The 144,179-nt window shown below is 39.3% G+C and overlaps 4 protein-coding genes across 4 annotated transcripts; 1 reads left to right on the plus strand and 3 right to left on the minus strand.

The window, feature by feature from the left end:
* Window positions 1-6,195: 6,195 nt before the first annotated feature.
* Window positions 6,196-10,847, minus strand: LOC124145501 (integumentary mucin C.1-like). Its single transcript, XM_046515281.2, has 4 exons — window positions 10,232-10,847; window positions 8,160-8,288; window positions 7,423-7,453; window positions 6,196-6,271 (listed from the first exon to the last, which is right to left on the minus strand). The coding sequence occupies exons 1-4, from the start codon at window positions 10,728-10,730 to the stop codon at window positions 6,196-6,198; spliced, it is 735 nt and encodes a 244-aa protein (XP_046371237.1). The 5' UTR covers window positions 10,731-10,847.
* A 30,534-nt stretch (window positions 10,848-41,381) lies between these two features.
* Window positions 41,382-51,507, minus strand: LOC124145500 (cell wall protein DAN4-like). Its single transcript, XM_046515280.2, has 5 exons — window positions 51,157-51,507; window positions 45,146-45,779; window positions 43,480-43,608; window positions 42,670-42,853; window positions 41,382-41,676 (listed from the first exon to the last, which is right to left on the minus strand). Exons 1-5 carry the CDS (start codon window positions 51,460-51,462, stop codon window positions 41,382-41,384), a joined length of 1,548 nt encoding a protein of 515 aa, XP_046371236.2. The 5' UTR covers window positions 51,463-51,507.
* Window positions 51,508-55,979: 4,472 nt separating this feature from the next.
* On the plus strand, window positions 55,980-66,874 carry LOC124145524. The gene is made up of 5 exons (XM_048389777.1): window positions 55,980-56,049; window positions 62,384-62,488; window positions 64,581-64,733; window positions 65,450-65,655; window positions 66,025-66,874. The coding sequence occupies exons 1-5, from the start codon at window positions 55,980-55,982 to the stop codon at window positions 66,817-66,819; spliced, it is 1,329 nt and encodes a 442-aa protein (XP_048245734.1). The 3' UTR covers window positions 66,820-66,874.
* A 6,772-nt stretch (window positions 66,875-73,646) lies between these two features.
* On the minus strand, window positions 73,647-91,890 carry LOC124145523 (anti-sigma-I factor RsgI2-like). The gene is made up of 4 exons (XM_048389778.1): window positions 91,525-91,890; window positions 76,057-76,636; window positions 75,326-75,454; window positions 73,647-73,702 (listed from the first exon to the last, which is right to left on the minus strand). Exons 1-4 carry the CDS (start codon window positions 91,810-91,812, stop codon window positions 73,647-73,649), a joined length of 1,053 nt encoding a protein of 350 aa, XP_048245735.1. The 5' UTR covers window positions 91,813-91,890.
* Window positions 91,891-144,179: the final 52,289 nt, after the last annotated feature.

Below are 144,179 nucleotides of genomic sequence, written 5' to 3' on the forward strand. Positions count from 1 at the left end.
TGGATCTTTCTGTAAAAGGAAGCAAATTAGCATCAACATCAGGTGGAAATACAATAACTGGTTCAACAGACAGGCAGGTATGAAGTGATCCATTCACTGCTGATTACATGTGGACTGTGCAATGCCACTAGACATAAACACATAAACTATTATTAAGTCTTTGATTGGCATTTAGAGTGATACACATAAGAATGAGAGTTAATGTATGTCAACTTCTTCATTATGAGGAACAAAACTTTTCGGTGTATATGCTTACTCCTTCATCAGGTGATTGGATGCAAGGAACTAGTTAGCATATATATGTACCTGTAAGAACAACAAAAGTAATAAGATCACTTAGTGGGAACTTAACAACGGAAGCCAACAGTTTATAGATGCTCATAGATGATTTGCAATGGAGAAATGGAAGCCAACAGTCAACAGTCAATTAGCTCTTATAGGTGATTAGCAATTATTCGGTAATAGTAATGACTTATAAATATACTGCAAGACACTGTCCTCTCCTTTAGATACTTTCTGAGATGATTCTTTTCCGAAAATGTTGCCAACATACAAATCGGTGTATCTGCAAATGGCAGCGTTTTCCGAGAACAAATATTGCCGCAAGGTCCCTATATGCTGAAAGAATTGATTACAGTACATGAAGAAAATGGTTTCCTTAATTTCCGTACAAATTTTTAATCAGTAAAGAAAAGAAGGAAATTCATATTTTAAATACATTTTCACAATATTGCCGCAAGGTCCCTATAAGCGGAAATAATTAATTACAGTACATGAAGAAACTGGTTTCCTTAGTTTCCGTACAAATTTATAATCAGTAAAGAAAAGAAGGAAATTCATATTTTTAATACATTTCCACACGTTCATGCTGTTTTCTAAAACGTTAGGTGGACATACTCTGAGGAACTCATATAAGTAAATAAAACCTGCAAAACACTTGTGATCATCATGTCATCTGCGCTAGCTGGTTACAATGTGTGAAGTCCATTTCTAAAATAGTCCTAAAAGCGGCGTGTGAAGCCCGTTTTCTGGAATATTGCTGCAAGCTACATAAAACTACCATCATTTACTCACTCTGCACTAAAAGCAGAGAGTATGTTGTACTATTCCGACTTCATCATATTTTTTGTGTATGAATCACGATCAAACAATGAAGAAGAACGCAAATGATTTTTTAAAAAATACATTGTGGAATCATTACAAGGAAAATGTATGCAAATTTGCAGTTTTATCATGAAATGTGTATAAATATCCCAGAATACATTTTAAGAGAGCAAATGACCATTGTCGCAACGCAAAGGTGAAATTATTATGTTTTATATGGTCGCATGCATCGATGGTGACCTAACTAACTTTTTGTTTCATTTCAATGTATTTCGCACTTTTTTCATAATATGGTTTATAATAAATAAGATGATAAGTGCAATTCATATGAAACATTCAAAAAAGCAATTGCACGAAAGAATAGATGTATGTATATCAATCCTAAATGATGATATCCCAAGTTACAATTAGTAATTACTTATTTGTAATTCATTGGAACCGCCAAAACCATCAAACATTCTGCATTACATTTTTACAACTTTGCTCATCTAACAAACGTTCTTTTAAACTGAATAAATAAAACGTACATATTTTAAAACAGCATTTGTTAAATCTACCATAAACTATTCGTATGCCATGGCTAATCGAGAACATTCTTTGGAATCAACTCTTATTTAACGAGGTTGTCTAACCGGTCAGATTCACTTTCTCCCTATTTCTTTCTTGTTCTGTGCGTGTGCGTGTGCGTGTGCGTGTGCGTGTGTGTTATGCTTTCACGTTACGCTGACATAAGTGAATACTGTTGAAAGCGGCGGTAACGACCTCACTTACTGAAAGTAACGAGAGTACAGGACCCATGTTTGGTGGAGTATCAATTTTGGTATAAATACTTGTGGTATATACTTTATTTCGATCCCGGACGGATGGCACAGTCATCAATACGATCCTTTTGAGCTTTTAAACTATTATTCTCTTTGGCAATTCTCTTTGCAAAGAAGTGTCCCAAGGCAATATCGGGATTTGTTAGTCATGGGTTCAAAAGCGTAAATTGTCTAGATTACGATCCTAGCTCTGTCAGTTTCTTTCGTGTCTATTTAGCCGCACAATATTTAACAACAATATACCCTGTACAAAAAAGACGACAATGTTCCAATTATTTGAAAGCACTTGTTTATGAACTGAACAAAATTAAACCGCTGATATTGTTTTGCCGAATTTGCATTCACATTGTACAAATTATCATACAAATGAACATACAAAAAAATAGAAGGCACCAAAAGTAAATGTAACTCGATTATTATTTACAAAAATTAATGGATCGTTAATTGTACAGCTAGTCTTACGTATATATGCAAATATAAAACAGGCAGATGCACTTAAAATATCATTAATCCAAATAGTACCATTCAAATCAGGCAAATAATTGTCATCGAGAAATGGCCTTTGTAAATATTTGTTTTAAATACAACTGCATGGCATGCAATGCTTTTTCTTGAGTAACAGGGTCCACACTTTGTATTGTATGGGTCGTATAAGCATTGCTCAAATCATGAGTTCATTAGTGTATAACACTCATCGGTCCCGATCATTTAGAATGTAAGGATCAGACCTTTCAAACGTCTCTTGACAATGAAAATTCATCATAACCCAAAAACATACCTTGGCTTAAGAGAAAACCTCTGGTTTTGACATTAATTGTCACTCACGCTTATGTGATACCACTCCGTACTGAACGTCAGTTCCCTTATGTACATATTTAACTGACATAAATTGCTTTGTCTTCTTTCAGTTTTACAACAGTATATGTACGTGTGAGCAATTTAAATCATAAGAAAGGATAAGTAAGGGGTCACCGTGCACTACACAGATAACAAAATGAAAACTCACAACGACATTGTCTTGTTTTTAAAGACAGGGCTCTAACGAGATAAACAATGTTTTATGTTTACTGGTTAATCCAAAGGAATCTTCAAACAATCAATCAATTCATGCATTGCATTTATTAGTTTCACAATAATACTTGCGTCAGAAGGGTGATAATTTATTTTGGACATTATAGTGCCAGAAAACAAACTTTGAGATGAGAATTTTACAAAAATATTTCTCGGGCATCGGGGCGTCACTAAAATTCTTTGAAGTTTTAATAATTTCCTGTTTCACATAAAGCATACTCTGTTATCTGTTATGTATGCTTATCAACTGTCATTGGATCAAAGAGCCAATGTTTGTCCAGTTGTGTATGTTAGTATTCTTGGTGGGGAAAATATAAGTGAAAAGCTCACTCATCACATCAATAGAAAACAGGCTTGAGGCTGACATGACATCAGTCTAGAATGCTGTAACGTAATCAAACAATAGTTAATGTGATATATCTGCTTCCATGACAACTGAACATACTGATAAGTGGAGCTAATGGGGTAAAAAATTAACTGACACAACATTTTTCTTACCCATAATTATCTAACTAATCAAATAATATGTACAGTTTTCGAAATTTAGATATGTAAGATATGTCACTCTCCTGTTCTATGTTTTCTTTCAAGGGTGATCAGTTGTTATGTTTTGTCATTGATCCAAATTGTGGGTTATAGCGAAACATGTAATATCGTTCACTGATGTTTGTACGTCTAAGACTATTAAGATTTCCCCTGGTATATGGAAACAAGCACGAAAAACGCTTTTGCTAGCATTTCTTGTTTAAAAAGTAGTTGAAATCCCAAGGGACTTGTATTTTCAGACCAAGTAAAGGTATATTGCATACAAATCAAAATCCACCTGCTACCGACTCATTTGGTCCTAAATGTTGTCATCAACAGGCGAGATTGACGTCAGAAACCCGATTAACTAACCTATCTGATTGATTGAATATGTTCTCATTATATCACAACTGATTCCTAACTCTTCGCCTATGATGACCATAACAATAATACCTACATCCCAAGTTCAGATATACAATTATGATATAAAACGTCAACGCCAGAACAAAAACAGGTTCGATCATCTGACGAAACAGATTCGATTAGGCATAATAGAGATTAAAAATATGTGAATGGAAATCACTGAAAATCAGCGAAAAGTGTGAGAATGTAGCACCCGCTTCTCACACAATTTGCACAAAAAGGTATGTGTTCGTTGCCTGACGCCACACAGAAGTACGCCCTCCATTCGACAACGGTAAGAAAACAAACCCAACAATCACGTGATGGGCCACAAATCCAGACTAAGATAACATCTTGCAGCTGTTGGATTTAACTCTAACACATGTTGATAGGATAACATAAAGCTTAGTGAATTAGACTATTGTCCTCACATTTTGTGTCTAATGAGATGAACCAGATTGAAGAAGACAGTTAAAACTTGTTAACTTGATAATACTTCACATTGGGTGTAATATGTAATTCGAGACAAGCGGTATGCTAATGTTATACTTTAGTGTCGAGGTTTTTTCTGTCGCCATCTCAATGTGACATCATTTAATCATATACAGTTCATGATGTTAGGGTTTACGAGATCCCAGTGTATTCTCTAGCTCGGGGGTATTCTAAAATACAGCATTCAAACAATACGACCTTCTTGCATTCGTGTCTGTCAATTGCTGATAAAGGGTGACAATTTAAAATTGTACAGTGAAACCCATTAACACGGATGGTATCAGTCCCAGGTAAATCGCCCGCATTATCGAATTTCCGAAATTTGTTTTATCCAGACTCTATTATTTCGTTTCAGTGGTACATTCAGGGCAACGTTATGATGTACATGGACTGTGATACTTCAGTTAAGGTGTAAATTATTTTATAACCGCTTCCTCACATTAGGATATTTTGAGCAGGTCAGTTATCAGTTCCCAGCAGATAGCTGTAATAACCACCAACATAAATGTCAAGTAAGTAGTCTTACTTTGTCAGCATGTTTCTTATTTTTTTCTATTTCTTTTTTTACTAATTCATTTGATTGTGTGATACATTTTATCAATTAGAAAGGGGCGATTGGGTAGCTGAATGGTTTCAGCGTTCAGTCGTCACGCCGGGCTCGATTCCCCACATGTGTACAATGTGTGAAACCCATATCGGGTGTCCCCCGCCGTGATACTGCGTGAGACCATACTCTCTGACTCACACTGTTTCTAAGCTATCTGGTAATATTCTCCTAAAATATTCAAGTAAACGTTTGTTGTCCTTGATATTATTAGTTACATGTCTATTTTTCTTGGTGGCAGTAATTATTTGACGAAAAAAATGTTACTAGCAGTAAATCCATCTTATCAGTATCATTTTCATTCACAATATGTTCAAATTGGGACCAAAAACTGCAGACCTGATCACATAAAAATATACATGCATTAAATCTCAAGCAAACACATAGTTTTATCCATCAATTCCCTCAAAGTGTAAATAATTCTGTGTATAAATATGCATTGAAAATCTAGTAATTTGCACTCTGATATCGGGAAGATAGCATTTCAGTTGAAGTTTTGCTTTAGTATATATTCCCATTTCCACACACTTATGTTGGAATTTCCTTGTTCAACAAGTCATCGTCATAGTCTAGGTGCGTATGATAGTATACTGTTAAATATGTCACACACAGACAATGCGACCGCGATGCAACCTTTTGGCGACTGAATTCCTTTGCGACCGACTGGCGATCGCTGAGACCGGTGCAACTACTTCTGCCCATATTTGGAATTAGCGTATGATCGCCGATCAATCAGCGATAGGTTTTGCAACCAGTCAGTGATTGATCGGCAACTGTTCACCGCAGATACGGCGAAATGTTTTCAACTGGTTGAGACCGATCGGTGACTAGTTAGCGAATCTTCAGTGGCTTGGTGCAACTGAAAGGAACTGGTTGGTGATTAGTTGTCGATCAATCACCGATCAAAACATAATGCATATAAAAAGGGTGCTTTTCTGAATCAAATCTTATTTTTGCAAGTTGTTAAGATGTTAACAGCAGAACAGTTGTAGTTGCTCCGTCTGCAAAGAATAAATCAAAATGCTGCAGTTGCTGCCAGGATGATGTACAGAAGAATGAGAAGGACCAGGCGAAATCAGTATTGGCCACAACTTGGAGACTATATGAGAATTTGATGGCAGAGTTGGAGAGAGAAAGTCGTGGTGATTTCGTGGGTCCGTCAACACCTAACATCTCTTACTCTCCCTCCTCATCAAGTATTCGCCTCTTCTTTTGTTGAGATGTTGTTGGCTCTGGCTCAATTGGAGCAGACCTGTGCACCACAGCAGTTGTCTCTATTGTCTCTTCTACAATTTCTGGTTCTTATGTTTTCCTGCCTTTACGGACCATAGTGATGAATGGAAGTTATTGATGTGAACTCTCTGATTATAATGACAAAATGATGCTGTAATGCACAGACAGGTCTTTTTATAGACGGTGACATGTTGCAAACCCAACAGCCAATGATTGACGCACGCTTGGAAACCACTTTGCAACTGATCGACAACCAGTCACTGATGAAGCGCCTGTCGATCACCGCCTCATCACTGATCAATCACCGATAGGTCGCCACAGTGATGTAAAGAGTCAACACCTTTGTGTAGAAGAAACCGATGGCCGCACAGTGAAAACCAAATTGCGATTAAAATAACACCACTTGGGGACCTCTAGGAGACCAATAAAACCTCCGTGCGACCAAATCAGTCACTGCTAGTCTTTTGTGCATGTTCAAAAGACTGGTTGCGATCGAATGGATTTTGCGACCGCTCTGAAACCTTGTGGCGACCTCAGTGAAACCTTTCAGAGACCCCTGAAACCTCATTGCGACTGTCATATATTTTGGTCGCCAGGAGGTTGCATCGCGGTCGCATTGTCTGTGTGACTGAGGCTTAAGTCAACATTACTGAAAAAATATTGTTATTAACAGTGGATCCGTATGACGTAAATCAAGAAGAAATCGAAATCAGAATATTGATTATCATACTGTCCATTGTTGACAAGTGTTTAATTAATATGTATGATTTACTTATTCTATTCAGTATATGGCTGAGATATTACACGATCTGACTTTAAATATAACTCACAAACTCATTCTATTGACACTGACTCTTAAAACAGCGTCTCCAGATTAACATGATTTCATTGTAGTATGTGACCGTGAATAGGTGACATATTGCTGACCCCTAGATAGACACTCCTCACCAGTTACACCTGCGTTGGTAATGGTCTGCTGGAAAACTGGATGATCGGGAAGTTTGGGGGGCGTCATACCAGGTCATCGATTGTGTGTAGCAGCCGCCCTGATACATCTCAAAGGTTTTGCATGTGTAAATGGAAGCCTGAAGACACATCTCCACACATTCTGGCACTGAGAAAGGGGTTTGATTCTCCTCATCATAAAAGATTATTGCGTGATTTGCGTACAAAGTGAAGTTGTCTCTGAAAGACGTACATTCTGCAATGAAGGGAAACAGCTTATAGTTGCCATGGGAAAATGTAGTATGCATGTACAAGAAGCATTGGATCGGAAGGGACGTATGCATGTCCGTTAGATGCATGCATTCGTCTAAAAATAGTTTCGGGGGCATGATGGCCAAATTAATTAATTTATAATTAATTAATAATTAAATAAGGCGCCTCAATTCGCCATTCGTCTCGTAGGCGTGCCGGAACATCAAGGTTGTGAGCTCGATTCACCTCGATTGGTCTATCACCATCATACCCGTGCTCGTGGGTTTCAACAGAGTCGTAAGCTTCTAAGACATGCATCCTTTTGGACTCACCGCCAACAGTAAACTGACGTGCCTTGATAAAACTGTTCAAGACGCTCTTTTTACTAACTCGACTCCTCCATTAGTAAATTAGGTGTATTTAACTTAGAGCACTTTTGAATGTTTTAAGGATACATACACCAACTACATGCCCTTCGATCTCAAATAATTCGGGATATAATTTTCAGTATACCAATTTGTGAAGAGATCTGTTAAGGTTGCTAAAATCTCAGTAGATATTTCTTTACATTTTGATAGCACCAATTGTACGCAGTAGTCCCAAGATATGTCAAACTTAAATCACTATCTATATAACAGTGCCTATTAACTTGTTTATTTTACTAAGACAACGTACAAGAACAAAGGTGTAAATATTGAGTATGCCCATACCACTTAGATCTCTACAAAGACTTCCTGCCACGTCTAGGCCGTATCCAATGCTGCATGTGCACAGACCGCCAAAACATGTTGTTCCGGGAAATATACCACAGTCAGCCTCGATCTCACAGCTGACGTCATCTGAAAAAACACACAGGTACCGTATCGAAATAAATGCTTGTTTCATTGCTGACGATTTTAGATATCCCTTGTCTGTCTATGTTAAACCGCCTCCTTGGTGAAGTATGTAGAACGCCTCCCTCGTTCCAAAAGACTTTAAAGATATTACTTAAGTCAGTATGATGTGTCCAAGTATCCATGTTTAACTGGGACATGGTATCTCAGTGGGTTAGCACTATAAAACCAGCAACACCCGGATGACGAGGGAGGGGCGGGGAGGGGTGTGTATGTGTGTGTTTGTGTGTGTGTTGTGTGTGTGTGTGTGTGTGTGGGGGGGGGGGGGGGCGGTAACGTCGAGTCCAAGATTATTGCACTTATATAGCGACGTGCATGCGCGCGCGCGCGTGTGTGTGTGTGTGGGGGGGGGGGGGGGGGGGGGGGCTGTTTGTACTAGTCCGGACTGATGCCGATCTATAGTGCTAGCCCACTGGGATACCATGCCGTAGTTTAACAGGAATACCCCACTCAGACACAGTATAATGACTCCGAGCCGACCAGTCCTTGTTTTAGCCCCTTAATGCCGAGGGGCGGTCGGGTAGCCTAGTGGTTAAAGCGTTCGCTCGTCACGCCGAAGACCCGGGTTCGATTCCCGACATGGGTACAATGTGTGAAGCCCATTTCTGGTGTCCCCCGCCGTGATATTGCTGGAATATTGCTAAAAGCGGCGTAAAACCAAATTCACTCACTCACTTAATGCCGAGCGCCAGGCAGCGTAACAATAAATACCATCTTTTAACGTCTTTTTGGTTTGACGCGCCCGGGGATCGAACCCCGGACCTTCCGCTACCCTATATTCTGATATCATTGCAAAGCTGTAATGAAGAGAGCTATATGAGGAAGCCCTATTTCGCCTTGTGGCATATCATCCCGTGTTCTTTTCAAGTGAAAACATTACTTGACTTTGCATGAGTTGGTGACAGGTGCTAACTGCTATCATCACTATTTGACTGTGATTATTAAACACTTCCTTATGATATAGTCGGAATCGTACGATCGACTCTGCTTTAGCGGATATTTCTTATGATTATGGAAATGCTTTCGTTGCTTTTATTAACATAAATGCCTGACATAATGGTATAAATTTGATCCCCTTTTTACATGAAAATATGAGTGAAAAAAAGTTCCTTTAACAGATTGGGTTTGGTGCCTCAAACATATAGGAAAAAGTAAATAGTTACATATCCTCTGAATTTTTTATTAAAACAAGTGATTAGACCATTTAAAAAAAGGAGTATTTCGTAAAAAAAATAATTTGTGATTAAATGTGCACCTGGTCCATCGTTAGGCACCAATTATCTGTCAAACGACCAAAAGCAATAGTAATACAAACAAACATTTCCTCCAAAATTGTGATCATATTCTCAATAAGACTATGGATGTTGTGCTGCCAGCTGTGCTGTGAGCATTGACGATTCGTAAACGTTGGTCCTGAAAGACAAAACGTCGACCAATACGCCTTGCAGACGTGCCAACAAAGGGTGTCAGTTGTCCCATATTATGTCCAGTGACTCTTCGGTGCACTTTATAGTGTGGGGTTCGGTCAGTCATAGTGATGCCATCCCACACCATAACCGATCCACCGTCAAATCTGTCATTAGGTCCCAGGTTGACATTGGCTTGACGTTCATTTCGACGTCGACCGACTCCGTGGTCTAGTGGTCAGGGTTTAATGTGATGTACATGTCATTATCTGCTCAGTTTTCAAAAGCAGTTTGAGTGGAAATGGAAAATATCGATGCATTCATTATTCTTTAATTTTGTTAGCTCTGACACACGACAATCAAAACATCTTCAGGGTTTAATGTGATGTACATGTCTGCTCTGTTTTCAAAAGCAGATTGAGTGGAAATGGAAAATATCGATAAACATGTCGATATGTAATGCTAAATCTGAAACGAACATACTTGCTGGTGTAGTGGTTGCTTCTGGTGTGGTTGTAGTTATTTCTGGTGTAGTTGCAGTTGTTTCTTGGGTAGTTGCTTCTGGTGTTGTAGTTGTTTCTGAGGTAGTTGCTTCTGGTGTAGTTATAGTTGTTTCTGGGGTGGTTGTAGTTGGTTCTGAGGTAGTTGTTTCTTGTGTAGTTGTAGTTGTTTCTGGGGTAGTTGATTCTGGTGTTGTAGCTGTTTCTGGTGTGGTTGTAGTTGGTTCTGAGGAAGTTGTTTCTGGTGTAGTTGTAGTTGTTTCTGGTGTAGTTGTTGTTGGTTCCAGAGTAGTTGGTTCTGGTGTTGTAGTTGTTTCTGGTGTGGTTGTAGTTGGTTCTGGGGTAGTTGTTTCTGGTGTAGTTGTAGTTGGTTCTAGAGTAGTTGCCTCTGGTGTGGTTGTACTTTGATCATGGTTAGTTGCTTCTGGTGTTGTTGAGGGTGCTGGATTTCGGGAAGTAATGAGACTTCGAGTTGTCAGCATTGTAGTTGATCCTGATGAGGCAGTAGTCGCGGCCGATGCAGGTACAGCTTGAACACAAATGTGCGATGTTGACTTAACTACAGGGATACATAGCTGGTCACTTCTACAGGGACGACTTCCACATGTGTGAGTCTGAAAGTAAATTTGAAGACTACATACATTAAATCAAAATATATATTTATAGCACTGAATATGAGATAGTAATGCACCCGATTCTTTCATTTCTCTAGAGGTTATCTATATTGAAACTATGAAAGAATCGGGCGTATCTTTAAATTTTTTGGAGTAGAATATTCACAATAAGTTTAGTCTATCCGATGATCTTGTGAATCAACGCAATGAAGATCTGAACGTTCAGATGTATACTTGGTGTTTGATTTACTTTCTAGTGTTGGTGAATAAATATGAAATTGCTTATTTGCAATGCATTGGAGCCGCCAAAAACATCAATCATTCTGCATATTTTAAAAACAGCATTTGTTTAATCTACCATAAACGTTTCATATGCCATGCCAAATCGAAAACATTCTTGGGAATCAACCCAAATCAAACCTTATTTAACGATGTTGTCCAACCGATCAGATTCACTTTCTCCCTATTTATTTCTTGCTCTGTGCGCGCGCGTGCGTGCGTGAGAGAGAGAAACTGTTTAGTCGAATCTTGCGACCTCGGGGTGACAGATCAAAAACTTCATAAAGCGTTTGTATTTGTGCAACGGCAGACTGTTTTTGACGTCATTTTTCAGTGTTAATTAAAATGCCAGCAACACCATTCATGCATACCATTGGATTAACCAGGGCCCTTCCTACTACGGCCCGTAAAGGTCGGGGTAAGAATAGGCCTTCAGTAACCCCTGCTTGCCTCCCATGCAGTCGACTATGCTTGTCATAAGTAGCGACTAACGGTATCAGGTGCTCAGACTCGCTGACTTGGTTAATGCATGTCATCATATTCCAACTGCTTGGGTCGATGCTGATGATATCGATCACTGGAATATCCGGTCCAGACTATTTTCTGATCGCCGTCATAAAGCTGCAATACTGCCGAGTGCGGCGTTAAAGAACAAACAAACAAACCTATTTACTACCTAAGTACATGTATCCATTGATTTCGCAATCTCCATCAGACCATGTTTGTATTTAAGGAAATGTTAATCAAGCAAACATCTTAACTGCGACGCTGACACAACCTTATTGATTATTGACACCAGTGTCTATCGTTCGTTTATTATTTAACAATTTATTGACCAGTCATAAAAGTAATGTCTCAGTAAAAAAATCAATTAAACAACTACCAAGTCAGATTGAGTCACTGAGTATCACTTTCTTTTCGTCTTTATCAACCAGCCACAGTGCGGAGGCGGACACCAAGAAGGTGGTGCACATTGTGTATCCAAATAGGGGATCGAACACAGATGAGTCAATCTTTCCTTTTTAGTACGATATTGATATAAACCGTGGGCTAGATACATCAGTCTAACTAAAGTCACTTAAAAAACACGTTTTCATCAGTGATCGAAGATGTTTCAGAGCCATACACTGGAACGAATGTTTTTTTCTGCTTTCCGATTTCAAAGTATTTGTTTTAGGTATCGGGTCACATTATTTGAGAGTTTGATTGAAAAATAGGATCAATATCGTAAGGCTATATGCACTAAAATTCGAATGCTGTCCATGTCCATTAAAGGTGTATTTCTCAGGTAAATACAATCCTTATGGTTCCTAGCAAAGTTTTGGTAATAATCATTGACGTAATATTTGTTTAAGATGTAATTGAATGGAATACATCAATAAATAATTTCGTTCTATTAAGAGTATTGCTATATCAAAAGGTTGGAGGATAAATCTGTATTTTCTACGAATTATTTTTCTTAATCACTTAATTTAATTGAAGTTTGAATCTTCTGGATATTTCACATTTAGACATTTTCAGGCAGCTTCATAGCACAGGAAAATAATAGTCTAGTATCTGACTGAAACTCTTTCGGCGAAGTGGCGATGTCGTTCTTGTTTTCTTCACAAGGAAAACAATTATGTCTATTGGAATATTGCCATGTTATAGCAACGCATGCATGTAATATTTGGATCGTTCTCATAATTACAGAATTCGGTATTTCGATGTTCCTTTCGTCAAAAACATGTTAATAATAATATAAAAAAATAATGAGTAAATAAGTCAGGTTTGGCTTTTAATTCGCCCAAGAAAATTGAATACAACTAAAGTGAGATTAAAATCATTGAATAATACATACTCTGTTGTCATGAAAGCACTGATATAGTTCTTTAATTATTCAAATACAAGTATGAACATGAAAACGCATCTAAACCAACGAAAGTACTTTGATGTCAATCGACAATTTAAGTAATTATTGATCCGATTAAACCGCCTTTCATGTGTGCTCACGTTGATGATAAATCGAACTCGTACTAACACAATTGAACTTATTCTGTTGTGCGGACAAGGGTTAAAGGTTAAGATGGAAAGTTTTATGTAGTAGTCACACGATAAGAACGCTGATGTGAAACTGACATTGTCTGACAACTACTGCAGGCATTACATTCAAGTTATTGACAGTAACGATATATTGACAGTGACGATATATCATGATGTTCAGCTTAATGCAGTAGGTGTTAGTGCAGTTTTTCAGCTCATGTGCAAATAATCCAGCAATGACAAGACGCCAGGCAAATGGAACACCAGACATGGGTTTCCTTTATTGGGAATCGAACTCGGTTCTGCGGCGAGACGAGCTAAGACTTAGCGGCAGTGGGTTATTCATGTGAAACTAAATATCAAATTGAATAAGACGTAAAAAGCCATGTCATCAGCCACACTGTCACAAATGTGTTCTCATTCTTATTCTAAAAACAAATCAATCCAATATTTAAAGGCCTTACCAGTCCTTATCATGTTAAGAAATGTTTTAAGTTCTAAAACTGTTCATGATTTTAACCTATACGGAACCAAAACAAAGAATATTTAGATTCACGCTTGGCATCTGTGGCAGTTTTATCAACACTTTTACCTTGGGGAACCTCACCACTTCAATGTCCTACCCTAAGGGAATGAAATGCACCACATTTCAGACCACCACAGAAGTACTTCTTGAGTTTTCATGAATATTATATACATGTATGTTTGTGTGTATGATCTGGAGAGGGAATATGATACCATTCCCAAGGGCGATCCAGCATTAAAACAAATATGATGTGTCTAGGTAAAATTCGATGTAGCAACGAAAGTTTAGCCTTTCTACTCATTGATAGTCGGTCCTCAGGACTTAGATAAGGATGTACGATTGCCATCCCTTGTCATATAAGACAAGTATTTAAGAACAAACATACATATGCTGAAAAATATATTGATTAAAATGACAAACATACTTTGCGAATGACCATCGTGAGCATGACCTTGACCATATATGTAGGTGAGAGCCCCGCCCCAAAACCGACATGAACAAAGTTTCATTGACCTACAGTTAATGCTTCTTGAGTTATTGTTCTGGTGTTCTCCTTTTCTTGCTATGACCTTCAGGATGACTTTGACCCTTGACATGATTGCATAATGTTTCAAAAGAATTGACTATGGTTGTAAAGGCGATATATGTGAGATAATATCTATTAGACATGCATGTACCAAAGGGCGGCGACAAGACTTTAGAACTCCGTGAGCTTGCCTTATTACTGGAACGTAGTTATGTCTCCATTACATGGATTTAAATATGAACAGCGTATGTAAATTAGTCCACGAAGAAAGCACTTCTTACTTCGGAGAATATCGATAATACAACCGGTATACCACAGCCTTTGGTCTAATTTGTACATGTATGTTCATATATTTACATTTGTGTTATAATTCGTGTTCTATGGAAAACCTTAAAGCAAGAAATGAGTGTCTTTTTAGGGATTACAACACTCAAGTGAATGGGTAATGTTGTTTACGCCGCAGTCTGCAAATATTTCTGCAAATAGTTGAACCTCGACCAGGCGAATCTAAAAGTAAAGTACGGTGACACGCGAAAAGCCAAGTCAGCCTGGCCTGCCGAGGCCACATGTGAACTGCTTGAACTTGAGCAAAACATAAGTAATGGAATCAACAATACAAAGTGGTTATCTCTAAAATTCTACAAAGTTGTTTACATAATGCAGGACCCGTGAAGATCCGGGGTAGAATAGGTCTTCAGCAACCCGTGATTGCCGTAAAAGACGACTACGTATACGTTTGTCGTAAGAGGCGACAAACGAGATCGGGTGGTCAGGCTCTCTGACGTGGTTGTGCATGTCATCGTATCCCAATTGCGAAGATCGATGCTCATGATATCAATCACAGGATTGTCTGCTCCGGACTCGATTATTTATAGACCGCCGTTATACAACAAACAAACAAACATAGTGCAGACAATAATGACAATAACAACCATCCTCTGCCGATGTGTAAAACACTTTTGGATTGTCAGCTTTGTCAGTTATGCATTATGCATGGTCATAATGCAAATAGCAAATTGAGGTTGAATTGAATAATAAGGGTGTTCGTATGCCTATGAAACAAAACACTATCATGTATAAATGTTTGGATATTTTTATTCCAAAATCGTCCAGAAGGTGGGTGTCTATATTTATAACCTGACAGCATCAATTTAGTCTTCCTGGATGGTTTCCTCAACTAGGCGCTTATGCCAAATATTGAAGACTTCATATACCACCATTATACCCCTGGGAATGTTTTATGACATATGATTGGGTGACATTGAAGGGCAAGGCCATAAGAGTTAACTATATCTAAACGCCCAAAAGGCTTTATATAGAAAAATGTGTTAGCGGCTTGGTGGTGTAAAACGGCTTTAAAACAAAACAAAATATTATTTTTATAGATCTATTCTGTACGTTTGTGTAGCTATATTTATTATGGCTTTAGAATCAGGAGTAACAGTGCCGTGTCTTACCTGTAGTTGAATCGGTTCAACTGGCATGTACACGTTGTTTGGTGAAACTTGCAAATTACCAACACCGACATGCTGCATGTTGAGTTGACATTCTCTGACAGAGGATAACCAGTTGATCGATGAACAGATCGAGGAATAGAGGCACAATTGGTGACACTGTTGGAATGTTGTTTTACTGAATACGTGAAACACGGATCCTTGTAAAATCATGTTTTGTTCACCATAGTTTGAAAGTCCACTTAATTGCGCACATGAGTACAACTTGGCAGACAAGCCTATCAAAATGGGTAAAAATGTCGAACTCATTTTCCTAAATTCTTGCTTCAATACTGACTTCAGGTGACTGTGTGACTTTACTGTAGGACGTCTGTATTGCCTTTAATGAAATCGTATTGGTTTGATGCTCGTAGAGTATATGATTAACAATTCACGTAGCTTGGATACAGTACAAACTTTTGAAGTAAGCTGATGCATAAACATGATTCATAGATTCGTAGAAAAGGAAATGACTAATCAATATAACCTATGGCAACCTTGTTTTCTTGTGACAGTGAAATGTAAAGTTCAACTTTCTATTATTGATATAATTGCTTTTTAGGAATCATTGCTCACTGAAGCTGCACGGAAATCAATGTCTTGCAAGATATGTACTCTGTCAGAAGTACATAACATTACTTAAGTTCGCTGAAACCTTTCTGTGTGCCAATAAACTCGATAAAGCAATTTTAAAAATCATAAGAATTAACTGCTAAAAGCAGAGTCGATTGTAAGATACCGAATTTATTATGAGTGTGTGTTTATAAATCACTTTCAAATAGTGAATGATATCAAAGAGCCTGCTGATCATCGGTCTGAATCCCATATACGTCCTTATTATGATCCTAGGTCTTCCAGCACATACTCGTCCTCAATAATTTCACAAACATTGTAAACGTCCTGTGCAACTTAAGGATTTCCTTAGATAAGACAATGAAGTGAAAGGTGATCTATCAATTTTTGATGTCGAGTCTGTCCTTTATGAACATTTGAGGAATCAGTATTTTAGCGTTGTGAAAGGACATTTTTACGTTATCAATATCAAGAAAAACCAACCTGCATAGAAACTGGAGGCATACATATGGTTTTAATGTGAGAAAACAATGGACGAAGACCCGGGTTCGATTCCCGACGAGGGTACAGTGCGTGAAGCCCATTTCTGGTGTCCCCCGCCGTGATATTGCTGGAATATTCCTAGACCATATTCACTCACTCACTCAAAACAAAGTATACATAACAAAGGAAAATCACTGAGTGTACCATTTTCTGAAAAGAATGTCGTTATCAGGTGATATAAAAAGTGTGATAATGACAAGTGATACAACAATAATGAACAATTAAAGGTTTCTACTAGAAACTCCAAATCCTATGTTGCCATAATGCATATCTTTAATTATACTATTTGTTGTTGTTTTAAGAACTGATTATTGTCCAAATTATGTACTCTCCCGAAAGTATTGATTTCCTTCATAATACTTTCCATGCAAGACTGACAAATAAACTGTGTAATATTGTTAATCAACTCATCTGCATCCAAAATGCGTTCACACCCTCCATGCAGGAGGAAGTTCAGATTAATTTATTCACTCAAAACCAATTTAAACAATATAACAATACATATACTCTTCAACGCAATATGGATATTTTTGGCCATAAAAGTAAAATAAGCGGACAAAGAGGTGCAAAATAAATAGGTTTAAAGTGTTATTGTGTCTGTGACAAATTTCCCGGATCAAAATGGTCACAATAAGGACATGCAAACCATTAGTCGGGAAACACGTACGATTCGGAAAAACGCACCCAGTGCATTAACAAAAGGGACATGGAGCTGCACGTACTGCATGTGCAGCAGCACTATGAGGTGAGGTGAAATTGGGTTTAACGTCGCGTCCAAGATTATTGCACTTATATAGCGACGTGCATGCACGTGTATGTGTGTGTGTGGCTGCTTGTACTAGTCCGGACTGATGCCGATTTATAGTGCTAGCTCACTGAGATACCATGCCGCAGTTTAACATGAATACCTCACTCAGACACAGTATACTGACTCCGAGCCGACCAGTCCTTGTTTTAGCCCCTTAATGCCGAGCGCCAGACAGGGTAACAACAAGTACAATCTTTTAACGTCTTTTTGTATGACGCGGCCCGGGATCGAACCCCGGACCTTCCGCTCTCCGGGCGGACGCTCTACCACAAGACCACGGAGGCGGTCAGCAGCACTATGAACGGTATTAAAGTGCAGGGTGTTTGATTGCCTGGCATCTGTGTCAATCGATCAGTGACAGTTCAACAACAAGCCAAGATTAACAGAAGTGCAAAGAAACAACGTCACATGCCGCTTGCAGGGCGGGGAATCCCGATCAGCTGTAGCCAGGGTTTTCAATGTACCGCCCAGCACCATCACAAGGCTATGGGATTGGTTTCAACAACATGGGTCAGTACGTGATCGGCCAAGGTCGGGACGACCAAGAGTAACCAACCCCGCCCAAGATCGCTACATCCGACAGCGCCACCTACGTGAAAGGACGACCACAGCCACCTCAACCGCATCCCAAACACCCGCACTGCGCGGAATTTCCGATCAGACCGTACGAAACCGTTTAAGAGCAGCAGGTCTACGAGGAGGACGTCTTGTTCGACGAGTCATACTGAGTCGACAACGTCGTCAACAACGAGTGCATTGGTGTGCGATGGAGAGATGTCTGGTTCTTGACGAATCAAGATTTCTCCTCCGTCGAGGAGATGGAAGAGAACGGGTTAACAGACGTCGGGGAGAATGGTACGCCGGAAACTGCGTACAGGAAGTGGACAGGTTTGGTGGGGGTAGCGTTATGATGTGGGCGGCTGTCTCACATCATGTCAGGACAGGTTTAGTCCTTATCCAGGGCAACCTTACGGCTCAACGATACATCAACGAAATTCTCCTACCACACGTCCTCCCAATTGCAGCCAACGGCAACGGTGTATTCCAGCAAGACAATGCTCGACCGCATACAGCACTGATCACAAGAGCCTATCTACATAACAACAACGTTGATGTTCTCCCCTGACCCTCCAGATCCCCGGATCTGAACACGATAGAGCACCTGTGGGATGAGTTGGATAGACGGCCACGCCAACGTCAACCACAACCCCAGACGTTGCAGCAGTTGTCTTTTACGTTGCAGGCCGAGTGGGCCACCATTCAACAGGATGTGATTCACATACTCGTCTCTTCCATGGGTAGGAGATGTCAGGCCGCTATCGATTCCAACAGGGGACATACGCGTTATTGAGGTTAGCTGACCTTCACCTTGGGCTTTTCCTATGTACCGGTAACTGAGATGACTACAATCACCACGTGTTCTCTCCACAACATTTTGGGCTCAATACCTTGTACGGTTCCTAGTATAAATGTATTGTCCTACCTCACACAAATCTGGCTTTGCGTTTCCTTTTTTGAAGAGTATATTTAACATTAGACACACAGAAAAAAATACGGTGTACAAACTGTGCATATTGAAATTAACATCTCGACGAAGAGTTTTAGAACACATTCATTAGTTCAGTGGTACATCTACATACGTTTTTAGTGCTGAATTTTATATGGCCATTTTTTTTAAATTGACGGGTAATAAGGTACACACACATTTCAGTATAGATCTTTATACCGTTGTCAAGCACAACTTTGTCTTGCATGACAACCATATATAGATCTATTCCGAATGGTCGCTGTTACCGTATAATACATATGTTGTTATCCATTATAACGTGTGTCTACTTGGTTATCTGTGCTGTTGTTGGAGAATAGTCTTGCCAATTTATTGTGATTGGAAAACTTGAGGTAATAATCAGAGATGTACAGAGATCACATTTAAATACAATTTTGTATTCATTAGCTACGACTGAGTTAATACATATGTTCGATCTTCTTCGATGTGCTCACTGAACTAACTGACTCCAATTACCACCGATAATGTGTCAATATTTTGTGCAAACAAAACACATTTTGAGCTATCGAACGTTTTAGGTTTGGTGTTCATAACATTTGACAGAGGAATATCAACATATTCAGATTTGACAGTGAGTTCTTCTACACTACGTTGTTTTGGTGTGAGAGTGAGTGAGTTTGGTTTGACGCCGCTTTAAGCAATTTTCCAGCAATATCGCGGCGGGGAACACCAGAAATGGGCTTTACACATTGTACCTAATGTCTTCGAATCGAACCCGGGTCTTCGGCGTGACGAACGAACGCTTTAACCACTAGGCTACCCGAACGCCCCGAACAAGGAGAAGGTGACAGGTGAAGGTGTACATCTGAAAACAAATAAGAGATATCTAAAACTTCAAATGATTTAAACAGGCGTAGGCAGGACAGAATAAATTCATTTAAACTTACATCTTTTCAGGTGTATCTACCAATATGTGTCTACTAATATCCTAGGCGGCCGTTACAAAGCAATACGCTATAATGTTTACGCATATCAATCAAATTATTTCCGAAATTATTAATACTTTGGTTATCTTGGTTGGTTAACGACAATGGTAACTTGAGTTGCGTTAGTACAGTGTCTGGGTTAAACAGGACAGTTCATCAATGTCTAAGTTTATTTCATCCGCAATACGCTTATCCAGATACAGTAATCAAGTAGACTACTTTTTCGGATATTAAAATAACCCATTAAAATAACGTTTTCTGAGATATAAACAGCAGTGAAATGCAGCAGTATATGAATTGATCACTGAAAATCATGACACCAGGGTAAGCATGTCCTGTCCTTCCGGTAAACATCATAGAGTCAAGGCCTTTACAACACCAAAGGCTTACAAGATCGCACAGTAACATCGTAAATAAAAATAATGATCCATTGATGATATGATGCAGTTTTTCAGGATTCAATAAAGCCTGTGTAGCAAATTGATTCTACACGTGAATGGCACCTCAACATTTCATAATGAATTATTCCCATTCCACGGCGACAATATGGCTAATGGGCCTCTGTTTAACATTGACATAAACTTAGGTTTATAAGTTGTATACGTGACAAAACACGAAACAAAACCATCCTTAACAGTTTCATACACAGGGTCTCCTAGTTAAAACACAAAAATGCAACCTTGAGAAAACGCAGAGTGCCTCAAAGGGTTTCTTTGTTCAATGATTTAAGCAGTATAAAAGGAATATCTTATGAAGAAGTTGTGAGTGTGTGTGAGTTTTACGCCTCTTTTTGGCAATATTCCAGCAATATCACGGCGGGGAACACCAGAAATTGGCTTCAACCATTGTACCCATGTCGGGATTCGAACCCGGGTCTTCGGCGTGACGAGCGAACGCTTTAACCACGAGGCTACACGGACGCCCCTTGAAAAGAAGTAGGTGTCCATGGAGAGAATATAATCCATACCTTGTCACGGCAGAGGCAAGCGTTGTTTTATTATTAATATTTGATCTACCTGCACAAATAGTCATATACATCACAGTGGGGTATGTTATCGATGGATCCTTCATGCATGTGAATCGATATACGTGGAAATAAAATCGAAAGCTTTCGTGTGGATGCAAACAATATGATTGTGTTTGTTTGTTGTTTAAGGCGTCACTAGACAGTATTCCGACGCTCTGTAAATAATCAAGCCTGGACGGGACAATCCAGTGACTGACACCATGAGCATCGGTGTACGCAATTTCATACGATGACATGCAGCAACTAAGTCAGCGAGCTTGACATAGCGACCCCGAGTTAGCGAGCCAGATGCCGTTAGTCGCCTCTTTCGACATGTCGCCTCTGACGACAACCATGGGTGCTGAAGACCAATTCTAACCCGGATATTCATGGGTTGCATGTGTTTGTGAATGGTACAACCGAAGGGACAGGATGCGCTTACCTTTTCGCGAACACCTGGTATCATCACTATTTCATATCGATTCATATTAACACAAGCTAATGATATAGTCGGAACCGTACACTGATTTCTCAGATTGGGTAAATGGTTCTTGTTGCTGTTACTTATTGACAAAGATGATATTGGCTGAAGAGAACCGTCTCTTGAAAACAAAGCGAGGTCGATACTGTCTTAAATATAAATCTCCTGTACTATGTATTATGTCAGTATCAAGGACCTGGGGAAGATGTTTTGTAATTTAAAAAATAGGAAACAATAAAAAATTTCCTCTTTACTGACTGGATGATACGGAAAGAATGCACGTGGAAGTTGCCGAAGCAGTGTTTTACAACATGTGGCTGCCAAACTCCCTTTTCGTACGCGGGATTCGGGGGTCTGTTTGGAGGGTATTCGGGACTCAGCAGGGTGGTAAGCCTGACGAAATAGAATCGTATGCAAAACATAAAAAATTCTTTATGTATTGCATTTTCCGCCCAGTAATTTAACCTCAATTCGCACCCTTTTCTCATTGCTTTTTTTATTTGTGTTAAGTGGCATTCGTGATTAAGGGGAGGAGGGGTTTGGCACCCTAAAAAAAAAGACCGGACTAAAACTGAATAGACTTAGGCCTTGTAATTTTGAAAAAAGACTATCTGCTCAATTTCATAACAACTTTCTTTCTTGCATAAGGTTTTCATGGATCCTGAATGTGGGTTCGAGTCCAGGTTCGCTCCGATTTTGTTTCTACTTTTGTCAGCACCATACACGTGCTTCGCGGATTTCGCCAAAGTGGTAAACGTGTGGGACCATAAGGCTTCCCCACATTAAGCTGAAACGTTGTGATATAACTAGTGTACTGTTAAAAGCGGCGATAAACCAAACTCACTCACTCACTCACATGGATCCCTTGCATTCCATGCGTTCTCAATGAAATGTCACCCAACAGTACGTGCTGATGTTGACAAAGAAATGGCCACTTTAGTGGTCGTCATAAATTATAAAGAAACGTTGCCACACATATCGCGGATCAAGTAGACAACAAGTTCAACTGATCTTGACAATGCCTGCTTCACTCTGCTCATTACCGTGTACTGTATCTAAATATCTAAAAAACACAACACTTACCCTCTCTGTAGTTGTAGTTAACAGGCAAAGTTTAACAGACACTTGTGGCAAATAAGGTTTTCACACTGATGATAAGAGAGATGGTTGAGATAATGTAGGACAATTTCTACATGCTGGTATCTCGGTTGAGCTGGATGTGATTCGAACACCCCTTTCATGAATCTCGCGATTAAATGACCCTAACCCAGAGGAAGTGTTCGTGGAGAGAACACAAGGTATGGCGCTCCTGGTCGTATAAATTGTACTGAAGGTGAGGTGAGGTGAGGTGAGGTGAGGTGAGGTGAGGTGAGGTGAGGTGAGGTGAGGTGAGGTGAGGTGAGGTGAGGTGAGGTGAGGTGAGGTGAGGTGAGGTGAGGTGAGGTGAGGTGAGGTGAGGTGAGGTGAGGTGCGGTGAGGTGAGGTTAAATGGGGTTTAACGTCGCGTCCAAGATTATTGCACTGTGGGCTGATGCCGATTTATAGTGCTAGCACACTGAGATACCATGCCGAAGTTTAACATGAATACACCACTCAGACACAGTATAATAATAATAATAATAATAATAATAATAATAATAATAATAATTGATTTGTAAAGCGCCTAATATCCATCGACCGTTGCTCACTGGCGCTGTGACAAAGTTAAAAAGTAATGTCTATGTACATATGCCAATCAGGAGATCTATTGAAAAGCTGAAGTGAAGAAGTGGGTTTTGAGGAGAGACTTAAACGTTTCCTTAGAAGCAGAGTTTCTCAGACTCAAAGGCAAAGAGTTCCATAACTGTATACTGACACCAAGCCGACAAGTCCTTGTGTTAGCCCCTTATGCCGAGCGCCAGGCAGGGTAACAACAAGCACGACCTTTTACCGTCTTTTGGTATCGTCTTCCGAATAAGACCCATAAACATAGTTCATATCCTCATAATTTGGATCAGTTTGTGAATGTAATTGTGAGAAATTGTACATCACTGACTGAGTCACTGTGGTTTTACCATAATTATTTCTCGCAACTCTGCGAGTATGTCTTCATGTCTTCCGATCGCGAAGGGCTATCGTCAGAAACTGGATTTATATGGGAAAACCGTATCCGGCTTCTTACATGTAGAAGGTATTCCGTCTCCCAGATTTATGTTGTGTCCTACTTTATCTTGTCTTTATTTCTCTCGTCCCTTGGGCACGCCAGAAACCTATGATAGTGGGTTCGAATGCCGGTTCGCCCCGATTATGTTTCTAGGTTTGTCAGCACCACACCCGTGCTCGTGGGTTTCACCGAAGTGGTAAACGTCTGAGACCTGCATCACTTCGGGCTTTCCTCCCACATCAAGCTGACACGCCGTGATATAACTGGAATACTGTTAAAAGCGGCGTTCCTAATCCTATACATTCGTGGGAGGTGGGAACTGTATGCACAGTGGGAGCAATTCGTTCAGAGAAATGATGTTCAATGTTAGTGATAAATCAATTGACTACCAAAACGAAATGAAGTTTGCAAATGAATCCAGGGTACTTATTCTAATAGAATGGATCTATGACAATACAATATGATATGGAGGATGCGCAACGTTGGCATTGCAACATTGTACACATTATTTGTTTACTTTAATTAATTTTTAACAGAACAACATCTCTTCAATAGATCGTTGCTGTGTGTCATCAACGCCACTATAATAAGCGCGCAGTTTTACAAAAACAGAAGCACAACAGACACAAGCATAGGCACGCAGTTTCATTCAGACACATGACATACAGACAGTATCTGAGGCACTTACATTCAGTACATACAAACAAACCACAGACGTAGTTTTAATCAGACACCTTAGAAGAAAAGGAGAGATGGGAGCTGCCTTAGTTTTTGCAAGTACCTGCAAGCATTTTCTAGTTAACTTTGAAAGGTCAGGTTTTTTTAATAACCGTTTGTACAATTAAAGTCATCACTATCAAAGCGTTCTTTCCACATTTCACTTGATACCTTTTACAAAAATGACAGGCGAATACTATTGTTGCTGGTGTTTCATGTCTTCGTAAAGTCATTACAAGAACACGGAATGTTCCTGGTTCCTAATCCTATACATTCGTGGGAGGCGGGAACTGTACACAGTGTGAGCAATTCGTTCAGTAGAGTGATCAGATTTGACGAAAGAGCGGCCTTTGTCATTGTAGGGCGATGTTTGTGTGTGTGTGTGTGTGTGTGTGTGTGGGGGGGGGGGGGGGGGGGTGGGGGTGGGGGGGAAGTGGGATTTAATGTTGAAGAAAGGGTACAAAAACAGCCATGTTCATCATGTGCTGGCACTAACTGTCCGTATGTAAAATCTCGTTATACCTCCATTACCCTCCCAAAACTATTTTGATCTAATACGTAGGGATCCGGGAATAATAAGTAATTATTGTTTGAGTGTATAACATACATGTACGCCCGGTTATCATTAGTACCTGACCTTTGCAGGTTCTGTTTAAACCATTTCATCAAAGTGGCGGTTCGGACTGGTTCCCACTATGCTGCTTATTCTGTGATCAAACCTCACCAAGATTATTATCTTAATACTGCGTTCATTTTATATATGGAGACATCGTTGTATTTAATGGAACTGAAGTTATGGTATTTGCATACAAGCTAGGAATGTATACGGAGTCGGGAAAAAATAGTTGAGGGTGGGGTGAGATGAAATGGGGCTTTGTGTCCAAGATTATTGCACTTATATAGTGACGTGCATGCACTGTGTGTGTGGCTGTTTGTACTAGCCCGGAGTAATGTTGAATTTATAGTGCTAGCCCTCAGATACCATGCCGCAGTTTACCATGAATACCGCACTCAGACACAGCATACTGACTCCGAGCCGATTTGTGTTTAGAATAAGAGTGAGAACACATTTGTTAACGTGCGGCTAATGTCATGGCGTTCTTGTTCTTTTTTCGGTCCATACTGTTTCAATTTAAGTTAAACATAAAACTTAACGAAAGTGCCTTGCAATTGATGACTTCATTCGTTGCTTTTACGGGAGAACCTTTATGACTCGTGTCCCTTGTTGTGATAATGTTGGAATATTGCTAAAACGGCACTCACTCACTCTTTGTTGTCATCCCCAAGAGACTGTTTGTAGAGATATCCAATAGTTGAGGGGACATGCGAAACATTACAGTGAGGTATGAGTGAGTGAGTAATTATTGCCATAAGCCGCATCAGCAATATTCCAAATATTTCCGGCAAGACGACGAGGTAAGAAGTGGAACACCAACCTTTCGTGCTGTGGAAGGTCGGAACTTCTGTCAGCCGTTAGTGTGGACGCAAAATTGTGTTTGCTTACGGCCTGTAACTAATCGAGTCAGACAAGCCAGTGATTGATATCATGAGCAAGGTCATGAACCCGGTCACTGAACCTGATGAAACCACACCATTTCTTACCCTGTACAAGAATACGACACTGAGGACCGAAACAAACCCGGAATTCCAACAATGGAAAAGTATTTGTACAGTCAATATCTAAAATGATATGAATAGTACAGAAAGGTTTTAACTGGCGGTGACATGAAACTCCTTGTCATCGTATTTTAAAACGATTTAATTAACTTTAACAATTTATCCAAGCAAAATTCATATCAGAACTAGTCGCTACTCTGCTTCTCTCCTACGACGGACCATAGAAGAAATTCGAGTTTCGATTTAACTGTATGTTAAACAGAGAATCTAAAAGGCTTGTCCTTTAAAGTCAAATAAATCCAGAAAAGTCAACTTTGATATCAAAGCCCCGAGACTTGCCGAGGAGGTCTTCTACTTCAACGACAGTTGACCTTAAAAAATGCCAGTGCAGTACGACTTTAAAAGAGAAAAGTCCATATCGGACGTTTCATTAATAGTAGTCCCATACACCCTTTCGATTTAAGAAAAATATGTACGATTTGGGGAAACACAAGCCTATTGCATTGAAACACAAAGTCACACACCTGTGTCACATGCCACACTCATATGCACTTCCGTCTTAATTACCTTAAATCTCAATGTCAGCTAATTACATTCTAGTATATTTCTAATTGAAAACATGGATATTAGCTCTCACATGCAAATGAAGAGGTGGCATCAGTTTACAATGACCATTTCAGTTATGTTGAACTTCAATAAATATCGCTCAAAACCTCACCACTTCAATACCCAAAGCTAGGCATCATATGTACCAAATGTCATCGCGCTGCAGTGAAAACGTCCTGTGTTATTGTGAACATAATACCTTTTGTGACCTTAAATGTCAGTTGCAAGTATTTCGGGAATATTGCACAGGCTATAACAAAACATGCGTTTGAGAATGACTTGACCCTTGACATTATATGCGTCAAAATCATTTCGCAGGGCTATAAAAGAGGTATACAAATATGATAATAAGTTCCGCGCAAAATGGTATGGTAATCTGCTTAGGCAACATGAGAATATCAATGCCAAACGTCATGGGAAACTCACTAAAGTTGTGTTGTTCCACAAGGACAACGCACCCTTGCAAAAATCGTGCAAGGCGCTGCTAAAAAAACATGTTTGCTGTGTATTTATGAAGACCCGAGTTAGATCCAACTCACTATCTCAATCGCTTGTCTTCAGAGGATATTTAATATGTAAAGTACAGGTGACATGATAAAAGTAAAATGTATTGAAAGATTCGTAAATCTATGTTATATGAAGCAAATATATTTTAAAGGGATATAACATTTTTTAGAGGGACACTCACGTTGATATGGAATTATATCCAATGATAATGTTAATGTAAAACAGCTAAGAATAACCAAATTGCAATGAAACCCCATCCAGACTAGCTGGGTTTGATTGTATTGAACAATTTTCAGGATATTTTCAGGATATCTTAAGGGTTTCGTGTCCGGGTGAATTAATTACTTAATGCTGCCGACGGCTACCTCCCTTCGCCAGGGAACTGGTTGGACCTTTTTACCATAACTGAAATCCGTTGGATTCGACGGGAAGAAATATTACAAAATATATTTTGGCTGTGTGAGGAGTCGTGACATCCCTTTGATTCTGTATGTACCTTAATTTATTATTCCTCAAAGTGAGATTGACTCAGAGAGCAGATCTACTGACCCTACATGAGCCGGTATACCGTCAGTAGAAATCCAAGATGGTTGATACTGACCTAATATGAGACCGTGTACCGTCAGTAACAGCCATCTTGGATTTTCAAACACGCACCTCACATATTTCACATGGAAATTCTGGTACCGAAATTCGTTATTTGACACTGTTTTGTGTTTTACTATCATTAATTGTGATGTGCAAGGACATTAAGTGTCAAGTTTTCATTTTGACATGCCACATGCGATATGGATACCAGAGAGTGTACACTTTTTGGCATCTTAAATTTAAAAGTTAGTAGTTTCATACTTTGAAGTTTATACTGTTTCTTTCACGCAGATTTGCTGAAGGGGTAGTCACGTGATCTGATAGTTGGAGTTCACACACCTGTGAAAGGACAAAAATAGTTCACACGATATGAACAATTATTTCAACTCGTTTTTCTATTTTCTTTTTAATACCTGCATTTATCAGCAATATAATTAATTTAGTATTTTTGCCTGGTCTTGTAACATTTCAATCTGACTTATAAATACATAAATGCTTAGGTTCTGGTGATTGATGTCGAAATGTCACGCGTGCATCCCAAGAACCAAGTTGTCCGACTCCCCATTGTTCTCGGTGCCTTAGGTTTGGTACCTCACATTCATGGTAATGCAGAAGGCTGCAGTGTTGGGGAGTCTTCACATTCTCCGAAAAGCTCTGGGTGGGTTTGACTTGGCAGCACATCCTGAAACAAGTCCCATTGGCTGTCTGGGCTGCGTGTAGAGGGGGCAAGGGCCCTGAGCTGATGATGTGCCTAACCAGCCTGACTGTGCCAGGATCACCCAAAACCTCTTTGCTGCATTTTTTATTTTAAGCTGTACATAATAATATAAATGCTATTTATAAAGCAAAAATCCACTTCACTGAGGTAAATGCTCAGTGCGCAAATTCAGCATATGTACATATATACAACAGAGAGGGGACAGTAAGATAGTAAAAATATACACATTCAGTTGTAGCGTTCAAAAAGGTATAAGTCCAGACTTAAACACAGTGATACTAGTTGCACTAGGAAGTTCCATAGAGAGGCACCAGCATGAGAGGAGGATCGAGGACCAAAGGACTTTATTCTGTATTTTGGTACAGACAGAAGAATTTGGTCTTTTGGTCGGATATTTCTGGTAGATTTGTATTGGAGAAACATTTCTTGAAGATAGGCAGTGTTATGAAGAGACTGGTAGACAAGACAGGAGTTTATAATCAATATATTATCAACCCTCTCGTGGATTCGCAGCCTGTGTATAGTGACTTCAAGATCGGGGAGATATGTAACCGAAGTTTTGTTCTTGTCACTTTTCGGGCAGCTCTACTCCCCAGATCCCCTGATATTCCCACAAGTAGGCTATTTCAATAGTCCAAACCAGACAGGATGATTGATCATGCCAGGGCTGCGTTACTATTCGGTGTCCCATAACCTAACACTTACGTTCTGTAAACGATTTGAGAATGAATACCTCCGTATTCTGTTTTATACTTTTTCGCTCTGAGTATATATATACGTTGATTCATATATGTGCAACAACGGGTCAAAACTGTGACTATCACGTAAACGCACATTTACCAAGTGGAATACAGGTGACGAATTGATTACTAGTATTTAAAACCATGTATCCTTTGTCTTTAGATTAAGTGAATTGTGAAGCAGCACTTGGCACTGACGGAACTTTTTTTTTACCCGCACCATTTTCCTTACTGATGTGATAATGTCACGAAAGATATGTGTCGCCAGGTGGATTCGATTGGTGCGATTGAGGTTACTGCAATCGTGCTTGTCATGTATCATTTATGTTACGATGCGTCGTTTCAAAACATATAGTACTCGCATTCGCTCTTATAAAACGTGACCACCACTCGTAATCTCTATATCACTGTGGCAAATGAAGACATATGGAGGTCGCTATATGCCTGGAACATTGCAGGTTTCAAAGATAGTGTTATTACTGATATATTTCTTTGTGTCCGTTTATGTAAATTTGAATGTTCTGAATATTGTTGATAAAGAGTCATTGAAATAAGATAGAGGAACATTTCACTGTACAGCTAAATGCACCGTGTTGTGATCCAACACACACCGACCTTCATGAATATTAATGTGGATTGAAGAATAAAGCTTTTAGTTACTAACAGTTTCACAATGCAGACAGCTTTGGAGCCAAAGAGTGAGTGAGTTAATATCTAAAGTCACATCGGCAATATTTCAGCCATATCGTGACTTGAACAAGTTATGCATTTATATATTATATATAAACAGTCGTCGAAGGACAGTACAACAACCAGCAATTTATCACAGATTATAATTGTAAAACTAGTTTTAGAACAATAAAATGATCAGATAATGACAGACACATTATAAAAACAGGCTAGAGATCACCACCAACTAAAGTTAGGCCACCATAACTGAGGGACCATGGGAACTTACAGTACCTTAGCTTCCTGCATCATTGGCGAGTGTTGACGAGATTAGCCATAAATTACAATATACAAATATTCTGCGGTTAAAACAGTGATAGATAAATTACTTTGAAAGTTTGGAGCCAAAAGGCGCAAAAGGCAAGACACACATTACTTTGAAGCTCACGTGTATTGTAACAGTTTGTGCATTATATCGAATCCTAAATGTGGGAACATGCACGTATTCAGTTCTAATGACTAAGCAGCGTCAGAATCTAGTCTATAGTAAATACTGAGTCGTTGGACGTACTTCCCACCATACAAAGAGACATGTGAAATGTGAATCGATGACAGCTCTTATGCTTATAACTCTCCTCAACAAGTATGGGTGTTGGACGTACTTCCCACCATACAAAGAGACATGTGAAATGTGAATCGATGACAGCTCTTATGCTTACAACTCTCATCAACAAGCTCGTGTGTTGGACGTACTTCCCACCATACAAAGAGACATGTGAAATGTGAATCGATGACAGCTCTTATTCTTACAACTCTCCTCAACATGCATGTGTGTTGGACGTACTTCCAACCATACAAAGAGACATGTGAAATGTGAAACGATGACAGCTCTTATGCTTACAACTATCCTCAACAAGTATGCGTGTTGGACGTACTTCCCACCATACAAAGAGACATGTGAAATGTGAATCGATGACAGCTCTTATGCTTACAACTCTCCTCAACAAGTATATGTGTTGGACGTACTTCCCACCATACAAAGAGACATGTGAAATGTGAATCGATGACAGCTCTTATGCTTACAACTATCCTCAACATGCATGTGTGTTGGACGTACTTCCCACCATACAAAGAGACATGTGAAATGTGAATCGATGACAGCTCTTATGCTTACAACTATCCTCAACATGCATGTGTGTTGGACGTACTTCCCACCATACAAAGAGACATGTGAAATGTGAATCGATGACAGCTCTTATGCTTACAACTATCCTCAACAAGTATATGTGTTGGACGTACTTCCCACCATACAAAGAGACATGTGAAATGTGAATCGATGACAGCTCTTATGCTTACAACTATCCTCAACATGCATGTGTGTTGGACGTACTTCCCACCATACAAAGAGACATGTGAAATGTGAATCGATGACAGCTCTTATGGTAACAACTCTCAACAAGTATATGTGTTGACGTACTTCCCACCATACAAAGAGACATGTGAAATGTGAATCGATGACAGCTCTTATGGTAATAACTCTTCTCAACAAACGTGTGTGTTGGACGTACCAAACCAAACACACTCACTCACACAGCTCTTTCTGCCAAGATTTCAGAGAGCGTCATATGACTATTGCTAAGTTTTGGTTTGGTTTGTTGTTTAACGCCGCACTCGACAATATTCCAGCTATATGACGGCGATCTGGAAAATAATCGAGTTTTGTCCAGACAATCCAGTGATTGACATAATGAGCATATATTTACGCAGTTGGAAAACGATGGCGTGCAATCAACCTCGTCAACGAGTCTGACCAAATGATCCATGCAGTCGCCTGTCCCGGCAGACATAGCTTCCTGGGGACATGTAATCTTTTCCTCAAATATATTTGCTGGAGAAGATATTTTTGGGTGAAGTATATCTTCTCAACAAAATGCGTATTATACACATCTTATTATTATTATTATTATTATTATTATTATTATTATTATTATTGTAACGTTTCTGCATGCAAACGTGTAGACATTGCAGCTAGAATAACTCAAATACATGAAGGTCTTTGTTTTGATGTTAAGTATATGAAACAAACTTACATTGTGTTTATGGATTCTAACATAAAGAAAGTCTTTCCTCAAACAACTACACGCTGTATGGAAAGTCGAGGCACCGACCAAATTTCAATGAAGAAAATATCACCAGTTAAGAGTTAAGTTTAGAGTAACCGCAACTATAACGGGTTAAAGTGTTTGAGAGACTATCTAACCAATTTATTTACCCCGAAAAAACCCGATTCGGAACAGTATATATTTTTATCTAAATAAGGAATGCAATGTGTACATTTATAAACTGGATTTTAATAAATTTGTGCTTTGTTCGTTTAATTATCTGTATCAGGCGCTGAAGTATATCCAGGGTAATGCAATCTTAACAATGCAACACTGTATGTTCCTGTAAAAGCTTGTTAAAATATCGAATTGTTTTGTAACATTAACATCTGGGAAATATGAAGCACATTGATATGTTCATGTCACCATTCTGGACCTTTACTGTTGACCTCAATACCTACATTCAATGAATATTGTATTAATATACATTTGACTCAGATGTGCAACTGTAAGTGTTTATATGCTTATATTTAGTATTTTCTACCTCCATACAACACAATATAATTGTATATTCCTTGCAGAAATTCAACAGCTTAGTGCCCTTGATAAGCCGATGGAATCAAACTGTATTTATCCCTTAACTTCACCTCCACAATGCCTGTTATCTGCCCTTTACATACAACTTTAAAATATTTTGATATTTCAGTTGGCGATACAGTGTATTTAGTACAGTATCCACAAGCATCAGTAAAGATAGTATCGATTCCGATTTTGACGAATCATTATTTTGGGAAAATGTGCCTTTGTTCTTTTTCAGGTGAACGATTTCCTTGCCTTTGCATCTGTTTGTGCCATGTGCCACCGGTGGGGCAGGATACTCGAACACGTACGCAAACACCTTTACGCATACAAACTCTGCACTGTTGGTGAGAAACACTATGTGTGTGATACCGTTTCACTTAAAATCAAAACAGCAAAATACAGAGTACGGTATCATCCCGCTGTCATACTGCTTGAGTACTGTTGGGTGCGCCATTAAACAAATCAAAACAGAAGCTATGCAGACAGGTAGTCGAGGTTTGTTTTGTTTTGTTTTTTTGTTTAGTTTTATTGTTGTTGTTGTTTTTATTTTTTTAACGCCGCACTCATCAGTATTTCAGCTATGTGACGGCGGTCTGTCGGGACTCGGCCAGACAATCCAGTGATTGACGTCATGAGCATCTATCATAATGTTGACACATGTCAATCAAATTGTGTCCGTAAATTATTACCACGTTTGTTATCTTGATAGGCTCTCGATAATAGTAACTTGAGTTGCTTAAGTTCAGTATCTAGATTTAATTCATTAGACCGTTCATCAATGTTAAAACTTAGTTTATCTGACACCCTTATCCCGAATACAGTAATCAAGTAGGTTACTTGTTCGGACATTAAAATTACCTATTAAAATAACGTTTTCAGAGATTGATAACACTTCAATTAATGAACTCTCTAATTAAAAACACAACATTTCCTTAGAGGCGTATTTTGAATCTTCTGGGGCCAAATAAACAACACCAAAGTAAATAAACAACTCTTTTGCAATCCTAAACCATACAATTTTGTCATTGTTATTTGAAAAGTAGAAACCATAAGTATAAGTAGTCTTTCACGGCCAACCCAATAGCACCTGTTCTTCGGTGAGGAATTTGAGTCCTTACTTATCTATCTCTGAATGAGTTTTCAACATAAAGCTTAACACAAGTAGTGAGGTGCCACAAGAGGTTGTCGCACCTGATGTGGCAAGGCAACAGACAGATATCCTCCCAAAACGCCAATTGACACATGACCATTAGCCTGCTAAATTCAAAGCGACGACTAATCCAACATGCACAGGTACCAAATCTGGCTTATACCTCTGTAAGCCTTGAGGTGTGTTATTTGTTTGTTTGTTGTTTAACGTCGCACTTAGCAGTATTGCAGCTATATGACGGCGGTCTGTAAGTAATCGAGTCTGGTCCAGACAATCCAGTGATTGACATCATGAGCATCGATCCACGCAATTGGGGTACGATGACGTGCATCTACCAAGTCAACGAGCCTGACCACCCGATTCCCTTAGTCGCCTCTTACGACAAGCATGGGTTGCTGAGGACCTATTCTATCCCGGATCTCCGAGGGTCAGTTGAGGTATGTGCTAAAGCTGAAGGTTGATGCCAGTCCATACCATCACTGGACCACCACCACATGGGCCATTCTGTTTCATAGTAAACTGATGGCGGTGCTCCAGATACGGCTATGTCTCAAGTCGGAAAACCAAACTAAACGTGCCTATTAATTGTTCTTACTGATCTTCTGTCTCTTAATCCCCCTCCATAATAACTACTACGGCGATGCAAATGTGGCAAATAAAAACATGTCTGCGAAGACATTAATTTTTGGGGGGTAACCGGGAATAATATCTTGCAGGTATAAAGACACACATATATAAATCGCAAAGAACAATGAAGTATGAAGCGTGGTTTATTTCATGATAAAACAGATAGACATACAAAAGCATGATCATGTATGCGCATTTCATATCATGTTACAATTAAGCATTTCTTTTTATATTAACATGATATAGCAATAAACATACATTTCTGATAACATCAGTGTTCTTACTCTGCACGATAGAAATAAAGTGTTCATTCTAGCATATTTTCAAAAATATTTTACAATGAACTTGTTTCTCAGTTCAGAGTAGGGGTGACATATATAAAAAAAAGTGCAATTCGTCTTCAACAGCAAAATAAGCTTGCATGCATACAGTATGTTACATTATACATTATAGCTTCATGTCTGCCAGACTCAACAGCAAGCTAAATTGCAACACCTAAATCTTGAATAAGATTTCTCAAATGTTGACGAAGGTCACATATGCATATATACTTTTCAATATTTAAAAGTGATTTAAATTAGTTTGTAGTAAAAACACTTATGATTTGCATGTAAGGATGCTTGCCATAACTGAAAGAGATGATCATGTAATCTTTGATTAAAAAGTGCAGTGAAGGTTGCTTGGTTTCCTATTTCCTGACTAATCCAGGCAAATCGAAATTTAAACCAAATATGTTTTTTGTGTGTTGCCAATGTACGGTCGTATTACGGCCGACATGATCCAATGATCTTAACATAACATAATGTTTTCGTAGCCTATTGTTTGCTAAATGTAATATTCTGCACTAATACTTACTTGCCTTTGTGATATATACAAACTGCAAAGGTACTCTTCCACATTCCCCTAGAACCATATCACAAGTTGATTTACCAATCTTTAAACTATATTTGCAAAATGTAATATGTACAGATTCAATAGTAAAGTGCCTTTATATTTCAGAACCATAACATAGAATAAGTGTGATCATACAATCAAATATATTAAATAGATCTTGACAGCTGATGTTACCAAATTTCCGTTGGTAATTATCAACTGAAAATATTGCCTTATTCGCTTGAGATACAAGACAGGTCTCAGCTTTGCTCCAGATTAACTTAGGTTGAATAAAACGTTCTTGTACATTAGTCTTTCTCTGCAATGGGAACAAGTCTCGGACATTGCTATAAGACATCATCAGCAAACATGAAGGATCACGACTCCTTAATAGAAGAGGTAACGATAATACATTGACCACCCTCACTTTCCATAAGGCTACATAGCTTGCTTATGAATATGATAAATATTTGTGGACTTAAACATCTTTGGCGGATGCAAAATGTTACAGGTCAAAAACTTAGATATATCTTTGCAGGTTCTAACACAAGCATAAACATTATTATACAAAGATTTGATTATATCCAAACATTCGCCCTTAATACCAACTTCATACAAAGAACGCAGAAGTACATCTTGTCCGAGAGTGTCTCATGCCTTTGAAAAATCAATGAAAGTAATTAAGCTCTGCCTGTTTTCTTACCAATGTATTTTTAGACTCTAGCCTGTAATGAAGAAACATATTGTCAATGGTGGAGTTTTGAACTTGGAGTTGTTCATTTATGATATTATGACTCTCACACCAGTTCCGTAGACGGCTGTTCAAACTAGACGTAAATACTTTACAGGTTGAGTCTATGAGAGAATTACCTCTATAGTTGTTGGGGTCATTGTCACAGCCAGACTTGAAGAGACGACATATTGATAGCCTTACCCCAGCAACTGGTGAATCTACTACCATCACAAATGTGATCAAAATTGTAAGATACGGACAGTATGATGACGAGAAACTTTTAATAATTTTGCAGCCACACCATCTTGTCCTGGTGATTTGTTATTTGCAGCATTTATTATAATAAATAAAACTTGTTGATCAATGGATCTTTCTGTAAAAGGAAGCAAATTAGCATCAACATCAGGTGGAAATACAATAACTGGTTCAACAGACAGGCAGGTATGAAGTGATCCATTCACTGCTGATTACATGTGGACTGTGCAATGCCACTAGACATAAACACATAAACTATTATTAAGTCTTTGATTGGCATTTAGAGTGATACACATAAGAATGAGAGTTAATGTATGTCAACTTCTTCATTATGAGGAACAAAACTTTTCGGTGTATATGCTTACTCCTTCATCAGGTGAATCACTTAGTGGGAACTTAACAACGGAAGCCAACAGTTTATAGATGCTCATAGATGATTTGCAATGGAGAAATGGAAGCCAACAGTCAACAGTCAATTAGCTCTTATAGGTGATTAGCAATTATTCGGTAATAGTAATGACTTATAAATATACTGCAAGACACTGTCCTCTCCTTTAGATACTTTCTGAGATGAATCTTTTCCGAAAATGTTGCCAACATACAAATCGATGTATCTGCAAATGGCAGCGTTTTCCGAGAACAAATATTGCCGCAAGGTCCCTATATGCTGAAAGAATTGATTACAGTACATGAAGAAAATGGTTTCCTTAATTTCCGTACAAATTCATATTCAGTAAAGAAAAGAAGGAAATTCATATTTTAAATACATTTTCACAATATTGCCGCAAGGTCCCTATATGCTGAAAGAATTGATTACAGTACATGAAGAAAATGGTTTCCTTAATTTCCGTACAAATTTATAATCAGTAAAGAAAAGAAGGAAATTCATATTTTTAATACATTTCCACACGTTCATGCTGTTTTCTAAAACGTTAGGTGGACATACTCTGAGGAACTCACATTAGTAAATAAAACCTGCAAAACACTTGTGATCATCATGTCATCTGCGCTAGCTGGGTACAATGTGTGAAGTCCATGTCTAATATAGTGCTAAAAGCGTCGTGTAAAGCCCGTTTTCTGAAATATTGCTACAAGCGACATAGAACCTTACTCATTTACTCATTCTGCACTAAAAGCAGAGAGTATGTTGTACTATTCCGACTTCATCATACATTTTTGTGTATGAATAACGATCAAACAGTGAAGAAGAACGCAAATGATTTTTTTTAAAAACCACATTGTGGAATCATTAGAAGGAAAATGTATGCAAATTTACAGCTTTGTCAGGGAATGTGTATAAAGATCCCAGAATACATTTTAAGATGGCGAATGACCATTGTCGGAGTGCAAAGGTGAAATATTATGTTTTATATGGTCGTAATTCATCGATGGTGACCTAATTTCATCTTATATTCCTAATTAGAAATTACGTTTGTCTTTTTGTTTCAATTCAATGTATTTCGCATTTGTTTCATAAAATGGTTTATAATAAATAAGATAATAAGTGCAATTAATATGAAACATTAAAACAAGCAATTGCACGAAAGAATATATATATGTATAACAATCCTAAATGATAATATCCCAAGTTACAATTAGTAATTACTTATTTGTAATTCATTGGAGCCGCCAAAAGCATCAAACATTCTGCATTACATTTTTACAACTTTGCTCATATAACAAACGTTATTTTAAACTGAATATATAAAATGTACATATTTTAAAAACAGCATTTGTTAAATCTACCATAAACGTTTCATATGCCATGCCTAATCGAGAACATTCTTGGGAATCAACTCGTATTTAACGAGGTTGTCTAACCGGTCAGATTCACTTTCTCCCTTTTTCTTTCTTGTTCTGTGCGTGTGCGTGTGCGTGTGCGTGCGCGTGCCTGCGTGTGCGTGTGCGTGCGTGTGTGTGTATGTCCAGTTGTGTATGTTAGTATTCTTGGTGGGGAAAATATAAGTGAAATGCTCACTCATCACATCAATAGAAAACAGGCTTGAGGCTGACATGGCATCAGTCTAGAATGCTGTAACGTAATCGAACAATAGTTAATGTGATATATCGGCTTCCATGACAACTGAACATACTGATAAGTGATATTGATAGGATGAAAAATTAACTGACACACATCTTTCTTACACATAATTATTAAACTAATGAAATAATATGTACAGTTTTCGAAATTTAGATATGTAAGATATATCGTTTCATTTGTCACTCTCCTGTTCTGTGCTTTTCCTTGAAGGGTGTCCAGTTGTTGTTTTTTGTCATTCATTCGAATTGTGGGATGGAGCAAAACATGTAATATCGTTCACTGATGTTTGTACCTCTAAGACTATTAAGATTTCCCCTGGTATATGAAAACAAGCACGAAATACGCTTTTGCTAGCATTTCTTTGTTTAAAAAGTAGTTCAAATCCCAAGGGACTTGTATTTTCAGACCAAGTAAAGGTATATTGCGTACTGTATAAAGGGGTATTTTAATCCATACAAATCAAAATCCACCTACCACCGACTCATTTGGTCCTAAACGTTGTCATCCACACGCGAGATTGACGACAGAAACCCGAATAACTAGCCTATCTGATTGATTGAATATGTTCTCATTATATCACAACAATTGATTCCTAACTCTTCGCCTATGATGACCATAACACTAATACCTACATCCCCAGTTCTGATATACACCACAATATATAACGTCAACGCCAGAACAAAAACAGGTTCGATTATCGATTGGGCGTAAAAGGCATAATAGAGATTAAAATTATGTGAATGGATCACTGAAAATCAGCGAAAAGTGTAAGAATGTAGCACCCGCTTCTCACACAATTTGCACAAAAAGGTATGTGTTTGTTGCCTGACGCCACACAGAAGTACGCCCTCCATTCAACAACGGTAAGAAAACAAACCCAACTATCACGTGATGGGCCACAAATCCAGTCTAAGATAACATCTTGCAGCTGTTGGATTTAACTCTGACACATTTTGATTGCAGGATAACATGTAGCATAGTGAATTAGACTATTCTCCTCACATTTCTGTATCTAGTGAGATGAAACAGATTGAAGAACTTGATAATACTTCACAATGGGTGTAACATGTAGTTCGAGACAAACGATATGCTCATGTTATAAGGGTAACGCTATTTTTCAGGGCATTATCATTTGCAGAAGCCCGAGGTCTTCCATTAACTGCCCGACGAAGGAGGGCTTCTGCAAATGATAATGCCCTGAAAAAAAGCGTTACCGTTATTATAGCTAAAATGGATAGAATTTTTTATCAAATAAAAAGAAACAACAATATCGGTTTTGAAACATTTACTGCAATCAACACGAATGTCACTGGCCCACTTTTACAAGTATGGAAACGTCATAGAACAAACCAGATGACGTCACTATTGAACGTGACGTCACCTATCCCTATCCTATGACGTCACCTAACAACGGGCTTCATAATGGCCCGTCGTCAAGCAATATGAGGGCATTATCAAGTTACAGTGGCCCGCTCATTTCTGATAACATGCGGGCAGTTTTATGATTATTCTATCCATTTTAGCTATAATATACTTTAGTGCCGAGGTTTTTTCTGTCACCGTCTCAATGTGACATCATTAAATCATATACAGTTCATGGTGTTAGGGTTTACGAGATCCCAGTGTCTACTCTAGCTCGGGGGTATTCTAAAATACAGCATTCAAACAAATACGTTCTTCTTGCATTCGTGTCTGTCAATTGCTGATAACGGGTATACAATTTAAAATTGTACAGTGAAACCCGTTAACACGGATGATATCAGTCCCAGGTAAATCGCCCGGATTATCGAATTTCCGAAATATGTTTTATCCAGACTCTATTATTTCGTTTCAGTGGTACATTCAGGGCAGCGTTATGATGTACATGGACTGTGATACTCCACTGAAGGTGTAAAATATTTTATAACCGCTTCCTCACATTAGGATATTTTGAGCAGGTCAGTTATCAGTTCCCAGCAGATAGCTGTAATAACCAACAACATAAATGTCAAGTAAGTAGTCTTACTTTGTCAGCATGTTTCTTATTTTTTTCTTTTTCTTTTTTAACTTATTCATTTGATTGTGTGATACATTTCTCAATTAGAAAGGGGCGATTGGGTAGCTGAATGGTTTCAGCGTTCAGTCGTCACGCCGGGCTCGATTCCCCACATGTGTACAATGTGTGAAGCCCATATCGGGTGTCCCCCGCCGTGATACTGCGTGAGACCATACTCTCTGACTCACACTGTTTCTAATCTATCTGGTAATATTCTCCTAAAATATTCAAGTAAACGTTTGTTGTCCTTGATATTATTAGTTACATGTCTATTTTTCTTGGTGGCAGTAATTATTTGACGAAAAAAATGTTACTAGCAGTAAATCCATCTTATCAGTATCATTTTCATTCACAACATGTTCAAATTGGGACCAAAAACTGCAGACCTGATCACATAAAAATATACATGCATTAAATCTCAAGAAAACATATAGTTTTATCCATTAATTCCCTCAAAGTGTAATCAATTCCCTCAAAGTGTAATCAATTCCCTCAAAGTGTACATAATTCTGTGTATAAATATGTATTTAAAATCTAGTAATTTGCATTCATTGTGCATTTTCTGATTCGAGGGAAGATATCGTTCCAATTGAAGTTGTGGTTAAGTACATATTCCCATTTTCCACACACTTATGTTGGAATTTTCTTGTTCAACAAGTCATCGTCATAGTCCAGGTGCGTATGATAATATACTGTTAAATATGTCACACACAGACAATGCGACCGCGATGCAACCGGTTGGCGACTGAATTCCTTTGCGACCGACTGGCGATCGCTGAGACCGGTGCAACTACTTCTGCCCATATTTGGAATTAGCGTATGATCGCCGATCAATCAGCGATAGGTTTTGCAACCAGTCAGTGATTGATCGGCAACTGTTCACCGTAGACACGGCGAAATGTTTGCAACTGGTTGAGACCGATCGGTGACTAGTTAGCGAATCTTCAGTGACTTGTTGCAACTGAAAGGGGACTTGTTGGTGATTAGCTGTCGATCGATCACCGATCACAACATTATGCATATAACAAGGGTGATTTTCTGAATCAAATCATTTCTTTGCAAGTTGTTAAGATGTAAAGAGCAGAACAGTTGCAGTTGCTCCGTCTGCAAAGAATATATCAAAATGCTGCAGTTGCTGCCATGATGATGTACAGAAGAATGCGAAGGACCAGGCGAAATCGGTATTGGCCACAGCTAGGAGAATTTGATGGCAGAGTTGGAGAGAAAAAGGCATGGTGACTTCGTGGGCTTCCTCAGAATGGAGCCCGTCAACACCTGACATCTCTGACTCTCCCTCCTCATCTGGTATCCGCCTCTTCTTTTGTTGAGATGTTGTTGGCACTGGCTCATTTGTAGCAGACCTGTGCACCACAGCAGTTGTCTCTATTGTATCTTCTACAATTTTTGGTTCTTATGTTTTCCTGCCTTTACGGACCATAGTGATGAATGGAAGATGTGAACTCTCTGATTATTATGACAAAATGATGCTGTAATGCACAGACAGGTCTTTTTATAGACGGTGACATGTTGCAAACCCAATAGCGAATGATTGACGCACGCTTGGGAACCATTTAGCAACTGATCGACAACCAGTCACCAATGAAGCGCCGGTCGATCACCGCCTCATCACTGATCAGTCACCGAGAGGTCGCCACAATGTTGCAAAGAGTCAACACCTATGTGTAGAAGAAACCGATGGCCGAACAGCGAAAACCAATCTGCGATTAAAATAGCACACCTTGGGGACCTCTAGGAGACCAATGAAGTCTCCGAGCGACCAAATCAGTCGCTGCCGGTCTTTTGTGCATGTTCAAAAGACTGGTTGCGACCGAATGGGTTTTGCGACCGCTCTGAAACCTTATGGCGACCTCAGTGAAACCTTTCAGAGACTCCTGAAACCTCATTGCGATTGTCAAATATTTTGGTCGCCAGGAGGTTGCATCGCGGTCGCATTGTCTGTGTGACTGAGGCAGTCAACATTATAAACTGAAAAACTATTGTTAATAACAGCGGATACTTATGACGTAAATCACGAAGAAATCGAAATCAGTATATTGATTATTATACTGTCCATTGTTGACAGGTGTTTAATTAATATGTATGTATTACTTATTCTATTCAGTATATGGCTGAGATACTACACGGTCTGATTTTAATGCTAACTCACAAACTCCTCCTATTGACCCTGACTTTTAAAACAGCGTCTCCAGATTAACGTGGTTTCATTGTAGCATGTGACCGTGAATAGGTGACATATTGCTGACCCGTAGATAGACACTCCTCACCAGTTACACCTGCGTTGGTAGTGGTCTACATAATTATAGGGTGATCGGTAGGTTTTGGGGACGTCATACCAGGTCACCGATTGTGTGTAGCAGCCGCCCTGATACATCTCAAAGGTTTTGCATGTGTAAGTGGAAGCCTGAAGACACATCGCCACACATTCTGGCACTGAGAAGGGGGTTTGATTCTCCTCATCATAATCGAATATTGCATGCTTTGCATACAAAGTGAAGTTGTCTCTGAATGACGCACATTCTGCAATGAATGGAAAGAGCTTATAGTTGTCATGGGGAAATGTAGTATGCATGTACAAGAAGCATTGGGTCGGAAGGGACGTATGCATGTAAAATAGTTTCGGGGGCATGAAGGCCCAGTTAAATAAGGCGCCTAAAAAAGCCATTCGTCTCGTAGGCGTGCCGGAACATCAAGGTTGTGAGCTCAATTCACCTCGATTGGTCTATCGCTATCATACCCGTTCTCGTGGGTTTCAACAGAGTCGTAAGCTTCTAAAACATGCATCCTTTTGAGGTCTCCGCCCACAGTAAACTGGCGCGCCTTGATAAAACTGTTCAAGGCGTCCTTTTTACTAACTCAATTCCTCCATTATTAAATTAGGTGTATTTAACTTAGAGCATTTTTGAATGTATAAAGGATAAATACACCAACTACATGCCCTTCGATCTCAAATAATTCGGGATATAATTTGTGAAGAGATATGTTAAGATTGCTAAAATCTCAATAGATATTTCTTTACATTTTGATAGCACTAATTGTACGCAGAAGTCACAATATATGTCAAACTTAAATCACTTTCTATATAACAGTGCCTATTAACTTGTTTATTTTACTAAGACAACGTACAAGAACGAAGGTGATCATACCACGTATATCTCTACAAAGATTTCCTGCCACGTCCAGGCCGTATCCAATGCTGCATGTGCACAGACCGCCAAAACATGTTGTTCCGGGAAATATACCACAGTCAGCCTCGATCTCACAGCTGACGTCATCTGAAAAAACACACAGGTACCGTATCGAAATAAATGCTGTTTTCATTGCTGACAATTCTAGACATCCCTTGTATTTCTATGTTAAACCGCCTCCTTGGTGAAGTATGTAGAACGTCTGCCCAGAGAGCGGAATGTCGGTGGTGGGTGGGGGGGGTGGGGGGGGGGGGGGGGAATGGGAATGGGGCTTAACGTCGCGTCCAAGATATATACACTTATTTAGCGACGTGCCCGCGCTTGTGTGTGTGTGTGGCTGCTTGTACTAGTCCGGACTGATGCCGATTTATAGTGCTAGCCCACTAGTACTGAGACACCATGCCGTAGTTTAATACCCCACCCAGACACAGTATACTGACTCCGAGCCGACCATCCCTTGTTTTAGCCCCTTAATGCCGAGAGCCAGTCAGCGTAACAATAAATACCATCTTTTAACGTCTTTTTGCAAAGCTGTAGTGAAGAGAGCTATGAGGAAGCCCTATTTCGCCTTGTGTCATATCATCCCGTGTTCTTTTCAAGTGAAAACATTACTTGACTTGGCATGAGTTGGTGACAGGTGCTAACTGCTATCATCACTATTTGACTGTGATTATTAAACACTTCCTTATGATATAGTCGGAATCGTACGATCGACTCTGCTTTAGCGGATATTTCTTATGATTATGGAAATGCTTTCGTCGCTTTTATTAACATAAACAGCTGACATAATAGTATAAATTTGTCCCCTTTTTATATGAAAATATTAGTGAAAAAAAGTTACCTTAACAGATTGGGTTTGGTGCCTCAAACATATAGGAAAACGTACATAGTTACTTATCCTCTGAATTTTCTATTAAAACAAGTAATTAGACCATTTAAAAAAGGAGTATTTCGTAAAAAAATAATTTGTGATTAAAGCGCACCTGGTCCATCGTTAGGCACCAATTATCTGTCAATCGAACGACCAAAAGCAATAGTAATACAAAGAAACATTTCTTCCAAAATTGTGATCATATTCTCAATAAGACTATGGATGTTGTGCTACCAGCTGTGCTGTGAGCATTGACGATTAGTAAACGTTGGTCCTGAAAGACAAAACGTCGACCCATACGCCTTGCAGACGTGCCAACAAAGGGTGTCGTCAGTTGTCCAATATTATGTCCAGTGACACTTCAGTGCACAATATAGTGTGGGGTTCGGTCAGTCATAGTGATGCCATCCCACACCATAACCGATCCACCGTCAAATCTGTCATTAGGTCTCAGGTTGGCATTGGCTTGACGTTTATTTCGACGTCGGCCGCCTCCGTGGTCTAGTGGTCAGGGTCTAATCTGATGTACATGCTTTTATCTGCTCAGTTTTCAAAAGCAGTTTGAGTTGAAATGGAAAATATCGATGCATTCATTATTCTTTAATTTTGTTAGCTGTGACACACGACAATCAAAATATTTTCAGGATTTAATGTGATGTACATGTCTGCTCTGTTTTCAAAAGCAGATTGAGTGGAAATGGAAAATATCGATAAACATGTCGAGATGTAATGCTAAATCTGAAGAGAACATACTTGCTGGTGTAGTGGTTGCTTCTGGTGTGCTTGTAGTTATTTCTGGTGTAGTTGCAGTTGTTTCTTGGGTAGTTGCTTCTGGTGTTGTAGTTGTTTCTTGAGTTGTAGTTGTTTCTGGGGTGGTTGTAGTTGGTTCTGAGGTAGTTGTTTCTGGTGTAGTTGTAGTCGTTTCTGGGGTAGTTGTTTCTGGTGTAGTTGTAGCTGTTTCTGGGGTAGTTGTAGTTGGTTCTTGGGTAGTTGTTTCTGGTGCAGTTGTAGTTGTTTCTGGGGTAGTTGTTTCTGGTGTAGTTGTAGCTGTTTCTGGGGTAGTTGTAGTTGGTTCTTGGGTAGTTGTTTCTGGTGTAGTGGTAGTTGGGTCTGGGGTAGTTGTTTCTGGTGTAGTTGTAGTTGGTTCTAGAGTAGTTGTTTCTGGTGTGGTTGTACTTTGATCATGGTTAGTTGCTTCTGGAGTTGTTGAGGGTGTTGGATTTCGGGAAGTAATGAGACTTGGAGTTGCCAGCATTGTAGTTGATCCCGATGAGGCAGTAGTCGCTGCCAATGCAGATACAGCTTGAACACAAATGTGCGATGTTGACTTCACTACAGGGATGCATAGCTGGTCACTTCTACAGGGACGACTTCCACATGTGTGAGTCTGAAAGTAAATTTGAAGACTACATTCATTAAATGAAAATATATATTTATAGCACTGAATATGAGATAGTAATGCACCCGATTCTTTCATATCTCTGGAGGTTATCTATATTGAAACTATGTAAGAATCGGGTGTGTCTTTAAATTCTTTGGAGTAGAATATTCACAATAAGTTTAGTCCATCCGATGATCTTGTGAATCAACGCAACGGCGATCTGACCCTTCAGATATATACTTGGTCTTTGATTGACTTTCTAGTGTTGGTGAATAAATATGAAAACGTACAAATTCTGATGTTTATCACAACATATATAATATTGGTATATGATATATTGTGATATGAATCAGATTGACGCTCACAACAATTGGTAATCGATAATAAATAGCACAGAGGTGATGGATAACAAATAGCACAAAATATGTGTATATACCTCTCATCATTTGATAAATATGTACGTTTGGCAAGATTCGACTAAACTGTTTCAAACAGTGAGAGAGAGAAACTGTTTAGTCGAATCATGCGACTTCGGGGTGACTGATCAAAAACTTCATAAAGCGTTTGTATTTGTGCAACGGCAGACTGTTTTTGACGTCAATTTTCAGTGTTTACTCAAATGCCAGCAACACCCTTCGTGCATACCATTGGATTAACCAGGGCCCTACCTACTACGTCCCGTAAAGGTCGGGGTTAGAATAGGCCTTCAGAAACCCATGCTTGCTTCCCATGCAGGCGACTATGTTTGTCATAAGTGGCGACTAACGGTATCAGGTGCTCAAGCTCGCTGACTTGGTTAATGCATGTCATCATATTCCCATTGCTTGGGTCGATACTCATGATATCGATCACTGGAATATCCCGTCCAGACTATTTTCTGATCGCCGTCATACAGCACGAATACTGCCGAGTGCTGTGTTAAAGAACAAACAAACAAACCTATTTACTACCTAAGTACATGTATCCATTGATTTCGCAATCTCCATCAGACCATGTTTGTATTTCAGGAAATGTAAATCAAGCAAACATCTTAACTGCGACGCTAAAAAAACCTTATTGATTATTCACACCGGTCGATCATTCGTTTATTTCTTAGCAATTTATTAACCAGTTATAAAAGTAATTTATCAGTAAAAAAAAGAATTAAACAACTACCAAGTCAGATTGAGTCACTGAGTGTGACTTTCTTTTCGTCTTTATCAACCAGCCACAGTGCGGAGGCGGACGCCAAGAAGGTTGTGCACAATGTGTATCCAAATAGGGGATCGAACACAGATGAGTCAATCTTTCCTTTTTAGTACGATATTGATATAAACCGTGGGCTAGATATACAGTCTAACTAAAGTCACTTAAAAAAGCCACAGTAGCTGTTTAAGAAAAACACGTTTTCATCAGTGAACGAAGATGTTTCAGAGCCACACACTGGAATGAATGTTTTTTTCTGCTTTCCCATTTCAAAGTATCTGTATTAGGTATCGGGTCACATTTTTCAGAGTTTGATTGAAAAATAGGATCAATATCGTAAGGCTATATGCGCTTAATTTTGAATGCTGTCCATGTCCATTAAAGGTGCATTTCTCAGGTAAATACGATCCTTATTGCTTCTAGCACAGTTTTGGTTATATTCATTGACGTAATATTTGTTTTAGATTTAATTGAATGGAATACATCAATAAATAATTTCGTTCTATTAAGAGTATTGCTATATCAAAAGGTTGGAGGATAAATCTTTATTTTCTACGAATTATTATTCTTAATCACTTAATTTAATTGAAGTTTGAATCTTCTGGATATTTCACATTTAGACATTTTTTTAGGGAGCTTCATAGCACAGGAAAATAATAGTCTTGTATCTGACTGAAACTCTTTCGGCGAAGTGGCGATGTCGTTCTTGTTTTCTTCACAAGGAAAACAATTATGTCTATTGGAATATTGCCATGTTATAGTAACGCATGCATGTAATATTTGGATCGTTCTCATAATTACAGAATTCGGTATTTCGATGTTCCTTTCGTCAAAAACATGTTAATAATAGTATAAAAAAATAATGAGTTAATAAGTCAGGTTCGGCTTTTAATTCGCCCAAGAAAATTGAATACAACTAAAGTGAGATTAAAATCATTGAATAATACATCCTCTGTTGTCATTAAAGCACTGATATAGTTCTTTAATTATTCAAATACAAGTATTAACATGAAAACGCATCTAAACCAACGAAAGTACTTTGATGTCAATCGACAATTTAAGTAATTATTGATCCTATTAAACCGCCTTTCATGTGTGCTCACGTTGATGATAAATCGAACTCGTACTAACACATTTGAACTTATTCTGTTGTGCAGACAAGGGTTAAAGTTTAAGTTGGAAAGTTTTATGTAGTAGTCACACAATAAGAACGCTGATGTGACACTTAAATTGTCTGACAACTACTGCAGGTATTAAATTCAAGCAATTGACAGTAACGATATATTGACAGTGACGATTTTTCATGATGTTCAGCTTAATGCAGTAGGTGTTAGTGAAGTTTTTCAGCTCATGTGCAAATATTCCAGCAATGACAAGACGCCTGGCAAATGGAACACCAGACATGGGTTTCCTTTATTGGGAATCGAACTCCGTTCTGCGGCGAGACGAGCTAAGACTTGAACTACCAAGACCGAATCCGTGGCCTAGGGGTGGAGGCTCCGCTCGTGGTCGGTGGCACTATCCCCGGCCGCGTCATACCAAGAAACGTAAAAAGATGGTAATTGTTGTTAACCAGCCTGGCGCTCGGCATTAAAGGGGTTAAAGCAAGGACTGGTTGGCTTAGAGTCAGTATACTGAGCGCCAGTGGGTTATTTATGTGAAACTAAATATCAAAATGAATAAGACGTAAAAAGCCATGTGATCAGCCACACTGTAACAAATGTGTTCTCATTCTTATTCTAAAAACAAATCAATCCAATATTTTAAACGCCTTACCAGTCCTTAACATGTTTAGAGATGTTTTAATTTAACTTTTCATGATCTTAACCTATATGGAACAAAAACAAAGAATATTTAGATTCACGATTGGCTTCTGTGGCAGTTTTATCAACACTTTTACCTTGTATGTACCATAAGTGTCGGAAGATGTTCAGATCTGACATTTTCGTTGAAGACAACATACCAAGATACACATCCACTACACGTTCTACTGGGAGCTGACCGCCGCCGCTGTCTAGTGTTTGAGCTTCCGCCCTGTGAGCGAAGGTCGGGGGGTTCGATCCCCGGCCGCGTCATACTAAAAGACGTTAAAAGATGGTACTTGTTGTTACCCTGCCTGGCGCTCGGCATTAAGGGGCTAACACAAGGACTGGTCGGCTCGGAGTATACTGAGCCTGAGTGGGGTATTCCTGTTAAACTGCGACATGTAATCTCAGTGTGCTTGCACTATATAATCGGCACTTGTTCGGACTAGTACAAGCACACACACACATACAGTGCATGCTCGTCGCTATATAAGTGCAATAATCTTGGACGCGACATTAAATCCCTTTTCATTTGACCTCACCCTCTACTGGGAACTAATTTTTACTGATCACGTATACATTCCTGGCTTGTATGCAAATACCATAACTTCAGTTCCATTAAATAAAACGATGTCTCCATATATAAATGGGCGCAGTATTAAGATAATAATTTTGGTGATGTTTCATCACAGAATAAGGAGCAACGCGGGAACCAGTCCTAACCGCCACTTTGATGAAATGGTTTAAACAGAACCTGCAAAGGATGATGCTGAAAAATATATTTTGATTAAAATGTCAAACATACTTTGCGAATGACCATCGTGAACATGACCTTGACCATATATGTAGGTGAGAGTCCCGCCCCAAAACCGACATTAACAAAGTTTCATTGACCTACAGTTAATGCTTCTTGAGTTATTGTTCTGGTGTTCTCCTTTTCTTGCTATGACCTTCAGGATGACTTTGACCCTTGACATGATTGCCTAATGTTTCAAAAGAATTGATTATGGTTGTAAAGGCGATATATGTGAGATAATATCTATTAGACATGCATGTACCAAAGGGCGGCGACAAGACTTTAGAACTCCGTGAGCTTGCCTTATTACTGGAACGTAGTTATGTCTCCATTACATGGATTTAAATATGAACAGCGTATGTAAATTAGTCCACGAAGAAAGCACTTCTTACTTCGGAGAATATCGATAATACAACCGGTATGCCACAGCCTTGGTCTAATTTGTACACGTATGTTCATATTTTTACATTCGTCTTATAATTCGTGTTCTATGGAAAACCTTAAAGCAAGAAACGAGTGTCTTTTTAGGGATTACAACACTCAAGTGAATGAGTGAATGTTGTTTACGCCACAGCCTGCAAATATTTCTGCAAATAATTGAACCTCGACCAGGCGAATCTAAAAGTAAAGTACGGTGACACGCGAAAAGCCAAGTCAGCCTGGCCTGCCTAGGCCACATGTGAACTGCTTGAACTTGAGCAAAACATAAGTAATGGAATCAACAATACAAAGTGGTTATCTCTAAAATTCTACAAAGTTGTTTACATAATGCAGGACCCGTGAAGATCCGGGGTAGAATAGGTCTTCAGCAACCCGTGATTGCCGTAAAAGACGACTACGTATACGTTTGTCGTAAGAGGCGACAAACGAGATCGGGTGGTCAGGCTCGCTGACTTGGTTGATGCATGTCATCGTATCCCAATTGCGTAGATCGATGCTCATATTTTCAATCACAGGATTGTCTGCTCCGGACTCGATTATTTATAGACCGCCGTTATACAACTCGAATATTGATGCGTACGTCGAAAAACAACAAACAAACAAACATAGTGCAGACAATAATGACAATAACAACCATCCTCTGCCGATGTGTAAAACACTTTTGGATTGTCAGCTTTGTCAGTTATGCACTATGCATGGTCATAATGCAAATAGCAAATTGAGGTTGAATTGAATAATAAGGCTGTTCGTATACCTATGAAACAGACCACTATCATGTATAAATGTGTTGATATTTTTATTCCAACATCGTCCAGAAGGTGAGTGTCTATGACAGCATCAAACAGATCATTTAGTCTTCATGAGTGGTTTCCTCAACTACGCGCTTATGCCGTATATTGAAGACTTCATATACCACCATTATACCCCTGGGAATGTTTTATGACATATGATTGGGTGACATTGAAGGTCAAGGTCATAAGAGTTAACTATATCTAAACGCCGAAAAGGCTTTATATAGAAAAATGTGTTAGCGGCTTGGTGGTGTAAAACGGCTTTAAAACAAACCAAAATATTATTTGTATAGATCTATTCTGTACGTTTGTGTAGCTATATCTAGTATGGCTTTAGAATCAGGAGTAACAGTGCAGTGTCTTACCTGTTGTTGAATCGGTTCAACTGGCATGTACACGTTGTTTGGTGAAACTTGCAAATTACCAACACCGACATGCTGCATGTTGAGTTGACATTCTCTGACAGAGGATAACCAGTTGATCGATGAACAGATCGAGGAATAGATGCACAATTGGTGACACTGCTGGAATGTCGTTTTACTGAATACGTGAAACACGGATCCTTGTAAAATCATGTTTTGTTCACCATAGTTTGAAAGTCCACTGAATTGCGCACATGAGTACAACTTCGCAAACAAGCCTATCAAAAAGGGTAAATATGTCGAACTCATTTTCCTAAATTCTTGCTTCAATACTGACTTCAGATGACTGTGTGACTTTACTGTAGGACGTCTGTATTGCTTTTACTGAAATCGTATTGGTTTGATGCTCGTAGAGTATATGATTAACAATTCACGTAGCTTGGATACAGTACAAACTTTTGAAGTAAGCTGATGCATAAACATGATTCATAGATTCGTAGAAAAGGAATGGTCAATCAATATAACCTATGGCAACCGTGTTTTCTTGTGACAGTGAAATGTAAAGTTCAACTTTCTATTATTGATATAATTGCTATTTGGGAATCATTGCTCACTGAAGCTGCACGGAAATCAATGTCTTGCAAGATATGTAATCTGTCAGAAGTACATAACATTACTTAAATTCGCTGAAATCTTTCTGTGTGCCAATAAACACGATAAAGCAATTTCAAAAATCATAAGAAATAACTGCTAAAAGCAGAGTCGATTGTAAGATACCGACTATATCATGAGCGTGTGTTTATAAATCACTATCAAATAGTGAATGATATCAAAGAGCCTGCTGCTCATTGGTCTGAATCCCATATACGTCCTTATTATGATCCTAGGTCTTCCAGCACATACTCGTCCTCAATGATTTCGCAAACATTGTAAACGTCCTGTGCAACATAAGGATTTCCTTAGATAAGACAATGAAGTGAAAGGTCATCTATCAATTCGTGATGTCGAGTCTGTCCTTTCTGTGAACATTTGAGGAATCAGTATTTTAGCGTTGTGAAAGGACATTTTTACGTTATAAGTATCAAGAAAAACCAACCTGCATGGAAACTGGAGGCATACATATCTTTTGGTTTCAATATGAGAAAACAATGAATTGAAAACAACTAAGAAGTGAATCAGTAGCATGTGTTGACAACTTCTATCGATGTCGTTCTTTCATGGGCCCATAATCTTAAACTTAGAGGCAATGCTCTGTGCCAAGTACGATGAAACGTGAATGTAAGTAAAATATATTTACATGTTCACATGTACATAACAAAGTTGGGGCGGCGGGAAACCTAGTGGTTAAAGCGTTCGCTCGTCTCGCCGAAAACCCGGGTTCGATTCCCGACAAGCGTACAATGTGTGAAGCCCATTTCTGGTGTCCCCCGCCGTGATATTGCTGGAATATTCCTAAAAGTGGCATAAAACCATACTCACTCACTCACTCAAAACAAAGTATACATAACACAAGAAAATCACTGAGTGTACCATTGTCTGATTATAATGTAATTACCAGGTGATATAAAAAGTGTGATAATGACAAGTGAAACCACAATATTAAAGGTTTTTACATGAAACTCCAAATCCTATGTTGCCATAATATATATCTTTAATTATACTATTTGTTGTTGTTTTTAGAACTGATTATTGTCCAAATTATATACTCTCCCGAAAGCATACCTTCATAATTCTTTCCATGCAAGACTGACAAATAAACTGTGTAATATTGCTAATCAACTCGTATGCATCCCAAATGCGTTCACACCCTCCATGCAGGAGGAAGTTCAGATAAATTTATTCACTCAAAACCAACATAAAAGTACATATGTACATATACTCTTCAAAACAGGAAACGCAATAAAGATATTTTGGGCCATAAAAGTAAATTTGGCGGACAAAGAGGTGCAAAATGAATAGGTGTAATGTGTTATGGTGTCTGTGACACATTTCCTGGATCAAAATGGTCACAATAAGGACATGCAAACCATTAGTCGAGAAACACGTACGATTCGGAAAAACGCAACCAGTGCATTAACAAAAGGGACATGGAGCTGCATGCACTGCATGTACAGTAGCACTATGAACGGTATTAAAGTGCAGGGTGTTTGATTGCCTGGCATCTGCGTCAATCGAACAGTGACAGTTCAACAACATCCCAAGATTAACAGAAGTGCAAAGAAACAACGTCACAGGCCGCTTGCAGGCAGGGGAATCCCGATCAGCTGTAGCCAGGGTTTTCAATATAGCGCCCAGCACCATCACAAGGCTATGGGAATGGTTTCAACAGCATGGGTCAACACGTGATCGGCCTAGGTCGGGACGACCAAGAGTAACCAACCCCGCCCAAGATCGCTACATCCGACTGCGCCACCTACGTGAAAAGACGACAACAGCCACTTCAACCGCATCCCAAACACCCGCACTGCGCAGAATCCTCGACCAGACCGTACGAAACCGTTTAAGAGCAGCAGGTCTACGAGGAGAACGTCCTGTTCGACGAGTCACACTGAGTCCACAACATCGTCAACAACGAGTGCATTGGTGTCGTCAACACAGGATATGGCCTCAACTGCGATGGAGAGATGTCTGGTTCTTGACGAATCAATATTTCTCCTCCGTCGAGGGGTTAGCCTAGTGGTTAAAGCGTTCGTCGTCACGCCGAAGACCAGGGTTCGATTCCCGACATGGGTACAATGTGTGAAGCCCATTTCTGGTATCCCCCCACCGTGATATATCCTGGAATATTGCTAAAAGCGGCGTAAAACCATACTCACTCACTCACTCACTCACTCTTCCATGGGTAGGAGATGTCAGGCCGCTATCGATTCCAACAGGGGACATACGCGTTATTGATGGTAGCTGACCTTCACCTTGGACTTTTCCTATGTACCGATAACTGAGATGACTACAATCACCACGTGTTCTCACAACAATATTTTGGCTCAATACCTTGGAATTGTACGGTTCCTAGTATAAATATGTTGTCCTACCTCACACAAATCTGGCTTTTTGTTTCTTTTTTTGAAGAGTATAATTAACATCGGACACACAGAATAATTACGGTGTACAAACAGTGCATATTGAAATTAGCATCTCTAGTTTTAGAACTCATTCATTGGTACAGTGGTACATTTACATAAGTTTTTAGTGCTGAAATTTATATGGCCATTTTTATTAAATTGACGGGTAATACAGTACACACACATTTCAGTATGCTTCTTTATACCGTTGTCAAGCACAACTGTGTCTTGCATGACAACATATATAGATCTATTCCGAATGGTCGCTGTTACAGTATAATACATATGTTGTTATCCATTATAACGTGTGTCTACTTGGTTACTTGTGCTGTTGTTGGAGAATAGTCTTGCCAATTTATTGTTATTGGAAAACTTGAGGTAATAATCAGGGATGTACAAACCCCTCCTCTCCTTAATCACGAATACCACTTAACGCAAATAAAAAAAGCAATGAGAAAAGGGTGCGAATTGAGGTTAAATTACTGGGGGGAAAATACAATACATAAAGATTTGTTTATGTTTTGAACACGATTCTATTTCGTCAGGCTTACCACACTGCTGAGTCCCGAAGACCCTCCAAATAGACCCCCCGAATCCCGCGTACGAAAAGGTGGTTGGCAGCCACATGTTGTGAAACACTGCTTCGGCAACCTCCACGTGCAGTCTTTCCGTATCATCCAGTCGGTAAGAGAGGAATTTTTTATTGTTTCCGACTTTTTAAATTACAAAACATCTTCCCCAGGTCCTTAATACTGGCAGAATACATAGTACAGGTTCTATATAAGATTTCTATTTAAGACAGGATCGACCTCGCTTTATTTTCAAGAGACGGTTCTCTTCAGCCAATATCATCTTTGTCAATAAGTAACAGCAACAAGAACCATTTACAAAATCATACGAAATCATTGTACGGTTCCGACTATATCATTAGCTTGTGTTAACATGAATCGATATGAAATAGTGATGATACCAGGTGTTCGCGAAAAGGTAAGCGCATCCTGTCCTTTCGGTTGTACCATTCACAAACACATGCAACCCGTGAATATCCGGGTTAGAATTGGTCTTCAGCACCCATGGTTGTCGTTAGAGGTACTTGTCGAAAGAGGCGACTAACGGCATCTGGCTCGCTAACTCGGGGTCGCTATGTCAAGCTCGCTGATTTAATTGCTGCATGTCATCGTATGAAATTGCGTACATCGATGTTCATGATGTCAGTCACTGGATTGTCCCGTCCAGGCTTGATTATTCACAGAGCGTCGGAATATGTTGAGTGCGGCTTTAAACAACAAACAAACACAATCATATTGTTTGCGTCCACACGAAAGCTTTCCATTTTATTTATACGTATATCGATTCACAAGCATGAAGGATCAGTCGATAACATACCCCATTGTGATGTATATGAGTATTTGTGCAGGTAGATCAATTATCAATAATAAACCAACGCTTGCCGTTGCCGTGACAAGGTATGGATTATATTCTTCCCATGGACACTTACTTCTTTTTAAGGGGCGGTCGTGTAGCCTCGTGGTTAAAGCGTTCGCTCGTCACGCCGAAGACATGGGTACAATGTGTGAAGCCCATTTCTGGTGGCCCCCGCCGTGATATTGCTGGAATATTGCTAAAAGCGGCGAAGAAAACATACTCACTCACTCACTCATAATTTGGATCAGTTTGTGAGAAATTGTACATCACTGACTGAGTCATTGTGGTTATACTATAATCATTTCGCGCAACTCTGCGAGCATGTCTTCATGTCTTCCGATGGCGAAGGGCTATCGTCAGAAACTGGATTTATATGGGAAAACCGTATCCGGCTTCTTACTTGTAGAAGGTATTCCGTCTGCCTTATTTCGGCCAGGACTCCCAGATTTATGTTGTGGATCACTTTTGTCTTTATTTCTCTCTTTCCCTGCCTAAGAGGGAGACGAACGATGGCACTATACACTATTTTGTAGATTACATAATAGGTACCTTCTGAGTCGCCACAATTCGTTGGGAAGAAACCTCTAATTGTGACTTCGAAACCCGGTTCGCGCTGATTATGTTCTAAGTTTGTCAGCACAATACCTGAGCTCAGGGGTTTCACCAAACTGGTAAGCGTCTGAGACCTGTAACCCTTCAGGCCTTCCTCCCACAGTAAGCTGGCACGCCGAGATACAACTGGAATACTGTTCAAAGCGGCGTTAAACCTAAACTCACTCCCTCATAGGTTTGACAAAAATAGCCCATATTCCCGGGTATCTTTACATTTACTCTGCAAAAAAAGAAACGCAAAAGTGATTTTAGATATATATTTCATATAGCATATCATTAATCAACAGATGGCGATCGATTGTTCAAAATTGGTACACATGATTTTTATTAACCCAGGTTCCCTGTGGCACACATCATTTGCAAGGAGAAGGTCATCTGTTCTTAATATCTTGTATGGCCTCCACTGGAGTCTAACACAGACTGGCATTATCGTCCGATGGAAGCAATCATACCCTGATTTGTGGTATGGGGAATGTTCACCCACTCTGCTTGCAGTACTTGTACACTGTCAGAGGTTCTATTGTCTGAACACACGACGTCTTCCATCCGCACGGCGACGCATGAAACGTGACTCGTCACTTAACCAAACTTGTCTCCGTCGCAGTTGTGGCCACACTGTCTGTGCTGATATCCTACGCAATCCTGGTATTGCCGTAGTTGTATAGGTGGCCGTGTTGGTTCTTTCAGGCCAAAATTCTGCAGTACCCCTTTCCAAACAAATTAATTCCAATCCTTGCAGAAATGACCAACTCATTTTTTATATTAATTTTCTATGGATGTCGGCAACACTGTCAGATATTTTCGTGTTTTTGCAGAGAAGGTGCTTCGATCGATTTAGATGTCAATTGTGTTCCGCTCTTTAACGTTCATGTAAAACGGTGACGTCAATAGTGAGCAATATTTACAATCAGCGACTGAACTATTTAGTACATAAATAGTTAATCTGAGAGTAACCTTCAGCTGATGATGGAACTCAACATTCAAGCATATTCTTCTCTTTAGGGAATCATACCATAAACGATTCATTTATTAAAGCAAATGTCTTTCAAACATTTTGACATTACACATAAGTGATTTTCATCCAACGTCTATTGATCATGAAGACTGCAGCACGCGTTCCGGCGTGTCTTGAAGACAATGGGACATGCATGATATTGAATGTGGTCATTTCACTCTCAACAATATTGTGACTGTAAACTGACAATATTCCCCCATGTCTCCGAAGTCGTTGTAGTTCCTGTATTTTCGCTGCTATTGCCTAATAACTGTGTCGTTGCTGTCTATTTGCATATTTCATGATCACAAAGGCTTCGCTTTGGAATAAATTCTTGTCCGATATATGATTAAGTATAGTTTCATTTGATTGTCAGTGTAGAAATTACTATTGACAGCACATTATCAACAGTAACACGTAAGCTCTGCTGCTGGTGGTGCTTTAATGCAGTATTTGTGATCAGATTGGGAATACGCCGTCTACAACGTGATGGACGCCGAAGCTCTACTGGCATGCTTTCAACTGGCAGGATGCAGCGAGAGGTTGCCAAACGTTCAACGTGTCTCACTCTTTGTACACGATCGGGGAAATGACCGATCGCCGAACGTCAACGTAAGGAAACATGACATTTTTGGTAGTGGGTCTGTAATGTTACTGGGCGAGATCATAATGACTGCCAGAACTCCACTGTAGGTTGTCCATGGAAGGACTAATGAACAAAACTACCGAGACAACACTAGCGCTAAAGGTTGTGTTGCCAGCGTGCTGTGTCTTTCACGACGATAACGCACGTGTCAACCGTGCACGTATCGTAACTGACTACCCCCAGCAGCAAGATACCTCCCCCAACATGATCAGGGGACGTGTACGCCGACGTCAAAGGCCACCCGCTACGTTAGCCTATTTGGGCTAGGCGCTGCACAAAGGAGTGGGCAAGACTTCCTCAAATTGTCATTGGCAGACTGATTCGGACCATGTCACTACGTATAAACAAACCAATCCTTGATCATAGCTAGCCAACATGTTCTGTTGATTGACATGTAACTTAGTCTTATACCTATTGTATTCCTGCAATCATCTGTTAGTTTCGAATATCCCGTAGAGTATATTATGATACGTATGATACTTCCTCATCACTCTCCTGCTTCAAAAAACCCATCAAGACCCACCTGTTCAAAAAACACTCTCACTGACTATAAGTTTCATTAAGGCGCACAGAGCACTTATGCACAGTGAATGCTGTGCTATACAAATGCATAAATTATTATTATTATTATTATTATTATTATTATTATTATCCGTCACATGTACCTTGGAGCAATTCTGCATAAAAACTTTATTTTGAGCCAGATTCGAATCACAAGCTGTTCACAAAACGCCTGAGGAATTTTCACATGAGTGAGAGAAATGATGTTCAATGTAATGGATCTATGACAATACAATATGATATGGAGGATGCGCAACGTTGGCATGGCAACATTGTACACATTATTTGTTTACTTTAATTAACTTTTAACAGAACAACATCTCTTCAATAGATCGTTGCTGTGTGTCATCAACGCCACTATAATAAGCGCGCAGTTTTACAAAGACACAAGCACAACAGACACAATCATAGGCACGCAGTCTCATTCAGACACATTACATACAGACAGTCTCATCGGTACCAGATTTTGTTTAGATACAGTCACATTCTGACAATTCCAGTGCACTCAGGCACTTACATTCAGTACATACAAACAAACCACAGACGTAGTTTTAATCAGACACCTACAATGAACATAGACAAAAACTATCATAAACACACACTTGTATTCAGGCACAATTACATACAGCCCACATGCGTACACAAAGGGTACAAAAGCAGCCATGTTCTTCATGTGCTGGCACTAAATGTCCGTATGTAAAATCTCGTTATGCCTCCATTACCCTCCCAAAACTTTTTTTTATCTAATAAGTAGGGATCTGGGAATATTAAGTAATTATTGTTTGCGTTTATAACATACATGTACGTCCGGTTATCAACTGTGGGTTCCTCAGGATCTTAGAGAGAGGCAAGGTAATGTAAGCTAATGTGGGTTTGCAGTATGCGTGTATGTCACAATGGTAATTGTATCACACTGTAAATGATAGGTGGTAGACAATGGTTTACGGGCCTTCTAGAAAAAGGAGAGATGGGGGGATGCCTTTGTTTTTGCATTTTTCTAGTTAACTTTGAAAGGTCAGGATTTTTTAATAACCGTTTGTACAATTAAAGTCATCACTATCAATGGTTTCTTTTCACATCTCACTTGATACCTTTTACAAAAATGACAGGTGAATACTATTGTTTCTTGTGTTTCATGTCTTGGCATGGCATGTTCCTGGTTCCTAATCCTATACATTCGTGGGAGGTGGGAACTGTATGCACAGTGGGAGCAATTCGTTCAGTAGAGTGAAAGGATTTGACGAAATAGCGGCCTTTGTCATTTCAGGGTGATGTGTGTGTGTGTGTGTGTGTGGGGGGGGGGGGGGGGGGGGGATGAAGGTGAAATGGGCCATGAAACCAGCCATGTTCTTCATATGCTGGCACTAACTGTCCGTATGTAAAATCTCGTTATACCTCCATTACCCTATTTTGTTCTAATAAGTAGGGATCCGGGAATAATAAGTACATATTGTTTGACCTTTGCAGGTTTTGCTTAAACCATTTCATCAAAGTGGCGGTTCGGACTGGTTCCCGCTTTGCTCCTTATTCTGTGATGAAACCTCACCAAGATTATTCTCTTTATACTGTGTTCATTTTATATATGGAGACATCGTTGTATTTAATGGAACTGAAGTTATGGTGTTTGCATACAAGCTAGGAATGTATACAGAATCAGTAAAAAATAGTTGAGGGTGAGGTGAGATGAAATGGGGTTTTATGTCGCGTCAAAGATCATTGCACTTATATATTGACGTGCATGCACTGTGTGTGTGGCTGTTTGTACTAGTCTGGACTAATGCTGAAGTGCTAGCCCACTGAGATACCATGCCGCAGTTTAATATGAATACCCCACTCAGACACAGCATACTGACTCAGAGCCGACCGGTCCTTGTGTTAGCCCCTTAATGCCGAGCGCCAGGCAGGGTAAAAACAAGTACCATCTTTTAACGTCTTTTGGTATGACATAATATGTTATGCGTCAAAATCATTTCCTGGGGCAATAAAAAAGGTAAACAAATATGAAAATAAGTTCTGATCATAATGGTATGGTAATCTTAGGCAACATGAGAATATCAAGCCAAACGTCATGGGAAACTCACTTAAGCTGTGTTGTTCCACAAGGACAACGCATCCTTGCAAACATCGTCCAAGGCGCTGCTGAAAAAAAATGTTTGCTGTTTATTTATGAAGACCCGAGTTAGATCCCCTTCTTGAATATTATATATACACGCCATTCCTGTTGTCCCCCGTCGTGAATTGGCTGGACTATCGCCAAACGCGGCTAAAAACCCAACTCACTATCTCACTCGTTTGTCTTCAGAGGATAGCTAAAGTACAGGTGGCATAATAAAAGTAAAATGTATTGAAAGATTTGTATATCTATGTAATATGAAGCAAATTTATTTGAACGGGATATAACACTTTTTCAGAGGAACACGCAAGTTGATATGGAATTATATCCCATGATAATGTTAATGTACAACAACTAAGAATGACCAAATTGCAATGAAACCCCATCCAGACTAGCGGAGTTTGATTGTATTGAACAATTTTCAGGTTCAGTTTGACGCACCGATCAGTTGATATCTTAAGCGTTTCGTGTTCGGGTGAATTAATTACATAATGCCGCCGACGGCTACCTACTTTCGCCAGTTTTTGCCATAACTGAAATCCGTTGGACTCGACGGGAAGAAATATTACAAAATATATTTTGGCTGTGTGAGGAGTCGTGACATCCCTTTGACTCTGTATGTACCGTTATTATACCTCAAAGTGAGACTTGCCAATCAGAGAACAAATCTGCTAGCCCCACATTAGCCCGTATACCGTCAGTAAAAATCCAAGATGGTTGGTACTGACCTAATATGAGACCGTGTACCGTCAGTAACCGCCATCTTTGATTTTCAAACACCCACCTCACATATTTCACATCGAAATTCTGGTACCGAAATTCGTTAATTGACACTGTTTTGTGTTTTACTATCATTAATTGTGATGTGCAAGGACATTAATCAGTTTTTTTAGATCACGTTCGTGACTTTATTAATAAAGATTATAGTTAAAATATTCAACAAGGTTTGGTCTCTAAGGTTTGAAGAGTAGTCTCCCTTTTACCCTTCACGTCAACGTACGGTTTTAAGTATCAAGTTTTCATTTTGACATGCCACGTGCGATATGGATACAAGAATGTGTAAACTTTTCGGCATAACAAATTCGTTATGGTGTCTTTAGTTGCCGTATACGGTGTCATATTAGGTTAACGCCTCGCCCAATATGTTTTCTGCTAACCTAATATGACACCGTATACGGCAACTAGAAACACCATATCTAATAGTATGTATGTGTCCCCAGCCATGATGTAACACTGCATGCAGCAGGGTGAAATCTTATTTCGGCCATTATACATACATTTTACAGGCCTTATGTATTGTGTGTCATCGTACCAAGACGCGTGGGACCTTGCTCATAATTTCACTCACTGGTTTGTCTGGACCAGACTCGATGTACCGTTACATAGCTTGAATATTGAGTGATGTGAGTGAGTGAGGTATTACGACGTTTTTAGCAATATTCCAGCATTATCACGGCGGGGGACACCACCAATGGGCTTCATACATTGTACTCATGTCGTGAATCGACCCCGGGTCATCGTCGTGACGAGCGGATGCTTAACCACTAGGCTAAACGACCGCCCATGTTGCGATAAAGAACAAGCAAACAAAATCAACCAACATCCTTGTTTTGTCATAACCGTCTCTGTGTTCGTATATTTCACCGCATTAGTTTGAACTAGGCTCCCACTTTAAGTTGACCCGCTGTTTTATATAAGTGAGATAACACTTTCAAAGCGGCGTTAAATCCAGCTCACAAAAAAATCCTGCCAATTTGACATAATGGTAGAAAATAGGCACATTAGCCATGTCCGGTGGTTAATAATGGCGTAATCAGAACGTAACCCGCTTGATCCGTGTTGTTCAGGAAACATCGTCAGTTGTGATGGCTTCCACAGTGTTGGCGCTGCAGCTAGCTCTACTTCTGCCATTCGTTCACGGGGGTAAGTTAGTCTGTCTTACAGACCCTGATACAAACATATATCAAATACAGCCCATGCAAGTCCATAATGTTTGGCAAGTTTAGATTACTGCAGTATCTGAAAATGAAGAGAGTCACTAGGCTCCCTTTTATTATGTTTTTATTAAGACAACTGAACAACTGTTTTTCTGTACGATATGTTCATTTCAGAGACTAGATGTTTGTCTAGGAGTAAGTTTCAGTTTCTTATGTTCTGTAAAAGTGCGTCGGTACAATGATGATAAGATACGATGGAAGTCCATAATGAAAGACTATTTTACATACTGAACGAAACAAGCTTGGGATTATGAGTATTTCGGGGTAAGTTTTTCCAGTGAAGAAATAAAAAATATCCCAAATTATTCATGATCCCTGACATGTTTTGTTCAGATTCTATACAAACATAAGTGATGTGTATAAATATTTATCATCCAAAACTGGCTCCCACCGGAGATATCGCTTGGATGAGATCAAGCGATATCTACACTGTAGATATCGCTGCAATGAAATTACATCACAATGCTTTGCAGACCATTGTGACGTCACTGGTTATCATGACGTCACAATCAAATGACATCGCTAATGGCTCTGCTTCTGAAGCTGTTTGGAGTACTTTTTACACTGAAGACTAAATTACTGTCTACAAATTGAAAAGTTGAAAGAATGATGTTGGATGATAAATAAAATCTCACCCTCGTGTCTTTTGATATCAAATATATCAACTCTCGTTGATAAAAGTGGAAAAAATCCTCGGCAAGCCTCGGAATTTTTCCACTTTTATCAACTCGTGTTGATATATTTGATATCAAAAGACACGAGGGTGAGATTCTCTATTTGCAACAAGTGTCTGTTAAACTTTGCCTGTTAACTACAACCCGGAGAGGGGGGGGGGGGGGGGGGGGGGGGGGGGAGTGTTGTGTTTTTTTAGATATTTAGATACAGTACACGGTAATGAGCAGAGTGAAGCAGGCATTGTCACGATAAGTTTAAGTTGTTGTCTACTTGATCCGCGATATGTGTAGCAACGTTTCTTTATAATTTATGGCGACCACTAAAGTGGCCAATTCATTGTCAACATCAGAACGCAATGTTTGGTGACATTTCATTGAGGACGCATGGAATGCAAGGGATCCATGTGAGTGAGTGAGTGGGTTTGTTTAACGCCGCTTTTAAACAGTATTAACAGTATATCACACTCGTTGATAAAGGTGGCAAAAATCCTCGGCAAGCCTCGAATTTTCCACTTTTATCAACTCGTGTTGATATATTTGATATCAAAAGACACTCGGGTGAGATTCTCTATGTATCAAAACATCAGGGTCAGATATATGACTGCCATGTTTCACGTCAAATCCGTGAATGTTATGTATCAAGTCAAACATGTGACAGTCATGTGTTACGTCAAATCTGTGACAGTCAGGTATCAAGTCATATATGTGAATGACAAGTATCAAGTCAAATCTTTGTGTTTCATGTATCAAGTCAAATGTGACTGTCATGTATCAAATTAAATATGTGGACTCTCATGTATCACTGTCATTTATTACGTCAAATCCGTTCCCGTCAATATGTGAACGTCGCGTATGAGTCTAATATATGTGACTGTCATGTTTCGAATCAAATATTTCACTGACACAAATCAAATCAAATCTATGACTGTCATGTATCCAGTCAAATCTATGACTGTCTTATATCTAGGTAAATATTTGATTATCATGAATCAAGTCAAATATGTGACAGCCACGTATCAAGTCAAATCCGTGACTTTCATGTATCGAGGTAAATAAGTGACTCCAATATATAATGTCAAATATGTGACTCTCATGAATCAAGTCATGTCAAACAATTTTGGCTTATCCTGACATTACCCAAACTTCACGTATACCACACCTCACCACAACAGCTAATTGTCATAATCGAGGGGACTGTGGTTCGTGAAAGCAGAGCGACGTTATCAGTCCACAGTGCAAATAAGCATTTTATCCTAGTTATTATGTAATAATGTTTGTATATTTGAAACGATGTAACTACTTAATGGTGATCCAGTTAACGAGAATTCTATGTTTATGTACAGCTGTCTCTTCAACTTTCCAAGAAAGACGTGACTCTTTGACGCCAGTTTTGATTCGACTGGCTAATTACGGTGTCGCCGTAAACGTCACCGTTAAATATTCAGCTCGCAAGCAGGTGACCTCATTATGGTGGCTCAATGGAAATCTGGTTGTAGGTGAGTTATCTCCCTTTTGCTTGTAAAATCTTCTCTTCTACATGCCCATGTCATCAATACCAGATGCCAGGTAGACAGGTATGCCCTCGTCAATGTGGCTCTTGTTCTTTTAGCATGGAACCCATTTATTGTATCAATCATCGCCGTAATATGGTTGTTCATAGTCAAAGGCGACGTACAGTCTCACTCGAATCCCAGAGTCGATGATCATTGGCATCTTGTATCCTGCCCGTGCCCGCAGTTTCACCAAAATGAAGAATTTACGACCTGCAGATCAAATCGGATACCTTCTCGCACACCCCCCCCCCCCCCCCCCCCCCCCCCCCCCCCCCCAACACTATAAAATACGTATGGAGTATTCTCCCCTTTTTCACATCTGTATGATTGGCACAATTTGGCAAATTTTGTCCTGATCACATTTTTCCAGAAATTCTTCCTTCCGGACAGCTACAGCTGAACACGTGTTATAAATACTGATGGACGTTACTCCGATGCGTTTAAAAAAGGACACATATCAGGTGTTTCACTGTTTCAAAAATTCGGAAAATACCTGACGGTCTGTTAGCATATGTTTCATCATTGTGAGTGAATCACAAAATATATACTAAAGTTTCATCAGAAGATTCCTATTTTATTGCCATCTACTAAAACACTGTACTGTTCTCTGTTTAACAGTGTTGCTATAGTAATAAAATCTTCCTTTTTTCTGCTACCAGATGGCGATGATGGTGTCAGAACGGAAGTGAATTACATCTATTACACAACGGAATACAATGGTGTTCGGCGACACTTGAAGACAGCGTCAATACGGATACCATCAGCGTTCAATGTCGAAACACTTCAGATCCAATTCGCAGGCAAATCCATCGACGTCACCATCAGCATCAACGTGGTCACAATAGCATCCGGGAAATCACTACTGGTATGTGTGTGTGTGAGTTTGTAGGGTTTAAGGAATGTTGTAACAGACTTTCAGTTCTGACGCACCGTGCTTTCTTAACGAACGAAGGTCGTAGACGTTAACCACTTTGATAAAATCCACGACAGCGGAATGACTGAAGATTAGGACTTAAGATCACAATTGAGGAGAATCTGGGTTCGGAACAAGCGTTTGTTTGTTTCCTTGCTTGCCGCCACAATGTTAGTGTGTACATGTGGGACCTAGATTTATTATGAATGCGCGTGTGGGTTCGATGATATTGAGGGACAGGTAATTTATATTAAAACCTAATAAATACAAATTTATTTTTAAAATCGTAATTGATTACAGCAATTTTACATTACATTTCAGGAATATATACCCAAGTACGAGTATAAAGTGACTCCAAATTATCGTGTCACCTACAACCCCGGAGACTCCCTTTCATTCCGTTCTTCCTTTAAATCAAAGGACCTTGTCCGTAGTACCTGGGACGGATTTAAAGTGGAGTTCACTAGCATCGATGACTGCATAAGCCCTCCAATAATCCAGATCAAAACAGCCGAGTCAGACCCCGAATTTCTTGCAGTCCACACTCCGAGACGTGAAGATGTTTACCTTCATTATTGGGATTATATTTATGTAGGAAATCCAAAGTACAAAATACGATACTTGAACGTGACCTACAACTCATCCGGCGACCTACCCCGGGGAATACTGAAGCTCACCAATGGGTACAGTTTTACAAGGTCATGCCAATTGTTAGCAGGCATGAAGGTCACCTACATGTTATTCCTCACACCAGCATCTGATTCCTATTTCTTCGCGGAAAAGGCAGTTGTTCTTGACAAAGGGGAGAGAAATTACTATGCTGAAAATGGCGGCGAAGTCGATGTATTGCTCAAGGCTATAGGGGGCAGTGAGGTGAGCGAAATATGGGATGAACCATTGTATGAATATCCAGACATCCGGCTGTCAAGGAAGAATCAGACCATAGAACCAGTTGCTGATATTCAACGTTTCTTCGAAAGAAAGGTTTACTTCCGCTTCCGTCCTGTGACGCCAGAGCAAGCCGGCAGATATTTAGTAGTAGCCACGATGAGGTCTCCAAACGGCACGGGCACGGCAAAAGCTAATTTGAACATCAATGTCCTCAATGTCTGTTGAATTATAACGTTTATCAGGCTAATAAATCTTACTGATTATCAGTTTCCTTAATGAAGGACTGTCCTTTTAGTTGTTACTACAAACTGCTGTATAAATCGAAGTCGTACATTACGTTTATGTACAGAACACCTAATGACAACAACTGATACGGAAATAATGTTTTAACATATAATTTGTAAGTGCCATATTAATTCTATTATTTTATCAAAATATTCAACATTGTACAATGTTACACCACTCTGAAATACATTTTATGTGCTCAGAAAATAAGAAAGAAAAGTTATTTTGAACCACGTGATTCCTCATAATTTCATAAATGTGGCAGCCATTTTGGATTTCAATCGTGAAAACTTCCTCCTAGTAAACCTAGTGGATAGAAATGGTTACGAGGTTGAATTTTATATAAACGATAACCTTTACTGTATATTTCTTTCTGGAACTAACGTTTAATGAACACACTCAAACACATGGCTTGTTTTCAGGAAAACCATACTTATACTCAACCATGTGACAGAATGCGCACATATAAGCTTCGTTTCGTGTTTAAAATATAAGTAGATCGATCAAGACAAGGCATTACTGATAACGGTCTAAAACATAAGTTCACTGTGTCACAAACTGAGCTTGTCATGAGATCCGACTAAAATATATACGCGGACTGGTCATCGTATCCCTTCGATCTGAATTGGTGATCATACTTTCTGGGGTGCCGGCCCCAGAGTTTGAGCCGTGTGTATTTATAAACAGAGTGGGGTGATCGTTTACTCCTCTTTTAGCAGTACTTTAGTTGCATCACTGTCCGGAAGATCCCGAACCAGGGCCTTTGGTATGACACGTGAAAGCTTTAATCACGTAACATTGCAGACCATATGCACTGCATGTCTCTATAAGATGAAACTATCTAACGTCAAATATGATATAAACTTGATAGTACTTTTCAGTATTGTTACATAGAAACAAATGTTGGACTGTTAGCATAATAACCATACACCATCACAAGCATAGGGACTAATAACAGAGTCGAATGATCGACAAGACTTCCTGTCCCCTTGTGATGCCCCCTAAGCCACTCATAAACGCATACACACGTACGCACACGTGTGTCCTCATGCTCTCACCTAAATCACACACAAAATATACGTAACCACATTATACATTATTATATTAGGCGATATATTTACATCTGTTTATTTTTTATGTATATATACATTATTATATTTACAATACTACAACATTTAAATTGCAAAACTTTTTTGTCTGTAAGTAATCAAGAAAAGCAACCTTACTAACGTGAATATTTTACGACTGCTTCAGTGGCAGTAGTTTACTCCTCATCATTTCTTCTTCCATCATCAATTTTTCCTCAATCATCATTACGGAAAGGGTACATGAGCACACACAATCAGCAACACTTTCTCAATATAAGTTTACCCAATATCTTAAGAACTAGAGACGGACTATTAATTATTTACCCACAACATATTATTTACCAGAACATGCAGCAAGTGAACAATTTGTCTTTTAAACCTGAGAACACATTTTTTTCAAGCATCAGGAACAAATCGTTTTTTCTCCATCCACCCCTGAATATCAAATGTGAACCTCTAAAACGGTCCTCTTTCGCCGTAATGTCTCAAAATACTATATTATTTAAGGGATATAATTCTTGATCTTAACAATATCTGTAAGACATTTTATAAAATGTCCGAGTGATAATGATTGCCCCCAAATATTACATGTGTGAACATGCAAGTATCATGTAATTTATCAATCCAATTTTTTTAGCTCCTTTGAATTAATCGAAATTTAATTGAAGAATCTGTAACAGATATTTTAGATAGATCTGTGAAGTCATTTGTTTTCAGTCGCACAGAACCCACAGATATTGTCGTATATTAGCTTTTCTGCAACCATACCTCCTTTGTTTTTATTACAGTGTATTGTGTGTAGAAATATATATTGGTAGTCTGACATTTTGGTATATTTGGTACCTGATCGATATTAGAACAAAAATTATTTTATTTTTGGAACGTTAGACGAGGCTGTATTTTTTTCTACTCTTCTTTGACTTTTCTGTTTCATAGATACCTTTCATTGTCATACCTCCATGTCAGAATGATGGGATCTGATTGGTCCACGTGAACTTGATAAAACCTTGTGTATCCCGCCTATTATACCCTGCCACGTGTAAGTCAGGCTGCTCGTGGGTTTCTGACAAGCAGAATGAATCCCTTATACCCCGTTTCAAAGCAAAAAGTCACACGTTTTTTCCGAGTCAATGGAAGTCACGTGATATAGCGTAAGTTATCCTCAGATCAATCGAACAGCTGTTTTCTATCAATTATGAATTTATTTGAAGTATTTTACAATATCATATTAGTTCGATGCACCCGGACCATGAGGGGCAAATAGGGATTTATGGTGCTGACAAACCTAGAAACAGTATCAGGGTGAACCGGGATAAAAACTTACGATCATATAGGTTTCAGGCACACTCAATGATCGTACAGCCACATCTTAGCCGACTGGAATACCCGTACCCTATTAACACCTTGGTGAAACCCAGGAGTGTAAGTTCAATGCTAACAGACGAAGGATCATTAACATGACGGTGTTGAAATTCTCACCCATAAATATTGGATCCTGGCACTCGCGTATTTTTTTATTATTACCCGTAAGGGTAGAATGAGATGGGTGTAATAACATTCCGATATGTGCATCTTAGCGATTCGCCAAAGCTGACTGGTCAATTGAAGCCATATGGCACAGTGCTTTGCTGTTGAGAAAAATACGATATGACGTCATTCAGTGTTCATGACGTCAAAAATTGATATCACGTCATCTGAACAATAGGATGCCCAATGTGACATTTCTCTTTAGGGTTGACATTTCGTACGTTTTTCTTTGTCTTTTTTTCATTAAATGTCAATGAATATTTGTAAAATAACCTACTCGAAACTCCCTCGTTTATGAAGGATGAAGTCCGCAGCCTATGGATCGGGATTAACACCATTCATTTACTCGGGGTAGATAATTTGTAATTCCGATATTCGAGTACAGGTAGATTATTCTAAATATTTGTAATTGACATTTTTAGTAAAACCCATAAGGGCATGTATATAGTTGAAAATATTTAAGTAATTCTCTCCGAGCCATTATAACAATTTTTCCATTGTTTCCGTTGTTTGGAAAGTCCTATATATTGTTTTAACATACACTCTTCAAAAAAAGAAACGTACAGTCAGAGTCTTAGTACCTTATAAAGTCGATATATTTCATTTAATATCATTGATACAAATATGTAATTTTGGAGCTGGATAGTCACATGTTGTCGTTGTACAAAGGCATTGAAAACTGTTCAATGTCTTGTCACATAAGGTCACAAGGCTGCGCTGAACTCAGTATCTATTGTGACCGCCCCGGGCAGCAATCACGGCTCTGCATCTCCTCGGCACTGACTGGATAAGTGTACGAATTCTGCCCTGCGGAATTCTGCGCCATTCTGCTTATAACCAGTTGTTGGAGTGTCTGCGGCGTGTTCTGACGTTGACGTACACATTGATCGAGTTCATCCCAGAGGTGTTCTATTGGGTTGAGATCTTGAGATCTCGACGGCCAGGGCAAGGCGTTGATGTTGGCATTATGAAGGTAGTCTACCGTGACACGTGTTGTGTGCGGTGGAGCGTTGTCCTGTTGAAACAGCTCCAATTATTGGAAGAAGGTGAGGTTGAAGAATTTGATTCATGTAGCGATTTGCTGTCGAATTTCCCTGAACCACAAGTCAGATCTCATGGTGTAGGAAATGGCCCCCAGAACCATGGCACTACCACCACCGAAATTGGCGAATTTTCGAACACAATGTGGGGCAAACCGCTCATTTCGACGACAATAAATACGTTGTCTTCCATCTCGCCGGAGAAGAAGCAATCGTGATTCATCGCTAAACCACACTCGACTCCAGTTTCATTAATTCCAAGGCTGTAAGGTATGGCACCAACGCAGGCGTCGCTGTCAATGGATCTGTGGCAAAACAGGAACGATAACTGGTCTTCTTGGTCGGATTCATGTCCTCGCGAAGGTTGGTTCCTAACAGTCTGGTCCGATATCCTCCTCAAACCAGTGATGCGTCCTGCAGTCTCCGTGGCTGTGGCATTGCGATGACGTACATGTAGTTGGAACAGTCGAATGTAGCGATCTTGTGCAGGGGTGATAACTCTTGGTCGGCCGGCTCTCGGCTCTGAGATCCGACATGGGTGTATACTTTTTTCTGGCAGTTTCTGTTTAGTTTGTTTGTTAGTTTGTTGTTTAACGCCGCACTCAGCAAAAGTCCAGCTATATGACGGCGGTCTGTAAAATTATCGAGTCTGGACCAGACAATCCAGTGATTGACATCATGCGCATCGATCCAATCAATTGGGATCGATGACATCTATCAACCAAGTCAGTGAGCCTGACCACCTGATCCCGTTAGTCGCCTTTTACGACAAGCATAGTCACCTTTTACGGCAAATATGGCGTGGGTTGCTGAAGACCTATTCTACCCCGGAATCTTCAGGGGGCTTCTGTATAGTAGTGGTATCATGACGTAACAAAGGAACAGTTTCCAACTAAGTGTTTTATTTAACATCACTGTATTTTGTGTAAGTGAAGAAGTTATAACGGCGTGTTCAACTATTGAAGTAATTTATAATGAACATATACACATATTGAAATGTAAATATTAACAGTGCGTGATCATCCATAGAAAAAAGAAGCAGCTTGACACATATTTCACATGTAATAGTAATAAAGTAAGGTAAACATATAAGTAGAAACACATAAAGACTGTCAAAGATGATGTCAATATTCATAAAGAATATAGTAGAAGAAAGTGAGTTAGTTGGTTAAGCACAGCTGCATGATCACTAACATCAGAGCTTGGTGCTGGAGGAAAGCCCGCAGTGATGCAGGCCTACAGCAACGAGAAACACCGAGCATCGGCATATTGCTGACAAACCTGGAAACATAATCCTGGAGGAATCTGGATTTAGAACCCACGATTATAGGTTTCAGGCAGGCACAGGGGACGCAACTCTGCACAGCGAATGTACAGCGTCTCAGCGACTGGGCCGGTGCTGTTACATTTGAAACATCACCGGCAGTACACTGGTCATTAGGAAATTATAACACGCGAAATGACACATATCAATTAACCATTGAAACATATTTGTGGCACATACATGTGGCACAAAATTCAAACGTGTTTTACAGTGGACGCTAAATCATCGAAGGGGCTACACAAGTGATGAAACCCACAGTATTGTGTTAATAAGTGATTCGAACTGGCTGTCAGCGGGCCGATACAGTAAAGCTAAACAAGGGGTTAACCAAAATATCTGTGTAAGGATTGCTAGGCAGATGCTTATCAAACTCCTTTAGTTTAATATTTCAATGTATCCTGTGACGTTTCAGTAAATGATGCAGACCACGACTGAATGACGTAATTTCGCTTCATTATGTATAATTGTTTATGATGCTCAAGGGACCCACCATTGCATAGTTTTCAACACACGACCCAAACAAACCGTTCGAAGATTTTAACTCACAGGTACTTTATATACAGGCCACCAATCATGGCTAGCAAACATGAGGATAAATTAATCTCTGCCCTGTTATCTGAACCAAATTACGTTAGTTCCAAATAAAACGATTTATTATTATTATAAAACCAGCAGCAAACCCCAGAAAATATCATTTGAAATCATTGGGTCTGTCTGTGCTTCTGCGTTCACCGATATACAGACCATATGTTCAGCTTCTGGATTGTTACCACAATCAGTAGCATATTGAGTGAGTGAGTTGGGTTTAACGCCACTTTTAACAGTATTCCAGTTATATCGCGGCGTGTCAGCTTAATGTGGGAGGAAAGCCCGAAGTGATGCAGGTTTCAGACGTTTACCACTTTACACCCCCCACCTTGTTGGGACTTGAAACCGGGCCAACCGCATGACGAGCAAACGCTATAATCACAAGGCTACCCCACCGCCCCTCATATTACCATAATGACTATAGTAAGTTGAGAGAGTCCGGTGTTCTATAACTTCTTTTAAATAGTTTTTCTTCATATTTCCTGACTGCAACACTTTCATTTCCGACAAAATAGTAAATGCTGTTCGATATCCTGCTCTTGGTTTACAGTATTCTCTGGACACATACAAAGATTAATGCAGCGTTAAAGGGGTGGAACGAAAGGTGTACCTATTGTTCAGACAGGAACAATGATTCCCTTAACATATTTGTGTATGTATATACAGCGATCGATGTTAATTGTACACGTGTAAGAAAACGTGTCTCCAGTTACTGCCGATTAAGGCCTGCTCGGTGTGTGTGCCCGAATGTTAGGTTCCAATTTCCATTTAGCGCTGTTAAATCGACAGTTAATTTAATTATACAATGAAGACAGAGTTCATCTCCAAATTATGTATTTACTTATTGCCCTTTATAAGCTGAATGATAACAGACATGCTGGTGAAGGAGCCAGTAACAATACTATTTATCAGCGTTTTCAAAGAAATAGCTTAACCAGTTGACGGATAGTGGTAAATTGTTGAACTGGGTTTAAACAGGTTTTGATTTGAGTCGCGGCGTCTTAGCTTCGTGTGGGCGGAACGCCCGATGTGATGCACGTCACTGGTGTTAATCACGGGTATGATGATGAACACACAAGGAATCATATCAGGGCAAATCTGGATATGACCCCAAAGATCAGCGGATCCTGATACTGTTAAAGTATACAACTCTGCACCACAATACCACCGGGCCAACGGTGTTTCCTTGTTAAAGAGCAATTATCCCGCGATATGCCAAGGAGAGGCACGGGCCACCGAGCCGAGGATGCCCGTGCCTAAAATAAAAACAGAAGATGAGATTGGGTTAAATGGCCGATGGTGTGCAGGTACTAGTGGGCTACTTAGCTGCTAATTGTGTATACCAAAATGCTACCGTTGCCATGGCCACGCGCGTGGCCAACGGCGATTGCAGCTAGCGCTGCTGGCCTGAGACTGCTTCCGCTGTCCGGCCCCCACGGTAGCATATTTAACCGCTACCATTGCTTGGCAACTCCCACGCTGCCAAAAGCAGCTCCACGCTGCTGGCCTAAGTCAGACTACCGCTGCCCGGCCCCAGGTAGCCGGCCAAAGCAGATCCCACTGCCCGGCCCCATTAGCAAAACCATTGTGCGGCTCCCACGCCGCGGACCCAACTGTCAGCTACCGCTTGACAAGACGACTTCCGCCGCCGGGCCAATATACGTGGCAATTGTTTGCCCCAACGTATGTTATTTTACGATTCCCCGGCTGAAAAGTCGGGAAAGACAAGGTTCCCACTGAGAAGCAGGTAACCCCGGAAAGGTTCCCGCTGAAAAGCAGGTAGCCTTAAGCACGAGTATTAATTTGGAAGCAAGTTAATTTGTTACTAGCAGTGTAGCCCACAAGAACCCCGCACACTTCGACATAGTTTATTGTTGAGACAGGTATTGCATATATACATATATACAGCTATAAGGAAGTCATGTTTATTTACATATATCAGAATCGTTTAAGAGTATGTCCATATATACAAGCGCCCTGAAAACCTATTTTACATATGTACAGGTTTATTTACATATATACAATCCGCTCTGCTGGTTCCTGTAATAGAATAATCGCTGAAGAAAAGAAGTGATTAGCATTCCAGGTGAAGAGGACACGTCAGGCTGAAAAGGAAAGAAAAGGAGTGGCAAGCTGGGTGGGTGGGTGGGAAAGCGATTAGGTGCAGTGACACACGTGTGTACTTGGGGAAGGGCTGTTCGCGAATGACCGACTAACAAAGGCGGGATGATGCTTGCGCGGGATTATTCCCCGGGCACGGTGCCGAGTGGTGGCCCGGGGTGATTGAGTTACGGGGGGTGATTGGGTTACAGACGTAATTAGCCCATGGTTTGGATACGCGCGATAAAGTCATTTAGTAGTTAGTACTAAATGTAATTATAAATTTGATGTGTTAATACAGCTTTCACTGTGTTCAATACAGGGATTAACTTTGTTCGATAAACGCTCAACTGTGTTGGATGCATTTTTAAAAATATATCTTGAAATAATTTTGCTAATGGGTAATATGTTGCTAATGCCTGACAACCATTATTCTTATGTCACTTAAAATTACTTGCTACCCGATGTTATGGCTTTTACCTATAAAACATTCAAAAGAATGAAGGGAATTACAAAGTGACCAAATGGTGGCTTTACAACAAAGACCGATCGAAAGTGAACAAATCGGAATTGGTAGGTAAAGAATATGGTACACGTGGCTGCATTGTTCATGGTTCCATTGTTTAGTTGTGTCAAATCGTTTCGACAGCAATCAGTGTCATGTTATCTTTAGAATGTCAAAGTGTTCAATAGTTACCTGATTATTTCAATGTATGCACTACTGAAGCGATATTCACATTGATGGTGCTCTCTTACTATCAAAAGATATGTCAATATACCTGCTAATGATCTGCACATGCCAGTGGCATCATCCATGTCACTTCCCACGGTGCATACGCAGAGGCTGTCTGAACACTCTGTAAAGGGAAGGGAACTGCAGTCACTGTTATCAACGCACGTGCCATCATCTGGGTAAAAAGAACAGTAATTAAGCCAAGGGTTCCTTACATCCTGTTTCACAGCCGTACAACAATTTACAAAAAAATCAGAGAACCGAAATAAGATTCTTTACGACATAATTGCTCCCCAGTCCAGATGAGCAAAAGATTTAGGAACTTGAGGTTTTATGTTAATTCATCGGATAGGAAACATGTAACAAAGTTGGTAAATGAAAAATGAAATGGTACTCGGGCTTACCGATAACATCACATCATGTTTTTCGTCATTGACGCAAACCAAAGTAGAATCAAACATCTTTTCTTCACGAATGAGGGTGAAGAGTTCCCCGCTAATATAATGTCGGGTCCATTCAAGCCATATCGTTGCGGGGGACACCAGCCATGGGCTTAAAACACTGCACGGTACCCATGTGAGGAATCGAACCCAGGTATCCGCAAACGCTTATCCTATATGGCCACCCGACATTGCTCAAACGTCCTACCATCTCGATCCTCGGATCTCTTCTGCCCCGGAATCTCCATGTCATTTGTCTACCTGACATGACCAAGAACTGTCCAGAGCATATATTGCCTATGGAACCAATTTCAAGGATTTACTCTCGTGTACTTACGTGTAGTTGTTGTGGGTGTAGTGGTAGTTGGTACAGTTGTAGTGGAAGTTGGTGCTGGTGTTGTTGTTGGGACGGGTGTTGTAGAAGTTGGTGTTGTAGTAGGTGGAGGTGTTGTAGTAATTGGTGTTGTTGTTGGCGCAGGTGTTGTAGTCGTTGGCGCAGGTGTTGTAGTCGTTGGTGCAGGTGTTGTAGTCGTTGGCGCAAGTGTTGAAGTCGTTGGCGCAGGTGTTGTAGTCGTTGGTGCAGATGTTGTAGTCGTTGGTGCAGATGTTGAAGTCGTTGGAGCAGGTGTTGAAGTCGTTGGTTCTGGTGTTGTAGTTGGTTCAGGTGTTGTAGTTGGTTCAGGTGTTGTCGTCTGTGACGGCGTTGTAGTTGGCGCAGGTGTTGTAATAGTTAGTGTCGGCGTTGTAGTTTGTGCCAGTGTTGAAGTTGGTGCCGGTGTAGTAGTTGCTATAGTAGGATTCGTACCGGTTGATTTGATTGTGTGTGTGTCGACGTGTACACATACATGGTTGGTAGACTTGGTGATAGGGACACACACGTGGTCATATCCACATGGTGCATCAGCGCATGGGTGCGTCTGGAAGAAATTTAAAACTGATGTTTAGAAAGTTTTACAAGGTTTTTTTTCTCTCGGTGAAAAGAACAACTGATATTACCATGCGAAATATACCTGGTCCGAATATACTTTAGTACATTGAGCGCCCTGAAAAAACGATTACATGTTTGGAAAAAACTTTGAAAAGCAGAATTGTTCCCAATGCTGTCATTTCCTCAAAGTAGTCATTCCTTACAATATGGAAAAGTTGTTGTCGCTTTTATTTACAATAAATCGTCTTGTGTTATCCCATAAAAACATTTTATTATTGACAACAATTCGCAAAAAATGTTCCCGTAACACGGATTGGTCACATTATTGAAAACTTAACACGTTATTTTGCAGACTGAAGGTTACATCTTGGAGAGTTCCAGAGATGCCATTTCTTTCATTGGCTTTCAGGTAACCCTAAGATTTACAACAAGGCAAATATCAACAGCTTAATGATGTCAGCCACATTAAATAGTTGTTGTAAACATGCATTTTATCATATTATTTATTGCAATTGTAAACATTCCAAAAGAAGCAGAAAATGATTTATTCAAGTGTCCAGCGGTGTATAGGTGTTATGTAATAGTATACATCGCCCGGCCGACTTGGGGCTACTTTACACTAATAACAATGTTACGGTAAAAAGGTATTAGAAAATACTATAGGACAAGTCACCTGTATACGTGCTTTTACTACTCAAAACAAAAAAACCAAAAAAAACCGACTTCCCAAAATGACCTAAGTCAGTCTGTCATGGCAAGACAGATAAACCATAGTGGCATGAAATAATCTGGCGCTCCCTAACTTCTCCCGATCAGCATAAATCACTTGTCTTAAAATATTCAAATATGATAAACATATAAATATGAGATGTTAAAAGGCAATGTGGTTGTGTGATTATTTGTAGTCATAAGGTCTTCCCTTTACAATGGGTTTAACGCCGCTTTTAACAGTATTCCAGTTATATCACGTGTCAGCTTAATGTGGGAGGAAAGCCCGAAGTGATGCAGGACTCAGACGTTTACCACTTCGGTGGAACCCACGAGCACGGGTATGGTGCTGACAAACATAAAAAAAATAATCGGGAGAACCGAGATTCGAACACAGAAACATAGGTTTATTGGAGGAAAGCAACTCTGCACAGCGACTCGCGGGACCTCAGACGACATGGCCACCAGTCGTGAGGACACAATTTATAGATAACAACTTCTTAACTTCTTTCATACTGTGAAGGTGACGTTTCGGTAGAGATCATTATACCGTTGTAAAGCAAGACTGAATGAGGAACATTGTACAGAATATATACAGAAGGTGGAGGATTAACAGTAACATCAATTGCATATTAACAGTAACAACAACTGCATACATGAGTGGGATAACATGAGTAAGTAATGACAACAGAAGGTCATGAGAACACATCGATCGAAGCCAAAGGATCGAAGCCAATTTAACATGATAAATTTTTAATAGGTGTTGTGAATATTGCTTAATGAGTTCATAGTAGGCTGATGGGGTGAAATAGCCTTGATCTCTGTTGGCTTGTGGCGACGAATGTGGACTGCTACTGTTAGGTTTCTTTAAGTAAATTCAAGGAGGTTGCTGGAGAGCATTTGGACGTTGTCCCAGTTGATGTTGTGATTAGGACAGTTGCTGATATGGTCCAAGATAAGCTGTTATCCATAAATTGTGTCTACTTTGTCATCCGTCAACTTCTAGGTAATGTCTATCAAATAATTCAATATTCACACCTCATTATGAATATAGTCTGAGATTTCCCTGAACTATTATTATTAATCAATATTTATTACATATTTGAAAGAAAGCATACATGTAGGTTAATTCATAAAAAAATCCTGGCACCCACCACGTGTGTCTACATTTTAAATATGACCAGGGAGAACCAGTATTTCTTTAATATAGTCTAGGCGCAAGTCATTTGTAACTATGGACTTGTTCATTAGGCTGTTCACCGAAACGTGTTTTTATCTGGCATATAAACAATTGGATTGGCACAGATCGATCACTCTTTGTTTGGATCACTCTTTGTTTCTGAGGACATGCTGATTGAATATCCAAATTAACCTGCATTCTTTCGTCTAAATGAATCAGTATGTTAAAGAAAATGCTGAGAAGTCTTTCCAGCAAAATGTTTATTGTCATGACATATTAATGCGTATATATTTACCAGTTCGACCAGTTTTTGAACTTGAAATGAATTTACAAATGCAACCTTCTTCAAAATGAACGATTGGGCTTGACATTAGCTACAGAACTTCAGTAGTTTCTATTTCTCCATAAACCACTGCTGGTGGTTTCCTCCTTGAACCAACGCTGGTGGAACAGGAGCAATGTATCACATATTTTACATTTGATATTGACAGTCAAACAGATGGCCACAATTTCGTAGATCTATTTATCGAGTATATAATTGATATAAACGTAGAAAAAGATTTCATTTCTTTCAAATTTGATGAACGAACTAGGCGTTGGAAAGAGAGCATACTTTGCCAATTTAAGTACTTATTAGATATGAACAAATGTCTGTTTACTTTGAATACCGCACAAGGAAAAATATAATGGAATTCGTCGGCAATAGCTGGTAAATTACATAATGTACACACTACATAAGATCTATGTTAGGATAAGTTTTATTCCATACTGAAAGGCATCAGGCCCATAGTACAATTCTGTTTTCGGGAGTGGTTACAGAGCCATTTAACAGGTCATATTCTAATTAACATAGCATGATAAATGAACATTGATAGATTCTTTAGAGTATCTTTATCAGCTGTTGACATGATCGTTGTAAAGTTTTGTAGAGTGGGATGTACATAACAAGGCAGATCAATATATTTTCTTCTAAGGTGGTCGTATGTGGGACACTAACATAAAATGAAACTCATCTTCAATCACATTTAGACCACATTGCTTACATATTCTCAATTCTCTGGCTATGTTTCTATGCCTGCCTAAGATCTATGTTGTCTATGGACCCCATCAACAAAGGCCTGTTAATTATGATTTGTAGTTCTGTATCTTACAATAGGGTAAGGAATCGCTCTTGGGAACGATATATATGAGAAGGAAGTTGTTTCACAGGGAAGGAACCTTTCCTTGAACACCTTTTCGGTGCTCCATTCATATATTTTTTTTATATCTAGTTTGCCCTTGAAGCCAAATGGAATCTGTTTCGTCATATAAACCAGACTGGTTATAGTCTTGCGTCGATGTTTTATGTACTATGCAAAACAAGTAGGGGATATTTTGTTTTAAGGTGAAACTACAGGAATAAACACCAATGTCTGGCAATGAAAGTAAGTTATTTATGTGACAAGAACATTTCCGCAGAAATCAAGCTCCCAAACTGAAACTTGTGATAGTCATGAAACACGTGACCTCAGGGGTGGTATGCCAGATTTATCACTGCCGGTTGTGGGGAAATGCATATTGTTTACTTTGGACACCAAAAGCTCAAAGACACATTATTGAACACATTTAATCATTAAGGAAGCAACATCTTGATCATACGACGTTTTCAACGCGCTCAACGTTTACGTGCCATTGGCATGTTGCAGTTGGATACACGTCATAGTAGTGTTACCCAAACACTGCATGCGTCTCAATACGTCATCAGCAGTATGTACCCAATACTTCCAACACCAAAACATTCATGCCATCAATTACCATCACTCAGTCCTGACTTTTCCCCAAATGAACATGCCTTGCACGTCATTCGTAGACGTCAACGTCCACCCACCTCAATGACCTCGGTGTTGCTTTCACTGATGAGGGGAACAACATGAGTCAAGCTGACATTGAAGCATGCCTTTCGTGCATGTCAGAGGTTGTTTTACTCGATATTAGTGACATTTGCTACAAAAGACAAATTTCGAGTTTGACCCCCGACCTCCTAACGACCTTATGCGCCACCATCTCATCACACCAACCATAAGAACCTATTAGATCTGATCGCCTACTCCCCAGCAGATGTGATCATATCATTTGTCAACACCATATAGATCAAAAGACACGCTTGATGAGTTCCACTATACCCTACATTTTTGTTACAGTATATTTAACAAATTGATAGTGATTGCCTTTCGAACAAGCTAAAATATCGCTACATTTTGATAAAACATGTCAGCTGTTTACCAAGAACTAGAGAAACTTTACTGGATCCCAATGCAGGTTCCCAACATAAAGACAATAATGACAAACCCAGTAAAGACGCTCATGTGACATCTACACTACATGTGACAGCAGACAAATGAAGTTTATATATCAGCAAATCCTGGAATATCAACATCTTCAGATAAAGGTGACAACTGCCTTGATCTCACCAACAAAAACTATCAGTACGACTTTACTTATAATGGTGAACACAGTGATAATGATTTCTCGAAATCTGTGAGACGAAGACAACGAAGCAAAGACAATAATGCACGTGAATCTGGAAGTAAACAAGCTGGATATGAATCCTATCCTATTAAATCCTTAGCTGAAACCTATCGAACTCTTGAAGCATGCGTTCCAACGGATTGTGCTATATAACATTAGAACAGATGAACATTTTGAGACTGTGAAAGATCTTATGTACAACAATGCCCAGGACAAACATGTTTGCGTGACATTTGTGCGACTTATGAAGAAGAGAATGAACTATAACCATCAGGATACCTATACTGTGCAAGTTAACATGGACTTTGATGACTATGAAAATGACGTGGCTGGTAAGTCAAATTCTTGGCCCCCTGACATCAGAAGTAGAGATTATGTACCTAAACACAGAATGGGCTATGACCAGACTGACTCGTACAAATAATAGAAGTTGCGATATTATATTCAGAATGCTTAATCTCATGTCTCTATTTACATTTGTTCAAATGACTCTGTCCTTATTAACATGGAATGTACGATTATATTTGTAACACCTTATCAATGCCAGTTGACCTAGTTGCCTCACAAGAGCACGGGCTATCGTCTGATAAAGTAGACTATTTAAGATCATTTCAAAACCTAAATTCAATCACATACAGAGCTTTACCCCCAATTGCGAGTTATGCACGATGGGTTAGCTATCTTATCTAACACCCACACCAAGTGGAAAGTTATTCCAATAGCTATAAGCTCGGAGTATGCAATAAGTGTTACCTTGTCACAAACAGGCTACTGTGATGTTTATGTAATAGCCAGTCGACTACCAACTACAAATGTGTTAAACTCTGTATACTGTTATGCCCTTGATTAACTGATGGATATTTATGATAATCTCTGTCAGTTAGGAACAGTTTTTATCCTGGGTGATTTAAATGCCGATGTTTGTAAGGTCCATCTAACAGCACGGGATAAGCTACTTAGAAATGTTATAGAAAATAGACAACTATTACAAGCAGTAAATATGGTACTATTCGGAGGAACATGATATACATGCAGATCAAAAGATCACGAAGCTTCTTGTACCGTCATGGCTATGGAACTTCATTACAGACTGTTACATTATAGCAAGCTGTCCTTATCTGATCACCTTCCCTGTCATATTTCTCATAATTCTTATACATACAGGTAACAAATGCATCCCACAAAGTGTGGTTAAGCCCTTTCTTAAACCATTTTGGAGACAAGATGGTCTTGATATCCTAGTATGACGGTGGTTCGAAGAGCTTGGATTCAAAATGGTAGATCGAGAGATAAAGATTAAAACGAACGTATATCTTACAAAAATGAATAAATCCAAAAAAGGCAAAAGGAAGGAAGTCCTTACAGAAATTTTAAAATCATCTGAACTTGATATACATTCCTTTTACAAAACTGTAAGAAAGCAAAGGTCACAAACTACAGATATAACAAAACTCAACTATGAGGGAGAGAGTGTCACAACACCCTCGGACATTTGTAGATTGTGGGGAAAATATTACTCTGATCTAGCTGAGTCATATTGCTCAGACACTTTTGATGAACATTTTCGAAATGAAATATCTTCTTCCCAAAAACGTATTCACGAAAAGATGGGGCACATAATGAGGAACTAGAAAGATAATTTTCTACTGTCGAAATAAATGAAACTCTAAACACACTGAGTAGAAGTAAGTCCCCTGGGCCTGATACAGTTACTAACGAGCATATAATTCACGGGGGTGAATGCTTGATAAGATATCTGTGTGCCCTGTTTAATGCTATGTTAAGACTACAATACATTCCTTTTAATTATAGACTAGGAATGGTCATTCCTATATACAAGGGTAAGAATGACAAATCGGATCCCCGAAACTATAGAGGTATAACCTTAACTTCATGCATTGGAAAGCTTTTTGAAAAACTCATTGTTAAGCGCATTGAACTAAAAATGATAAAGACAAATCCTGATTTCCCTGACATGCTCCAGTTCGGCTTTCGGAAAGAACATGGGACAATAATGTCCGTTTTTACCCTAATTGAAAGTATTCAATTTTACATACAGCGAGATTCTACAGTATATGCTGCTTTCTTAAACAATGAAAAGTCTTTCCACAGAATATGGCAGGACGGCCTTTTTATAACTTACACCAAATGGGTATCAGAGGAAATACATGGAAGTTATTACACCATAGCTATACAAATGGCCATGCTTTTGTTACTTATATATCAGGGTGAACAGTCAGATATATACCATGTAAGACAAGGTGTCGGACAAGGAAGAGTTCTCTCTGCTTGGTTCTTTTTAGTCTTTATTAATGACCTTATAACAGCCCTTAGACAAGCAAACAGTGGTGTTTGTGTATTTGGTCCAGACATTTCAACTCTTTTGCTTGCAGGCGACACAACTCTTGTTAGCACCTCACCATGAGGGCTACAAAAGGCACTCGATACAGTACATTCATCTGCCTCAAATTGGCGACTAACGTATAATCCTTCAAAAAGTAATGGGTTAGATATTAACTGCAAACTTGTTGATATAAATATAACAACCTCTGACTCTGTCATATATGGTGGCATACTACTAACACATAATGTAAATCAAGTATTGAAAAATATTGTCAAAAAGCAAGACAAAGTATTAATTCGCTTAAATCTCTGGGACTCAACAGTTCTGAGCTACATCCAGCTACCAGTGTAAAAATCTGGTTAAGAATGATATTAGTAACAAGTTTTTACGGCTGCGAACTGCTCTTTGATATTAAGGGTCAAAACATTAATGTCATTGAAAATACTCAACGCTATTTCGCACGAACTGTACAAGGACTTGATAAAAGATCTCAATCAGAATCCACTATTACTTATCTTTGGCTTTGGACAATGATCGGCTATATCGACAAGTGGAAACTTCAGCTGCTTGGCCGCTTCTGTAACTTAACCTGTAATACTTTTGCTAAACATCTTTTTTGTGCATACATTGCAAATCCAACTAATCCTCGTTTTATTATCAGTTCTTAACAAGTATAACCTACGAAACAACCTTTGTACATATGTAAGCTGTGGTGTATTTCCTACAAGCAACTGATTAATAAAACCAGTTTTGAATTTGAAGAAAATATGTGGCGCAGAAAAGTTTCTGTCAATACAGGTCTTTCACGCTTCATGCTAATACACACAAAGCTTACTCACCATATATTATGGCAACTAGCATATCTGTACCCAGAACAGAGGTCAAGTTTCACATTTTGTGTTAGAGTTTCATCACGAAACAAAACTTCCAGGGACTGTTTATTGTGTAACAAGCATGCCTTTGATTAGGATAATCACATCATATTACATTGTGAAGCACTACTGCAGGAAAGAAATGAACTGTTTTCAACTTTTTTTGATCTGCTTGATGTTGAAACCTATGTCAAGTTGGAATAACAAGATGAAGAAGATATGTTGTCATTTTTCTTTGGTGCTGATACTTACTTCTCACAATATATTGATATAGTTACATGGGAATCTGTTATACTGATATTTTCTGCTCATGTACTTACACTAAAGCCTTACCTTGATTATGTCATCTGATCTAACCTTTTGTACAATATGAACGGCATGACACTGGTGCTACTGTCTTGTCTTGTATGTATGTACAGGTAATATGAGTTTGTGTGAATACGTTTGATTAATTATGTATAATCTTTGAATTAACTGGAGGAAATAAAGAAACTCTCTCTTCCCCCCCCCTCTCTCTCTCTCTCTCTCTCTCTCTCTCTCTCTCTCTCTCTCTCTCTCTCTCTCTCTCTCTCTCTCTCTCTCTCCTTTGTCCTGAACAACGATTGCAATGAATTCATGCCTGAATACCAATGCCACATTCTAGATGTTCGATTTTCTGATTGAGGCTGCTTCAAGGTAAAACGTCATTATACGTTTTACTTGACAATGTGTTTTGAAGAACAAATCTGTGCAACGACAAACACCCTCTGCCGGTATATTATTAATCTATTATAACAAGGTTATAAATTAGGTGTACTTTTGCCACATATTGTTGAAAAGTACATTGATATATATTGTGAAATTGCTGCCCTTGTGACACTTTCCCAGAGCATATTTGTGAAATATATATAAATAGTTGGATTTTTTAATAAATAAACAAATGTTTGATAGTTATTCATAAATAAATGCCTATGATAGAGTCACTTGACTTTAATTTTAGCAGAGTTTTTTATGATTATGGAAATGATGTTGTCCCTTTCATGTTTAATACATGAAATCGCGGAGAAAATCGTATCAATGAATCATCGTCACCCTTGAATACATTTCGCCAATATGCGGTAATAGAGGTGACGTGTGTAACTCACAAAAGTCAAATGATTCATATTCTGTGCATGAACTTTGTACAAACCCTACCATTGCCTGATACTAAAGCAATGTGTAGAGCACATATCACAAGGTTATGGCAGATGCTGGAGAAAAATTGTGATGAAAACTGAGTTTGCTTCGTCAGTGAGTTACTGCGGCTTATCGCAAAGCGGCCGTTTATATTCACGAGTGGCAAAGGTATGAGTCAGTGAGTATGTTTTATGCCACTTTATAACACTATTGCAGAAATATCACGGCGGGGGACCCAAGAAATGGGATTCACAAATTGTACCCATGGGGTGATTTCAACGCGTATACGGGCACGGGTGGCCCAGTCGTCTAAGGCGCCGCGAGTCGCTCTGCAGAGTTGCGTCCCTTGGGCACGCCAGAAACCTATGATTGTGGGTTCGAATCTCGGTTCAACCCGATTATGTTTAACTGGCGCCATAGTGAATGCGCCATAGTGAATGCGTGTGAATTTGTTAAAATTGTACATCGCATCGGCAATATTCCAGCCATATCGCGATGAGAACAAGTTAGTTATATTTAAAGACCTGTCGACAAAGGACAGTCAGGCAAATATCTATTTGAAAACAGAACACCCAGATAACTATAGTAAGTACTAACATTTATACGTTTATCATTCAAATACCATCGTTCATCATACCTTAAAGTACCACCTCTTCTGAAAACCAAAATTTCGGTTTTAGACATGTTAATTTCAAGTCCCCACTTTTTACAAAAATTGGATAAAATATCAATTTTTCTTTGCAGACCTATTACTGTGTCATCAAAAATACACAAATCATCTGCATATAGTAAAAGTAATATGTCCATAAACTCCTCTCCAATAAAAATCCCTCGCATATCACTACTTTCTATCATTGACTGTAATTCATGGATAAACATCGTGAACAGAAAAGGACTCAACACGCAGCCCTGTCTTACACCACGAAATAATCTAAAAGAGAGTTGTTTGATGTCCTGACAGCACACTGAATCTTAGAGTATAGATCCTTCAGAACCACCAATAAACGACCATGTATTCCATTTTTCATTAATGAATACCACAAGAGATTTCGGTTAATCGAATCGAATGCTTTACGGAAATCAACAAACAAACAATAAAATCTACCCCGACGTTTAGAGAGATATTTTTGTGCTAAACATTGTAATGTAAATATATTATCAATTGTACTGTATCCGCTTCGGAATCCTGCCTGAGATTCACGGATTGTATCATAAACGTCGGCAAAGGTCTTGAGTCTTTTATTTAATACTGTTGTCATCAACTTTCCAAATACATCCATCAGCGTTATTCCTCTATAATTATTGACATCATTTATATTATCTTTCTTATTCAGGGGAACTACTATACCCTTTGCCCACTCGTAAGGGAATACACCACTTTGCATTATCCTATTAAAAACTATAGTTAAGTATGATATGATTGAAGTACTACAACATTTCAACATTTCCGGTAGAATTCCATCCGGTCCAGCCGATTTACCCAGTTTCAAGTTATGTATAGCTGATGATACTTTTTCTTCAGTTATATCAGCATTAAGAAGATTATTCATAACATCATCATTACAGTAATTGCACTCATTAATATCATGATTGTTCATAAAAGTTTCTGCCTCATCTAGAATGTCCTCATCCACAAGTATATCAGTTAAATTAAACACATGCTGGAAATATTCGGTCCACTGCATATTGGTAATACCTGGGTTCCCTGTCACAGAAGGTGAAGAAATAATATTGTTGATGCGTCTCCAGAAGGATTTACCACTTTTACTATTATTGACCAGATCATTTATACAATGTTATAGACCAGTAGTATCCAAAGATAGACCACCGTGCTTCTGCTGCCTGCATGCTTACCTAGCAGGATTTATGCCATCACTTTGGACACCAGTGGTTATATGAAATGCTAACCAATATTAAAATTGCATCACAATGCTTTGCAGACCATTGTGACGCCATTTGTAACCGTGACGTCACAAACGAATGACATCGCTAATGGCTCTGCTACTGAAGCAAATAGCAGTACGTTTTACACTTAAGACAATGCTTATTACTGTCTACAAACTGAAAACGTTGGGAAAATGATGTTGGATGGTAAAATAAATCTCACCCTCGTGTCTGTTCATATCAAATATATCAACACTCTTTGATTAAAGTGGAAAAACTAATTGACAAGCCTCGGAGTTTTTCCACTTTTATCAACTCGTGAATTAAAATTGATATTCTTCTTCTGTTGTTTTGGATATTTTATAAATTCGAGACATAATTGGACGATGACGAATGTTTTGCCAAAGTTTCACCAAGTTAATTGAAAATGTCTTATTTATCAGTTAAAAACAGATCACCTTCCTTAAGATGGAAATAATTTTCCGCTTTCGTGCCTGTTTGAATTCATAAGTATATCTGAATTTGAATACACAAATATGTGGATTTGCAGAGGACTTAGGCATTGTTTGATCAGCTATTTCTGTAAGCTGATCTGAAAACAATATAATCGGATCTTCAATATCTTTGAATTGTTCAGGGGGTAATTTTGTAGTACATAATTCTTCATTTGCCTTTGTAAAATTCCATCGAGATGAAGGTGGATCAGCTGATGGGTTGATGGCTTTAAGAATGGTAGGAGAGTGATCGCTTCGACAGAGGTCATCATGGACCGACCATTCAAATTTATAAATGGCTTTGAATCTGTGAGAGATAAATCAAGTGCTGCAATCGTTTCATTGGCATGATGTAAATAGGTGGTTGAATCATTAATGTAAATACAAACAATATTGTCAGAAATGAACTCTTCAAGTATCTTCCCTTTATTGTATGTGTTCTCACTTCCACAGAGTTAGTTGTACCCATGCTTATACATGGTTTGGGGAGCTGATCATATAGATTTTGAAGATCAGATTGTCGAAGTGTAGATGACAGAGTAAATACTATTTGTAACGTTAAACGAACGGCAACAGCTTGAAGATATGTATTAAGAGGAACAGAGCTGTAAATGACACCCCGCCTCACAAAAGAGAAGATCCTCCATAAGTTTTATCCCCCGGTGGAGGAAAGGAATGATGGAAAATGTACTGTCTTAAATCAAGTATATCGGTATGTTTAAGATATGTCTCTTGGAGACATAGTGCTGGTGGTTGTAAATCTTGTACCAACAATTTCCTGATTCCTCTGCAATTCCACTGAATCAATTTTAGGGAGCCACCCATGAAGGCTCAACTGTGGATCTAGAACTTGTGGAATCGCTCCAATGTACAGGGTGTGATGGAGTTCAAACGGATTTGGGAGCGATACAGGGGTTTCCATAAAACCCGACTGATTCTTGTCTTAATAGGGCTTTTTTATATAATGAACATGAACCTGATGGATTGTCTTCAAAAATCATGTTTAAAAAAACCCGCTCCTCCTTTCAGGGTTGAGTATTTTGTCTCTGACAAAAGCCCAGACTCTCAGGAATATTAAATGGTTGGTCCACATAGTAACAGTTTGACACAAGTGTGATGTAACAAATCATACAAAAAAATACCCACGAAACAGGAAGTCAAGTTCCGCACATCGAAATGTCTCTTGTGTAGACATTTTCACATGTAGAGAATCTCAATAACAGTATCTTTAGATATCAAATATATCAACACGAGTCGACAAAAGTTAACAACTTCGAGGTTTGCAGAGGAGAGTTTAACTTCAGTCGACACGTGTTGATGTATATGATGTCAAAAGACACGTAGGGTAGGATTGTGTTTGTCATCCAAAACTGTCTTTTAACTAATTCAATTTGTAATCAGTAATTAGTAACGTCTTGTCTTTAAATGTACTGTACACAGATAACCAGCTTCGTTGGCAGAGGTTAGTGATGTCATTCGATTGTGACGGCATGGTAATCGATGACATCACACTGGTCTGGAAATCACTTTGATATGATTTCATTGTGTCGATTTCTCCTGCGAGACATGGATTAAATTCACCTGGTAGAAGCCGTTTTGGTCGATAACAGCGCACCATTGTACACCTAAATACACCTAATATTTTCGAACAGTTGTTAAATATTCTTTGTCTTAAAACTTTCTTTCCTCTCTATGACGGCGCTCTGTAAATAATCGACTCTGAACCAAACAAACCAGTGATTGACATCATGAGCATCGATCTACACAATTGGTATACGATGACATATATCAACCGTCAGCGAGCTATACCACCCGATTTCGTTAGTCGCCTCTTACGACAAGCGTAGTCGCGTCTTACTACCAATTCTAACCCCGATCTTCATGTATAAAAGTAGATCTATCGAGCCAATGATGCTAGGAAACCATGCAGTCAATCACGCTGTTAAATATATTTTTTTATCTCCACGGAACCGGTACTGGATGATAGATATAAATACATAAATACACCCTAAGGTTTATACACACAGCACATCTACACTGAAGTAACAATCTATGGGAATACACAATGTATACATCTAGTTTAACGTGTTGTGCAACCCTCCGTAATGTCGGCTTTCCCGACTTAAGTTACTTATAAGTTACACAATTTATTCAGTTACATTGACGTCGAAATTCCCGGATGACATCGTGCAAATCTAAACTCTCTCAGTTCAGGTGAGCTAGGGGCGGTCGGGCAGCCTAGTGGTTAAAGCGTTCGCTCGTCACGCTGAAGACCCGGGTTCGATTCCCGACAGGGGTACATTGTGTGAAGCCCATTTCTGGTGTCCCACGCCGTGATATTGCTTGAATATTGCTAAAAGCGGCTTAAAACCATACTCATTCCCTCAGGTGAGCTAAATAGCAAACGGTTGCCATAACAGCTGCCTTGTAGTATTCACAATGTTAGTATATTTAACGTGCACTGATAGTTCATGACTGTTGGTCTTCCATGGGAATTGCGCGGTGGACTCTGAGATCAGTTTGAATGAGCATAGAGAATTACAGAGTGTGCCTAGATAAGGCCCAATTGAATTTCAGATATTGTACCCAGACGGTGTACACTCATGAACATCGCTGAAAGTTTGTGAAAATCTAATACACTCTGCCTTAGCAATGCCTATCACAGTCCATTAGACAGCAGGTCCATACTGACCAGATTTTTCAAGGGATTACAATACGTATGTGGTGCACATGTACACTTACTCTTATATTGGCTGGACACCACATTTGTTGGTTTACAGTTACAAGATACTGCCTTGTGTCCGGTCAGCAATGAGTGTGAAACTCTGGCATGTGTGTTGATGACAGGCTACTGTTTGCAGTGTTTTCATTAAACAAGAGTAAATGTATTGGATGCGTAATGTCGCATTAAACATTATGTTAGTTACATCACAGCGTGTCTGTGTAATGTGAGAGGAAAGCCTGTTTGCAGTGTTATCATAAAACGAGATCTTCCAGATACTGTCTTTTCTGCGCATTGCACCGGCGTAAGGTATTGGATGCGTAATGTCGCATTAAACATTATGTCAGTTACATCACAGCGTGTCAGTGTAATGCGGGAGGAAAGTGAGTAGCTCTAAGACGTTTACCATGATCACAGGTATAGTACAGACACACCACGAATCATAAACAGGGCAAATGTGGGATTTACACCCACCTTCAAAGAATTATGGCATGCATAAGGGCTGCAGCTGTGTACAGCGAGTTGAAGCGCATTAGAGAGGCTGTCAACTAACCCCCTTTTTGGCACGCGGGATTCGGGGGTCTATTTTGAGGGTATTCGGGACTCTCCAGTGAGATACGTGAGGCGCAAATAAAATCGTATTTGGTATGCAGATTCAACAATAAAAAATATAATTGTGTACCTTATATATTTTTTCGAATTTTTTTCACTGATATAACTTCCAACGGCACCCTTTTATTACATATGAGCTTGATTTATAGGTTTGGGTCTATGATCGACATTCTGTCTTTGTTGATTGAATTCTGACATGTGCTTTTGAGATTTGTTGTAAGTAGGATTCGGGATTCAAGGGTTATCAAATGAGACGGAAAAATGGATGGTATTCGGGATTCAGAAGAGGCAGAGTTCGCACCTTCATTAGTCATTACACTAGGCTATCCGTACCCCTAATAAACTGTTATGATGCTATCCGAACAGCAACATTCACACATTCTCATGACACTACCTACCTGTGGGGGAAATTGATGAACCGGAAGGTACACGTTGTTCGCGGACACTTGCAAACTACCGCTACCTACGGCACTGGTACTAAGTTGACATTCACCAGTTGACAAGATCCAGTTGGCCGAAAAGCACTTTCCCGAATATCCACAGAGTCGGTGACACTGTCGAACTGTTGCTGTCTGAAATACCTGAAACACATGTCCGGCTAAAACTCTGTCCTGCTCTCCACCTATCTCTGACAGCCAATCTGATGAAACACATGAAAACATCAACATTAAGATGATGGTCTTCATTTTGATTTTATCCCGTAGGATGCCTTTTGTCCTTAACGTGTCGACTGTAATGAAGACTTGTGTATACTGAGGCCCAGATTTCCCATGACGCTCCCTTTTGGTCACCCAAGCGTGAATGTGGTTATTGATCTTTTGAATGTGTTTTTCAAAGAGTTAAGGGGGCAGGTTGTTTTATTATTGAATTCAATATCAATACCACTGTTAAAAGCAGTATATGCAAAACTATTGATTAATCGCACAATGAATATTATACAGATCAATAACTAATGTTTTGAGTTTGCGAATAAGATATAGTACGACGGAATCAATCTTTCAAACCTCGGTGACGATGACATACTATAACAGTACACAAAGGTGTTTGCAGCCGTATTCCTGTAATCGGAGTGGGATGAGTTAGTGTATATTGCCGTAGGCTGCATCAGTGAGTTGGCGTTAACAACACTTCAGATATTTCAGCTTGTGTCACCGCGTGTTAGTTCAGTGTGGGAGGAAATCCCAAAGTGATGTGGGTCGTAGACGCCAAATGGCAACGCAAAGAACAGAAAATCGTGTTAGGTACAATTTCCGTTGAGCGATTGTGTTTGGTTGCAGTGAGATCGAAAGTTGAGTGATGTATGTCCAACGACGAATCAATCTTTGCCATCCTGGTCGGCAAAAAAAAGTGATCGATATACATGATTACCCCGTCTTCATTGTAGAGACTACAGAGAGCTTCTGCCAGCATTTGGTATGCATCAGTTGTTTCGATAGTAGTGATAAGGAGAACATTTGCGTAACACCTAAGAGCTTTCCACGCTTTGACTGGTACGAGTATGTTCCCTACTTTAACACATCGCTACTTTCTAAAGATGTAAAATAAAAGCGACAAAACCCTTTCCATATTAATAGGAAATCTCTGCCAAAAGCAGAGTCCATTAAATGATTCTGACTTACATGAACATGTGTTTAGGAATCACTGTCAAAATGGTGATGACAGCAGGTGATCGCGGAAACGCCAGCGTATCCTGCCCCACCGCTGGCACCCGTCACAAACACATGGAAAGGTAAGTCAATTGTTCGCCTGGAAAAAGCCACGGAAACATATGGTACATCCCAAATTCTACACCTTGACTTTACTTTCTTTTGTGGCAAATATGTTAAACAGAGCTCTTCGAGTGTGGTGCGCGTGAAATATCTTCTCTGCTGCTGAAGCACGTGTGCCCAGATTCAAGGCAATTTGTAACTTCATTGGTCCAAACGAGCACATGTTCAATCGCTTGAACGTTTTGAGAACATGCTGATAATAGGGACTAGAGTTCCCAGAACAAGTATACATGTGAGTGAGTGAGTAATTGAGTATGGTATGTTTACGCCACTTTTAGCAATATTCCAGCGGGGGACACCAGAAATAGGCTTCACACATTGTCGGGAATAGAACCCGGGTCTTCGGCGTGACGAGCGAACACTTTAACTAGTAGGTTACCCGACGCCCCAACTATACATGTACATATGTTCTCCAATTTATTATATTTTCTTATTGATGGGTTGTCTTATGCCTTTAACATTAACATCGTCACAGGTGTGTAAACACATATTTCTAAATCCGTATTGATAACATAAATATTTTAAAATATTGAATAGTTGAGTTTACATCATTCTATTATTCTATAACACGCCCTGAAATCATACGATACTGGTTCGAGCCTCGCTGGCGTCATATGTTTTACGAAAAAAATGGAAATAACTTCTTCAAGTGTCAAAACAAAATACCATCCGACATAATCATATGCAACCAACAATGTCGGATTAACGGTACTTGACTGTAATAGCTCCGTCATTTCCATGTTTACATTAACTGAAATGTTGGTTCAAGGTCATATGGCCATGGATGTTTGAGTAATAGACAAACACTAGCTAGAGTGGCATTACAGATTTGTTTTAATGGGAACTGAATTCTATATGAATGTACTATATAACACCAAGGCCAGAGAATACCAAATCTCGGTCATCTGCCTTAACAGACTCTACAGGCCGTAAAACGCAACACAGTGTCGAAAACCATATGAATCGCTCATGATTGACAATCAATGATGACCCCCAAGTGGAACCTTGCCTTTGATACATATAGGGTGAGTGAGTGAGTTTGGTTCAACGCCGCTTTTAACGACGGTATCGTAGATATAGTTTTAAAGATGAATCACCATTGCTAGGGGAACCCCCGAGTTGAATTGTTTGTGGATTTTCGACATTTTCGTTTGAAGTTTTGCCCTCATGAGTCATTCCAGGTGATTGCAAATGAAACTATAAAACTTTGAATATACTCCAAAAGCATATTGTATCATGGATTATTAGAGAAAACTTGAGCCTAAAGATGAAAGTTAACATTTTTTACAGGAATTATTGGAAAATAGAGACAATGCGCAGCGGCATTGTTACATCTGGAATGACAATGGAAAAGTTAATGGCAACAAGTTAAGACCCATCAGACTGTTTAAGTTCCAGTGCTATCCTAGCTCATATGTGAAAACAGTTAAACGAAGAGATGAAAGAACTGTACAAGCCAAGTATAGGTGTGGATCACTTCCTATATTAAAAGGGTCGTTCAGGCAGATATTCCAAGCCCGCCATTCCTTTATCTGAAAGGGCTTGTAACTATTGTAACAGTTGTGCGATTGACGATTCCTCCTATTGAACATGTTGAATTTATTACTTTTTATTATTTTTGTTGTCGTTGTTGTTTTTTGTCTTTTGTTGTTGTTGTTTTTCCGGAGGGTATTAAGGCTGTGTGTTATGTTTCGGTGGTATAGTTGGGTGTGGTTTAAGTGGTATGCTGTGACATGTATATATGACCTTGTCATATAGTTGGGACTTGTAACTCGTGATGTTTGTTTTGTGATATATGTGTTTTGTTGTCTCTCATAGCCCTCGGGGCCGCAACTTTGGTGGGTGAGACGAAAATACAATATTTTCGTGAACATTTTCACATCTCATGTTTTTATTTAAGACATTTATTTCTCTTTGATCGGTAGAGACTGGACAGGGCACTGTAGGAGGTCGGAAGAAATTTATCAACAAGACACCTTGGCATCATCCTTTAGATGAGTATGATTGTCAGAAAACGTGCTGATAACATCATTAATTTTGATCACTTGTGCTGGACAGGTGCTTGACTGACTCAGTAGTTCATTATCAATTAGATTTTTAATTGTGTAAGCAAATTGGTCAAGTTTGCAACAAAAGATGAATAAGGTGATATATTTGGACCACAGTTAACTGAATACATAGAGTCGATATATAACCAAAGCTGTGGTCCTGTTGAGACGATTGACAGTTAGAACGTTGGAGTAAATGACAGTAACTAATTTGAACATTACCCAGTTATGTTATCACACACATCATCACACATGTATCACCCAGCTATATAATGTAGGGCCAGTCGCTTTTGGCATGATTAAGAATAAACTCACTTTAAGGCCCTTGGCAAGACAAAACTGGCCAATCTGATTATGTTTTTTGGTTTGACAGCAACATAACTAAGCTCAAAGATTTCAGAGATAGATACAAAATGTTACCTAGATGTTGTTACAATAAGCGAAAATGTCTTAAAAGTCACAGTTGTATAGCCTGTTACCCATGTTGCTTTAAATATGTACGTATGATTTTCATATGTCATGGTCCGTGGACAAAAAAACAAATAACATGTGTTGATAAACCACACTGACGCAATTCAGCAAATATATATTTGCTTTGGGCAAATATCTGGCTTGTATATATTATTATAGATATGAAACATTCTAGTTAATTGTGGACACACTGGGCACACACATATAACAAAAACTCATGACAGATGAATTAGTGCATTGATATATGCAACAAGAAAGAATCTTGTCTATTTCCAGGCCATCCTGATCATCGTTTACTTCTATTAGATGTATGGTTAGAGACAAGATCAAAGGCATGCATTAGACAACAGACAGGGTCGTCTGTTTCGCTTTGAACGACCACCACCTTATCCTGTCGGTTGGAGTTATCTGATCGGCAGGCAAATAAATGTGTCCAGTCCACCAAGGGGTTTGATGCGGTATAGTGTCGAATGATTTTGTGATAGTTGTGAAAACATTCGTTGTATATCGTATATGTGTGTTCCTAACTATCCTCTTATTTGCTGTAAGAAAACGGATATTACCAACAGTATGTCAGCTAACTGGAAGATCCACTGACTGTTTATATACCATATATGATTGAAACATATTTGTCTTCAATAAATGAATCTGGCTTATGTTAATACCGCTTCAGAACAAAGTAATAAAAGCAAAATTATATTTATCAAGTAATATTGATACAAGTGGTTAACAGTTTGGTGCAGTTGATTAAAAGGTATCCAATTACTGAGAAAAGCAAGTCTTTAACTATTTAATAATTAGTACTTATATTAAAATATGAATTAAGTCTTAAGTTATTACATCAGTGCAAACCTACCAGAACACAGGATGTACATATGGACCGAGTTCAAAATATCTAAACTGACAGGATTTGTTTTATTTCGATTCCAATAAAGCACTGAATTTAAACCGTAGCCTTTCAAAAAGAAAACAAATCGGTTCTTAAAATATCGTAGTTGGGGCACTTGAAAAAAATATGCAGTTTATCTTCAAAGGGATATATAGCCACAAGAGCATGATGCGTTGTCTCACTTGTCTGGGATGTGTCTTTCAAGCCGATGGAAGTTTAAATCGCTATGACCGTGTCAGAGGCGAGAATGGATAATCTGACAGAATCTGGTACCATGGTTTAAGTTAAAATATATATTTGTAACATTGTCAAAGTTAAATAATCCGTTGAGTTTCCCAATCATTTCTACTTTAGTTATTCTGTAAGGTAACGTATTCCGATGATTAATGGTATCCGGAGGGAAATGACTTTGCATAGTTTTCTGTTCTACATCTTAAAGCCTGTATATTGGTCTGATTTCTTAATAAGTAATCACTAACGGCAGAGACGTTTTGAGGAATATGACCAGAAAGATAATCAGGTGTTAACCGATTTACCATCTTGTAAAATAGTATTACTTTTGAATTTAATCTTCGTTTGGCTAATGATGAAAAGTGAGTTTCTCTATAAAGTTTATCATGGCTTGTACCCCTTGTAGCCCAAAAAATCGTCCTTAATGCATCTAAATGTAGACTTTCTTGAGTTGATTCTTGTTCTTTGGTACATTTACCCCAAATATGGGAGCAATAATCAAATATGTGCAATATATAACGTCTAACGATTTCCGTGAAAGGCGGTATTTAAGACTTCTAAATTAATCATAGGGCTAATTGTTTAACAATATCGTCAATGTGAGAATGCCATAAACAATCTGACTGAAATGTTAATCCCAAACGTTTATGATTTTGTACTTCTTGATATCAATTCCTTTCATTTTAAGACTATGTTTTACACTTGGGCAGGGTGTACGTGAGAATTGAATAGTTTCTGTTTTCTCAGGATTACATTTTACTTGCCATTTATCTGGCCAATTGGTGATTTTCTCTAAATTAGCATTATTATACGCAGTAGTATTTGGATCTTCTACAATTACATATACCGAAGTGTCATCCGCAAACAGTCGAATATTGCTATCAATGTCATCAGCGATACCATTAATGTATACAAGAAATAGCAGCAGCCCCACATACATTATTTTAACTAAACGGTCCTGTTTGTGTGAACTTGACGAAACATTCGATTACTAATAACGTCAATTTAAGACAGTACAGGCTATGGAACCGAAGGATAATATGTCCATCTTTTTTTCATAAGATGATGGCTGTGCCCTGAAATGTTATAACGTTAGATCACGAGGGCGAAGCATTAAAGTAAATACACGAGAGATTCACACACGGAAGCAAATTAAAGTAGAAAAAGTATATGTTTTAATTAATCTGAACACATGTACATCAACAATAAACAAATATGCAAGTCCATGGAAAATGCTTTGTTGCACGTTGTTTTTTTTGGTTTCACTTTGACATAATATTTCATAACAGAGTAAGAGAAGGTTTGGGATTTCTTTAGACAAGTACTAAAATAACAACTGTTGTTAACTGAACAGTATTTTTTATGATAAAAAATCACGTTTAATTTCTGCTCTCATTTTCCAATGTAGTTCACTTCAATTTGTTCCCCTTCTTCTAAACTGTTAAGAAAAAACTTTACATTATCCCAAGATTGAATGTTACCCAGTGGGATCTGACCTATCTATCATGGATTTGATGTTTTCTACAGGTTCAGCCATTTCTAATTTCCTCCACGAGTTAAAAAAACTGGTAGGAAACTATTTCCTTTCTCCCTTAACCCCATCTTTCATGCACGCAAAATGTCAAACGTATGCTTAGTGAGATCTATATGTAATCCATACAATAAATTAATGTTCATTCATTAAGATATTGATGTGTGTAGGGAATAGTTCCTTTGAATATTTATGATTAAAAACACAATTTTTATGTACAATTTGACAGATTAAAATAATAAGAATATCGACATTCGTCACCACTTGCCAAGATCACTAAAATTTCACCAATTGGAAGTTGTCACAGATAAACGCGGATATATTCTAACCAAGTCTGAGAAAGCATTAACTGGTGTAGCGAATCTTTCCAACAGAATTACCCACAGAGAAAGAAAGGGCTAAAAGTCCTGTTGTTGTTGCATTAAGTGTTTAAGAGGTCGTCTTCTGCCAAGGCAATTTCGGCTGACCTGTCCCCCTTTGGACTCCAGTGTGTGAGTAGGGTACACATATCAATTGTGAGTTTGGTATTCACATAATTTCTGTTTTTGTATTGATATGATTTCATTTTTTATCCTTTGGTGCCCTGTTTATATACGTTCGAGTAGCTCTCCATCTCTCAGACATAGAGTTAGTTTGGTCTTCGCTATTGCATCTCTTGGCTTTAGGAGATCTACGACAGATAGCGGATGTAACTGCAATTCTTGTTTTAACCAAGCCCGGGCTGGGGCATGGTCTTGACATTCTAGTAATACGTGAGCAATGGTTTCAGCCTTACAGCAAGGTGAACAAACCTTGTCATAGCGCTTTCTGTGACCGAGTCTGAGGCGTGAGATGCCAATTTCAATTTTCCTTTCATTTGAGTATGAGTTTGTCTTTTTTTCGGACCTTGGGTTGAATTTTGTATAGCTATCTGCCGATCTTACTTGCGTGCCATTGGGCTTGCCTTCTTTCTGCCATAGAGGCTTTGATTTTGATTTTTATCTCTAGTTTACTAAAGGGAATAGGCTGTATATCCGCTTTGTCTAGAGCTAGTCTCGCCAGTGAATTCCATGAATATCTATGTGAGAGGGGATCTAACACAGCTCCACCTGTCTCCCTTGGTCCGATAGTTTTATATAAAATATTGCAAGCACTTGGTAAGGGTGTTAGGTTCTACACCTAAACGTCGCACTAATTGTAATAAAGAAGTACTTCATCCATAGAACTTGTCCTACTTCATTACACCAACTTCTAAATGCCACTTAAAGAAATGTAGCAAATACTTGCAATATTTTATTCAAGCTAAGCGTTACCTTAGTCTTTCTGTCATCCACACAAACTATCACGTTTAGGGTTTATCATCACACACATTTTTTCAAATTTATCAACGGAGACATTACAATCAAGGTTTGAAATCTGTAATTCCTCATGGATTAGGTTTCTCTGGACAGTGAGTGAGTTGGGTTTAACGCCGCCTTTAACAGTATCATAGTTATATCGCGACGTGTCAGCTTAATGTGGGAGAAAAGCCCGAAGTGATGTAGGTCTCAGACGTTTACTACTTCAGTGAAACCCACGAGCACGGGTATGGTGCTGACAAACCAAGAAACATAATCGGTTCTCTGGACAGGAACTTCGACAACGAATATACGTTTCTGAGATTTAGTTGGTTGGTTGTTTGTTTGTTTAATATTCCAGCTGTAAGTAATCGTGTCTGGACCAGACAATGCAGTGATTAATATCATGAGCATCGATCCATGAATTTGGGATCGATAACATGCATCAACTAAGTCAGCGAGCCTGACCACCCTATCATTCCGACACCTTAGGATTGTATAGTGAATACGTTCAAGTTTTACATCGCATCAGCAATCTTTCACTTTATAGTCACGACATCATATATTTTAGCCTTGTTAAAAATTAGCTTTAATATTTCTGCATATAATTGTATTTTGTAATCAAAGTACCGTTGTGTTATATGTATATACAGTACGTATATTTTACGATGATGTGTCATTCCTTTTCAGTATGATGTTCTAGTATTAGTATATACACGTAAAAGTAGACACATGTTAACGTTAATAATAACTGAGCGATAAATAAACGCAGGTCGGCCTAGTATTATTTCTTTAGTTACTTTAAAGTTGCCATTTTTAAACAGTTTTTCATAATAAGAAAGAAACGATGTTGCAGAAACAGACAAGCAAATAACACAATAACCGTGATGCAATCGCGTTACTTATTGAAATTTTATGTCAATAATTCATTTATGGATACCAAAGAGTGAATTGACCCGTGAAGATCCGGGCTAGAATAGATCTTCTGATCAGCAACCCATGCTTACCGTAAAAGGCGACAATGCTTGTCGTAAAAGGCGAGTAACGGGATCGGGTGGTCAGGCTATATGACTTGGTTGATGCATGTCATCGATCCCAATTGCGTGGATCGATGCTCATGATATCAATCACTGGATTGTCTGGTCCAGGCTCGAATATTTACAGACCGCCGTCATATAGCTGGAATATTGCTCAGTGCGGCGTTAAAGAACAAACAAACAGGGAGTGAATTAATATTACAAATTTGATTTTATTATATCTTGAAATGTTTATTGTTATCGCAAAATCGAGTTTTAGATATCAATCACTGAAATTAGTATGTAAAAATAATGCATTTTATCATATAAAATCGAATTTGAGATATTTTAAATATCAAAAGTAGGTTTTGGTATAGAAAATTGTGAGAATTGCATTCACTAGGTTGTTTTTGTTTTATTTTTACATGTCACTATTGATCGCAAATATTGCTTGTCAGCTCAACACAATTGACTATTACTCTAAAACATATGATTGCAAACGATCAATGTACGTTGAAGAAATATAAATTGTAAAAGATAAAATAATTATGCATCAAGGAACAAAAAAGTTATGTATCAAGGAACAAGTAGAAGATAGTGTACCACTGGGAGCACTTACAGTAGCACTGGGAGTTTGTTCAAAAGACCCCTGAAAACAACACTGCGTGATCTCTATAAAATGACGCAGTCAAAGCTCAATGTTTATCTCTCCTGGCAGCCATTATGCAACAATACCGCGCTCACGTCTTCAGGTCTCCTGTGGTACGGTAATTGGTAAAACCCTCTCCCGCAAATGTATCCTCCATGATATAACCTACTCTCATCACTTAAATGCCGCTCTTTCCCAGCGTCACGGCCGCGGAGACAAAGAGACCCAACCATCATAAAGTAATTATGGTCCAATAAAATCAGTCACTGACAGTCGTACTACAGACGTTTCATGTCAAATTACAAAGAACAACAACATTTCAACGGCAATAACTTTTTCCAGGATTAGGTATTCTCTTAACACCATCGCAAAAGATCACGTAGATGCCAATGGATGGATCTAATTGATAACAACAGTACTCATATTTTCCAACAAAATCACATCTAAAAAGGAGACATCAGCAAGTACATATAATAAGATGTGTGTGAAGATTTATCGTTAGGATAAAAAAAATAATCTTCCCTTACCACCTCTAAGTTCAGCTTGACATGGGTCCTCCTTTCGTCACTTGTCGTAAGAGGTGACTAACGGGATCGGCTCGCTGACTTGCAATTGGTTGATGCATGTCATCGATCCCAATTGCGTGGATCGATGCTCATGATATTAATCACTGGATTGTCTGGTCCAGATCAATTGTGTGATCTAAAGGGGTTTCAATGTGAATCACCGTAAATCTGATAATTGATCTACACGGAAATGGTGCAAGCGTGAAAGGACTTGAGTAAATATATCACAGGTTTGTTTATCTGTAAACAAAAAATCTATTTTGATACCAAATATACCAATACAAATCGACTGAGGTTGCACTTATCCCTGACTTGCCAAGGTGATTTCTAATTTTAAGGAATGTGACATTTTATTTATTTTCAAAAATCATTCTCAATCATAACGTCCGAAAATATAACATGAAATTCATGACCATGGTGACGTTGGAGACAATCTTAAAATAATAAAGATATATCTTCTCGCAAAATAATATAAATAAAAAAAGCAACTCAATGTGACGGTACGATACCTATGTGAAAGCACGTCACAATTGTCAGTTTCACGTGCGTTCATTCAAGTTACGGGCGGTCTTCTAGCCTAGTGGTTAAAGCGTTCGCTCGTCACGCCGAAGACCCGGGTTCCATTCTCGACGAGGGTACAATGTGTGAAGCCCATTTCTGGTGACCGCCGCCGTGATACTGCTGGAATATTGCTAAAAGCGGCTTAAAACCATACTCACTCACTCATTCAAGTAACAATGCAAAGTTGAGTGAAACGTCTTTCATGTGTACAAAATAGTACACGCGTTAAGAAAATGCTGCTTTTCTACAGATGTGGTATCATTGCATTATGAAGTCACATTCGAAACGAGAGATCACATTATAATGCTAAAATGCTACAACGTAACCGTAAAATGGTATAAGGTAACCGAAAAATACTATAACGTAACCGTAAAATGCTATAACGTAACCGTAAAATGGTATAAGGTAACCGTAAAATGCTATAAGGTAACCGTAAAATGCTATAACGTAACCGTAAAATGCTATAATGTAACCGTAAAATGCTCTAACGTCACATCTAGGGAATAATGTGTGTATCAGCAACTACACCTGTTTTGGAAACCCGTGGGGATTCCGGGTAAAATATATTGGTCCCCAGCGACATTATGATACTTGTCGCAAGAGCCTACTAAATAGATCGATGCTCATGATTCCAATAACTGACTTGTCTGGACTAGATTGTTCACAGCTGGAAAATTCAGCGCAGCGTTAAAAACAAACACACAAACAAAACATCTGTGTTGATTACACATTACAGTACTCACGGGTCTATGATCAACATTCTGCTAAAATAGTGGCACTGTAGCTCACCTGGGTATGAAGGATAAAATGTGAGGACAGACACTTACGAACATTAGCTAATTATCCTAATACTACATTCATGAACAAATTAGTGGACATAAATCGATTTCTCACTATGGCTGTAGTGGAGGCAACATTTAAAATGCGTTTTCAAACCCCAAGCCCTTCCACAATTTCAGGTGCCATCATCGGTGGAAACTAGCATGTGACGTGTCGGCTTCCTTCGGTCCAGTGGTATCTGGGAAGATGTTCGTGACGGACACAAGAGAAACAGACCATGACATAAATTCTCTTCCGTCAGATGAGCTAAATGTGAAATAAGAGTTGATGCACTGGTAGTTTGGGTCGAAACATTGATGGTGATGTTGGACAAAAGTGTTTGAACCCGTGTCAAAATAATGTCGGAATATGTTTGGGCCTAAAACGAAATCAGGCAAGAAATATTCTTGTTGTGTTAGGATAAACATAGGATTTTCACTCCTGATAAGGAGACGATATACTGGTACACATTTAGCTACCGAAACACCTTCTGGCCCCCAAAACCTAATATGTCTTGTATAGTGATTGCAAAAATACTAATATCTTTTGGTTTCAACTTATATGAACAAAATTAAAATATCGAGCCGTATTCAGCAGTCTAGTTAGTGAGCTAAGTTTATTGTGACATGTTAGGAAATATTATATCACTATCAAAAAGTAATGATACCAAGTGTTCGCGAAACGGCGAACGTATCCGGCACTGCTTGTGGCATCCGTCACAAACACATGCAAAGGGAAGCCAATAGTTCACCTGATAAAACAAAATCAAAGTCAAAACAGGGGATTGCAGTTGACATCAGTTTTTTGTCACTGCTGCGTCAACCAAAGCCACTTAGAAGAAGTTCTTTCTTTTAACCTTTGAAATGCACATCTGAAGACAGAACGTTAAGAAACACTCAAATGTATAGTATTAGGAATGGTTATAAGCTACAGCGCTATCATTTTCATAAGAAGGTAGTTTATTGATTAAAGACACAACCTTGACAGCACAGACATATGTTTATTATATTATAGGGGGATTATAAATTTGGTGAGACTGAGATTTCACTGTAACTGTAGCTTAACAGGTACATTTTGAGTGATTTATCTATACTAAAGATTCCAGTGCGTCGTGCTGTATAAACTGTGTTATTTCAAATATCGAATAGTGTCTGTCATGCGAATGGTACACAAATGTCCATGATATCATTTGTTCACATTAGCCTCACGTTTACTCTCAGGCGGTTTTATTGATTAGGAACCTCCTACAAGTATCCGTTAGTTCGCTGTAGAGGGTTCGTTATATACGTTAGTTTTATATGATATTAGGAGATAAATAGGCGATATATATTTTACGTTATATCCGTTTGTTCGCTCTATCCGTGTTCGTTATATCCGTGATCTACCGTACTTCAAAAGACGACACTTTTGGCAAACGTCAACGTTTAAAGTCGAAACAAACAATTGACGTGCCGAAATGTGATTCTGTCATGTAAAAGCGACTGAACCATTTCTATAATAACAAGAAATCCATTGTACAAATCCGACTATATCATAAACACTTGCTTCTGAATCACTACTCGTCACGATATGGCTGAAATACTGCCGATGTGACGTTAAATCTTAACTCACTCACTCTGAATCACTATCAAATTGTTAATTCATGGCCAACTGAGATGCCACAGGCTCAAAGTTCAACACAGTTGCAAAATACGCGTGTTTCATCTCATGAACAGCGCATACTGTATGAGAAATGTGATATGTTGTTATAATGTAATGAGATTGACGTCAATATTCGCAACATATTGGTATTTGGAAAATATGTAAACATCTTTGGAATATATTTGTTTCTTTATTGAAGAAAGAGTTTACAAACAAGAATACAATGATACTAAGTTTCTACAATATTAAGGTTACACCATGTTGTTAGACTTTAAACGATGCCTTTATAGATCTTAAAATCATACATGTAGGAGCCTGCTCTGAATTGAGCTGTTGACACTAGATATTTTTCAAGCATAAATTGTTTTTAAGAGAGAATTGATATATGCACATTTGCTATTATTTACAGACCGCTGTCATATGGCTTGGATATTGCTGAGTGCAGCGTTAAACAACAAACAAACTAACGAACGAACATGTTGTTTATAATCATGACAAGGAAACTAGAACGGCGTTAGCATCACAAACAAAAACAGAAGTAGCCTCATCCCCACAATGTCCTTGAATATCCCAAAACTTTCCCATCAAAAACATACTTGTATATCATGAATCATTGACTTTACCAAAGCATGTCATGCATCTTCAAAAGCGAAATATCATACCTCTGCCTACATCAATCAGACATGTATATGTACTTCTTATTTCTCATTTGATTTATTGACCGTCACGCTAAATTTCAACCAACTATATATTTAATCATGTATAACCTTGAGAGTGAACGCGATCGTCAATATGTTTCAGGGACATTCCGTTGGGTTATCCAGTAAATAATCCATATGATGTCCTGAGCTTGAATGTGGTATTAGGATAATTAGCTAATGTTCGTAAGTGTCTGTCCTCACATTTTATCCTTCATACCCAGGTGAGCTACAGTGCCACTATTTTAGCAGAATGTTGATCATAGACCCGTGAGTACTGTAATGTGTAATCAACACAGATGTTTTGTTTGTGTGTTTGTTTTTAACGCTGCGCTGAATTTTCCAGCTGTGAACAATCTAGTCCAGACAAGTCAGTTATTGGAATCATGAGCATCGATCTATTTAGTAGGCTCTTGCGACAAGTATCATAATGTCGCTGGGGACCAATATATTTTACCCGGAATCCCCAGGGGTTTCCAAAACAGGTGTCCTACGACCAACATAGGTTGCTGACGACCATTTCTAGTCGGGATTCCCCTTGGGGATTAATCTTACATGTAGGTCTCTCATGACCTTTACAGATCGAAGCCCCACCCCAAACTGACATGTACCAAACTTCATTGACATACAGAATAGTGTCCAAGTGAGTGAGTATGGTTTGACGCCGCTTTTAGCAATATTCAAGCAATAATACGACGGGGGTCACCAGAAATGGGCTTGACACATTGTTCCCATGTCGGGAATTGAACCCGGGTCTTCGGCGTGACGAGCGAACGCTTTAAACACAAGGCTTCCTGGACCCCACCCCCCCCCCCACCCCCCCCCCCCCCCACCCCCCCCAACACACACACACCCGACCTCATTCAGACTCTTCTCATGACCAAACATAAGTTGTTAGGGGTCAGTTCTATCACGGAATCTCAATGGGGAATGTGTGAGGTACATGAAGTTTGGAGGTATGAATCGTGTCAACAAGGGAACTGACACATCACATCAATATGGGCACTTGTATGAATGAAAACTACTCAGACATAGATCAATACCTGAAATGCCATTTCGATTTCTGGAGGAGGTAAACAGATCGATCATTGAGTGATTCAAACTTAAGCTTTTATCACCCTGATGACGTACACGCAGAGATGTTTTTTAACACCTTTACAAGGTTTAAGATCGATCTCCAACGTGATTCCTGCATATCTAGAATAATAAATTGTATTATGGTTCCATGCAGAAATGTTTGCTGACGATCAAACATACGGACATTGGGGTTTACACTTTGGCATTCGTTATTATTCGGATCATTCTGTAACCTAACAAAAGGCTCGTCTCCCTCGAAGGCCGCCATGCGTCGAAACGGCGCAATCCAATCAGGATGCGCCTCAAGATATGGGTGCTTCGATCACTATAATCCCGAGAATTTAAATTAATTTGGCAATCTGCGTTTGTTTAAAAACTGTGGAAAATGTATATTTCACATCCACACCGCATTGTATACGGATAATATAAATGTGTTACATACACTGATGTTTTACTTGTAGGGCTATGTTGGGTAACAGATTCAAATGAACATGCGTTTGTTTACTTTTAGGAAACGACTCACTTGACTGCGACATCCGTTCATTTAAGCTATAACAAGACCTTGGTTTCCAAAACCACATTCAGTGTAATATCCTTTTGTATAATATTCAAAGGGTTGAACAAATGTATTACAGTAATTAACTCACCACCGATATCAAGACAAATTATTCACGTATATTTTAAAGTACAAGTTAGAGGACAAGTTTATCAATTTGTGATATTTACCAATTTGATTTTAACAGACCAAGATAGATAATGCTCCAGCAAAGACATAAAAAAATCTGTAATTTTCACTCAGATTAATAACATATACGTTGTTCTGAAATATCAGAATTTGTCAAATGGGCATGTGACTATAGAAATGGCTGTATTTGCCCAGATCTTTCATATTTTTCATGGTATTCAAAGATCATGTCAAAAGTGCATAATTAAAGTCTATTGTGATCAACGATCCACCCCCTCGGAGTATTCTCTCAACCTAATCACCGAGACAGACCACCCGACCTCATTCAGACTCGTCTCATGACCAAACATAAGTTGTTATGGGTCAGTTCTATCACGGAATCCCAATGGGGAATGTGTGAGGTACATGTAGTTAGGAATTATGAATCGTGTCAAAAAGGGAACTGATATATCACATCAATATGGGCACTTGTACCTATGAATGAAAACTACTCAGACATAGATCAATACCTGAAATGCCATTTCGATTTCTGGAGGAGGTTAACAGATCGATCATTGAGTGATTCAAACTTAAGCTTTTATCACCCTGATGACGTACACGTAGAGATATTTTTTAACACCTTTACAAGGTTTAAGATCGATCTCCATCGTGATTCCTTCATATCTAGAATAATAAATTCAATTTGGCATGTGACTATAGAGATGGTTGTATTTGCCCAGATCTTTCATATTTTTCATGGTATTCAAAGATCATGTCAAAAGTGCATAATTAAAGTCTACGTCAGCATAGAAACAAATGATAGCTTTTATTGAAAAAATAAAAAAATAAATTATCTAGAAAAATGACTTTGTCAGACATTGCTCTAGGGTGTAAAGTCAATCTATACCAGCTAGCACTGACATACATACACAATTCACTTCCATAACTATAGCTTTAACAATGATGTTGCGTTATAAGCAAATGAACGGATTTGTGTAGATCTATGGCTATTTTCGTCACTGAACACGATAATACAGAATTTCTGGAAAAAAATCAATTCCTCAATTAGGAGATAAACATACTGTGTTTTCAATGTAGAGCTGGGTTACCTGTAGATTTAACCCCGCTAAATTGAATTTGGAACCGAACGCGCAGCGTGAGGTTTCAAATGTTAAATTTAGCGCGGTTAAATCTACAGGTAACCTAGCTCCACATTGAAAACACAGTATGTTTATCTCCATTCTACCATGACTAAATAAAACGCGAACTCTTTGGTGTTAGCAAATATACTGAGTGAAGCGGCATGGGTTGAGTTCAGTGTTTTGAGTGGGTTATCGATCTGAATTACGGAATCACCGAACAAAATATGGTGCTGTATATACTCAAGCAGTTTGTTTACACCGTTACACTTCACTCGAACATATGACAGGCATTGAAAGCATATAAGCACGGCAACTTGGTAAGCTAACATGAGGTGGGCATCCCTAAAGAAAGCAAAGCAAGCTTTGCAAGGCTTTCGCTCTACATCGCGCATCACCATTATGACGTCATATCGCTCATTGTGACGCAAAAAATATGACGTCACAGTCGTATATAGAAAAGCGCCAAAATTCCAAGCTCTCTGTTGTCTCCAAAACGTAAATACATTCCCTTTGTTGATTTCTGTCGTGTTTTTCTGCACGAAATGTATTGCCACACATCCTTTGAATATTGTAGTAACCGCATCTGTGCATTTCGTAACCTGTAATTGTAGATATAAGTATTTAAATATGCCTACCGACAATGACTGAAAATAGTAATATTCTGTGAATATTAGCTTCCGCGGTGATGCGGCCGTCAAACCAGCTGTTTCAATCAGAGGGGGTTTATTGTGATTTAATAGCCTCTGATTGACCAATCAGAATCAAGTAAGTTCCAAATTCATGGTAGAATAAACATTAACAACTATGTGATTGTTGATATACCACAAATCAAAAACGCAAATATATGTACATTATCAGTGCAAGAGAATAACAAGTCTAGATTACAGATTTTATTTGACATAAAGGGCAAAATGTATACATGTATAAGATTCGAACGAATCATAATAAGGTCAGCAGTAAATACTTACAGAAATTGATAATGAAAACTTAATGTTATAAATATTTCGTGTTTTAAATCAGCTAAATAGGCGACGTACATATATTCTGGTCTACCTCTAAGAGCTTATGTTACCCTCACGCTAAACTTTGTCAGCACCATACCCGTGCTCGTGGGTTTCACCGACGTGGTACACGTCCGAGACCTGCATCACTTCGGGCTTTCCTCCCAAATTAAGCTGATATTAAGCCGTGATATAACTGGAATATTGTTAAAAGCGGCGTTAAACCCAACTCACTCACTCACGCTAATACATAACATACGCTGCTTGGGAATCCCCACCGCTTTAAAATATTAAAATGGTCTTACTATGTTGTTGGTATATGTTTAGGAATACTTCTATACATTTCTACACATGGTGGAGATAGGATTCCTCCATAAAATTATTGTATTTAATTCATATACAATGTGTGTACAATTTGTTAACGCTGGAGATACAATGCCAAAATTGCCACTGTGAACTGAATATGTCTGAGAGATTCATTGTTGAAAATACTTACCACCTTTGTCTTGTCAGTTTTCTTCATCTAATTTTAATGTCTCATTTAGAGATTATTAAATTGCAAATCAAAGATGATCATCTGAAAATGATCATGAACGCGTTGAATAGATTGACAAATACACATTTGTACAAAAGAATATATTCATATCAGAAAGGTTCAATACTTTTACAATAGGAATAAGCGAAGGCCGCTGTAGTAACGACCACATTAATTTTACCATAAGCCGCCGGTAGAGTTATCATTCTTGTTTGAAGTTGTTCTTTGTGTCAATACGCCAATATGGAAACCTTCGAGCGGGTTACGAGTCTACATTCGGTTTGTTCTGGAATGGCACGAGATGGTCACAGATGACAGGTTTGGAGACACAAATGTCTGCATCATTGTACAACATCAATAACATCACGTAATCATCTGGACATTATCATCTTGAATCAGCAAATGTAACAATACTTGTATGAACATTTTTTTTCCAAGTGCACATAACCAACCCATGGTGATTCTGGGTTAGAATGGATCCCTAAAAACCTGTGCTGTTCGCAAGAGGCGACTTAATAGATCGGGTGATCATGTTCGGTGACGTGTCGCTGACTTGGTTGATGACGTGTCCAGACTAACTACTGACTGCCGTCATATAGCTCAGCTATTTCGGAGTGCGGCGTTCAACAACAAAACACACACAACCCAAGGGCAAACAAAAGTGCAAACGCTGAAAACGCTGGTAAGATGCGGCGAGGTAAAATAAATATCAACGCAAAAATTCAATAATTCTCGTGCAACTGATTCGATTAGTTTCATGAGTGTTTCCTTGTGCAGGCGGATTATTTACTTTACGAAAGGGGATACTGCAGGATTCTATGGAACTTAAGCACACATGTAAGACACCCCAGAAGGTTCTGTAGTTTGCATTCCATGAAGGAATACAGAAACGTATGTTGTTCTTCGGATCCTGTCAAACACTGGAAGAAATGAAATGGTTTTAACATTTAGGAAGAACATAGAATGGGCACGTATTCCAACCTTTCCTCATGTGCAATTGTCTAATAACGTCTTTACAATAAATATTGCAGATACAATTAAGTCAATAATACAATAAAGTTGAACAGAACGTTAGTTATATTTGTTTTCAACCAATGTTTAATGTCTAACTGTCTGGAATTAAAGGTTTTGTTTGGTTTGTTTTTTTATTGTTTAACGCCACGCTCAGCATTATTCTAGCTATATGACGACGGTCTGTAAATAATCGAGTCTGGACCAGACAATCCAGTGACTGACATCATTAGCATCGATCCACAGTTTGTTGTCATTGTCTTCGTTATATTAATCAGAATGAGATTATTTGACAAATATGCAATAAGTATCATATTTCAACAATGGTTCTCAATCTCTTAAATATAATCTGTACTGTTGTATCATATACTTGCAATTTACGTTACACAGATTTTTCAACTCTGATCTTGTATATGCTTTATTCTATACATTTTTGCTCAAAAGGTTATATATTCAATTAACCTTTCCATATGGGTGTCTTCATTAAACAAAACTCCATAATTGGGACACACATTGACAGAATTAGAATATTCCAGAGTACTGTATACGAAAAAGTGAGTGAGTGAGTTAAATTAAGCGTCAAATTTCAAGCCATATTGTGACGGTATATAAGATTTGTTTGTTTTTCTTTGTTTTACGCAGTACTCAGCAATATTCCAGCTATATGAATGTAAATAATCGAGTCTAGACCAGACAATTCAGTGACTGATGTCATGAGCATCGATCCACACAATTGGGATGACATGCATCAACCAAGTCAGCGAGCCTGACCACCCCATACCCTTAGTCTCCTATTACGACAAGCATAGTCGCCTCTTACGGCAATCATGGGTTGCTAAGACCTATTCTACCCCGGATCTTCACGGGGCCGGTATATGAGAAAAGACACCAGAGACTGCATATGTTTGTATCACGAACGAAAGCAGTTCACCACTGCCTTTTCACTAATGAACACAAGTTTACGTAGTAAGTTACCCTATTAAACTATACCATCGTATACCATATTCAATGATAGAAACATGAACATATGACGAGAAATGTACCCACACTCTTAGTAGCTCTGGTGTAGTGTTACATATAACATGCATGACAACTCATTTATTAGACCTCCTGTTCAGAATGACCCTATTGTAAATGTTTGAATCATTATTATTGGGTGACTTGGTAGTAGTAGTAGTAGTAGTAGTAGTAGTAGTAGTAGTAGTAGTAGTAGTAGTGGTATCGACAGATTAAAATAAATAAATGCAGCAAAGGGGTTTCGGGTGACACTGGCACATTCAGGCTGCTTGAGAATGTAAAAAAAATTTCAAGCATTGTCAAAAGTTCGCATATAGCAGAAGTATACAGCTTATAGCAGCAAGACATATTTTGGAGTGGTTATGTAATGATATGGGGCGCGATCACTATGACTGACTGAACGCCACTGCATATTGCCCATGAAAGGGTCACTGGACAGAGCTACCGAGCCAACATACTGGCGATCTGCGACCTGCATCACTTCGGGCTTTCCTCCCACATTAAGCTGACACGCCGTGAAATAACTGGTATAATGTTAAAAGCGGATTAAAATACAACTCACTCACTTTCTTGCTTGTTTCCACCCTCACAATACACAGACAACAGGTTCTGTTTAATGTGATGTTACACTTTGTAATTCCAGTTTCTTACCCATTCATTACCATCACCTGATACTTTTTTTTCGTAAATGATGAAACACGCAATGCCAGCACCTGCTGTAACCATTTGTATTGTACAACCACTGCACATTCGTGCTTCTTTGTAACCTGAAATTGCAGACGACGATAGTGAAAATGTTGGGGATGATACTGATATTCCAGTTCTGTATTTGGAAGGAACTGGTGGGGTCACTACCTCTACTGTGGACAGTCCAGATTACTTTTCAGGAAATGTTTCACAGTAAACCAGTAACCAACCGAATGAAGCATTGTTAACTGAGAAACACAATATATTCGTCACTGTGATATTTGAAGGTTTTCTATCAACTGGTGGTGTGGGAAATCATCACGCCATATTTCGCGCCACTATTATAGGGCGTCCTTTCTCTTCGATGAGCATGATGGCATATATTCTGCAACTGATGGCTCATGCCGTTACTTGACAGAAGCATGAATTCACTCACAATTACACGACATTCTGGCGATGGTGATTTGATCGTGTTTAGTTGGATCCTGTAATTTCTACCCCAAGAAAAATGCACTGGAAAATACGAACTGGGAATGAACAGTGACCAACACACTCAGAGGTTCGGTGTATGTGTAGGGGTTGATCTTTCAATTGAAATGGAACAAACTTATAAGGGAACGCCTAATTATAAGGAGTCATGATTGTGATTCTGAAGGAATTCGCTTATCAAACGAGTGACTGACATTGAACGGTGTACCAGATTGTTCGAAAGACGCAGGAGAACTGAAAACATTGTTACTAAAGATAATATTTATCAAGACATTGTGGCGAAATCAACCCTGTAACAATTTGTGTATTTTATACATCGATCAATGTAGATTTAACAGCAAAAGAAGTGGTTGCTAGGCTATGACGTAATCTTGCAGCACACAAGATTCCAAAGGACACACTAGCTAAATCGATCTAACGGAAAGGGGTTGTTGTATGCTAAACTACTTGAAATATGGATGTAGACAACAAACGGAAGGACAGAGTAAATGCCTTTCTTGCTATAAGAGGTGCAACAGTCTTTGAACTTTCAGTGCAGTTGGTGTCGCCAGACTATGCAAACAGTTTTAACTATGACACTTTGTCAACACTGATAAGTTTCAGGAATTGGAAGTAAGGATATACAAAGGAAATTACCGATAGTGAGTGAGTGAGTGAGTGAGTGAGTTTAACGCCGCTTTTAACAGTATTCCAGTTATATCACGGCGTGTCAGCTTGATGTGGGAGGAAAGCCCGAAGTGATGCAGGTCTCAGACGTTTACCACTTCGGTGAAACCCAAGAGCACGGGTATGGTGCTGACAAACCTAGGAACATAATTGGGGCGGACTGGGATTCGAACCCACAATCATAGGTTTCTGGCGTGCCCAAGGGAAGCAACTCTACGGAGCGAATTGCGGCGCCTTAGACGACTGGGCCACTGTGCCCCCCGAATGTTGTACCAAATACAGAAGCTAGATATCTTCAGAACCTTATTGTTGAACGGCACTGGTGGGTCAGTTGCATAAGGCGCCATTATTCATTGTGCAGAGTTGCGTCCCTTAGACGTACCAGAAACATATAATCGCGCGTTTGAATCCAACAAACTAGGTAATAATCTAACTGTCTCACTTCGGGCATCCTTCCCACATCAAGCACATAAGCCGTAACGTAACTGAAATACTATTCTCCCAAACCCACTCGTTCATTCTTTCGTTAGCCCTGATGTCAAACATATATATCACTAGATATTAACAATCGATGTACAATGAAACAGAAACAACACGCGCGGAATTCCGTTCTGAAGATAAACAAGATCAGTCAGATGAGCATTCGGGGTTTTTCATATGGGCGAGAGCTACTTCAGACAAAATAGTCATGATTAAAAATTGATCTTGGGTCACGACATCGCTCATAATTGTCATTTTTTACTCATTTTAGTCATACTTAAGAATATCTCAAGTCCAAACGTATCAAATGTAAGAAAGAAAATAACTCTTTTCTTTTTCACACCTATTTTTAAATTTCCCGCAACTTTAGATTTGACATTTCCAGTGGGCTGCGCCCCTCATGGTTTATTCTCCCTGCAGTGTTTTATTGTACGATAAACAAGTCCCACTCGTCGTTTATTTCTTAAATAAACAGGGTTACTGCTAAGTATTAGATCGTTTAGTTTATACTTATATAAAAGGTTACAGTTAAGTATTAGATCGTTTAGTGTAAACTTATATGAAAGGGCGCTGCTAAGTATGAGATCTTTTAGCGTATAGGTATTTGAAGTGGTACTGTTAAGTATTGGATCGTTAAGTTTATACTTGTAGGGAGGGATACTGTTAAATATTAGACCGTTTAGAATATACTTATATCAAGGGGTACTGCTAAGTATTGGATCGTTTAGTTTATACTTCCATGTATATGAAGGGTTACAGTTAATTCGTATTAAATCTTTAATATATACTGATAAGAAGGTGTACTGCTACGTATTTCGATCGTTTAGAGTATTCTTATATTAAGGGATACAGTTAAGTATTAGAACTTTAATATATACTTATAAGAAGGGGTGCGGCTAAGTATTAGATCGTTTAGTATATACGTATATGAAGGGGTACTGTTTCGCATTAGATTTTTACTTATACTTATATGTAGGGGTACTGTTAAATATTAGATCGAATTTGACGAAATCCTCCTAAAATAGCTCTAATTTTTATCTTGCAATGTCAGTTCTCTTTCCTTAAGATCAGAATTTAGAAACGTTGGCACCCAACGAGCAGATATCTCTTTTATCTTTAAATGTTCATGAATAATAGTTTCAATGGATCAATGGCTTAGACCTGTGTAAAAAACTTGCTGACTGCTTGGTACTCGTTCTTTTCCATTTCTGTGACCATTTGGACCCCTATTACGTTCAACTGGCTGTCACTAATATACAAACTGCCTCAACAGACCAAAAACACTTGCAATGAACTACTCAAACAATGTACTTCAATTAATTTGGCTAGTTCACTTTGCTATGGTCAATAGCTGAAAGTTAGTCAGGCGTTTTGACCAGTCCTCGTACTTATATGAAAGGGTACTGTTAAGTATGGGATCTGTTTCAAGTTTTTATTCATTCCTAATTTAAAGTCTTGTCATTTTTTTTATTCATTACCTCGCAAACAGCAATCACCAGAAACTGATATTCAAACATTAGATATCTCATCACCTTTGGAGCAATCTATGGCGATGTTTAATTTTATTATTAATTATCATAGTCGGCATATTAAAGGAGTCTATTTTATCTGAGTTGTAAATTAAATGCATGCTATCTACCTCAATCCCAATGCATGAAGTCACCGATGTGACGAGTGAAGCGATGTAATCTATGCGAACAGCTGCTTATCTTCTTATGAAATATAGTTGATATCGTATCTTGGCTAGAGGGGACTTCTCGTTCCAATATTTGCCATAGCTTGAAAATGCTTGAACTCGTGCCTTGTGTATTTTGAACGGATTTTATTATTGTTTTCTAGGTCCTTTTAAGCGAAGGTTGTTACTGACATCGTGTCGAAACTGCGTCGACGTAGTACCATTCTCCAGAGGTTGTTCATTATTCTTGTGTTTTTGCGGCTTTAAGAACAATGAAAATTCGTCCACTATACTACCAATAGAACAACAGATTCACTGCACGTATTTTTAAGAAGAAACCGAGCAGCAATTTGCATAGATTACAAACGCAACTTTCAGTAAGAAAGGTGAGTGTATGAGGTTTCGAGCTTTCATGATATATATGTGATTCGTCAATTTATATATAGTGAGTGAGGTTATGTTCTTTAATGCCAGAGTCAGAATGTAAATAAAAGAGTCTGGGCCCGTGATTGAAACCAGTGATTGAAAGCATGAGCAATGAAGTATGCGCCAACAGTATGAGCCAACAGTCTCCGCAGTTTGTGATGTATACTGGCACCCCTAAGCTGTATCAAAATCCGTTGATCTTAAGTTTTGGCTTGATCTCTCAGCCCCATAGTCGTGCGCAGACATGATATTTTCCTCATTTTTTTCATTAAGTTCAAACGACAGATGTCGGAAGCCTTAATTCTTTGAAATCAATGTATTCTAAATGATTTTACTTTTTGAGACATGCGGCATTTGGGAAAGAAGTAGGCATCTCCTTGGGCACCAATGGTACTCTCCTTCTTACTGATATGTTTGTTTATGCATAAGAATCGGAATTTCAGCTCGGCTTGGGACAAAAACGCAACTTCAGGGATATCGAACATCTGATATCGTTCAATAAAGGTAAACTGACAATTGCCTTCCACTGATCACCTGAACTAGAAAAAAAGAGACCAATGAAACCGCCTTATCTGTTTCATATTTACATCTATGCATTAACACTTAGTCAACTTTCCCTTTATGTCGAGCAATATTCAAGCAGCTCCAACGTATGGTGTCTACATTTCACAACTTTTGGGATGCAATCTAGCCTTCACATTCTACGATTTTACGAAGATGTTAAAGCGCGCCATACGACTCCTGCTGAAACGTTGTTTGATAGGGGTTTCAACATTCATGGCCTTAGCAAAGCTTTTAAAAAGTGTTTTGGCAGATATGTGGAGGACAATTCCAAATTTGACGCACCGGTGACAAAACTTATGTTGATTTTAACATAATGTTCCCGTGTTGTTGTTTTTTCAGGTGAACAACTGACTTGCATTTGCATGTGTTTGTAACGTTTGCAACCTGTGGTGAAGGATACTCTAACCTCGCGAACACCTTGTATTATCCCTATTTAATAGTGTTAACTTTCATAAGCACATGCTGATATAGTCAGAATCGTGCATTGGACTTTTTGTAGAGATTTCTAACGATTATGGAAATGGTTGTTGCCGCCTTTTTAACCAAAATAGACTGCATAATTGATATTATCCTTCTTCCCCTGGGATGTTTCTGGAGAAGTGAGAGAGACAACAACAGGCACTTGACTGATATGTATCAGCACATGCTAAATCAACACCAACCTCCAACTAATCAACGCATTAACTTTAACACAAGTCACAGCCGCACTGTACATGTACACGTCGATCGAGTTCATCCAAGAGGTGTTCGATTGGGTTGAGATCTGGAAATCTCGACGGCCAGGGCAAGCCGTTGATGTTGGTATTATGAAGGTAGTCTACCGTGACACGAGCTGTCTGCGGTGGAGTGTTGTCCTGTTGAAACAGCTCCTTCTGGCGGTCAATGATTGGAAGAAGGTGAAGAATTTGATTCATGTAACGATTTGCTGTCAAATTTCCCTGAACCACAACCATGTCCGATCTCGTGTTGCAGGATAGCCAAATTGAACTGTCTGTATCGGTCCCAAAGGCGGAAAATAGTGCTGTGGTGGACGTCGAAGTGGCGTGCAACAGAAGACTGCGATTCCCCTCTTTGCATACGTCCTATGGCGATGTTCCGCTCGGGAGCGGTGAGTCTCGGCATTTTCAAAATGTTGACAATTGAATGAGTGTATGTCGTGCTACGGATTAACCACTGGTCTTTATCTTTCGTGCTGCAGACTAGCTACTGTTTCAGTATCTGTCGTGCTACAGACTAACCCCTGGCCACTATGTTTCATTGACATCATGAGTATTGGTCCACGAAATTGGCCTACGATGACATGCATCAACCATGACCACCCGATCCCGTTAGTCGCCTCTTTCGACAAGAATAGTCGCTTTTTACGGCAAGAATGGGTTGCTGAAGACCTATTCATAGATAAAACAATCCCAGAACCAAAGAGTTTATAGATCGAGTTAATAAGTGATATACCTACGTAAGATAAAGGGTCGAATTTATCTTTGTCTGCATCCCGGGGATTGTCCTTTACTTGCTGAGTATATCGCTGAGTAAGTGATCGGACTGTTCATCTGGAGCACCGAGACAACTTATGACATTGTTGCAGCTTCTCGGCGTTAACAGACAGACACGGATTTTAAATGAGTCACAACTTATATATACCATGTGTAAGTCGAACAGTAACTACCTAATGAAGTACAGATGTAAACACTTCGTTCAGAAACTATGAGATAATTAACTTATAAGACATATAAATATGGAAAGGCCTTTGTCGCTGTGATTTACAAGAAATCTCGATTGTAGGATTCCGATTTTATCAAGCATCAAATGGTGATAATACTAGGTGTTCGCGAATAGGGGAGCTTCTGCGTTAAAAAGAATAAATGCATCATCACATAGTTAAGCCATTACTATGTATAATCACATGTAAATATTGAACATCAACGCCAAAGAAGAACCAGTCCCGATTTTCCTCCGAAATAGATTCCTTTGGACATACCAAACCAACCGGTCCCGTTAGTTGCCTTTATACGCACGGGTTGTTGAAGACCAATTCTAACCCGGATCTTCACTGGGATGGACATGCATGGTTTGCTGAAGACCAATTCCAACCCGGATCTTCACCAGGGTGGACACACATGGGTTGCTGAAGACCAATTCTAACCCGAATCTTCACTGGGGTGGACAGGCATGGGTTGCTGAAGACCAATTCTAACCCGGATCTTCACTGGGGTGGACACGCAAGGGTTGCTGAAGACCAATTCTAACCCGGGACTTCACTGAGGTGGACACGCATGGGTTGCTGAAGACCAATTCTAACCCGGATTTACACAGAGGCGATACGCCGTGATACGCATGCAAGTGAAATACCGTACGAAGTGGAGGTGAACCCAACTCACTCTCTCACTCATATCTGTCTGTGTGATATGAATACATTCATCGGTGTAAAGAGTCACCTGTTATTACGTGCAGTATTTCATGGTTGCGCAGAACACACGGTATAACCCAGGACACAAAGTCGCCATTATATATGATCTCTGTTCTGCCATAAAATGTCCTGACGAGGCGGGTATAAAACGGGAAGGATCACCGTGCTATAATTCGGTCGTCTGTGAGTGGGTGCGTTTGATTTTATTATTTTATTATTGCTTTGAACAATATTTCAATTATAGGACGTGTCAGCTTGACGTGAAAGGAAAGCCATTAGTGATGCAGGTCTAAGAGGTTTACCACTTTGGTGAAACCCACAATCACGGGTATGGTGCTGACAAACCTAGAATCATAATCAGGTCGAACTAGGATTCGAACCCAAAATCATAGTTGTCTGGCACACTAAGAGACGCAACTCTGTGCAGCGAATTGTGCTGCCTTAAACGACTGGGCTACCTGTGCACCAGGTCGTATTTAGACATAGCTCCACATTGTTCTCATCGAGTACTACCAATATATAACTAAAATATATTCACGCATTATCTTCCAAGCGAATATGACGTTTCCTTTGCAATGCTGTACGAGTGACAGTAAAGTGGAGCAATATTCCAGCTATATGACGGCGATCTGAAAATAAAAGAATCTGGGACAGACTAGCAAGTGATAGACATCATGAGCATCGATCTGCGCAATTTGGATACAATGACAAACATCATCCAAGTCAGCAAGCCAGTCCACCCGATCCTGTTAGTCGCCTCTTACGACAAGCATAGTCACCTTTAACTGCAAGCATGGGTTACGCATGGGTTGACGGGTATAATAATAGTAGTAGTAGTAGTAGTAGTAGTAGTAGTAGTAGTAGTAGTGAGGTGAGGTGAAATGGGGTTTAACGTCGCGTTCAAGATTATTGCATTCATGTAACGTGCGTGCGTACGTGCGTGCGTGCATATATGTGTGTGTGTCTGCTTTTACTAGTTCGGACTGATGCCGATTTATAGTGCTAGGCCACTGACATACCACGCCGAGGTTTAACATAAATACCCACTCAGACAGTATACTGACTCCGAGCCGACCAGTCCTTGTTTTTAGCCCCTTAATGCCGAGCGTCAGACAGGGTACCATTTTTTAACGTCTTTTGGTATGACGCGGTCGGGGATCCAACCCCGACCTTCCGCTCTCCGGGCGGACGCTCTACCACTAGACCACGGAGGCGGTCTGCCGTAAAAGGCGACTATGCTTGTAAGAGGCGACTGACGGGATTGGGTGGTCAGTCTCGCTGACTTGGTTGATGCATGTCATCGATCCCAATTGCATGGATTGATGCTCATGCCTGTCGTAAGAGGCGACTAACGGGATGCCAATTATATCAATCCCTGGATTGTCTGGTCCAGACTCGATCATTTACAGACCGCCGTCATATAGCTGGAATATTGTTGAGTGCGGCGTTTAATAACTAACCAACCTTTTGCTATATGCACTCGCCAGACAAGTTGGATTATATATACGACCCATTTACCCATTTTTCTTGTCACAATTCTCTATACAACGTTAAAACACAAATCTACACATAAATCCCATGTCTGTAACATTTGATATTAAACATTTACTATTAGCATTCATGCAATATATATCACAATTTTGTATAATCACAAAAAGAGATATTTTCCAATGTTTTTACATTGGACAGTCCGTTGAATTTATTTTTTTTAAACTTATTAAAAATAAATCAAATGAACACGTTATCAATGTATACAAGTATATGGTGCTGTGTTTCTGTTGGATTGAGTATGCTTTTATGCCGTTTCTAGCAATATTCCCGCAATTTCACGGTGGGGGACATTTGAAATGGGCTTCACACATTGTATCCATATAGTGAATCGAACCCGGATCTTCGGCTTGACGAGCGAACGCTTTCACCAGTTAGCTATCCCATCGCGCTGCTTCTATAGAAATCAAAACAAATTAAAAAGTTCAATACATCGATTGATATGACATGCAAGCCGGTTATGAAAATCATTAAAAAAACATAACTACTCCAGCAGCACTGATTATTGACGTTGAAACATGGGACCATATTCACAAGATTCACGAATGATCAACTACAAAATAAATAAGATTATTGGTGAAACACTGTGTGTGCAATGGTTTTAGACATCATGTGGATTTCCATTGTCCATGCTTGTTTCTCGAGCAGTGCACGTTCAACATGCCCAGCTGGAGAGTCGTTACATAACACTGTCCGATGGGGTTGGAGGCTGGTGACGTCTCACGGGCTCTTTTGTTCAAGAGGCTTGCGATTTGACTACATGCTTGAGCTTCACGAGACTTAATCATTGTACACACTTTCAGCTGATTGTTACTGAACACCTTAATAGTCCCCGGTCACGTGCTTGTTGGCGTGATTGGGGTTAAGGGAGCAGACATTTGATTTTCGGGGAGGGGGGGTGTACTTTCTCAAATAATAATCAAGGCCCTGTTGTACTGTGGAAAATATGTGCCATTTTCTTGCAGACGGTATGCATTGAATAGTCAATCATGTTTATGTTTAATTTGAAAAAAGTAACTATACTCCTAAACATAAATAAATTTTGATCGCAAACCAAAATCCCCCCTCCCCATCTTTTTTAGTCAAATGGTTGCTCCCTGAGGGCGTACTTTATAACGTGAATACTTCCACTGCTGTTCGCGCATGTCGTTTATCGCTACGCTCTTCCATATTCAACTTCGCTATTATTATTATCATTATCCTTCTGCAAATATGTTCAGTTTACTGAGTTTGTTGGGTTTTACTCAGCAGGCCCCGCAGGCCCAGCAGACACCACATGTACCCCAGGGATCACAGGGACCACACGTGACCAAACGTGACACAGGCTTCAATGGCGACGCAGGTCCAGCAGACACCCCAGGCTACCCAGGTCCCACAGACCCGGAACCGGACGTCAACGATGTCATCGACGTCGTCAACGCCTTTTGTGACCCCGATGACCACCACACCGGCGACCACAGGACGGACAGCAGTGGCACATCATCGGGGGGCGACGCAAATGAATGTGAGTAAGCACAGAATGCTTCATTGAATATTCCTGCCTCAACCTGTTCTATGGAGGCCTACTAGTTCTATGCAGGCCTACTCCGTCTTACTCTCATGTGTCCTATGTATATAACGGTTGTGTTTCTTTCAAAATTGAAAGTGTCAGAAAGGTTTTTACGACGATTTAAAAACGACGTGCAAAAAATATATCGACGTGTGGAATCGAACATCAGCTTAGACGGCAGGTGGCTAAAACTTCACATCAACGGTTGTATCTCAACTCCGTAGATGGATGCCTAAGATATCAATCACTTGATTGTCTGGTCCAGACTCGATTATTTGCAGACCGACGTCACATAGCTTGAATAGTGCTGATTTTGTTGTTACAAAACAAGAAAATAGTTTGTAATTCTGTAATCGTGTACATAAATATATAAGTATTATAATTGCAATTTGCTGACATCTTTTATTTGTTGTGTGGCAGCTGGTTCAAGCTGAGGTTATCCAGCTTCGAGAAGAAGTCCGGAGACTCCGGGAGGAGAACAGACTGCTTAAAGTGGAAAACGGGCAACTGAAGGCGAATGTAAGTCAGACACACCAATGGGAACAACATAATAGTTTTATGATGGCGAGTCCCCATGATGTTGACAATACAATGTGATACGTCTTGTCTGCACAATAACGTTGTTTGATTTGTTTGGTTGTTGTTTAACGACACTCGGCATTATTCTAGCCATATAACGGAGGTCTGTGAATAATCAAGTCTGGACCAGACAATCCAACGATTGACATCATCTGCATCGATCTACGTACTTGGGATGATATGTATCCTTCAAGGCAGCGAGCCTGACCCATCCGTTCCCGTAAGTCGCCTCTAACGACAAGCATGAGTTGCTGAAAACCTATTCTCTTCATGAGTCTTATGATGGCGAGTCACAGGTCGTGCAGACAGTGTTGGTGATACGACTTCTGTCTGCACAATGACGTCAGTGAGTATCAGACCACTAGATATACTCTTCGACTATTAATATAACTACCCGATGAATTGAAATCAGGTCTCGGAATTTAATAGTGATTGGGTTTTCTATTTGCAAATACGTTCTGCACACATATGAATAATTTGGGACAGGTAAATATGCACATAATGACGTAGTACATTGATGGAATAGTAAGAGATTGTTAAGAAAAGTGTGCACGTGCATTTGTATTCTTGTGGACATTTACTTCGGAAATGAGCAAAGGCCAAATGAAGGGTCTTACATTCAGTTCATAACTTTGGTTGATGTCTAAGCACCCTAGAAGATCCGGGTTTGAATAGATCTTAAGCAACCCATGTTTGTTGTAAGGGTTGGCTTTGCTTGAAAAAGGCAACAAACAACATAGGGTGGTCAGGCTCCATGACTTGGTTGATGCATGTCATCGTATCCCAATTGCGTGGAGCGATGCTCATGTTATTAATCATTGGATTGTCTGTTCCAGGCTCGATTATTTACATACCACCGTCATATAGCTGAATTATTGGTGAGTGCAAAGAAACAAAACATTCTTTAATCTCGACCTGTTGGTATTCCGGGTAAGAATATAGGTCCCAAGCAACTTTGTTGTAGGAGGCGACTTAATGGTCCTGGTTTCACAGTCAGCTGATACTTCACCATAATACAGATATACTCTGACAATATACCCCATGCCACTCTCCACCATAGGAACGTGATATATGACTTGTAGCCTTATCATACATTCCTGGTAGGTGGCACTCTAACCCTTGGCTAGAGTAACTATATGATAATTGTTATTTTCATTGCAGAGGAGGGGCCGCGTTCGGAAGCCGGCAGGCGTGACGCAGATGGCGTTGGGAGGAGGGATGACAAGTAAGTTGACTGCAATGTGTTGTGTTGTCACTGTGTTCTAGTTCTTACAAGGGAGGTAATCAACACATCAACCAATTCTACGTGGGTTAGCCTAGTGGTTATTGTTTGTTATGACTGTGGTCTGTAAGCAATCAAGTCTGGACCAGACAATCCAGTGACATAGTGAGCATCGATACCATGACATGCATGAACCAAGTCAGCGTGCCTGGCACCCGATCCCGTTAGTCGCTTCTTTCGACAAGCATGGGTTGCTGAAGATCAATTGTAACCCAGATGTTCACGTGGTTGAACCGTTGCCTTGTCACACACAACTTCTTATGTAATCCATGTTTTCAGTCCACACTTGTACCCCGCCTTTATATTAGTGGAAGGATGATATACAGGTACAACAACCCACTGATCGGGTGGTTAAGTTCGCTGACTTGGTTGATGGATGTTACCGTATTCCAATTGCGTGGATCGATGCGCCTGCTGTCAATCAACGGATTGTCTGGTCCAGACTCGATTAATTATAGACTTGTAATATAGCTGGAATATTGCTGAATGCGGCGTTAAACAACAAACATTTCAAAACTCTCATTTCACAGAATTTCTACTTACTTCTTCCACCACTATAACTTCTTCCATATGTTCTCTGAGTAACCTAGGGCAGAAGAGGTAACACGTACCTATGCGTGTTGTCGAATAACATGACGACCAGTCACAATGTGATTGTACCTGCGTTGATCATTCTACTCATCCCATTGACCACTGTTTGCACGTCAGTCAAGTATTAGTTGTAATATTGCTTACCCGCTCACTTACATTCCTACATGCAACGGTAACTGTGCCTCCCTCAGACGTCCCACATACCTATGAACGTGTTCGAATCCTGGTACGCCCTGATTGTTTCATGGTTTGTCAGCACCATACACTTGTTTACTGAAGTGGTAAGGTCTGTGACATGTTTCACTGCTGGCTTTTCCCAAAAATCAAGCTTGTCTGTCCACTAAAACAATACCTCAACATATTGTCACATGAATATACTTGAATACTCACTCACTATACATGTTTACAGACTTCTAAGGAAGTTCTCTCCCCACCAACATAATACATCGAATGGTTAACCATGCAACTGTGTGAATGACCAATACGATACGTTCTCGTCAAAAGGAAAATATTTGATTTTTATATAAGATTGGTGTGTGAAGAGTATTGTTTTTCAAACAATAACCTGTTGACCACTTGTACTACTGAGGACGGTGAATCTGTCGATTTCTACAGGATTTAAAAACTATCCAAAGTTAAACTCTGAATGTATGTTGAGTGTGATACGGGAATTGTTTGAAAAGCTTGTTTGTTTGAATTGTGCTGAAATATGCTCACAATTGTCAAGTTGTCGTTTTAAATGTCTCTATAAATTGTAAAATTTTGAAGATTTACATATACAAGATTAAATGTTTCTTTCGTAGGTGTTTGTATATTCTTGCAGAAGTAGATAGGTGTGTATGTTGTGTACGTAATACATGTACTCACCCTGGTGTTTTTATTGCCTGTTTTACATATGTTAACGAAATTCTCCTTGCACTTCAGGTGTCGTTACGAAGGACCAGGTCGCATTTCTAAGGAAAAGGCGACGATAGCCAGGTCACCGACCTCAGTCACCAGCCTCGGGTGCCGTCCATCCCCTCCTGCCATTTGTCTTGCCATCAACAGGCCAGCAGTCAACGAATAATCCATCCTTCAGTCAACCTGGTGTTACCTCTACAATGCAGTAAGTGAAACGGAGTTATGTACGAATATTTTTTTATAGGAAGTAATTCTTTAAGGCAAGACCAGTGAAGATCCAGGAAGGGAATTTCGGGGCAGAATAGGTCTTCAGCAACCCATGCTTGCTGTAAGAGGCGACTGTCATTGTCGCATGAGGCGACTAACGGGATCGGGTGGTCAGGCTTGGTGACTTGGTTGATCAATATCATCGTATCCCAATTTCGTGTGTCAGTGATCATAATATCAAACCTCTAGATTGTCTGGTCGAGGCTTGAGTATTTACAGACCGCCGTCATATACCTGGAATATTGCTGAGAGCGGCGTTAAACAACAAACAAAAAACAATTTCTTGGGCAAACGTGTGCCGTCATCTTGAATCAAAATTGAATTTCTGCTATATATCCCACTTCAACGACTGTTATCTTAGTTCGTCCACAATCCACAACTTCAATATAGGCCACAGACATGTGAATTGGATTGTCATATTTGTTTATAAAAGTAATTGAATAATTCAGAAATTAACACAATATTGTTTCTTCTTCAGGTGTGGTGACAGGCAACCTTCTCAACTCCTGCCAATTGCACCGCTTCATGTGCAGTAATTGACACCTTCTGATATACTATGGTCCTATCACCTAAAGTCCACAAAATAATTTGCAAATCTTAACATCTTCATGTCATCAGGATCTGGAAATACGTTTAAACCTTGGTACAACGTCCTGATCTTGACACATTCGTCCACTTGCAAGTCCTTGATGGTCTCCGTGTGTACTCCACGATGACTCGGCAGCTCTGAGGTGTTGAGGGGTGCTTCATGTTTCATGGCTCAAATCTCTACCTGAAACACCCGCTAACACCTCTTAGTTGAACGGTGACTCGGTTTTATTCACAAACATCTTCTCGGTTACTTGTATTTGGAGAAGTTCGTACTCACATAGAAATGAACGTGTCCGATCTCACTGGGCAGTCTGAAAAAGTACCTCTGGTTTAAAAAATGTCATTTAGTATAATTAATATTTCGAGTTAAAGAGGGACGTTCCTAATCATGTGCGGTGCTATGGTAGGTAGGATGTTGGCAGACCACTACCACTCGACAAAGTGACAGGTGAGTTTGCTTAGTTGATAGTTAAAAGTGAGACTCACTTGTAGACACTCTTCCAAATATCTTTCTAAAGAAGTCAAGACCTCCTTCCTGCCTTTTTACATAACATCCCTTTGGTAAATTATGTTCCAAATAATTGTTCCTGGTGTGTATGAAATGACATCTGATAACAATCTGTAATGTACAGGTACCCTTGCCGAAGTTGTACACTGCACCTGTCTACCACACCTGCATACTACACCTGTCTCCGCTCTTGTCTATGGTGAGTATATGAACGCTAGATCGCTGCCATTTTACCAGATACTTTATATAATCAATGAACTCTTCCTCCCTGAGATGTCCCAGAAACCATGATCGTGTGTTCGAATCCTGGTTCGTCCTTAGACCTGTGTTATTTCCGGCTTTCTTTCCACATCAAACTTTCTCTGCTCACTACGAAAATACCTCGTAACATTTTTAAATGGATTAAATTTCATGGATTGTGTATGAAGCAATCCCATTAAAATACGTAACTCCAATTCAATACTATCTCCTCAAAAATGAACAGGTCTGATGTATATGAGATAAGTGTGTGTGTTTTATTTTCAATGTAAACATTTTTCAATCACAATAACATGTGTTGATGAAATGAGCATACGAGGACTGTTATTCTGTGGATTTTATGCAGAGTATAAAAGCGTATCAAAAAGAAAACTCAATGTATGTCGAGTGTGATAAGGAAGTTCTTTGAAGAGCTTGTGTTATTGACATGTGCTGAAATAACTCAATATTCAAGCAGTCTTTCCTAATATTTCAGTTGCCGTCTTCCCTGCCCCAGTTTTCACCATCCTGCCTCGATTGCCACCAGCCTCGGTTGCCGCTTTCCTGTCTCAGTTGCCGCCTTCCTGCCTCAGTTGCCACCTGCCTCACTTGCCACCAGCCTCTGTTGCCACCTGCCTCGGTTGCCACCAGCCTGCCTCAGTTGCCACCTGCCTCAGTTAACACCATCCTGCCTCAGTTGCCACCAGCCTCAAGGTACTTTACCTGACAAACAGCCTTATAAGCAAACAGCCTTACTTTGGCAAGACTTGGTTATTAAATTCGTCCGACCTCAAGACCGTACCACGGTATCAGTAACAAGTCACCACACAAACAAGAGCCCCAGCTGTCAGTTGTCTCGCCGTCAACAAACTTAATATTTCAAAAAGTTGGCGTAAGTACATTCTTGCAGAACTATATACGTGTGTATGTTGGACAAGTAGTAGATGTTCCCACTCTGTTTTAATTGCTTCGTTCTACACATGTTAACGAAAATCTCCCTATCATTTCAGGTGTCGTTACGAAGGACCGAGACGCATCTTTTAGAAAAGGGTGGCAATAGGTCACCAGCCTCGGTTGCAAGCTAGCATCCATCCTCAGTTGCCTAAAGCCTCAGCCCCAGGCTGCCGTTGGTCTACCATCAACAGTCCAGCAGTCAATGACTCATTCCTCCAGATGTCACCCCTCCAGATGCAGTAAGTAAAACTGAAGTCATAAACGAATCATTTATACTATAGCACTTAATCCTTATGTACAAAGATTGAATTTCTATCATGTTAGTGCCTGTAATGTGATTGAATAATTCTGAAATTAACAGAATACTTTTTCTTCAGGTGTGATAACAGTCCACCTTCTCCAACACCTCTGCCAATTACACTGCTTCATGGTCAGAAATTGATTCCTTCTTATATACGCAGCCCGTGATCATATGATCCGATGAAGTGTAGATTTAAACAGACACTGCATCGTTTCGCGAAAACATAAAACTATTTTGGCAATTTGCACATTTCCAGCCTGATCCACGATGACATCTTAAGATCTTGGTGATATCAGTATCTGGTTTTGTATGTAAACCTAGCACGATCGTCCGCTTGCAAGTCCCTGATGCTGTACGTGTGTACTTCCCGATGACTCGGCAGCTTTGAGGTGTTGAGGGATGTTTTATGTTTCATGGCTCATATTCCAACCTGAAACACCCGCTAACACCTCCTAGTTGAACGGTGACTCGGTTTTATTCACAAACATCTTCTCGGTTACTTCTCATGTCAGATCTCACTGGGGAGTCTAAAAAAGTACCTTTGGTTAAAACTGAAAACATCAACAATAAATTTCATTCAGTATCCCTGATTCTTTGAGTTAAAGAGGGGTATTCCTAATCATGTGCGGTGCTATGGTAGGATGTTGGCAGAAGCAGCCTTCCACGAAGATGGATGTCTGCTCAACAGAACAAAGTGACAAGGTAAGATTCATACTATTTATGATGGTTAAAAGTGTAGGACTGTTACTTTCGTAAATCAAGACCCCCTATCTATCTCTTTACATAACACCCCTTTGGCAACTTATGTTCCAAGTATTTGTTCCTGGTGTGTATGCAGTGACATCTGATAACAATCTGTTATATACAGGTACCCTTGTCGAAGTTGCACACTGCGCCTGCCTAGCACACCTGCCACCGCTCTAGTCTATGGTAAGTATATGAACGCGAGATCGCTGCCATTTTACCGGATACTTTTATATACTCAATCAACTCTTCCTCCTCCCTGAGACGTCCCAGAAACCTATGTTCGTGTGTTCGAATCCTGGTTTGCCCTTAGACCTGTGTTATTTCTCCCATATCAAACTTTCTCTGCTCACTACGAAAATACACAAAATATTTTTAAATGGATTAAATTTCGTGGATTGTATATGAAGCATACCAATTAAAATATCTAAATCTAATTGAATTCTCTCGTCAAAGAGGAACAGGTTTGACGTATATGAGATTAGTGGGGTTTGGAAAATTTCTAAATTAACAAATCACAATAACATGTGATGATAACATACATCTGAGGACTGTTATGTGGATTTATGCAGAGTGTAAAAGCGTATAAAAAACTCCATGTATTTCGACTGTGACGAAGGAATCGTTTGAACAACATGCTGAAATAACTCAATAACCAAGCTGTCCTTCTAAATATTTCTTTGAATTAAGAATACGATTTTCAAACGTTACTTTGTTTCAAAAGTTAGTGTTGATAATTTCTTGCAGGAATATCTCAGTACATATGTTACATAAAGGGTAAACTAAGACGTTGAACAAGTAACAGATGTTTCCATCCTGCCCCTGTGTTGTTTAGTTGATAGTTAAAAGTGTGAGACTCACTTCCAGACAGACTGTTCCAAACAATTTTCTTGAAGTACAAAATCTTCTACCTGTTTCCTTTTCATGGTCGTATCAATTCTAAGAAATTGTTCTGTGTGTATAAAATGACCTGATCACAATTTGTACATGTACAGGTACCCTTGCTCGAGCTGTACACCGCACCTGTCTGCCACAGCTGTACACCACACCTGTCTGCCACACCCATCCCCGTTCTAATCAATGGTGAGTATATGAACTCAAGGTCGCTGCAATTTAACCGGACACTTATGTCAGTAGGTGAATAATGATATCAACACAGTGATAAATCATATTATCCATTAGGGCAAGGATATTGTTGCAATTACTTTCATTAATTCTCACTGAACCAATCAGCATGGATTAGAAGCTATATATATTATGTAATTCAATTATCCCACTGTTTGCAAAGCGTCCCAGAGAAACGCCAAGTCAACTCATTGTTCGCATATTTCGTTTGACCAGAAAGAATTAATAAATCTACAATTTATAATGTTTTAAGTCGCAGACCAGAAGACAAGTTTGACCAACAAATACTGCTTTCCTAAAGCTACAAAACAACAAACTATTCAATATTTTGTCAGATCACATATTTTTCTAATACATGATTCAATGCGGCGACTTGCCTGTCAAGGAAGTAAGAAAATCTTGCATCATACTGTCCCAATATCTCACCAATTCTCCTTTCATATCGCATATATTTTGCATATTTTTTTATTGATATTATCCTTCATGATTCCCCAGATATTTTCAATTGGGTTCAGGTCGGGAGTGCAAAGCTGGGCCATTTCAGGAGTGTATCATTTTGACTGTTAAAACCTTTCCTGAGAATGCTTCTCTCGGTTTTGGATTATTGCCTTGCTGGAATACCCACCCGTCACCATACAAAGCTTGTGTTGTTGGAAGGAGATGTCCCTGTAGAATATCAGTGTACACTACAGTCATGTTACCTTCTAATACATAATGTGGCACCCAACATACACCCCATCCCACAAATGAAATTTAGGACTGTACTTTGGACTCTGGTGAATTGTTATTTTCTATACCTTTGATCCAAATTGTTATGCAGTTTGGATATATCTACACTGAACTTTCATCTGAAAACATACCATTGTCCCAATTGAAATATCTATGCTCCAAACACCACTTCAAACGTCGTTTATTGCTGTTTAGGATTTAGGAGTGATGATGGATTTCTGCCAATCCAGTGCATGCAATTCCGTTCATATTGTCTCTTTAGGCACATGAACTGTTCCTCTAATTATCATTTCAATACACGTCATCGTATCCCAATTGCGTGGATCGATGATCATGATGTCATTCACTGGATTGTCCGGTCCAGACGCGATTATTTACACACCGCCGTCAAATTGCTATAATATTGCTGAGAGCGGCGTTAAACAACAAACAAACCAAACCAACTGATCATTTCATGCCTAATATTTTCTATCTTAATGCGTCTGTATTTAGACGTTATTATACCAAGTCACATTTTGTCACCAACAGTCAATTTCTTTTTCTTCCTGCTTCCCTTTTGTGCTCAGTTCCATCTCCACTCTCATTATGTTTCAAAACACGGTACGCAATCGATAGTGGGATGTCTGTTCTCTCTGTAATGGTCTGTGCTCATCTGATTCCTTGTTTGTATACTTCAGAAATATTCTTTCTTTTTTCAAGAGCTGTCACTTCCACAGTGGCCTTGGGGGGCACGGGTGGCCCAGTCGTCTAAGGCGCCGCGATTCGCTGTGCAGAGTTGTGTCCCTTAGGCACGCCAGAAAACTATGATTGTGGGTTCGAATCCCGGTTCGCCCCGATTATGTTTTAATGGTTGTCAGCACCATACCCATGCTCATGGGTTTCACCGAAGTGGTAAACGTCTGGGACCTGCATTACTTCAGGCGTTCCTCACACATTAAGCTGACACGCCGTGATATAACTGTAATACTGTTAAAAGCGGCGTTAAGCCCAACTCACTCACTCACTCACAGTTGTCTGGTGCGCCGTCTGCTAGCTTGTTTACCAAGGGTGACAATTCCTGTCGTACTTTACAAATATCACACGCGGAGTTGTCTCTCTTGACTCAATGTCAGAATAAGTTCTACTTACATTTTTTATTTGGTAATTATTGATGGTCAAAATGGTATCGGTAAATATTTCGATGCAGATATGATGATATCAGGATTCATATAAAACCAATGTATTTTTCTCCTACAGGCACTTCCTAGGAATACCAATGAACTAGTTTGGACTCGCCCAGCTTCTTTTATCCAAGATGCATATGAACTCTCAAGGACTGGAATGATCCAAAAGCTATGCTTCTCAAGCCTGTGATTGTCACACCGATGACTACAACACGAAAATCAGTATAATCATAGTCAGCACATTATAATTAACTGTATCAATTGATATCCATATAGCCAGCATCCTTGGTTATTAAGTCGTTCTTTAGTTCAAATAAGTTCTCCTTGATAAGTTAAAATCGTCTTCCAAACTCAGGTATGTTTATAGTACAACGTTATCCTTTCGTTAGGACGGCAACCTTATGTTACAGTTTCGTAACGCCATCACCATAAACCATGTAACCCGCTTAGGAACATTCATAATCCATATGACCCGTTAAGATTTGGGTAGAGAATAGGTCTTCAGCAACTCATGCTTGCCGTAAGAGGGCGACAATTCTTCTCGTAAGAGGCAACTAACGGGATCGGTTGGTCAGGCTCGCTAACTTGGTAGATGCATGTCATCGTATTCCAATTGTGTAGATCGATGCAAATGATGTCAATCACTGGATTGTCTGGTCCAGACTCGATTATTTACAGACCGCCGTTTTACATCTGGAATATTGCTGTGTACGGCGTTAAACAACAAACATCATCCATATTGTATTACCACTTTCTTCTCCTAAACCGTCATATGGAATGTACCACAGTCTCAATCAGGAGGATGTATATATACAGGCGTAGTTGAGCCATGCTATCCTGGATGTATACATTCGTCTGTCATTCTAAACAAGCATACAGCAAGCGTTAATGTTTTGCCATAGTTTTGAAATCTAAAGCCACAAAGATCAAAGGTTATTGTTTATGTTTTAGGGTACACACTTGTTTCCGTCATGCTTCAAATCCTGTCTGCATTTGCCATTAATTTTGAAACTTTATTTCGGCCTGTCAGAATGAATATATACAGATGTGGTTGAGCCATGCTGCTCTGGATGTATTCATTTGATACCTTCTAAATAATCCTATGGATTCTTCAAAGTATGAGTGCATGCAGGTGTATTAAACCATAAATAAACTGTACAGATGAGTCAAAGTTTCAATCGAAACGTTTAACAGATCGAGGGTCGAATTTACAGTGACAGCGGGAAAATGTAAGTTTGCTGGGTTGGGTTGTCTGCTGATCTGATATTATTGAATACTGCTGAAAGCAGCCAATATCCACAAACATGTGACAAACACAAATATAGTTTTTCCTGTTGCCTTCATTGTGTCTGAATGATTCTTAATAACATTGGTTACGCAAATCTGATTGTAAAATCTAGTAAGAACACATGGCTGTGTAACATGTGATTACTTGGTGCTTTCCATCACAATACTTGTAAATATGTTTTGAATAAAGTATTTAAATTACCTCTAATGGCTCTATCATGTTGTCAACTTGTCACCTGATGGCGTCGCAATTTGCTGTCATGTCCTTTTCGTGCCTGGATTCGAAGTTTCAATTTGTAAGCACCACACCCGTGCAGACTTGTTTTACTGGTCCTTAGCGCGTACGACCTGCATCAATTTGGTATTTCCTACAACATGACGTTGACACGCCGTCATTATGACTGAAATAATGTTCAACACGGTGTTAACCACGTCACCGGGGTCCCTGACTATCCTGCAGTGGTTTTCATTTTGACAGCAAATATTGTTATGCTGGGATAAGAACTTTCTTTCACAAATGTCGAAATAATAATCCGCCAAGTGTATAACACTGGTTAAGCGCCAAGGAAGCCAATCTCATTAAAATCAGATTTTAGTTCTCGCTACCGCTAAACAAAGATCTGAAGACATCCCGTTACGGGTCACGTCAGACCGATCTTGTGCAAACTTTGGCTAATGTCGACTTCTTGTCAGTCATTCCATTGGTCGGTCAATCAGAAGTCAGCTTTCTCGTGCTTTACGGCACTAATTTCAAACTTGCGACTACGCCTCGAAACATATTTTGACAAATTCTCCATTAAAAATTTAAAACCTGAACAAAAGAACATTCTCGAATGGCTAATATATGGTCTAGATTGTATAGATTCAGTCGTTAAGCCCGCAACTATCGTTCGGAATACCCCGTTTTAAAGTTTTCGAGGCTGCATGATGAGAAATCACATTCCGACTGTCACTTTCATGATCTGGAAAGCGACGCTCTGATTGGTCGGATGAAAGGTCGTTCTCGCGTGACCCCTAAAGGGATTTCCTCAGATCTTTGTTTAGCGGTAGCGAGAACTAAGATCTGATTTTAATGAGATTGCAAGGAAGCGGAAATTGTGGCGATTTTCTGCAGTTGTTCCATTTCATTACATCCACTTACCTACGTTGTTATTTTCATTGTTTACGTAATCGGAAAATTAGTTTAAAAAGAATTGTAAATATGATCTGTCATCACCCATTTCCCAATAACAGTTGCTTTCCTCTCAGTAACATGAGAAATACCGGGAAATACCTACGTTTTGGAAGCTGTATGAATAACACGTGCGACGATTCCAATAATGTTTGATATCGTCAGAATGCTCTGGAGATCAAGTTGTAAGATGAAATTTTCTTGGATAGAAATTGGCTTCTTATGACCGTTTTTGTCGTAATCTGCTACAAGAGCGTGATTAGTCAAATTCAAGCAGTGACCTAAGGCAGACAATAAAAAAATCAATGGACACCGTTCTCGTGTATGATAAATTTAACATTTTGGACGAAACGTTTGGGTTAAATCGTGTTATTTTAAACGTTTTAAGCAAGACATCGCGACCTATATCAAAACATGAAACTTTCTGGTCATATCGTGCTTGGTCACGATTTGTGAGAAAGATTGCTCATGTATATATTTTGTCCTCATATGTCGTGTCCGAGCCTAGAAACCAAGGCCACAAAAACCGAGATGTCATTACGCCTGGATTTCACTTCAATGTCTTTTTCAGCTTTCCTGATCTTGTCATCATATTCCCCCTTTGTAAATGTGCAGGCTTCTTGTAGTTAGCCTCTCAAATCCATGACGTCAGAAAACTGTGTTTCCACTTCCTCTGCCTTTACGAGGCAGGTATCAGTAATCTTTTCTATGTTAGCCAAAATATCCGGTACCAATTCTTGTATTTCCTCATCAGATCCCCTAATGATAAACTGCAAAGATCATATGATCACAAGGTACAATATCTATACTACATGAATAGTGTCAGTCATACATATACTTCATAGATCAAATAAGGGATCGCATGAGGAATGACAAAACAGTCTTGGTATACTGGTCGCAGTAAATGTTATCTGCTGAGAATTATTCGCGGTTGAATGTACCCAAACGCGTCATATTCACATAATAATATACAGGAAGGATGCTATTTAATTTTGTCAGCCATGCGTCGCCCTTGATGTTACACAGGTACCGCGCAAGCATATTGTCAACATCTACCTATATATTGCACAGGTAACACGCAAGCATATCGTCAACAGCAACCTACATATTACACAGGTAACACGCAAGCATATCGTCAACAGCAACCTACATATTACACAGGTAACACGCAAGCATATCGTCAACACCAACCTACATATTACACAGGTAACACGCAAGCATATCGTCAACACCAACCTACATATTACACAGGTAACACGCAAGCCTATCGTCAACAGCAACCTACATATTACACAGGTAACACGCAAGCATATCGTCAACATCTACCTATGTGCTACTAGGTGATCTGCCACCAAGGGTAGGCAACAGTGCAATATGATTTCTACTGTTTTCTGTTGAGAACACGATAGGAATGAAGGTACGAGTGAATACAAACTGTCATATATACACTTGGAAATGGGTCGTCTGGGAAATGTTTCTTATGACTTATGGATCATCGGCACGCGGCAATGGAAACCGAAACAACAGATATAATTGTATCCTTTTGCGTGGTTACAGTAAGTAGGCAGATCCCGTGCACGTGTGTGTTGTCCACATTGTTTACTTGAGTGGCTGCGTGAGCGAGTAGGATGATTCTGTGCTTTTGTTTCTTGATACTTTTGAGATGAGTGTTGTGCAGTTTCAGCTTCACCATTAATGTTGTTGTTGTTGTTGTTGTTGTTGTTGTTGTTACCGGCTTCTTGCATCTGATGTTCCACTGTGTGTTGCTTGTATTAAGCTATGTGTGTATGTCATCTTAGCAATATACCATTGCTCTATCCCCTAACGTCTTATACAAAATGTCTCAAGCTCGGTGAGTGAATGAGTGAACATGAGTGGGTGAATAAAGTTTTACGCTTTAAGCAATATTCCAGCAATATCACAGAGGGGCACACCAGAAATTCAAAGTTGCTGCCATGGAAATTTCAAAAATATTTTTGTGGAACAATCCCAAACTATCAAAAGGCACCAGTTCGCAACCAGACCTATCTATGTGCCAAGTTAGAGGAGGATGTCCAGACTGATGGACAAAAAGGAACACAGACTGACGTAGTTCAATTTATTACTCCCCGCAAAACGCATTACGGGGGATAATGTCAAACTAGCATATTGTCTATCCGTAATGTGTAGATTCATACTCAATCATACTTCCACCTTAACCTTTGTTACAAACAGAGCATATGTGAAGCCTTTAGAGTAACACTAATTATACAGTATTGCAACATGCCGACAGTACATACTAATTTTTGTTTTCTGTGTTGTTCAACGCTGCACTGAGGGATATTCCTGCGAGATGACAGAAGTGAGTAAACAATCAAATCTGGACCAGTAATAACGTGATTGATATAACGTTCAACAACACACAATCTGTGAAGTCACAGACACCCGACACTGTTAGGTAGGGAGAATTTACGTTTCAAGGTTTTACAATTGTTAATTGGGGCGGTCGGGTAGCCTAGTGGTTAAAGAGTTCGCTCGTCACGCCGAGGACCCGGATTCCATTCCCGACATGGGTACAATGTGTGAAGCCCATTGCTGGTGTCCCCCAACGTGATATTGCTGGGATTGCTGGCTAAACGCCCACTCAATCACTTACTTGCATTTGCAATGAAATCATTTAATTTCCCGGTAGACTACACAACTACACAAAAAGTATATAATAAATAGCATATTCAATGTGTCTCGTGAAATATGATGTTTCTCTCATCTCGTGACGGGGGAAAAGGAGACACGTGATATATCCTCTATATATTACCTCAAAGACAATATTTAATTTATAAAATCGGTTGTATTGTATTGTGGTTGCGCGGTTTTAACGAGATAATACATTTTCTTTTCTTAGTGAGTGTGTGTGTGAGTTTCACGCCGTTTTGAACACTATTTCACAACACGTCAGTTTCACGTTGGAGGAAAGCCCGAAATGATGCAGGTCTTAGATGTGTATTACTTTGGAGAAACCTACGCCTGTGGTTATGAAGCAGGATTCGAAGAAACGTTCACAGGTTTCTGGCGCGCCTAGGCGACACAACTCTAAAGTGCAATTTACAGCCGTGACTGTGAATGATGATCATTCGCCATTAAAAACATCACTTGCCTGTTATATACTCACACGCAAAAGAAACGCAAGTCGAGTATGCAGTATACATGTTATTTATAATGTCTCCCCCAGAATGGAGGGAGACATATTGTTTTTGGCACGGTTCCCGTCGGCGTCGGCGTCGGCGTCGGCGTTGGCGTCGGCGTTCCCACCGTTTCCGGACCATAACTCAGAAACTGTTTAAAAAATTTTTCGCGAAACTTTGTATATACATTAACCCAGCACTGAAGTGGTGCCTTTTGCTATTTAGAGATTTTTGACATTTTTATTTTTTCTCGTTTCCATGGAGATAACTTGAACATAGACTCTGAATGGGGGTAAGCTTGGTTTCCGGACCATAACTCAGAAACCGTTTAATATTTTTTCGCGAAACTTTGTATACACATTAACCCAGCACTGAAGTGGTGCCTTTTGCTATTTAGAGATTTTGACATTTTTATTTTTTCTCGTTTCCATGGAGATAATTTGAACATAGGCTCTGAATGGGGGTAAGCTTTGTTTCCTGACCATAACTCAGAAACCGTTTAATATTTTTTCGCAAAACTTTGTATACACATTAACCCAGCACTGAAGTGGTGCCTTTTGCTATTTAGAGATTTTTGACATTTTTATTTTTTCTCGTTTCCATGGAGATAATTTGAACATAGACTCTGAATGGGGGTAAGCTTTGTTTCCTGACCATAACTCAGAAACCGTTTAATATTTTTTCGCGAAACTTTGTATACACATTAACCCAGCACTGAAGTGGTGCCTTTTGCTATTTAGAGATTTTTGACATTTTTATTTCTTCTCGTTTCCATGGAGATTACTTGAACATAGGCTCTGAATGGGGGTAAGCTTTGTTTCCTGATCATAACTCAGAAACCGTTTAATATTTTTTCGCGAAACTTTGTATACACATTAACCAAGCACTGAAGTGGTGCCTTTTGCTATTTAGAGATTTTTGACATTTTTATTTCTTCTCGTTTCCATGGAGATAAGTTGAACATAGGCTCTGAATGGGGGTAAGCTTTGTTTCCTGACCATAACTCAGAAACCGTTTAATATTTTTTCGCGAAACTTTGTATACACATTAACCCAGCACTGAAGTGGTGCCTTTTGCTATTTAGAGATTTTTGACATTTTTATTTTTCTCGTTTCCATGGAGATAATTTGAACATAGGCTCTGAATGGGGGTAAGCTTTGTTTCCTGACCATAACTCAGAAACCGTTTAATATTTTTTCGCGAAACTTTGTATACACATTAACCCAGCACTGAAGTGGTGCCTTTTGCTATTTAGAGATTTTTGACATTTTTATTTTTTCTCGTTTCCATGGAGATAAGTTGAACATAGGCTCTGAATGGGGGTAAGCTTTGTTTCCTGACCATAACTCAGAAACCGTTTAATATTTTTTCGCGAAACTTTGTATACACATTAACCCAGCACTGAAGTGGTGCCTTTTGCTATTTAGAGATTTTTGACATTTTTATTTCTTCTCGTTTCCATGGAGATAAGTTGAACATAGGCTCTGAATGGGGGTAAGCTTGGTTTCCTGACCATAACTCAGAAACCGTTTAATATTTTTTCGCGAAACTTTGTATACACATTAACCCAGCACTGAAGTGGTGCCTTTTGCTATTTAGAGATTTTTGACATTTTTATTTTTTCTCGTTTCCATGGAGATAATTTGAACATAGGCTCTGAATGGGGGTAAGCTTTGTTTCCTGACCATAACTCAGAAACCGTTTAATATTTTTTCGCGAAACTTTGTATACACATTAACCCAGCACTGAAGTGGTGCCTTTTGCTATTTAGAGATTTTTGACATTTTTATTTTTTCTCGTTTCCATGGAGATAAGTTGAACATAGGCTCTGAATGGGGGTAAGCTTTGTTTCCTGACCATAACTCAGAAACCGTTTAATATTTTTTCGCGAAACTTTGTATACACATTAACCCAGCACTGAAGTGGTGCCTTTTGCTATTTAGAGATTTTTGACATTTTTATTTCTTCTCGTTTCCATGGAGATAAGTTGAACATAGGCTCTGAATGGGGGTAAGCTTTGTTTCCTGACCATAACTCAGAAACCGTTTAATATTTTTTCGCGAAACTTTGTATACACATTAACCCAGCACTGAAGTGGTGCCTTTTGCTATTTAGAGATTTTTGACATTTTTATTTTTTCTCGTTTCCATGGAGATAAGTTGAACATAGGCTCTGAATGGGGGTAAGCTTGGTTTCCTGACCATAACTCAGAAACCGTTTAATATTTTTTCGCGAAACTTTGTATACACATTAACCCAGCACTGAAGTGGTGCCTTTTGCTATTTAGAGATTTTTGACATTTTTATTTTTTCTCGTTTCCATGGAGATAACTTGAACATAGACTCTGAATGGGGGTAAGCTTGGTTTCCGGACCATAACTCGGAAACCGTTTAACATTTTTTCGCGAAACTTTGTATACACATTAACCCAGCACTGAAGTGGTGCCTTTTGCTATTTAGAGATTTTTGACATTTTTATTTTTTCTCGTTTCCATGGAGATAATTTGAACATAGGCTCTGAATGGGGGTAAGCTTTGTTTCCTGACCATAACTCAGAAACCGTTTAATATTTTTTCGCGAAACTTTGTATACACATTAACCCAGCACTGAAGTGGTGCCTTTTGCTATTTAGAGATTTTTGACATTTTTATTTTTTCTCGTTTCCATGGAGATAAGTTGAACATAGGCTCTGAATGGGGGTAAGCTTTGTTTCCTGACCATAACTCAGAAACCGTTTAATATTTTTTCGCGAAACTTTGTATACACATTAACCCAGCACTGAAGTGGTGCCTTTTGCTATTTAGAGATTTTTGACATTTTTATTTCTTCTCGTTTCCATGGAGATAAGTTGAACATAGGCTCTGAATGGGGGTAAGCTTGGTTTCCTGACCATAACTCAGAAACCGTTTAATATTTTTTCGCGAAACTTTGTATACACATTAACCCAGCACTGAAGTGGTGCCTTTTGCTATTTAGAGATTTTTGACATTTTTATTTTTTCTCGTTTCCATGGAGATAAGTTGAACATAGACTCTGAATGGGGGTAAGCTTGGTTTCCTGACCATAACTCAGAAACCGTTTAATATTTTTTCGCGAAACTTTGTATACACATTAACCCAGCACTGAAGTGGTGCCTTTTGCTATTTAGAGATTTTTGACATTTTTATTTTTTCTCGTTTCCATGGAGATAACTTGAACATAGACTCTGAATGGGGGTAAGCTTGGTTTCCGGACCATAACTCGGAAACCGTTTAACATTTTTTCGCGAAACTTTGTATACACATTAACCCAGCACTGAAGTGGTGCCTTTTGCTATTTAGAGATTTTTGACATTTTTATTTTTTCTCGTTTCCATGGAGATAATTTGAACATAGGCTCTGAATGGGGGTAAGCTTTGTTTCCTGACCATAACTCAGAAACCGTTTAATATTTTTTCGCGAAACTTTGTATACACATTAACCCAGCACTGAAGTGGTGCCTTTTGCTATTTAGAGATTTTTGACATTTTTATTTTTTCTCGTTTCCATGGAGATAAGTTGAACATAGGCTCTGAATGGGGGTAAGCTTTGTTTCCTGACCATAACTCAGAAACCGTTTAATATTTTTTCGCGAAACTTTGTATACACATTAACCCAGCACTGAAGTGGTGCCTTTTGCTATTTAGAGATTTTTGACATTTTTATTTTTTCTCGTTTCCATGGAGATAACTTGAACGTAGACTCTGAATGGGGGTAAGCTTGGTTTCCGGACCATAACTCGGAAACCGTTTAATATTTTTTCGCGAAACTTTGTATACACATTAACCCAGCACTGAAGTGGTGCCCATTAGTTGTTTGGAATTTCTAGGAGTTCTATTTTTGTCTCTGTTATTTAGTAATGGAGGGTGGGAATGAAGAGATGGGGTTTAACGTGAAGTAAACGAATGAATGGGGGTTAGGGGAGTGGGGGGAGACATATGTTTTTACGAGTAAAAACACTTTCTAGTTTTAAACAGTAAAGACGTTTGAAGTTTCCAGGAATCAAATACTCAGAAAAGTGGGAACTCATATCGATGTCCTAAAATATATAACCTTAGAATTCCACAAACAAGGAATGGGTTAATCATATACTCACGCGCAAAAGAAACGCAAGTATGCAGTATACATGTTATTTATTTTCAACAGTACAGACAAGAAATACCAATAGGGCAAGATTGACAAAATTTGACTGAAGACAGTTTAATGGATTAAAAGGCAGATGACATAATTGTTTTTTTCAAATGTTAAGGGCTTACACAGTTTCGGGTCAATACCCAAAATATCAGTCAATGCCTGGTGTGACCACCATTAGCATTGATCACTGCCACACATATCCTGTACATTGAGTGGATCAGACGATTTGTGAAGGCCCTGGGGATCCTCCTGCACACATCCAGAGCAGCTGTGCGTAGTTCATCGGCAGTTGTAGGGACTGGGCGCACATTGTGCAGACGCCTTTGAACCTCATCCCACAAGTGTTCGATGGGGTTCAGATCAGGGCTGAGGGCTGGCCACGGTAGAACACGGATGTTGTGTTGTTGCAGAAAGGACCATGGTAGCTCTGACAACATGGGGACGAGCGTTGTCCTGCTGGAAAATGTGTTCTGGTGTTGTGCAAAAAATGGAACATCGTGGGGTCTGATCACTTGGTCGATATACCGCTGAGCAGTGACGCCGTGTCCCCGACCTTGACCAACAGTCAGAAAGCACATGGGTCCAAGTCTCGCATTAAGTCCAATCCCTGCCCATATCATGACGCTAGGTCCGACCCATGGATCCCTTTCCACAACGTTTCTGTCAGAGAAACGATCACCTCGACGCCGCCAAATTCTGACACTTCCGTCTGCATGGGAGACACAAAAGCGACTTTCATCAGAGAAGATGACACGCCTCCACTCACGCGTACGATGACGCCAATTGTGATGATCCTGTGCCCACTGAAGTCGTGCTTGTCGATGCCGTGGTTGGAGAACAGGACGATGTGCTGGTCGGCGACATCTGAGATTGTTGGAACGGAGACGTCGGATCACAGTGTCCCGGCTAATGTGTCGATTATGTGTTCCTATGGTCTGTTGAGCTCTTTCACTTGCAGTTAGGAACTGATGTCGCTGGTGTTGACGGGTAATCTGCCGATCTTGTCGAGGTGTGGTGACCCTAGGACGACCGCTCCGAGGAAGGTCATCTGTGGTCTGTGTAGCATTATATCGATGCAAGAGACGGTAAATTGTGGTTATGTTAACGTTGAAATGACGGGCAACATCTTGGACAGACTCTCCAGCTTCCAAACGTCCGATAGCCTGGTTTCTCTGAATTTGAGTTAGGCGTGGCATTTTTGACCAAGGAGTGTAAGGTCCAAGAATCGGCCACAGTTTTACACCCACTTCTACCAGTTCGTGACAGTTCGGTTTTTTTCGATTTCGCGAGAAATGGGTGCATGATACCCACATATTCATTGAAATGGTGCGTTTTGGCGATTCGTTTTTTATGTTGCGTTTTTACTCGGGGCTTCCAAAATGCAACCAAAAATATTGATAACACCATCAAGCTTCACTTCATCTGCTTAAAACCACTTGCGTTTCTTTTGCGTGTGAGTATATGTTGAAAAACCAATGACTGATATTCTGACCTCATCACCCGACCCATTTAGTCACCTGTTATGACCTGACTACCCGACCCATTTAGTCACCTGTTATGACCTGACTACCCGATCCACTGAGTCGTCTGTTATGGCCTGACCATCTGATCCATATAGCGCATGTTATGACCTGACCACCCGATCTACTGAACAGTCTGTTATGACCTGAGCATCTGATCTACTGAGTCGTCTGTTATGACCTGACCACCCGATCTACTGAGTCGTCTCTTATGACCTGAGCACCTGATCTACTGAGTCGTCTGTTATGACCTGAGCATCTGATCTACTGAGTCGTCTGTTATGACCTGACCACCCGATCTACTGAGTCGTCTCTTATGACCTGAGCACCTGATCTACTGAGTCGTCTGTTATGACCTGAGCACCTGATCTACTGAGTCGCCTCTTATGACCTGAGCACCCGATCTACTAAGTCGTCTGTTATGACCTGAGCACCTGATCTACTAAGTCGCCTGTTATGATCTGACCACCTGATCCCATGAGTCGTCTGTTTTGACCTGAGCACCTGATCTACTGAGTCGTCTGTTATGACCTGACCACCTGATGCATATAGCGCATGTTATGACCTGAGCACCTGATCTACTGAGCCGCCTGTTATGACCTGAGCACCTGATCTACTGAGTCGTCTGTATTGACCTGACCACCTGATCT

This window comes from Haliotis rufescens, unplaced genomic scaffold, assembly GCF_023055435.1.
Source record: "Haliotis rufescens isolate VD_foot unplaced genomic scaffold, xgHalRufe1.0.p SCAF_8, whole genome shotgun sequence".
NCBI lineage: Eukaryota > Metazoa > Mollusca > Gastropoda > Lepetellida > Haliotidae > Haliotis > Haliotis rufescens.

Bases quoted from the DNA above. Each gene is read 5' to 3' on its own strand.
- LOC124145523 (XM_048389778.1), bottom strand. From the start codon at position 91,812: ATGAAGACCATCATCTTAATGTTGATGTTTTCATGTGTTTCATCAGAT. The intron at 76,637-91,524 runs GTAGGTAGTGTC...AATTTCTTCCAG, and splicing joins TTCATCAATTTCCCCCACAG to ACGCACCCATGCGCTGATGC. The intron at 73,703-75,325 runs GTATATTGACAT...TTTTTATTTTAG, and splicing joins CATGTGCAGATCATTAGCAG to GCACGGGCATCCTCGGCTCG.
- LOC124145500 (XM_046515280.2), bottom strand. From the start codon at position 51,462: ATGAGTTCGACATATTTACCCTTTTTGATAGGCTTGTTTGCGAAGTTG. The intron at 42,854-43,479 runs GTATGATCACCT...CATTCATTGCAG, and splicing joins TCTTTGTAGAGATATACGTG to AATGTGCGTCATTCAGAGAC. The intron at 41,677-42,669 runs GTATGACGTCCC...TGTGGTGCACAG, and splicing joins TACACACAATCGGTGACCTG to GTCTGCTACAAATGAGCCAG.
- LOC124145501 (XM_046515281.2), bottom strand. From the start codon at position 10,730: ATGCTGACAACTCGAAGTCTCATTACTTCCCGAAATCCAGCACCCTCA. The intron at 7,454-8,159 runs GTATGGGCATAC...CCTTCATTGCAG, and splicing joins TCTTTGTAGAGATCTAAGTG to AATGTACGTCTTTCAGAGAC. The intron at 6,272-7,422 runs GTACGCAAATCA...TGTGGTGCACAG, and splicing joins TTCAGAGACAACTTCACTTT to GTCTGCTCCAATTGAGCCAG.
- LOC124145524 (XM_048389777.1), top strand. From the start codon at position 55,980: ATGGCGAAGGGCTATCGTCAGAAACTGGATTTATATGGGAAAACCGTA. The intron at 62,489-64,580 runs GGTAAGTTAGTC...GTTTATGTACAG, and splicing joins TTCTGCCATTCGTTCACGGG to CTGTCTCTTCAACTTTCCAA. The intron at 64,734-65,449 runs GTGAGTTATCTC...TTCTGCTACCAG, and splicing joins CAATGGAAATCTGGTTGTAG to ATGGCGATGATGGTGTCAGA.